The 123,044-nt window shown below is 34.2% G+C and overlaps 3 protein-coding genes across 5 annotated transcripts; all 3 read right to left on the bottom strand.

Annotated features, from left to right (window-relative positions):
• Positions 1–544: 544 nt before the first annotated feature.
• LOC128204636 (uncharacterized) lies at positions 545–15,285 on the bottom strand. The gene is made up of 6 exons (XM_052906038.1): positions 15,137–15,285; positions 9,415–9,572; positions 6,086–6,205; positions 4,718–4,853; positions 3,954–4,148; positions 545–587 (listed from the first exon to the last, which is right to left on the bottom strand). The coding sequence occupies exons 1-6, from the start codon at positions 15,283–15,285 to the stop codon at positions 545–547; spliced, it is 801 nt and encodes a 266-aa protein (XP_052761998.1).
• Positions 15,286–27,515: 12,230 nt separating this feature from the next.
• On the bottom strand, positions 27,516–101,330 carry LOC128205351 (uncharacterized). 2 transcript variants are annotated; one of them, XM_052906923.1, is made up of 20 exons: positions 101,195–101,330; positions 72,894–73,070; positions 72,001–72,620; positions 71,504–71,581; positions 71,019–71,132; positions 70,632–70,694; positions 70,077–70,301; positions 69,548–69,790; positions 67,810–67,853; positions 65,919–66,009; positions 64,766–64,834; positions 63,871–63,935; positions 63,359–63,449; positions 61,862–61,932; positions 60,681–60,770; positions 60,004–60,061; positions 59,531–59,656; positions 56,502–56,576; positions 31,000–31,432; positions 27,516–29,771 (listed from the first exon to the last, which is right to left on the bottom strand). In XM_052906923.1, the coding sequence occupies exons 3-16, from the start codon at positions 72,608–72,610 to the stop codon at positions 60,017–60,019; spliced, it is 1,899 nt and encodes a 632-aa protein (XP_052762883.1). In that variant the 5' UTR covers positions 72,611–72,620; positions 72,894–73,070; positions 101,195–101,330; the 3' UTR covers positions 27,516–29,771; positions 31,000–31,432; positions 56,502–56,576; positions 59,531–59,656; positions 60,004–60,016. The 2 variants fall into 2 exon arrangements, with proteins under 2 accessions (XP_052762883.1, XP_052762885.1); XM_052906925.1 differs by lacking the exons at positions 27,516–29,771; positions 31,000–31,432 and adding an exon at positions 56,082–56,100.
• A 12,495-nt stretch (positions 101,331–113,825) lies between these two features.
• On the bottom strand, positions 113,826–119,554 carry LOC128205229 (toll-like receptor 2). Of its 2 annotated transcripts, none has more exons than XM_052906732.1 (2): positions 119,456–119,554; positions 113,826–117,758 (listed from the first exon to the last, which is right to left on the bottom strand). In XM_052906732.1, exon 2 carries the CDS (start codon positions 116,895–116,897, stop codon positions 114,384–114,386), a length of 2,514 nt encoding a protein of 837 aa, XP_052762692.1. In that variant the 5' UTR covers positions 116,898–117,758; positions 119,456–119,554; the 3' UTR covers positions 113,826–114,383. The 2 variants fall into 2 exon arrangements, with proteins under 2 accessions (XP_052762692.1, XP_052762693.1); XM_052906733.1 differs by lacking the exon at positions 119,456–119,554 and adding an exon at positions 118,975–119,107.
• Positions 119,555–123,044: the final 3,490 nt, after the last annotated feature.

Below are 123,044 nucleotides of genomic sequence, written 5' to 3'. Positions count from 1 at the left end.
ATTGAACATGTTTTCGTGAGTAATTTTTTTAAATTCTTAAATGTCTCAGTAATCATAATTGTTTAAAACAGATAAAAATAGTAGGACTTGTAAATGTTTTAGAAACATTCTGTATTTATGCACCAGTCATTTGTAACCACGCCCCTCCCCCATGCTCTCCTTTCAGGTCCGAGGATAGCCGGGTAAATGAACCGTGTTTTAACCTTCCAGGTGGCCCCGCAGTGCCGGGTGAATGCGGTGGATATGCCCGGCGGGGTTGGCTGGACCGAAAGTCCCCGCTATTCCCCAGACCAAGACCGGGGGGGGGGGGGGGGGGGGGGGGGGGGGGGGGGGGGGGGGGGGGCTGGTGGTTGCAATTGACTAGTGCATGTTGCAATTGACTAGTGCATAACACATACAGTTTGAAAATAACATCAGTTAAATCAGAAAATAAAACCTTTTATAAGTAAAATGACTGTTTTAATTTTCTCAATTCTTTGTGATTATCCAAATTTTTCTTTGACCGAGTTGTAGTAAAGTGGCCTGTTTCTTACGGTCATTGAAGCTATGGGGCCATCATGTTATTCTTTTCTTGGTCAAGGCGAGGTCTTGAAAGGGAAACACCACCTGCTTTAAAAAAATAACCGGTGCCACATTTGCAGAATTGTCTGATCCTGCTTCAAGTATGTTGTCCCGCAATTCAATCCACAGTGTTTCTTTTTTTAGAAATGTTCTCTGTGTTATTTACTTTTTCAATCTTCTGCAATGTCAATGTCACTACAATTTTATCATGTGCTTCAAGAGGTTCAAATTTAGACCTGACCCAATATTTGGAAATGCTCAAATGATGAATTAAGTTCTTACTAGTCTAAAATGTTTTTTTGTGATAGTAAGTTACAGAATGAATACAATAGTTTTCTTTTTGGTCCTCAAATAATTGCACGTTACTATGAGGTATGTTGTCTTTACAATATATCCACGTTTAAATCAAAGTTAATAGTAAAGCACTGGATCTCATTGCCATTTGTTAAATATTGAGACAGATTTTCATGTGATACAATCAAAACCTTTTCATTTATAACTGAGAACCGTTGTTTGTAATTGAAAAGCTTTTCTTGACATAATTGTATGATAAATTTGGTAAGAAATAAACCTTTTTTTTTTTTTTCGCTCTTCGCTCGCCTCTGATTTGCCTTAAATTTAAAAAAAAGTATTTTTATTTTTTTTTCGCTCGCTCGCTCCTACTTTTTTTTGGCAAAATCCATAGAACAAATGATCAATTTGTTGTGGCCTAAGTGATTTTTTAAACCAGGGTAGTGATTTTTATTGTCATTTTATTCTAAAACATCAGCATATTAAACATTATTTTACCAAAGACAATTAAATAACAAACAGGCTGAATGTAACATTCGTACCCAAACCCGATCGTACCAAGCTAAGATTCGTCCCCTACATTTATTTTTTTTGTGTGTATCTATTTATTTGATGTTAAACTGTGTTTGTTTTTGTCTTTCATCTTACAAACTTTTAAAAGAAATATGTGACATTGCACTAAAGAAGATGCCAAACAAGTACAATCATACTACCACAGACAAAAAGACAAATTTTAATTTTGATATTAAAACACACCCTTCTAAATTTTGAGAAAAAACAACAACACCATTTTGTATAAGTCTGAAAATCATGGAAAATGATTTAAATTGAGTATAAAAACAAAACAAATTCTAGGGGGGCCCCCCCCCCCCACAAAAAAACAAACACCTTGTGACAAGGGTGGACCCCCCCCCACAACCACCCCAACCTCTACACGACTCATGTAGCTTGCCCTTTTCAAAACTCCACCCTGCCCTTTTCAAATCCTGGCTGGAGCACTGAAGGCCCATCATCATGGCGAAATAAACAAATAATTTTACGTGTGCCGTCCCCTGCCAATTAGCGGCAATGAAATAAATAAAGTTGAAAGGGGATTGGAACCTATTTTAAACGATGCCAATTAAGGGTTCGTCATGTCAGCAATAACACAAAATATTTCTTTTGTATGTCAATTAAACTGAGCAATGTAGCTAAAATCGCACTGAATATAATGCGCATAAAATTTGATGTCCATCATTCCTTGTGAATAAGCTCTCTCGAACTGTTCGGAAATAAATATAACAAATACACGTAAACAAAATAATCGACAAAATGCCTGCTTCATCTGAAGTTTGGAATTATTTCACACGGTCTGTAGACAAGAAAACAGTGTCGTGCAAGTTGTGCAGTGTTAGTCTTACGTACTTGGGAACTACCACAAATCAATGGAATCATGTGAAAGGAAAACATCCTAGTGCAAAAACAAGTAACAAACGAAAGACGGGTACAAAATAATAACAAGTCGACGGAAACCAGACCGTTTGCAACGGTGAAGATGCCATGACCTTGACTTTTGATACATCGATGTAGTTTTTGTAATGAAACAATATGACATACTAGTATAATTCTAGATAACATATGCAAAGTTATTTTGAAATTGCACAATAAAGCCACTACACGTATTACAAACGACGTCATACAATCCGACATCAATAAAATTATTCGGCAAATGTCATACCGGAAGTCATTATTTGGAACGCAAATGATCGATGCAATATAGAAGTTTTTAGACAATCTTGCCTGTGATCGAATATTCGATCAAAAGAATTACCGAATATTCGAATATCAATTTTGCCATTCGTTTGCATCCCTAGAAAAAACTATTCATTTCAACAGTTTTAAGATTCCCACAAACGTTCTGATGAACAACTTTTAAACACAAAATTCTTACAAACAAAAAAACAAGACACAGACTGAAAAAGTAAAAAAACTATTGAGATTTTTTTTATTACTTTGTGGATTTTTACGGCAATAGTAGGACAGGGCTTTCCGTAATCTTGTTCAAATGGAGAACAAAATTATGAATATTCAAATGGTGGGGCGGAAAATTAAGTCATATAACTTTTAGATGAAGTTGGAAAATAAAATAATGTAAGGCAAATACAGTGTACATGAAATGAGTCAGAGAACATGACATTGCCAGGCTTTTATATATCATATGTCATGTGTAAATTCGAACTACGACAGAAAAAAATTGTCTCTCTGTATTTAATAATACAAAAAGAATTGTTTGCTTTAAATTTTTTAAGGCAATATGATTTTTTTTTTTATTAAACATTAAATCCCATGTACAGGCTTCTTAGAAACAGTAAGTACCAATTGTTTTAATAATCAATATTTTTGAACGCTAAAAGACTTTTCATGTACACTGAATATGTAGTTCTCACTTTTGCATATTCAAAAAAACCATGCAAATAACAAAAACAATTAACAAGGAACATCTCGATATTACTGAATTGTTCAAAAACCACAGGCTTGACATCATTTTTCTGCAAAATATGGTATACAAGTTTGTAAATGCAGAGACATTGATGTCAACATTATGATTCAACTTACTATCATAAAGTTGCCGATAGTTGTCCGGATTCAAGTTAAGTCCATTTGAATGAAATAGCTTTGATTGTGTGCACCTTGCTAATAAAACAATCTTATTTACAAGGAATTCAATTATTGATTAAGTCATGTCTGTATCTACACCATAGGCTATGTAATAAATTATAACATACATTTCAATCAAGACAAAATAGTAGTATATCCGTAAGTTTTTATAGGTTTTAAAGGGAATAATTCATAAAAACAAGCAATGAAAGAAATAATTCAACACTTTACGAAACTAGAGGTTGAGGTTGTATGATGGTCTATTATTAAAATTTGTGACGTCATAAAGCTCACACCAAATTGGGGTATCAATAGGGGAAATCAATAATACAAATTTTACCCAAGCGAGAAGCAATACCCGTCAGACTTTATTTAACATCCAACAGAGTTTGAGTACAATGCATTCAGTATTTTGACTTCAATTAAAAAGAAGAGAAAATTAAAACATTTTATTTACCTTTCGCTTTCTCCAAGGTACATCAGCAACACCATAATCGTACCTCAATTCAGTGTCTTTGCTGATCATTTCAGTTGCATACAGACAGAGTCTTGGTTGATGTCTGTCATCAACAACGTTAACCATTTTGCAATTAGGCTTTGTGTATCGGTCCAAGTCGTTGACCATGCATGCCAGACACGTGTCTTTTGAGGCATCGATGCTATTAAAACAATTGAAACATAACATTACTACAAAGAAAGGAAATGTATTATGACAAATGTCCCTATGTGTTTAATGTCCCTATGTGTTTAATGTTCCTATGTGTTTTTTTCACCACTTTGGGTGTCATTAGATTTTTTTTTATTTTGTGAACAACAATGCTTCAGTTTAAAATATTGAAACCAAGAAAACTATTGACTTTGATAATGTTTTTTTGTTTGGAGAATGCACCCGACATTGCTTAATATTGTTTTCTTAATATAAACCACACATATTTTCCAGTCATGGGGAAAATGTATGTTTTTTGCACTGGGAATAGCGCTGAATTTTAACCCAAAATTACCGCCCAGACACGACAAGATATTATGTCAATGCATAGTTTTACAAAACAAAACTTAACTGTAACCATGTAATCTGAGAGAGAGTTTTGGTACGACCACAAGGCCATCACACTATCCAGAATTTATCAATGGACAAAAAGACAAGCTAAAAAAGTAGTGTATAAAAGAAAATAAATAGCAATTTATTACTACAAAAATTATAGCTTACACAAAAACTATATATACATACCAGTATTCCTTGTTGTTATGTCTGAAATGGTATTTGAACATTTCATCACCATCAGACTGCTGTTTACATAGTTCTCCTCTGTACTCGAGAATAAACTGCCCCTTCAAGAGCTCTTGCCTAGCAAACACTCCATTACCTGGAACCAGTAAATAGTGTTTTAGCCAGGAATTAAAAAGGGCAGGGTGGGCCCAAAACATGGTGCTTTCTTAAATGGGAAAACAATGCATTGTATTGATATCAAAGTACATGCATGTTCATGCACACATTGTAGTAATATCCCAACCGATTGCTCTTAATTCTTCTTTCTTGTTCATTTTCACTTCAGACACTTTCTTTACCATCTCGGGTTGTTATCACCAGGGCTCTCACAAGGCTGAATTTTTGGGGAGAAGTCACTTCTCCCACCAGTCAAATTAGGGAGAAGTGGGGGGACTTTAAGGAGAAGAGATACTTATCGTAAAACCTGAGATAAATATTGTGCCATGCCACCAAATTTTAAATTCACATTTACTTATATTGCTTTTTCTAGATGGAATGTTAAAAAAGTGTTCTTTTTTGGCCTATCAAAAGTGTACTTGTCTAGAGTCTCCTTTTTGCAATGTATAGTTTACCTCCAAAAAAAAAAACTGACAGCAAAAAAAAACAAATAAAGGGCAATATTTATATATCAAGTAGTTTTTAAGTTATACTCCAGACAAGGTAAATTGCAAAGGACCGACCGACAAACCGACCACAGGGTGACTCCAATATACCCCCTTCAAACTTCGTTTGTCGGGGGTATAAAAATGCGAGTGAAAACTCTTGAAAAAGAACAACTTTCAATTTGTTTACTTTCCATTTCTTGTAAACACACAAAATGATGACGTATACACAACTCACACGTTGTAGACTGTTATTTCGTACTCAGATTCTAGACGGCAGTATTTGACTTATATCAATTTTGAGGCACAGTCCATCATCATGACAAGCAATAATATTTTTAAAGTTTTTTATGCATTGATATTTAATATCTACGAAGGCCGATGGTGATGATCAAACTAATCCGACATAGCAGCCAAAATTAACAAACTGTCCAAAGAAACTGTTACTCAATGGGAGACGAAACTCCACCTAGAATTAGACTTCAATGCAGAAAATGATGAGAACATCGGCAAGATATTTTGTGCAGACTGCATATCAGACCTACTCAAAACATTTTTTGTTTTTACAAACCTTATGCTTTGATTATGACACAGAAAACATTGTTGTTGTTTTTAAGTACATACATTTTTCTAACAAACACAAAGGGGTGAGCAGTATTTTTTTCTAAATTCAATTCCCTGACTAAGTCCACAAATATGCTGCTAATGTATCACGACAAAATCATACCTATGTATTGATCGATATACTGCATAAAGCACAAATTCAGCTCAATTTCAGCCGTGTCTGTCTGAAGGTAGTTTTGGTTGGCCTTTTTTCTGCAAGGGCGTTGATTCTGGCCAAAAACATCTGCAATTGCAATAAAATGAGGCTGGAACAATGACAACATATCAACAACAGTCTGATGTAAACAGCCACTATTCAATCCACTTACTTCTCGCGCCAGTTAATGACATGATCATCTGGGTTTACACAAATGACATGCTTAATCAATGCTGTGTATCAAAGTGTTTCATCTAGGCTTTTTAGCATAGCTCCCAATACTGCCCTGTGTGATTGGTGCTTTATGAGCAGACAATGTGTTTACATAATTAGACCCAAGCTTATCTTATCAAATAAGTAAGTCATAATGAATCAATGTAGTCTAAATAATTTCATGAATCTACTTTCCCCATAAACATATTAACTAGATGTTGTCAAAACAGCATGCATTTAAAAAAAACGGGCAAAAGTTACTAATGAAGGTTTTCTGAAGTCAGTGTGTGAAATAGCATTTTTAACCAAAGGCCACTTGGACAAAATCCATATATCATAAGGCCTGAAAGTTCCAAAAGAAATGAGGAGTACATGGATGTGTACTGAGTCCTATCTCGATCTGCTATTACTGTGGCAGTCATTGAAATTAGACTTTCGGATGAACAAGCCCGAATTCTTATACTATTGCATGGAATCATGTTTTTGAACAAGCCCTGCTATATAAAATTCAGAATTTGAGCAAGCCTGGAAGACATTTTACCAGTGCAGGGCTTGCGGGCTTGTGCTAATTTCGACCACTGCTGTGGAAAATATGAAAAAGAAACACATGCTCTCATTCTTCCGATATTTCGACATCTTCTGAAATGGATGGGTCTTTTTACAATCAATAATAGGATCGGTTTTTTTTGAAAATAAACAATTGTGTTACAGCCATTTAAATTTCAAAGATTAACAGAAAGACAAATTTGAAAACATGGTTTGGCAGCCTTTTAACATCTTACTTTTTCTTTCACATTACGATAAAGATCGGTGAAAGCTTATAGTTTCCATTTAACTGTACAGTATTAGTATTATGCAATAATATAATAATATACTTATATTCTATATTTCACACCTGAATTCATCCTTTTTAAAAGGAAAGGCAATAAATTTAATCAGATCAGTTATGCAATAGAACTTTAATAAATCGTACTCCAACAATGACTGTAAAATTGACTTCTGACTTAAACAACATGCACATGTTGCCGCACATTTAAGACCATGATTTAGGAAATAAATTGATATTAATTTTTGTTTTACTCAAATCTGGGGCATTTTTCTGTTGATGTTTGTGTTGTCAATGTATATATATACAAATCATACTGCATCGATTGTGGCTGCACATGCAGATTCTTGCCTAGTCTAAAATAGTAGACATGTTATATGGGATTCTTCCGATCCATAACTTGTATACGGGTTTGTGCAAAAACAGGGGGGTTTTGAAAAATATTGAAATTGTATTTAGAGAAGCATTTTAGGTTTGAAATAGATAATAAAGGTTTATATTCATATTTTACTGTGCAAGTGCAAAGATATTTTGCACAAAACAAGCATTAGATGCATTAAAACAAAGGATTTACCTTTCCAACAAAACGAAACTTGACCGACACAGACAACAATTGTACCAAGCTTAAAACTTGACCATCTTCGGCAAGCTTCGAGAAAGACCTCTTATATACAATCGTTACAACTCGGCCATGGCTGAAGTGTTCCAATTGTTGTTAAACTGTGAACCGCAGCCTTGCAGGTGTCATTCATGTATTGTATATTGTTATGTTTTGACAGTATGAAATGAAGAAACATGCATCAAACTCATAATAATTTGTTGGATATTTGTTTTTTTTGTGTACGGAACTATTATTTAAGTAACATTATCTGGTAATATTTCTTGTTTTTAAGATATTTTATAGATGCAATCGGAATAACTACCCACATTCGATACAAAATAACTTGTGCGTGAATGATTTGCCATATCAAAAATCGTAAAATATATCTGTCAATGTATAATTATAGTGGTCAATATAAGCACAAGCCCTGAAGCCCTGCACTGGTAAAATGTCTTTCGGGCTTGCTCAAATTCTGAATTTTAAATAGCAGTGCTTGTTAAAAAATTTGATGCCAAGCAAAACTATAAGAATTCAAAAGTATAATTTTCACGACTGCTAATTCTTGCATACTGGTAAACCACAAAATGTCAGTTCTTGAGTTCTAACTGCATGATCAGGCACCTCGCATCTGTTGCATGTTTTCGATATTGAGAGAGCCAGTTTTCACACACTATTATCTCCTTTAACCACCACATAAGCACTAACTAAACACCGTTAAAAACCTTACTATAAAGTGTATATACTGGGCGAGTACCTAAATCGGAACAGTACCTAAATATGGAACACCCATTATAAAAGTGTTTTTCCGATCGGGATCAGGTTATTTACGATTTTAATCAATAAAGACGCTTGCTTCAGATACATGTTCCAAAGGACACATTTATCCGGTCAGTATTTCAAAAACTGCGATCATTTAAAGTTTTTCATGTTCAAATGTCAATACATGGCATGCGGGGGAAAGACTTCATGCTTGCCATAATCACAGCATACTGGTACAGCCTGTATTTTACTAAAATCATCAAATTTTACTAACAAAAATGACAAAAAAAGACAAGCTGTAAATAACATAAATTATTAATTTACTTAAACAAAATAATGAGCAATAATTTTAAAAGAATAAATGAAAATGAATAACAAATTAAAACTGTTCCATATTTAGGTACTCCGAGGACGAACATGGCAGTCCTTAATTGTGCGGTTAATAAAGTACTTTTCATGCAGATTGGTAGTATCTTGAAAAATGCCATTTATATCAACCAATTCAATTGGTCTTGAATCCTAGTATGCTGATGAAAGTTTTTGTACTTGTAGTTGTACACGAACTTGTAGTGCAAGTCTAACTAAAAATATTTCACAACTATTGCCGAAAGTGTTCCGATTTAGGTACTCACCCAGTATACGATATATCATTATACAGTACAGGTATGTGCCATGTGTAGTCATTCTAAAATGACTAATGCCATGTGCTGTGGTACGAAACAGTCTTAAAACAATGGTACAGAACGATGTTGAAGTGTTCTCCGACATCCATTACTTTCCATAAAAAGGTATTACAATAGAATTGATACGTACACCCTTCAAAATCCAACCAATTTGCAAAAATCCTACAGCAGAAAAACTGTCCGCCATCATTAGAATCGATAATACACAACTTACCTCGGCAAGCCGCCATGTTGTTCCCACACCACGTGAGGTGTCGATGGTAGTGCGCATGCCCAATGCGCGAATTTAACAGGTGCCCGCGGGGGCGGACTAGGCATGCGCAGCGAAACGGAGAGCCAAGCGCATGCCCGACTTTAAACTTTTTCCACGCCCTGTTTTCGTATGTCAATGTGTGCAAGCACACTCAAACACACGACACACTATACAACGTTATTTAGAGGTAATCTTCATATTTAACCAGGAGAGTCTGGTGAACATTATAACGCTGTTCAGAGGTTTAAACTTCCGAGGTAACGGGACAATTAACCTCGGAAGTAAATTGTGCCTCGGAAGGTTGCTGTGTACTCATATGATTAACCTCCAAAGGATATAAGCGCAAACGCACACACACGCACGCACACACACACGCACACACACACACACACACACACACATATATATATATATATAGATTTATTCGTGCATATATATATATATATATATATATATATATATATATATATATATATATATATATATATATGCACGAATAAATCTATCTATCTATCTATCTACTAACGGTTTAAGAAAAATGCATAAAACATCATTTTTGTACTTATATATGAAAATCTGCGAATTGATTTTTTGTTTTTTTTGTCAGCATTCTTATATAACTGGTTTCTATGGAATTTCGCAAAAATTGGCTCGTTCCAAGACAAAAAATAAAGTTGTCAAAACGTTCAATGAGTTTAATCAGTTCCCATATACTTCAAGTAAATAGTTTGTTTTGAGTGCCATTAGAAATTTGCCAAAGTTTTACAGTCCTTTAACCCAGAGGGAAGCGTGTTCCACAACATTGCAGCTGCTGTCTGAAAGTTCCTGTCACCATGTCGAAACGTTCGACCTTTTGGCACAAAGAGAGTTCTTTTTGGATATCAAGTTCCAGGATGGCATGTGAATCTTAGCAAGTTCACTACTTACGTTGATGCTTGGTCAGTGCGTTCTTTGTTAGTATGAGTGAGACTATTTTACTCTACTCTGCTTTGCACTGGAAGCCAATGGAGTTTACGTAACACGGGAGTAATGTTTTGGCAATGATTTGAACTGCCATATTTTGCAAATTTAGTAGTTTTTTTCAGTGATGGTTTGGGTATTCTATATAGTTGAGCGCAACAATAATTAAAAATATCCAACAATAATTGAGGTGTTTCAAAAAAGAGCACTCCTCATTTCGGAATAATGTCCTTTTGCAGCCTCCTTTTCAATCGTAGAGACATGTCACTAGGAATTACCCCGGAGAAATTGGTGAGAATAAGATTATTAGTAAAGGGTTAGGAACCAAAAGAGAAGACCACAAGGCGAGAGGAATAATCATTGTTGGGAAAAATTGAATGTCACTGGTGTACGTCTAAAGCAAAGTGGAGCGTTGGTGGCTAATTATTAAATTAGTTAACGATTTTTTAGAGTAAGGGTTTGTAAGAAAACTTGACAAGTATTCCAGTTGAAGTAAAATGCATCGGTTTCCGTGGGCCATCTTTTTGCATAACGGTAGTTCAATGATGTCCGGGGATTGATGGTTAAAACCTGGTACAGTTTTCAGTGCATTCAGTGTGTGGGTGATTTTACAGTGTGGTTTAATTTCAGTCTGAATTTCCAAAAGCTGTTCTGGACAAAAAAAAAATGCTTTTATATATATGACTATTAGACATGTGAGCTCAAGTAGCTAGTAGTTTGTTGGCATTTGTTCAGCAAATATTTCAAACATTTAAGAATTAAAGTGCTGAGCGATAAACAGGCTTTGTTCCGATTGGAGTCCTTTTTGCAAGATTGGTTAAAAAAATATGTCTTAAAGCTTGTTTACATTAAGTAGATCTTATAAAGAAGGATCTAGACAGATGTGAATATTTCAAATTGAAGACATTCTATTAGTTTTTATATACTTGAATTTTAAATTCAATGCCAATCTATGCTAATTGAATCATTGCAGTTATGCACACAATCTTTGTGTAGAAATTTTAATTCTGTGGATTCCGAAAAGAGCTTTGTAAATAGGGATAAATCTTTGCAAGCACTGAAACATCATACATGCAATTGACATCTTTATTGTTGCTGTGACATGCATTTACATGCCTTTTAATTACATTTTTTTTGTATAAGCTTCATATTTGGCTTTCGTTTGGCGGGCTTTTGCATTTATTTTGTATTTGTTATGACTATTTAAATATTGTTTAAATTGAACATTTAAACAAATTGACAACATTCGATTAAGCATACAATTCTATAATGAAAACAAATAATTGTTTCGTATTTGATAAGCAGTTGGAGGTGTATATGTTGAGAGGTCATGGTCAAATGGTCTCATGTTCGACTTATTGAGCTGGAAAAAAATGCAATAGTTTAATTTTATAGTAATGACATACATAATCATTGTCAATCACGTTTAGGTCCTAACAAGTATTAAAGGCCTATCACATGTAAGCTGAAATAAATATCAAAACATGTTCTATTATTAAAACGTATTTCTAATAAAAGCGTAAATCAAATAAGTAATCATAAGTATCTTTGCTTTAATTGTATGAAATAACGTATGCTATTCGTACTCGTTTTAGTTTAGAACAAGAAATCGTTTTGTGATGGTTTTCTCTCGTTTTCTCACTTATTGAGTAATATTTTTCAAGTCGGAAGTTCACAGCTACTTTGCTTTTTATTCATATAATAATACTATTTTCTTGGGGCTACCTGACCATAGTTTCGCTAATTTGTTAATAGTTAAGACAATAATTAAAACAAAAATAAGTTGAAATGTTTACGCAAAGGATTTAAAGTAATACCTGAATTCAACCAAAATTTCACTAAATCATTGCAAATTCTATTACTTGACTCTATAGATTCTATAAATTTGATGAATAATTCACATGGTGATAATTAAAGAAGTCTAACTTCAACACAAATTATTTATTTATGACACAACGTTTCGGCCATTCGGCCTTCATCAGGTTGTATGTATATAATGAACAGGAAATGACGTCAACATCAAATGACGTCAACGTTGATTACGTCAAAATATAGCATACATTTTTGCGCAAAATAATGTCTTAAAGGATCTATAGAGATACAATTATACTGGTAAAATGCAATATAAATGCATAAACAAACATCAATAAACCAGTATAAACTATGCAACATTAAATAGGTTAAAACAGTTATAAACCAGATTAATTTTGTGATTTTTTTTTTTAATTCTGCAAGAAGAATTAAAATATTATTTTTGAATTCATACCATTAGGAATGACTGTGCCAAGAATGTGCATCCATTTACTCTCCTTTAATAATCGTTTCCAATTGTTCTCAATTTTATCATTTGGCATAAAAGAAAAATCATTGATACTGTGGTCAGGAGCATTAAAATGTTCAGACACATTTGTATATGAATCTGGAAAATGCTTTATATCAAACTTATGACTGTTCATTCTCTGACTACATTTTTGTTGTGTCTGACCAACATATTGCTTTTTACATTTTTTGCAATTAATAACATATATAACACCTGTAGAAGAACAGGACAATTCATGATTTATCTTATATTCTTTGCCAAAATATGTACTTGAAAATTTGTCATTTTCAAAAATAGATCTGGATCTATTACATTGAGTAACGAACCCGTTAGTGACAACATTTGTAAGTTTAGAATTCACAAGTATATCTTGAATATTTTTAGGCCGCTTATATATATGCAACAATTGGTTTGTAGTTAATCAGATCTTGGACAGTTTTACTTTTTGAATATCTGAGTAGTCCCCAATATTGGTTTATAATTTTTCCAATGTTTGGTAATGATGGATTAAAAGTACACACAAAAGGAATAATGTATTTTTCCGATGATTTAACATTTGGCTGCAAGGCGTCCTCTGCACTGATGAAAAATGTTTTCGAAACAGCTTCATCTATAACAGAAATTGGATAGTTTCGTTCTTCAAAATAGGTTTTTAATTTATCACATTCCTCCTTGAAACGGTCATCACTTGATGTTGTTCTTCTATAGCGTCTAACCTGGCTGTAGGGGATGCCGACCTTGCACTTTTTTGGATGACACGAAGAAAAACGCTTGTTTCCAAACCACCCTTTAAGTCTTTTTCGATATGGACATCAAAGAATGAAACACATGTTTTAGAGACATTATTTGTAAATTTAATATTTTGGTGGACTTTGTTGATATCGTGAAGAAAAGCCGTTAATTCATCTTCAGAATGTTCCCATATGAAGAACATGTCATCAAGAAAACGCAACCATAGTAACGGTTTTTTGGAACAGTTTTTAAGAAAATCTTGTTCAAATTTTCCCATAAACAAAGATGCAAAGCACGGTGCCATTTTCGTGCCCATAGCTGTTCCTATAATCTGTAGGTCGTTTGCATCGTTGAATTGAAAATTGTTCTTTGTTAATACAAGTTTGATTACGTTTGAGATGTCCTCAATATATCCAAGAGAGTTAGAGTTGTCTTGTTCAAGGTAGAATCTGCATGCTGCTATACCATCATCATGTGGAATGTTAGTATAAAGAGAGCTAACGTCAAGTGTCACTAAAAATGCATTTTTTTTTTAATCGGATAAAGATCGTTATTTCTTGATGAAGTCGGTAAAGTCCTTTATAAATGATGGCAAATTTTCCATGTGAGAGTTTAAGACGCTGTCAACATATGAAGATATATTTTCTGTTAGTTATTCGCATCCCGATACTATAGGTCGGCCCGGGTATCCCAGCGGTAAATCATTATTGACATCTTTGTGAATCTTCGGCAGGACGTAGAAAGCAGGCACTCTATTGTTAGTACACGGGAGTAATTTGCTTTTAATTTTTTTACTGATGTTATTGATTTTTGACACTTCATGTATAATTTCCTTGGAGAACAGTTCTTGTGGGTTGTTTGAAAGTTTACAATAATGTATATCATTTTTTCAAGTTGTCTGTCTACTTCATTTATATAATCTGTCCGATTCATAATGAAAATAGTGGCACTCTTGTCTGCCTTTTTACTATGATATTTTTTATCTTTTCGGAGATCTTTTAATGCCAAAATTTCTTCAGGTGATATATTTGACTGATATTTATAATTTTTGGTCTGAAGCAAAAGTTCATTTGTAATTGCATCAATATAAAAATCCAAGGTAGTATCTCGACCTGAATGAGGAATGAATGTAGAATTATTTTGTTTCTTATTTTCCCATTTTTCAGTAGTATTCTCATATTCTGTTAAGAGCTCACTATACTCTCGATTTCCGAAAAAATCTTTAAGCCTGAGTCTCCTCGTAAATTCAAATATGTCTTGTTTAAATTGAATTTGACTATGGGGTTTCGGAGTTACACAGTATTTCAAACCTTTTCCAAGTAAGCGGTAGTGGTTGTTATTTAAAATCTTATTTGATAGGTTTAAAACAGTTTTCTTACCCCTTTCAATTTCTTTATTTATTTTCTTGTGTTTTTTCCATTTCCTCCTGCTTGAAAGTCTGACGAATCTCCGGTTTCTTTTTGATTTCGTAGGCATTGGATTAGTCTCTCTATTGTTGATAGCAGGGTTTCCTTTTCTCGCTGATTCTTGTTCTTTTTGGTAACCGTTCTCCAGTATTGTTTTGGGATGTTGCCATTTCTGTTTTGAGTTTGTTGTTGCTGTTGATAGTTGGTTTGTTGTTGTTGTTGTTGTTGATTCTTTTGCTGTTGGTGTTGGCGATCTTTCTGTTGCCTTTGCTTTTGTTGCTGGGGTTGGTGTTGATGCTGCTGCTGTTGTTGTTTCCCCATATTTACGGCTTCGCTGTAACTGGTCTTGTTGGTGCCCGGGGACTGCGCGTTTTTAGAATGCTGCTGCTGCTGCTGCTGTTGTTGTTTCCCCATCTTTACGGCTTCGCTGTAGCTGGTCTTGTTGGTGCCCGGGGACTGCGCGATTTTTGAATGCTTATCTTTATTTATAATCCTTTTTTTCTGGTGCAATGTTCTAAAGGTTGAACCATTTCCTTTTTAGTTTGAGCATTTTCCCTTCTATTTTCACATTGTTCTGGCGGAGATGTCTCTGGAGAAGGTTGTTTTGCAATACAGTCGCGTGCTTTAACAAATTGTTTGAGCTTCTTCTCTTGTTTCGGAACAATTGCATTTTTCTTTATGTTAGAGAATATATGCATATTGCATATATGCATATTGTTTATGTTAGTTTTTTTATGAATAATTCACAAAACACCTTAAATAATCATAACACACTTACCCTAGCTAGTTCAATTAGTTGCCTATTAAACTTTAAAACAAAAGTCCAATAGACTATCTATGATGTGTCTTTTTTAATGGTCATTATAATCTTATATCAAAGTACAATAGTAGTCTTAAATTGCTGATTGCTCATAGTATTGCTCATCCTGATTTTTATGGTGATGTTTTAAAGAAAATTCGTAAAATTAGAATGTTTCCAGTAGGTAGTTGGGCAGATAGACTCAATGAATAACTTGGATTGTATTTAAACCATGGATATAAAGGCAATATTTTGAAGAGTACCTGCCTTCTAGTTTTTTTAAGATACATTCCTGAAACAAGATATAGGGTTGAATATAGAATCCTTCAATAACTAAGCTTTCAGTCCTTTGATGTTATGAAGATTTTGCTAATTCATTTGTCTTTAAAACCTTTTTTGGCTGACTTGGAGTGTTTTAGCATGTGACGTCATTTTCTTCAAATATTGTATATAGGTAATCAGATGGAAGAAAAGATAAGCTAATATATGTCGCTTTTTTAAATTATGCTTTCTTTATTTGTTCCCAGTTTTAGTACAATGATGCTTTTTATTATGAAACTCTATGATCACACAGTTTTAAACCGTTTATTTTATAAGGCAGACTGTATGTGATGCTCATAGTTTCAAACAATGACTGCATCGTATCTTCGAAACGTTTTTGCATTAAGTGCTCTAAATTGTATTCCTCCGTCTGCAGAAAGAGTTGGGATCTCTTATCATAGATGTACTTGGGGTTTACCTATAAGTTTATTATTATTTGTTTTATTGTTAAGTTTCCTCAAGTTAATGCATACTTTGATAATATTTACCTTTTGCGTCTTTTCTGTATTCAGGATTGTTGGGATAAGAGTGAGGTTTGTGCACTTAAACTGGTTTAAACTCCCAGTAAATTTACATTTTACCGACCGTTCCAAGGCGGTACCTAACAATCCTTGATAAACATACCTAGTGTTTTATATATAGTATGTATGCACTGTGCTGTTTGTAGAATTTTGTGCTGTTCTTCCATGTTTTTTGTTTGTGATTTTTGTTTTTGTTTTTATGTTCTATGTCATTGGCGTTTACCCAATGCCATCAAACCGGGTTTATGTTTAAACTTTTTGCTACTGAGCTTGTTTCTGTAGTTTTTCGCATAAATATTGATCATGTAACAATAACTCTAGTTTTTGGCATTCAATAACTGTAAACACTGATGAAATGATGTTGCGAATCCATACGTCTATATTTTCGAAAATCCTATAATGTTATTGATCTTCATATCAAGCCTAGATGATTTAAAATGATTGATGGACAAAACACGTTTTAATCAAACACACTTACAAAATTATGTTTTTGATTATGAAAAGGTTTTATCATGTTATATAAATATACATGTAATCTGACGAACTTTTGAAATATAACAGTAACAGCGTAGGGTAAACTCGAGAATTTGAATACACCGACCTTCAACGTAAGTTTCCAGGGGAAACTATATAAAGGCCTAGTTTAAGCCTTCTATAAGTGACCCCCACTCACAATTTTTTTTTAAATGTGTATAGTACACAACCTTATTATTGATCTTAATCTATTTGCCTTGGTCCCTCTTATCAGATCTCCGATCTGAGTATTCTGTTGTGCAGTTTAGAAGTTTTATGATAGAAATGGACCCTAAATCACCCTGAGCCAATAAACGAATACACAGGAAATTGGCACCTACTGTGACACCAGTGCAATTAGCAGGAGATGCACAGCAGGGGATTATCATGTCAAAGTTTTCTTAAACTAGGCCTTTAAATACATAAAGGGTATGCTTCAACATTTTTGGCAAATTTGTAACTATGTGCGTAGTTATTGACGGCTAAACATTTGCCAAGGGAAGACATAAACTAGGCCAAGGTTAAAAGGGAAACAATATAGAAACCAACTAAAAAAGAAATATTTAAAATCATTCGAATCGATAAGATACTTCGTTACAATCGACCTAAACTTTTATCTTAAAAATTCCTTAAAGTGCAAAAGAATATTTGAACAGTTTAAATCGATGTTTGATACTCAAATGGTTTCGTAATGTTTTATATAAATTAGTACAATAAGTAACCTTTATACTTGCCTTAATGTTGTCGTAATTCCATATTATTTAATTCCCTGTATCAATAAGCTCACTAAGTTCAATTTGTAAATCAGTTATGCTTTCCGTATATTGTGTCCGAACTTGAAATTATATCAAAAATACATATTCACGACAATTCTTCAACAGTAAGGTTAATATTTGAATTTGAATAATAGTTTGAAGCAACTTCCCCGAAAGAATCGGGGTATTTGTAGTCGTTCACCCAGTTCGTCGTCTATCTGTCCATACTACCTTATGATTTCGGCGTTTTCCCAGCAACCATGTGAGCTGCATACATTAATGTCATTACCCAAACAATTACTGATACAGGTATTCTAATGAATGCTTTATGTGTCTGTGATGTCTTGGGTTATTTTAAGTCCCTCATTGTTAAGTATCTGTTTTGCATAAACCAAGGCTATTCATGTCATGTTTTGACTATTTGGCACGATCCTGTTATTTCAATGAAAGATTAATTTCAACAAGTTCAGTTCAGTGTTCCAAAACAAGTATTTTTATCACAGCGTTTCAGTCTAAGCATATTCCAATTAATTCTGGGGCCTTCTTAGTTGTAACTACAGAAATCGTAAATTTGCATTAGCGTCATAAATGGCAAACAATAAAAAACGCAACGTTTGTTGGAATTCAATTAACGCACGTATGAAGCTAAATAATGAAACTTTAACACAAACACGATTTATGAAGATTTGTTAAATCGACTAAGATATTTATAAAACGGACCCTGGTCCTTTGATATTCATACATAAGTCAAATACATAGGGTATATTATGATAGGACGCTTTTCTGGTGAGCTGTATCACGCCGAGTTCTGTGTGTAAACATGTCTTCGTCGATACGGATAAATGTTTACTCACCGAACGAGACGTGATGCAGGTCACCAGAAAAGCATTTTATCGTAATATTTCATTTATTATATTCCTGCCTATTTATTAATTTCTTTTTATATTGGCGGTTTCAATTTGATTTCAATATACCGCCATCTGTCAAATGCGCGTATGAATTCGAATGTGTTGCGTAGTTTTGTGTAATGAAGTTAAGGGAGGCTACTACAGCGAAATGAAGTCAGAAGTTACAGAACTCAGTTTATTGAGCAAAATAAGAACAAAATAGTTTGTGTTTTAGCAAAATTATCAAATTGCTAATACGAGAACAATTATTTAATTAACAGCACAAAAAAAACAAACAAAAAAAAAAAAAACTTACTTTACGAGTTTACACTAATGGTCATTTCCTGTAGACGTAACGCGGCCATTTTTAACAAAGTAAATATTCGTGGGATTTTTTGACCATCATAATATGCAGAATTGGAGGAAGTTCGTGAGTGAATCGCTATTTCTATCGATGACGCGAATTCGCCTTCTTCTTTGTATTTGCGAGCTGCTCATATGTATGATAATAAAAATGGATAATGCAACAATTTATGAACTTCGAAATGGCAAACAACTAGTTCACTGAAGTAGCTGTCTAAATAGATTGGAAGTGTTCTCTGCTTCAAGCTTATCCGCATGGTTCTTTGAAGAACATGAGAACCATGTTCCTGAATATTTACATGCTTCTTGGGCGTGAGTAAAGTAAGATAATTTAATGTATTTCAAATTTGACAGGTTTTAGAAGTTATTTTGGTCACGCTATTTTTAGCAACGCGAAAGTAGTTCCGAGATTACACACAGTTGACAGGTTTTACCAGTGTTTTTGGTCACGCTATTTTTAGCAACGGTACTCGCATGATACGGATTCAGAAAATGACAATATAATGATACGGATTTTTCAATACGGAGTGCTGCTATTTTAAGTATTAAAATTCGACATGTTGCATTTTATTGGGGTATGGTATGCAATGGGGCTGTTCAAAATGGGTGGACTCCACCAACATTTTGAACTGCGCCATTGCATACCATACCCCAATAAAATGCAACATGTTGAATTTTATTACTTATATTTACATGTTTTTAAATCTACATTTCTGCTACTTCTTCTTTCTCTCGTTGTTCTCAACGGTGGGTAAATTAGAACAGCTATCGTAACCTAATTGTATACAACAATGAATGCGCAGATAAAATAGTTCCTTATTTATATGTTTATTTTCTATATTTTCAAGGTCAAATATATTATAAATGCGTATTATAACTGTATTACAACTAGAAATATACAAATTGAGTTATGAAAAATTAACGTAACAAGAAACCAACAAAAATATCGCCACCTACAAAGTTCTCATTATATCTCGCGTGATACGCGATACTAGCGTTTGTTAAATCACGAGTTTTCAAATTGGAGAGAAGTTCCAGTCAATTTACTTGTTGAGTGTTATTTTGAAGAATCAGTTGGTGTATGAATCATTTTGGAATACGGTGTTGGACAAATCAGCAAGTGCATTGTGATTTCTTTGGAAGAAACATTTAATGAGGATGAAACATCTCTGTGAAAACGACAGTAGCGGTGGGTTGGGTAAAGTGAACTTTCGCGGAAGGAAAGCCAGAGGACGCGAAAAGACTTAGTGTTGAACTGAGCTCTTTCTTCTGGACGTTGCTGGGTGCACTACAATATGTTATTGTTTCATTTCCTCGATTTCATGTTTTGTCAGATGCTTTATTTTTACCAAATGTCAATTCCAAATTCCGAAATAAGTCGTCATCATTGTAATTTAATATTTCTTCAACTGTTCCATCCATCATGAAATCATCTACATTAAAACCAATTAAATTATCGTTGCTTATTTTGTTTTAACTGCTTTACTGCAGATTACAGTTTTGCATGTTGCCAATATTTACTACGATTTCATTGAAATAAATAGTTCCGTAGTAAATATTAGTATTATTGCGTGCAATGACAGGACAGAAGTATCGAACAAACGCACGCGATTTTGATGGGAAATGCCATTGCACTTTATACAGAAATAATGTGAAATTGATAAACAACAACCATCGTTTAGGAATGAAGAGTTAATGTAAACATTAACTGTTGGATATGTAAAAGGAATTCGATAGGCATATTATAAAAATATATACAACTAGTCTTATCCGGGACACTTTTCTACAATCACTAGTTTTAATCTAAGAACAATAAGAACGAAAGCTTCAATAGGAAGAGGAGACAGATATACATAATTGAACATAATAGTCCAAAGGAAATATATCATGTTAAATGATATGCTGGAATTAATGCATTCCCATGAAACTATGTTTAATGCATATGTCAAGTTATACTTTACAATCCAAATACTTTAAACACGTGCATGTAAGTTGGGTGGAGACCCCCCTTGTATGTAGCAACATAAGTAAAAGGATTGAATTTAATTTAAACTGATATGACCTGGGGTACGTGTTAAATTAAGGTATCAATTTATAAAACATATCATAATCTTTAAATATATATCAGTACACAGAAGGATGTCCAGATGAGTAGCCTATCAGGGGCGTAAATGAGCCATTTTGAAATGTACTCCCTTGCTAGGGGGGTCTGGGGGCATGCCCCACCGTAAATTTTATTTAGAGAAGGAGGCGATTTACTGGCATTTCGTGACTATCCAGAGGCTTTATTGACGACATATTTGGGTAAAACAATCAAAACAGATAGGTTAAATGTTAATATATTACTTATTTGAGACACAGTACATTTTATAAAACATACATTTGTTTAATTGATTTCATAAATGTCCTTATTGTATATTTGCCAAGCGACTTTAAGATTTAAACCTTGAACACAAACGCAAGGCGTCTGTTTTGTAGGCTCGCAAACTTGTCGACAACGCACTCGGCACTGATATATCTTTCTCTATACACATTCATGGGACCAAGACCTTACTAGCGCTTAGTACCCATCGTTATTCCTAGGCATGTCTTGACCCTTCTCATCACCGAAAACGACCGTTCGGCTGTTGTCGTAGACACCGGCATGACCATTAAAAGGGTGAGACAGTGTCGTATGTTTGTGTAAAGGGCTTTGCTTGCAAGCGTAATTGATTCCGCTAGAGACGCCGGGGCAGCTGGACGGTCACCGCCAACATCGCGTCCGTCCACACCACATACGCCACCGCTCACACTCGCGGACAAAAATGGTTTTATCAACATCTAGGCATATGTGTAAGGCATGGTACACGTAATCGAAGACCGTCGTTCGGAATCTGCAAAAAACGCAAATGTTGTGACAAATGTGTCTTTATTCATTATATAAATCAGTTTACTTTAAATCATACACCTGGCTTAGCGAACAAATCCAAGGATGTATGTGTATGTCAAAAAATACCTTCAATGGAAGAAGCATTTTGGCACAGAACCGACCATGGCCCTGCGTCAAGGTGTTTCTAATTTTACCAGCAAGTGGTCGACGAAAGGAAAAAACCTGTTTCTCTGCCTGGGACGTTCGGTCGATTTTGTTGACGACCATAACGTCTGGGAGCGGCGGGTATGACGTCAACGTCACCAGCAATGTTCACCGCCTTCTGAAACAGACTGTTCCTGACTTTATCGTCATTTCCATCAGCCTGAAAGTATTAGGATTCGTCAGGCACTGTGGATATTATAATAAAATATTATGTATTTAATCAGTTTATGCTTACACGTTTGAGCTGAATATTTAACATTTATCATGTAAAATGGTGAATAGAATTTACCTGAAGAAGAACCATAACGACCCGTGTGTCATTAGCTGCATGAAGCAAGTCACAGTCCTTCGCCTGTAGCATGTAATACAGTGGAACTAGGGCTGACAGAAGATGTTCAATCGCATCCAGTGCCACAATGAATTCGAAATTCGTAACTGACAATTTGTGTACCACAGCGTTCGTATCCTCTTCATCGGCAAGTCGGTCGAGTGTCGTTACCACGGTCCTACAGGAAATTGAAAATTATGTCCGTACCAGTATGTTGTTTGGTTAACAATAAAACAATAGTTACACAATGATTTGTATAAACAAGATTGTGTTATACCTGCATGCTACAAGGTATGTGTACAATGCGTCCGCAAGTACTGACAATCGAGTATCGCAAACAGATCGGAGCCGCATCCGCTCCGCCATGCCTTTCCTGCTGACATCATCTCCTGCAAGCGTTTCATGGAATTTAAATGAGCATTTTGCGGTGTAGTTGGAGGCGATAAGGTTTCATAAGGTTTCTGGCATAAGCCTCTTTGGATGCATGGATTATGGCGAGGTTAAAACAATGCTCATTGCTATGGCTATATATCGCCTCTTTAATGAGGGATCGAATCCTCGCCTGCACTCCACGATGCATGTCCGACATATTGCTGGCTCCGTCGTACCCCTGGCAACGCATTTGATCCGTTTTGACACATTTATACGAGCTATGATAAGCATTTAAGAACGTGTTTTAAACAGTAGGTAAGAACTTTTTGTTTTTCTGCTATTTCAATAATTTAGCAAAGACCCTAACACGACATTACACAAGAGAAAAAAATCAGCATACAACAAATAAAAATTGCATACAGAACAAAAAGGAAAAGGTTTTCTAAAGGATATATTTTTGTTCTGTATGCAATTTTCATTTGTATTATTAATCTAAATCTGACAATTATCTAAAGATCATTTGTATGACTACATATGTGTTACAGAACCATGAAATACTTTCAATAGAATTGCATACCTAATTGAGTGAGGTTTTCAATGAATGCATTAGTCAATCCTACCCAGTGGTAGACTCGCATTGGGAGAACCCGAGGAACTCCTCGTGTATCTCGTCGCTCTCGGGATCTATAAAGCGCACACATAGGGCCATCTGCTCCATAGTGGCAGCGTCCGTTGCCTCGTCCACCATGAAACCAAATACGCCAGCGTCGTTCCACCTCGAAACGATATCGCCACTTATAAGTTGGCCACAAATACCTATCACATCATTCTGGATCTTAGGCGATGTTTGTCAGGTTCTATGGTCACCATTAACCAAATGATCATTGAGAAACTTATTATGTTTTGCCTGGAAATGCTTGATGACTCATCATGGCCCATAAGTGCAATGTTTTGCTGACCACAAAGAATATTGTTTCAACAATAGACACTAGAATCTGACGATTTTTTCCAACCATGGCGTTAAATTGAGATGACATTGTGCACTCAATGGTTTTTTTCTGCCCTTTCAGCACGGCCAAATAGTTCTCCGCGGCAATTAATTGGTCAATATGACATTGGGATTTGCTATGTTTTTCTACGATCTTTGCAAAATTACACCGGTCTGTAAAAGGTTCCCTAGTCAAAGCCTTTCTACGGGCCACTTGGTCACCGAAAAGGAAGCACGGCGCGCCAAACACGCCATCGGTACTCGGAGAATGACTCAGCCATAAATGGGTCCTGAACTAGACACCTTGGGCCTTCCGTAGTTTTCCTCCCCTTAATCAGTTAATAAGATATAATATATTTGTAAATACACTATTTGTTTTGAAAACTTTTAAAAAACTCAAAATAATAGGTTATAGTAGAATTTTGACAGTATTAAAAGCTTTTGCTTTACCATGTTATGAGGTATTTTCAGAAGTAATTACTACTCTGCGGTTCATAATCATACAATGTTGCCTGCTTTTTACAAAATCGTAAACCATACTGAATGTTTTCTTTAAAATAATGCCTGTGTTCAATCCCAATAATCGGTACAAAAAGCAATAAATGAATGATACATCGGTGCCTCTCTTTAGTTGCTTAGTATACAAATCGGACGTAAATATTATTTCATGAACTATTTGTATATCTAGGTACAGTGCCGAGCAGTTATTTAAAACATATACTTTGAGGAAAAAGAACAACAATGCGCCTCGTCCCATGAACTGAACAATAGTCAAACTCCGGAGCATCAGTCAAAGGCTGAATACTGTTAGCAAAAACATCCGTATACGGCGGATAAACACATGCGAATACCATTTTGAAATGACTGATTACTCGGAATAACCTCGGCGTACTTATATAGATGACGTCACAGTCGTGACATCATTGAAGGAATGGTTAAGATTAAAAAGGCGGACACATTTTGTTTTCACTCTTCCGAAAACTGAATTCGAAGTAATAAATTCGAAAAAAAAGTTCTGACAAACTACAGAGTCAGTATATTATGTGCCAATACCCTCTAAGCCTCTGGTTTTTATAACTGTTTTCGAAGTTTAAGCCTTTCTCTTTTTTTCGATGCACGGGCGTACAGGAGTACGCCTATTTACACCCCTGCCTGTATAGAGACAATGTCATTACAGCATTCATTTTGAAAAAAAACAGTCTAAAACAGTCTAAATTAGTGATATAATCATTACCATGAGAGTTGTTAAACCAACGATTGTCCCTTGTAGTAGTAATCCGTCTACTGTTAAAACATCGGCTTGCGTTGCTTATATATTCGTGCCAGGTTTGAATAAAGCAATTCTTCTATAAGCCTCGGTTCAATTTATTAAGAAATGAATTTCCATCACCACCATCTTGCCATATACATATACACCGAAAGCCACATGTAATAGCAACTCCGTAACATTTGTATCAAACAATTTTGTCCAACTTTTTATAAAGTTTTAATCATTAACATTGTAATGGAGTCTTATATTTAGGCAGCGTTACAATATTCAAATATAGTTCATACACTTAGAAATATAGGATATACACAATGGCAATCTTCCACACTATCCAAGAACCATAAAGGTACTAGTATTTTTATACACAAAGAAGTTTCCTTTATATATAATTTTGTACATTTTTACTATTATTAAGACAAAATTTATAATACCAGATTTTAGACCCATAACACAATTTTGATTTAATCATAGGTTCAAACATTCTATATATGGAACTAACAAACAAAGGGTTCTTATTATTCTTTTATGTGTAAACAAGATTTTTGAGCTTGAGCTGCTCATTTATTTGAAGTTAGTGTCCAAGACATTTGTTGACTAAACAGCAGCCCAAATTATTTATAAACATATGTAATTTTAACATGTATACCTCGAAAATGCCACAGTTTCGTATCAGTCCATCGCTCCTTAAAGAAGTTTTGGTCTATTTGACCTCAAAACAGGTAAGACATAATTTATCAATACGGTTTTCATTAAGAAGAAGTGTTCATATCCTAATCATTAACTGGTAAGATGTTTGTCACAGAGTTGCGATCCTTTCAATTGCCTATGTATGGCATTTCATACCACATTCTTGTCCGAACTATTTCCCGGCGACCACAGGCTTTAATTAAAAAAACTTCATAGAACGCACGAACAAGACATGCGTACATCTTTTTCTCGTGTTTAGGTGTATTAAAAGTTATCCATGTAAGATACGAACAGCTCGGTTCCAAGCGGGATTATGTCCGTGTTACCGCTGACATAAATTCAGCAAACGTTGTAGGAGTATTCATGAACAAACGAAGATATGTTTACCAACAAGTTTTAATCAACACTTAATTAAACATACTACATTATTATACATTTACTGTACTGTATTATTATAATTGTGTTTTAATACAAATGTACAAACATTGATGAACCATAAGCGAATAATCCGAGCGTAAATTCGTAAGTGTTTCAGACCATCAAGAACCGTTACTTTAAACTTTATATGCAATGAATAATGTTCCTTAATATAACTACGTGTATTGGCCTTTCTAGCACACCAGATAGGCATTTCCGGTGAATTTAGCCGTGCTGGAAAATTCCTTCTAGCACACCGGATAGGCATTTCCGGTGATTTCAGCCGTGCTAGAAAACTCCATCTGGCATCCCCCCATGCCAGATGAGTCACGCGCTGTGACGTAATACTTTCAATTTCTTTTATTAAACACTTAATGTAACTATAGTTTTGAGATTTCAATAGGTGAGTTCTATTAACAATAACTTTACAAAAGTATTTCTTTAAAACAAAAGAAAATAACCCTTAAAAGACGTGATATCGAAGGAACTTATTGACGTATGCAGTGAATACAAATTAATGCGTAATGACGTCAGTAAACATCATAGCACGTGCTTTTTGGTGAAATGTACAAAAAGGCTTTTTCTTATGTATTTTCTTCACAAAAAATGTAATCTAAGGTATGCTTGAAGAAATATCTATCATGTGTGTCCATTCCGGATAGAAAAATCCGACCCTTGGACACGCTGCGCAGCCGATAACTCGGCAAGCCTCGTTACCAGGCAACGCCGGTGCCTTCGGGTCGGATTTTTCTATCCGGAACCGGAACACATGACAGATATTATTAATCTGGCTCCCCCCCCCATGCCAGATGAAACACGCGCTGTGACGTAATACTTATTATTTATTTTATAATGCACTTTATGTAACCATTATTATGCGATTTCAATAGATAAGTTCCATAAACATTAACTTGACAAAAATGTATCTTCAAAACAAAACAAAATAACCCTTAAAAGACGTGATATCGTAGGAACTTATTGACGTATGCAGTAAATACAAATTACTGCGCGTCATGACGTCAGTAAACCTCAACGCACGCGCAATTTGGTGAAATGAACAAAAATGCGCTATTTATGTTTTTTTCTTCACAAAACAATGTGATTTTAAGTATGCTAGAAAAAAATATCTATCATGTGTGTCCGTTCCGGATATAAAAATCCGACCCTCGGGCACGCTGCGTTGCCGGTAACTCGGCAAGCCTCGTTACCTGGCAACGCAGGTGCCCTCGGGTCGGATTTTTCTATCCGGAACGAAAACACATGACAGATATTATTATTATAGCTTCCGAGCAATTGCAAGCATCTAAAGTCGACATTGCTACCGCCAAAAAGACCCTAAAACTTAGTCAATACATTGACTATTGTTTGCTTAAAATACAGAGGACCAAATCATGTCCGAAAACAAAGTAGAAATCATATACATGCCATTGTATTATGAGGATGTTTTTAAAATATACAGAAAAATATGATTATTCATGAAAAACTTAATTGTTAAAAAAAGAACAGTTTAATATATACTCAAAAACAATATTGTATAAAACAACAACAAAATAAACAGTTTTGTTTATTACAACAAAAGCCAATTTATCATTTGTCCTTACTTCAAGAAAACTATTTATAATGCTTAACGCAATGCTAAACACATATTGTTGATACACAGGGCATTCCTGATATAACGTCAGTTAACTCTAAACACTATTACATTTAGTAAAAAAAAATAGATGTTAAAGATTCTTTGCATATGGCTAAACGATCAGATACATCACTATACGATTTGATCTAACATTATTGCTTTCAAAGAACCTCGAAAACTATCTATATAAATTTGCCAAAGTTTCCAATGTTCATTTTCAAGCATTTAAAGCTGCACTCTCACAGTTGGACAGTTTTGATTAAAATAAATGTCTCAGAATCAGCTTCAATACCTTCAATTCAGTCATGTAGGAGATGTCACATTAGAACAGATAAAGAAAACTTTCATTTTTCTTAAAGCATTAGTACCGTTGTTTTTTTTAGCCATAAAAAAATCAATTTTCGAACAAAGATATGAAAATATGAAAAACTGCGATATGATATTTTGTCAGCAGACTTATCTCACTGGTTTCCACACATTCACGCAAAAATAAGCTCATTCCAAGACAACAAATAAAAGAGTCGTCAAAACAGACAATCTGTAAGAGCGCAGCTTTAAGAACAAACATATTCGTGTTTTGTTTTGTTTTTAAGTTACCTTTATTCATTCCAAAGCTACGCATTTGTATGTTTTCGTTATTTTCTACATTCATGAAAAACCTTTATAATTCATTAAAACGCACTTTTGCATGTTTCCTATACCATCAAAATGCAATGGTTTAAAAGGACACTCTCATGCTTTTTTTGTAAAAAGGCGAAATAATGTGTGGCAAGTCACACGGAGTGTCAAAATAAAGATATTGACAGCTGGTACCCTTCTGCAAATGTTGACATATGCTCATATATTGTCCTTTATGTCCACGATTTTGAATAGCGTAAGTCAATAGATTCAACAAAAGGCTAAAGGGTTAAATTATCCTTATGTTGTTAATGAGTTTTAGTGGACGTGAGGCTATGTGTCAGTTTTAGAATGTTTCCTTCATTGTACGGGCGTGGCAGAATATTGCTTTATACTTATTATACAAGTGTTTTCAGATGCATTAGCGAACGAATTAATTGGTGTCCAAACATGAGCGAGCCCCTTTAAAATAAAAAAAATCCCTTTTTTTGAAAATATACATTTTTTACTAAATGAAGCACAAATCTGCAATAGTTGAACCAATTATATCATAACGTTTCCTCAAAAGTGAAGAAACATAACTATTAATTTGACATATATCTAACATGTTCTGAATATCCTGTCCTGTTAAACCACGTGTATTGATTCTCAATAAGTGATAAATTAGTTTGTCCAGTTAGTCAGTGTTATCAACCGAGAAGTTGTACACAGGACTATAAAAAAACTTTTAGTACTAAAGTATTGTATCAACAAGATATGTTCACAATTTTTTTTTGAAATACTACTTCTGTATACAAAGTATTTTCTTGCGGGATTTTAAATTCTTATCAAAATGAAATAATTAATAACTTACACGAAACGTTATCTTCTAGTATTCAACACATGTGATAAAATAATGATTAGAAATGGTTATATAGATAGTGACAATTCAGGACAAAGTGTTTTTAGAACGTTGTCTACATTGGTGATTCAAATATTTTAATCATCTTGCTTTTACACATACCAACATACATACGGCGTTTGCTTTCACATATCGCCACACAACGTGGCAACCTCACACCATCTTTTGCTCCAAGCAGCTTGGTGACAGTGCCGGTTTTCGGAGACACCAGGTTCACAGTGTTAACATACTGACCACACACGTACATACGACCTGCAGAGTCCACAGTAACATTACCTGAGTGGTAACGGGCATTTCCTTTCACCACACAAAGAGTTCGGCCCTCTTGGTTGAAAACATTTAAAGTTTCCTTCTTACGGTCACTGATGTATATGGTTTTGAGGTCAGGGCTAACTGCTAGGTAATCAGGGAACTGGAACTGGAACAGTTCATCAACACGGTTGTCCTTATCAAAAACCTGTAAGCATACAGGTATACATTTTGAACATATTTAATAGTGAACAAGCAACATACAACACATGTATTTAAGAACAATTCAAACATCATGGCCTCGCTTTACAATGCTCTTATGAATGAAATCGTTGTGAATTTGATTAATCGAACACTAAACTGAATAAATGTTTAATATCAACATATCCATTTAAGTACATGGAGAAAATCATTTAAACATATGTGTTACAATGAATATTTACATGATCATTGAGCTTATTTCTTTTTTTGTACGCAATAAAAATGTATTTATTATGGGTTTATCAAATTGTGAGATATGAAAAGGTAATAAAACTTGGAAGTGCACTTAAGTTGCAATTTGATTTCTATGACTGTGTGTGACATGAGCATATAGAAATGACACACACATAATTATAATCATTCACGTTAAGCTACTAACAAATATTGAAATAAATGTCGAAACATGATATATTATCAAAACTTATGCGTAATAAAAGCTTTAATCAGAAAAGTATAAAAAATATTGGATTAGGTAATGTATGCTCTTCGTACTCGTTACGAGTTACTAGTACCTCATACTAGTTTAGAATGAGAAATTGCTTTGTGATGCTTTACTCTCTTTCTCACGTTTTAAGTAATATTGTTCAAGTCTCAACTTCATAGCTACTTCGCTATTTATGCATATAATAATAATATTGCATTTGGCCTACCTACCCATAGATTTGCTAATTCGTTAATTGTTAAGACAATAATTTAATAAATTAGGTTAGAATGTTTTAACAAAGGATAAAAGTATTACCGTAATTCAACCAAAAATTCAAATCACCAAATAATTGCAATTTCTATCACTTAACACTATGGATTCTATAAATTTGATGAATAATTCACAAATTACCTTAAATTATCATAACATACTAACCCTAGCTAGTTCAATTAGTTGCATATTAAACTTATATTACAGCAATCCAATAAACTAACTATAATGTATTTGATCATGTAGCAATAACAGTAACTATATTGTTTAAGTCATGTTTTAAACAATCCTTATATGTTAATGATCTTCATATCAAGCCGAAATTATTTAAGTGATTGTAAACAAAGCACGTTTTAATCAAATAAATTAACTACAGATATTATGTTGAATATGAATCGGTCTTATCATTCTATTTAAATATACATGTAATCAGAAGGACTTTTGAAATATATCAATAAAAACGTAAAGTAAAATCGTCTACCTTGATCACGTTCCCATTTTGGTCTAGAATTTCTATTCCAGGAACAGGATGTTTGTAAGAAACAATTAAGTTGTCACCACAGGAAGCAATTCCATAGCATCCTTGCTTAACACTTATTTCATTTTTTAGATCCAAGGCTCCCATTCCAGAAACATGTAGAAACCATATTTCATTACTTGATGTTGTCACTGCCACAATATTACTGGGTACTGTCGTTATATCCCAAAGTTTCAATTTACAATCATACCAATATTTTTGTTTCCAAGTATCGATATGAAAACATCGCAAACACATGTTCTCGTTGTCCGCAGCAACCAGGTACATGTCGTTAACGACAGTCATCCCGTCAATGCTACCATACTCCTCGTATCCGTTTCTGTTCACTAATTGCATGTTACCCTTGCTCGGTAGAGTCGGTGTATAATCGAGCTTGCTAATAATAATAAAAATAATAATAACAAATTATTTAATATTCATGTACGAACGATGTTCAATATGTTAAAATTTATAATTTTGTCATAAGCAGTCGAAAATGTTAAAACTTTATATAGGCTTGTATGACAATATCCATCAAATGTTTCTGAGTTTTACCATGCCATAAAGGGTCTGATAAGTTCGATCTGGACCGGATTACCTAAGGAATTGTCATCTAAGGTTTCGTTGAAAGGAAAATCGGATCACTTAAGGCATTTTATATTCAAGTGAGTTTAAAATATTTTTGTTTCACAGTACAGATTATTTGGCATATTTTACCGACACAGGTGTCATTTTGTTGTTTCAGGATGACATGACAAATGTTGCTTACAAAATTGTACCATTTTGCTATTACCATACCTTGAGTTTGAGTGCACCGTTTGGTCATCGTCGGTGTTCATGTATTCATGTTTCATCTGTGTGTGGTTCATGAACCTTAAAATACTCGGATAAAAAGTTTCATGTTAAAACTTGACCTTGTTGGAGTTACAACCATTTAAATGAAAATACACACTTGCCCAGGTATCCATTTGTATAATATGTAAAGATAAATATAACTGATATGTGAACTTGAAAACATCTAATATAAATAAACATTTGTATTCGAACTTCTGTGAATTATTACAACCGAAACAAGATGTGTTTTGTTTTTATTTTACAGATGAAGTTTGATCAAAATATTTATGAAATTAGCTCACTGTTAACTATTAAATCCCCTTCAAGCGGAATATACATCGAAGTGTGACCTTGAACATTAAGGTAGGTACAAAAATTCCTTCTCATACTGCTGTATAATTTTGCGAACTTGGATACTATTTGAAATAAAATGTTGTTTTTTATAGTTGTTGTTGTTTTTCGTGTTTTGTTGTTCACTTAACTTTAGTTTGCATTGTTTGCGTGAAGTATGTATGTCATAAAAATACTTCTGTTACCAAACTTTAACATTATTTAAAGTTAATTAAATACATGTGTTGTCAGTTATATATACATAACTGGTGTTCAACTTGTCGTCTTCAAGTTATCATAATTTTTTGAAAATTATTTAACTGATATAGTATATTTTTTCTTGTCGTTACCCCAGATAATTTCTTTTTGATTTTCGTCTAAAAACAACACATTATTCCATGTTTAGACCATTTCTCTCTTTTTAAAGCTAAGTAATTATTTTGCCAGACAACAAACCTCTATAAATTATTTCATAACTTTCTTTAAATATTTTGCATTCGTTTCTGAAGTTGTGTGTAATTATCGATGATGCTTACTTATATCTTAATGTTTAACCTCGTATGTCTTTTTTAAAAAAAACCCCTACTTTGTAGGGTCTTTTTGTGATCCTTTTATGGTGTAATTACGAGCTTGGATATTGAAGACCATGTTGTTAATGTATAAAAATGACCAAATAACCAACAGAAGATGCAGCTGTGTACCAGTTGTTTGGCAATATTTCATCCGTTTCGTTTCGGAAATCGATTTCAAAAACATTTTTTTTGCCATTTTGACAATTTAATAGGCATGAATCCTCTTTTAATTAGTGATTTGAGATAATGCCAGCGACCCACTGTTTATACGTTCCCTTGTGTGGAATCTAGTCAACAATTATGGTTTCGTCAAATATTGCAAGCTCGTGTTGGTATAAGAAACCGAACGTGCGTTTGTACCAGACGCTCTGCAAATGATATTACGCAGCGAGAAGCCTAATTAATTTCGAAAAAATGATCTGAAACTGTGCAATTATAAAGTGAGAATAAAGACAGCATTTCGTTCAAATTCATTTAGCAAAGAAATATCGGAACGTTTAAATTCAAGGAAAACACAATTGAAATTCTAGAAATTAATCATTATAAAAAGAAAATGTACATTTATTGAATTGAAAAATACAATATTAAACGTTTCATCTTTACTACCAGATATAAGAATTAAAATAATTATACTGTGTGGCTGTCCTTATTGTCCTTTACAATACATTTATCTAAATATTATTTTGATATCTCCACATAACTTTCTCTCAGAAAGCAGCTTTATACGTTTTTAGATGCTTAGATGCGTTTGAAGTGTATTTGTTGTGTAATGCTATTACAATAATAATATTTTGTTTTCATATTTACAGCTTTTCACGACAAAGTGAAATAAAATCTAGGCTTCAAACTTCTTGTGATAACGCACAATGAATTTCTTCTCAAGGACGGAATGATATTTACACAATTTCGGTAACCATACCCATCACATTCGTTTGTGTGATCGAAAGATAAATTTCATGTTTGCTCTTTACTACATACTTAGTTTCAAGAATCTATCTAACTTTATAAGTTATATTCTATACCCGATTCGTTTCATTGTTCGGGTACGGACGGTTGAACTTTGCGACTACTATATGCCTCCCTTCGGGGAAATACTTACACTGCATGGTGCAAGCTTCAGTTTTAGTTATACTCCTGCAAACGATTTGCAGTGTTTTCTTTCCGCCCTCATAAATTGCTATTTAAAGATCAATTAGATCTCGGAGTCCTAGTGGTTGATAGCTTTTTAGGTAACTAGAGTACTTCGTTAAAACACTTAGTTTCCAATCCTTAAGTTGTTCGCTCAAAGACGTTCAGGATATGACTTGATAATTCAGTTGAGCCTCTTTAAAGAATCGGCGGCAACTGACTTTAAAGGTGTTAGGCACTTGAACGCGACATAGTGATTATATGTATATTGTGTCAGAATAGTTTGATTTTTAACACACTTCTTGCAACAGACCAATCGACGAGCCTACCAGTATGGCTACCTTAATTCCTCGTTTGCAAGTTGGTGGTGGTATACCAAGAGCATGGTTGATAACGGATATTCATGTAAGTGTGTTGACAAGCTACCGAAAGAGTTCCGTAAATGATATGGATAAACAGCATGAACATATGCGTACACATGTTTATCGAAGTCGCATATTACTAATCTGAGACAAACCGTTGCTATTTCATTAAGGATCACACCAAACGATACGTATAATGAAACATCTCAACCTTGATTTTAGTTCAGACAAACGTATGGCTATGTTAAACAAGTGAGTAAAAGGATGAAGTCAGTAAATCTTTGACAAGGCTAGAAATCGCGTCCGACACAGAAAATTACCCCTGCCCGAAATCCATTTTTAATCGTGCCAATATTTGAATATAATTGGATCAGTCATGGAGTGCTTCTTAAAAAAATGCGAAAAAAATAGTTTTGATTATTCTCTGAAAACATATTCTAAATTAAACTCTCTTGTATATGGACGCACTCATATTTGGAGACGAATGTATACTACGGGCGATGAACAACGACTAATCACAGTATCTTATTAGGTACACTCAAATGGGCAAATATGCCTAGTTATTACTGATAAATGTAAGATAAATGTAGATATCAGATCACTTTACTTACAGAATTGGGACACCGGTGTGTTTTTTGTTGTTTTTACTGCCGATGTCCTTATACTTAGAACTTTTGCTATATCCTGTTTTCCAGTGTCGCCTTTCATTTTTCATCAGTTGCCTACTGCCAATTGCCCTAAACATTGGCCAATAGAGCGTATAACTATTACGAGATACATTAAATTGGGTATAAATATAATAATCAAGTAAACAATGAATAGATATCCGTCAGATATAATAGTATTGGTGTATGTTCTAATATTGAATATACCATAGTTTAAGAAATGCGCTGATTTGTGTAGACTTACGTTAAGAAGAGTCAATTTGCATGCTAAGTCTTATTTTTAATATTCATCTTCAAAATGTATTGCAATCTTAATGACAATAGGTTCAATGATTATTCGCCCATTAAAAAGTTAGACAGATTCGTCTATATTGCTTATAAAAATTAATGTTTACATATGACAAAAATTTAATTACGTTTCGCCTTCTTTCAACTTTTTGCTGTCGAGTTCATATTCTGATCTGACCACAACGCCTGGAATATAGAAAATAACACAAATGACCCCGTTATACTGTAACCCTAACCAAGGTATAACCTTATTACAGTCAAAGTAGTGATTTAAAGAAAAAGTAGAACATGTTAAAAAAAAACAACATATATTCATTGATGACTTCATTAGCTGTTCCCATTTTCCACATAATCATAGAGGCATGAATTTAAGAAAACAGATGTTAGTGCCTCATGACTGCCCTTTTTATTAAGTCTGTGTTTACTTGGTGTCTATTTTTAACATGGTAAATATGCAACTTGTATTACAATGTATATTGCTGGCTGGTGTTTTCTGTAACAATTAATTGCGTATTTTAACCACTATTCAGTTCACTTGTCTTAGAATGACGTGGAACATCCTTTATTATACCTAACGGAAGTAATTGAATGTCTGGTCCTTATAGTACATTTACTCCGATTCTATTAATCGTGATTTTTATTTATTTAAGCCAATGCTAAGGGCTGCTTAAAGTTTTGAAAATAATAACATTGTCAATGTACATTTTGAGTTAGTCTGAGACTGCTGTGGTCATACATTGGATGTATTTGACCTTCCGGAGTACCTCCTTTTAGGAATGTACTTATGACTAGTATTACAAGCATTGGTGTACGTACGTTTAAGGTTCTCATCATTGTTGTTTTAAGTGAGTAGCGTTTCTTCTTCGTTGATGGCATTCGATTTTGCAAAAGGCCCGGCGTTGGTGTCTACAGAAACACATGGATATACGTTAACTCAAAATAATAATAATAAGGACAATAATTCGAATAAGATGGATCAATAATTAACTAAGATTTATACGAAGGCATCGGGAGGTTAATGTGTCTTATAGAGGTCAAGGACAACATACGTACAATGTTTTATGATTCAATTGTATAGGACATTCCGTCATTATAACTCTTATATTGGTCCCCGGGCCAAACAAGAATGATATCACAACAGGTCATCAAACATAAGGAACGTTTACCAGTTAGAAAGGGATTTATTTCTTTTTGGGCAGTCATTGAGACATAATAAATGATCCCGTAGGACACGAAAAATAATCACTACGCTATGGATACGATATGTTTGAAGTTTATACGAAACGCATCAATATAACTATCGTTTATTAAGGTTAAAACACATTTCATCGAATAATCAATGCATGGATACAAATACGTATGTTTTTCGAGACTATATTAAACGGATACGTTAATATATGCTATGTTCTAAACGACTTTTAAGCATAATTTTCTCAAGAAAGCGAAAATGAACTCTAACCTTTTTGTTGTCTGCACTTATGTAGATACTAGCTCCGTCCTCTTTGTAGACAGGAGGTTTTTGTGATGTGAAAGTTAGCTTAATTTAATCAGTTAATGCGTTTGCGCTGGTAAATTTTTGCAACTTTGTGCATATTTCATAATAGCAAAATAAAATTGCTTTGTTTGCTGTACAAAAAGGGAAAGGCATTGATAGTCATGTTATATGCTCTTTTAAATTACGCTATTCTTGTCTGTTATGGCATCAGAATGAGTAAAAAAGCGGCGGACCTCTGAAACATGGTTTGTAGTTAGAACTCCTATTTGCGCACTGATCTGGCACTTGCCATGACTACTGGCCATGACTAGGAATAATCCTCAAATTTCACGGGAAAACAACCGTTTAGAAAGGCACGCCATTATAACATTGGGACATCAAAGTAAATGGAAAATTAGGTTAAATAATGAAAATGCTCATCGATGTTCGATTTCCTGTTCTAAGAACGGCACAAGAGATGACACTCAAAGTTAATTTATTCATAAAAATACTCAAGTCATACCTTTTCCTGCTTCAAGGGCAAGAAACGAGCAGGGTGTTTCGGATTTGTGTTAAACGGAATATGATCTCCATCTGAAAATGAGAGTAAGAAATGGTAACCATTCTTAAAGAGCATCATTATCGGTTGGTGCAAACACCACCTTTTTAATTTTAATGAAATATCAGGTTTAACTCATTCCATTTTCATAACCAAAACTAAAAATACGAATACGCTTTGTGTAAAATAAAAAAGCATTTGCCTTTATAAATTGTTTTTATTATCAAAAAATACGTGGCCAAGCACCGAGTTGTTATTTGACAATCTGTAAGTGCGATATTTAGCCTATCAATATTGTACGTATGTTTACTAACGGTAATCTCGTTATTTTACATTTTGCCTATGGTAGAAATAGATACATGCACAAAATATTTGTTTACCTATCAAAGTTTACTAACTTTCTTATTTTGATGATATTGAGTTTTACGTTTAAAACAAATCTTATATTTTAAATGAATATAAAACAAACAATCCAAAACCCCTGATTCTTGATACTTAATGACAGGCCCATAGCAAACATTTAACAAATACCAAATTGTGTCTAAGGCTTAGTCTTTTCAGACACTCAACAAGAGATACACAACTTGCACACAACAACGACACAAACAATAAGTGCTGGATAATCGGATGAATTCAAATCGGTAATTGAACCAGAAACAATTGTGAATTTGGTACTTAACTTTGATATAAAAAATAACCCATTTCTGATTGTTATTATAGCTTTATGTTCTTATTATCTCAACATTTAACCAACACATTGAAGAATAGAATAACAAATAAAGGTGAATCGTTGCTTGTAGATTCATAAATCAAAACTTGAATGTACACATGTACCATGCTATCCCTTAACATTTGATAGTATACGCACACATCCTATTTTCAAGTAAATTCATTCAATTCGATCAACGAGCCATAAGTTGAATGCATACACCAAAATATATTTTCAATAAATTTGGATTAATAGGTTAAGTAGGGTAACTGGGGTTAAAAGCAATGTTTTGGTACAAAACCTGTCCCAGCATTTATCAATGATTGCAGACTAAAACTATTAGCCTGTTCGGAAATAGCATTCACTTGGCGACAATAAAGAAAATCATACTAAACATACTTATGAAGTGAACCAGCACATCAAATTACGCTACAGTCATTACATTTGTACCTTATTTTAAAACTTATTTAATCCCCCTTTGAACTAAACTAGGAATGAAAGTAGCCATTTGCTTGATTAAATGTTAATTTTAACATTTGTTTAAGATAGCAGAAAGAATATAACTTAATCCGAATCTTTGGCCAGTAAAAATACAACTAATAACAACAATCAATTGCTGACAGTTTTGTAACTATAAATGAACCGTTTTAGTCAGACCGAGACTGATGTGGTTACACTTGGGATTTTTTGATTGTCCGGAGTATTCAAGAATGTATTTAGATCTAGTCTGACTAGCGTTGGTGTTCATACTTTCCTTGTCATTGTCCTTGTTCTTAATCAGTGAGTGGTTTCTCGTTCCCTTTGGTTCAATCCCATCTCGCAAAAGCTCCTGTTTCATCGGCTACAGATACAAATACATGTATGATAAAAGAAAATTAATTAAAATCCGTTGCATTATAAAGTGCTACCATAGTAAAGGAATGTCTTGACGTCATTTTCCAGACTAAATAAGTGGCGAACATTTGAAGTATGTTTCGTGGTTATAACATCCAAATGGACCGCTTATTTCAACCTGAAGTTGCCTTGTCTCTAGCCACGACTTTGAATCATTCTCAAATATCACGGCGAAAAATCCATGTACCGTTTAGGAGGTGATATGATAATTAGATGGGGAAATAAAATAAAATGGAACATTAGGATAAATAATGAAAAAAACACATCAGTCAATGTTTAATTTCTGTTTTCTTACGTTCAGTATATACATCCACAAGGCAGAAAATTGTTAAAAAGAACGTATTCAAATTCGATAAAATAAATCCCACCTTCTTTTTCTTTGCGCCCCCGAAACGAACAGTCTTTTTCGGCTTTTTCGAAATATGGCTTGCATCTGAAAATGAGATAGAGTCTAATACTATATGTCATGTGTTCCCGTTCCGTAGAGAAAAAACCGACCCGATGGCACATGCGTTTCCAGATAACAAGGCTTGCCAATTTACCGGCTAAGCAGCGTGCCCGAGGGTCGGATTGTTCTATCCGGAACGGACACACGTAGATATTTTTTCTAGCATACCTTAAATTATATCTATTTTTGTGAAGAAAATACATAAAAAGCACATTTTTGTACATTTTACCAAACAGCGCGTGCGATGATGTTTACTGACGGAAGTCGGGACATAAACAGTATAACACAAACTCTGCAGAGCTTTTGATACCAGCTATGAACATACATTACAATGAAAAGTTATACATGAATATTTTATATTCACTTGATTACATAACGTATCACATTTGTTAAGACATTATTACACAAGGCGATTGAAATGAAGCACATGACAAGCATAAATAAAAGCATACTTATTACTAGCATTTCCATAAATCTATATATACAATTAAATCAAAACAATGCAAATCAAGTCAGATAAACACAAGTAAACGTTGCCTGTACATAAAAGGGATTCTTGTTTAAAAGCATATATGAATGATTAATTAGTAAAAGCTCATATAATATTTATTTTTAACTAACATTCACAGCAAAAGCAGTACACCAACATATGATTCAGCATCCAGACTATGTTTAACAAGATGGACAGACCATGTTGAACAGTCCCAGAGACTTATCATTGATTTGAATTGAGACAGAGTTGATATTTTGTCTGATGTGATTTGGTAAAGAGTTCCATCGTCTTGCTGCTGAAACCTTAATGAGTTCAAACCATACCTTGTACTAAAGATACCAGATGAGTTTTCCAGCACGGCTGAATTCACCGGAAATGTCTATACGGTGTGCTAGAAATGGTAATCCTTCCGTAAATTGCATTTTCGTTCATATAAACATTAAAACACATGCATCAAATACATTCAATTTCTTTCTTTCGCGAAAATATCTATATATGGATTATTGAACAAATATTCCAGAAATCAGAACCAGCAATGATCTGAAAATACATTTCTTTTTTACGCGAGTACCTCCACCATTGTCAAGAGATGCTATTGATAGCATAGAAGTATTTCATGTGTCCATGAGCGGCCATGTTTTTAAAAAATGCGATATTAATGCAGCTAAAATTTATAACAATATCTAGTCTAACATTTCGGCAAGATCAATAATTTCACCCATGAATGTTATACGGCAACCAGTATGTAAATGCACTTATTTTTATTATTTTTTTTATTTACGGTAATCTCGTTATATCGTCTTGCGGCTATGACAGAAATTGATACATACGCAAACTTATTGGTAACTTATAAGAGTAAAGCATATATTTTATGTGGATGATGTTTTTACGTTCAACGAATCATGTAGAAATAATGTTTTCTGAATCTATATGGCAAGCCCATTAGCGAAACATTTAACAAATGTTTAAAGAAACACTATTAAGGGCCTACCATACACTTTACGAGAGACAAACAAACGTACAAACAAAAAAACAGAGCACATCAGTGTTATATAATCGAAAAAAAAACATTATCGATCATCTACTCGGAATAAATCGTGTTCTTATTTCTGTTCTTGTCAAAACCGTGTGTGATATATTTTTTATCCTGAGTATAATACAGTCCGGATCGAAAATTCCGAGCTTCAGGCAAGCTTTGATGCCGATTACTTGGTTAGTTGCGTTACCGGCCTACGCCTGTGCCTTCGGGTCGGATTTGTCTATCCGCACTGGAAACACATATTTTTGTATTTAAACTTTAACTCTATGACCCGTGAAATTAGAAAAAAATCAAGCCTATGCTATGTCAGGTTTGTAACTACTATCGCTGTAACTGAACTTTTCTGTCAGACCAAAACCGTGGATTTATTTGTACCATCCGAAGTATCTCTTTTCCAAAATGTAATCAGGTCTACCATGACTATGTATACATACTTTTTTTGTCCTCGCTACTGTTCTTAACCTGGGAGTGGCGTATTTTCTCTCTTGCTTCCACCCGATGTTTCAAAGGCTCGTGCATCATCGTCTACAGATATATATATATATATGCATATTTGTGGTATAATATTACCAGGACAATACATATAATGAGCTGGATCATTTATCAAATGTTCCTTGACCTAGATAGGAATCTTTGATAAATTATCCAGCTTATTATATGTATTGTACTTGTAATATTATACCGCAGGCCCTAGTAAAACCCATGTTACCAACAAATGATTTAATGATAAAATGGTCCCATATGACGCAATTCTGAACGAATGAGGGCTGACACAAATACTTGTTATAAGAACATGACATTTACATTTTACCAATTACCAACCGATCATTTCAAAACGTCTACCGATCTAAAAATATATCTTTGGAAGCATAACACGAACTTCTTCAGTAGAAGTGAATACAGTACTTTCGGTTTGATTAAAAACAATTCCATACATATTGAGGACTAAGCGCGTTTTCTATTTCAGCAGTCATTGCGACATACTAAAAGATCACGATGTACAATATTATAATAATCTTTCATGGCCGAGAGTGTAAGATAGGTTCATTCCGACCCGAGCGTAGGGTGTTTGGGGGAAACGAGGTTTACGAGTTCCTGCAAAACACCCTGCGCGAGGGTCGGGATGAACCTATCTTACACGAGCGGCTATGGTAGATGCTTTTTCTCCCATCTCAATTAAACAAAATTAAGTAAAAATGTATTTTTTTGCTAGACCTCTTTTGTGCTTAGTGAAGGTAATTGCGTACGGATATGCGATAATTCGTGGTTGTCATGGATATTCGCGCAGTGATTCAGAGTATGTAAATGGTCTGATAGGTCTTTAAATAGTTCTAAGAAGAGTGAAGCATTATTTCTAGAACGGTGCGTGAAAACTGTTTTCTGGTGACATTTGAAGCGAGAAATAATTAACTAGCGTTCTAAATATTGCCACAAGACAAGGTTTCCATGATGCGCTACAGACGACATTCTTTAACAAGGGAGGTAATTACAATGTGGTGACCATTAAAAGAAGTTCCATCCGGGCATTTTATCTTCGCCCGTGAGCAAGATAAGAATTTCTAGCATGGTTAAATTAATGGATCTACTTATCTGAGGTGGGAGAAAATAAATCACTACGCTGTAGATGATGTTCGATATGTTGAATTGAAAACAAGCTGTATTCGAGACGCATCGACATAAAATCGCTTGTAAAACGGAAATACTCACTGATCGATTAATAAACTTAAGTATGTTACTTAGACTATGTTATAAGGAAATCGTTTATGTATACTATGTTTGAAACGATGTTTTGATACTTTTTTAAATTGTGTTAATCTATTTACTTCCAGAAACACACACTTAACTGAAATTAGCATTCTTTGATATTATGATTTTAAACAGATATATTCAAGCCAGACATAGTTCGTTTTTCTCCTTTTTAACACTTTCCAGCAATATAGGACCATTTGCTGTGCAATTGTTCAACTATTATTGACACTAATGTTAAGAACTTCTGAGGTTGTTTCACCATTTTACCAAGCACATTGAAAAAAGGGTTTCACAACTGCTTCAGAGTAAAGAAGCGTAACTCCGTGGTTAAACAAGGTTAAACGGAATCTAACATTTTTCGCTTACGTTGCATTGGCTCTATGCTTAAGAAGGTTAAATCACAATACTCTTCGAAAAATCAAGCGAAGTAACCACCTTCAGGAGATCATTAATTATCGAATGGAAACATCTTAACAAATGAATAAATAGGTAAAATAAGGAAAAATCGTTTATTTTTTGTTTTCAAATCGCCGATACGTATAAATACTCAAATTGAAAAATCTTAAAATCCTACCTTCTTCTTTTCCAAGAGATTTTTCGGCGGTGTACGACTTGTACCTGAAACAATATAAAGAAATGGTTACCTGTCTTAACTTTTCATTTAATGTTTCTATCACATCAACTTTAAATCATTCTTACAAATGTATTCAATTGCTATTTCTTTTCAGAAAAATATTGAACTTGGATGCTATTCTACATTATTGTAAGTGATGGTATTGAAATAATAGTAGTTGTTCATGTATCTATACGACCCTTCTATTCTCACAATAACCTATAAAGGAAACAAAGCTCCAACCTCCAAAAATTAAAAATCACTTTTGCAAGTAATTAACTTTTAGTTACTTACAGTACCACTATAAAACATTTGTAATACTTGCATTTCGTCCAGGTAATATTTTTCTCAAAACTTAGTAGACAAGTTGTAAGTGGGTAGATACAAATAATCATAGTATATTTGCGAATTGGAATTCAACTTTGATCATTTAAGATCAAATGTTTGATTTGTGTTATTTTTCTTTTACTGATAAGGAAATATATGAAACTAATGTTGTGACAATCTCGTATTTAAAGAAGCTTCGCTATTTCAATGAATGTCTATCAAGCTCTCTGTATGGCGAAAAAGCCATAATAAGTTCTTTAAGTGGCATATAAATGCTGTATAGTTAATACAAATAAATATTATCATCAAAAGAAAAACACATAAGAACTGTTAGAAAGTTATAATCAAACAAATGATATTCGAAAAATTGATACGAAACATGTGTTATGGAAGAAACTGTTGCTAGGAAAGCAATTGCTAGGATATATTTCAACCATTTTCTTTGATAACCAACGATAATGTAAACATCCTTTCCCAAGATAACACTTTTATAACAGGAATGTTATATATCTGAGCCCTAATGCTTATGTTAAAACAGGGTACTATAGTTAAAATGATTTAATAATTGCTAACTACGGTAGAAAAGTAGAATTGATGCATTTGATTAAATGGAGAATATGTTTATATTTGAGAGTCTTTGAGTCATAGTTTCAAACATCATAACTAAAAAGTGAATAAACGCTTCTTTTGGACTTAGCATTATGAAATCGTTGCTCAGCAACAATAGAAAGTAATTTTTCCCTTATCTTACTTTGATATGCATAATTCAATTCAACTATGTCATACTTGTCTGTTAATCAAATTATACTACTTCACATTAGTGTAGTAAAAGTAATGTTGCAAATATTGAGTCAAACCTAATAATGTTTTTTTTTGCGTTCGAGCAGACGAATAGCTTTCATGTAAAATCATGTTTTTTTCCTGTTGCTTTATGCCTAACAAACAATGATCGAGAGACATATAGCGTACAATTTAGAGAGGACACATATTGTGATTGGATTATCGAAAAATATTCTTAATCATTTGTAAATATTCGTGAATATTTACACTTAATTTTTGTTACAAAATATCATTTCTGCTTATTTCAAAAGCTTTGCCCTTAACATATCTACATAAAACAAACACATTGAATAACAGAATTCATTTGAATTAATAAGGTACATTTAATTGAATTTAAGAGGCCTTACATAACGTTACTCCATACTTTGAATTTTGATTCATGGACTTTATTTTTACAAATAGGTTTAAATGAATTCGTTCATTAAACAAAAACTGGCCAAAACAGGTTTGAATTTGCAATTGGAAATCAATATAAACTGTCACACCAGAAAAAAACATCTATAGATATATACAAAAATCTCAAAAAATAACCTTCATTGATAATCGATGGCAATAAAACCATATCCATGCCAGGTTGGTCAAGATCAAACGCCAATAATTCCTCTATTTTCTTGCAAATTTCTTGCTTTTCGACCGACGAAAATGATTGCTGTAAGTTTTCTTTTTCTTTGATACTTTGTAGAAAGACTTGAATTCTTACAGCAATGCCATCATCTTGTACTATACTTTCCACAGTGAAACAACGCTGATCACATTTGTCTGACACTTCATAGACTACAATAGAATAAAATAACACATACATATCCAGTATGTTTAAATAACATTGATAATCATTAGGTTTTTTTAAAATCGAACCTTGAAAACACATCTGAGTGTGTTTGTGATCGAATGTGTGTACAGCGTATGAAGCACATAAATCAGTACCTTGGTCAATTTAATGTTATGATAACAACTGACAGGTTGCAACTATTTGGAAACATAATGCTACCTAATCAGGAACCACCAAAAAGCAATGCATTAAATGTCAAATGGCAATCTATACGTTTCTTGCACTACTTACACATTTCAGTAAGGAGAGCCCAGCAACTTTGACTTGTAATTCCAACATCTACTTCAAAGAGTTTATAGCCTGCATCAGTCCGCATAAGTTCTTCAAGAGGTTCAAAAAACCTCCCCAGCTTTCCCGAAAGACTGTCTTCTATCAGAGAAATAACTGCGTCCAAATCATTACACTGGATTGATAGAATGAGACAACCTTTGTTAACTTTCGTTAATATTTTTTTCTCTGAAATAACACAAATGACATGGTCATAACGTTAACTAGTAATCAATGCGTGCCAAGCAGACACTGGACAAATTGTAAACGAAGTAGCAATACTATACGGTATAGCTGGAACACATAACACTGAAAAAAATGAGTAATAATACTCAAACGGTCAGCGAAACGGGGCTCAAAGGGAGGCTAATAGATTTAAACAAACTTGTATTTTTAGCATTGATTTTAAGCCATATTGCGTTTGCTTTAGCAAAATGAACGTATTCATTATATATGGTAACGTGGTATTTATTGGCATTATGCAGTGTTCGCGAAGTAGTATCACATGTATGAACTTACCGTCAAATAATTTAGCAAGAAGGGACTTAACTGCAACCTCCAGCTGGTTTAAAGTCCTATCATCTATATAGAAATTAAAACTCATATCAGCTGTATGCATGTATGCCGACTGTATTAGTTAAATTGTAAGACCATATTTATCTCTGCAGTGTGAGTTAAGACACAATACGTATTAAAACATGCAGATCTATATTTTATTATGTGCATACATGAGACACATTTAACGTGCAAATTGTTTTGTTAGTAACGCATATTTATGCTTAATATTTTTCACATAATCTTTGTTTTTAAACTATCACAAATGACTTTTTTGTTATATTTGAATTACTCTGCAAACGATTTGCAGTGTTTTCTTTCCGCCCTCATAAGTTGCTATTTAAAGATCAATTAGATCTCGAGTCCTAGTGGTTGATAGCTTTTTAGGTAACTAGAGTACTTCGTTAAAACACTTAGTTTCCAATCCTTAAGTTGTTCGCTCAAAGACTTTCAGATATGACTTGATAATTCAGTTGAGCCTCTTTAAAGAATCGGCGGCAACTGACTTTAAAGGTGTTAGCACTTGAACGCGACATAGTGATTAATGTATATTGTGTCAGAATAGTTTGATTTTTAACACACTTTTTTGCAACAGACCAATCGACGAGCCTACCAGTATGGCTACTTAATTCCTCGTTTGCAGGTTGGTGGTGGTATACCAAGAGCAGGTTGATAACGGATATTCATGTAAGTGTGTTGACAAGCTACCGAAAGAGTTCCGTAAATGATATGGATAAACAGCATGAACATATGCGTACACATGTTTATCGAAGTCGCATATTACTAATCTGAGACAAACCGTTGCTATTTCATTAAGGATCAACACAAACGATACGTATAATGAAACATCTCAACCTTGATTTTATTCAGACAACGTATGGCTATGTTAACAAGTGAGTAAAAGGTTGAAGTCAGTAATCTTTGACAAGGCTAGAAATCGCGTCCGACACAGAAAATTACCCCTCCCCGAAATCCTTTTTAATCGTGCCAATATTTAATATAATTGGATCAGTCATGGAGTGCTTCTTAAAAAAATGCGAAAAAAATAGTTTTGATTATTCTCTGAAAACAGAAAATTAAAAAAATCTAAATTAAACTCTCTTGTATATGGACGCACTCATATTTGGAGACGAATGTATACTACGGGCGATGAACAACGACTAATCACAGTATCTTATTAGGTACACTCAAATGGGCAAATATGCCTAGTTATTACTGATAAATGTAAGATAAATGTAGATATCAGATCACTTTACTTACAGAATTGGGACACCGTGTGTTTTTTGTTGTTTTCTACTGCCGATGTCCTTATACTTAGAACTTTTGCTATATCCTGTTTTTCCAGTGTCGCCTTTCATTTTTCTACAGTTGCCTACTGCCAATTGCCCTAAACATTGGCCAATAGAGCGTATAACTATTACGAGATACATTAAATGGGTATAAATATAATAATCAAGTAAACAATGAATAGATATCCGTCAGATATAATAGTATGGTGTAGTTCTAATATTGATATACCATAGTTTAAGAAATGCGCTGATTTGTGTAGACTTACGTTAAGAAGAGTCAATTTGCATGCTAAGTCTTATTTTTAATATTCATCTTCAAATATGTACTTGCAATCTTAATGACAATAGGTTCAATGATTATTCGCCCATTAAAAAGTTAGACAGATTCGTCTATATTGCTTATAAAAATTATGTTACATATGACAAAAATTTAATTACGTTTTGCCTTCTTTCAACTTTTTGCTGTCGAGTTCATATTCTGATCTGACCACAACGCCTGGAATATAGAAAATAACACAAATGACCCCGTTATACTGTACCCCTAACCAAGGTATAACCATTAACAGCCAAGTATGATTTAAAGAAAAAGTTGAAAAAAAACAACATATATTCATTGATGACTTCATTAGCTGTTCCCATTTTCCACATAATCATTGAGGCATGAATTTAAGAAAACAGATGTTAGTGCCTCATGATGCCCTTTTTATTAAGTCTGTGTTTACTTGGTGTCTATTTTTAACATGGTAAATATGCAACTTGTATTACAATGTATATTGCTGGCTGGTGTTTTCTGTAACAATCAATTGCGTATTTTAACCACTATACAGTTCACTTGTCTTAGAATGACGTGGAACATCCTTTATTATACCTAACGGAAGTAATTGAATGTCTGGTCCTTATAGTACATTTACTCCGATTCTATTAATCGTGATTTTTATTTATTTAAGCCAATGCTAAGGGCTGCTAAAGTTTTGAAAATAATAACATTGTCAATGTACATTTTGAGTTATTCTGAGACTGCTGTGGTCATACATTGGATGTATTTGACCTCCGGAGTACCTCCTTTTAGGAATGTACTTATGACTAGTATTACAAGCATTGGTGTACGTACGTTTAAGTTCCTCATCATGTTGTTTTTAAGTGAGTAGCGTTTCTTCTTCGTTGATGGCATTCGATTTTGCAAAAGGCCCGGCGTTGTGTCTACAGAAACACATGGATATACGTTAACTCAAAATAATAATAATAAGGACAATAATTGAATAAGATGGATCAATAATTAACTAAGATTTATACAAGGCATCGGGAGGTTAATGTGTCTTATAGAGGTCAAGGACAACATACGTACAATGTTTTTATGATTCAATTGTATAGGACATTCCGTCATTATAACTCTTATATTGGTCCCCGGGCCAAACAAGAAGATATCACAACAGTCATCAAACATAAGGAACGTTTACCATTAGAAAGGGATTTATTTCTTTTTGGCAGTCATTGAGACATAATAAATGATCCCGTAGGACACAAAAAAATAATCACTACCTATGGATACGATAGTTTGAAGTTTATACGAAACGCATCAATATAACTATCGTTTATTAGGTTAAAACACATTTCATCGAATAATCAATGCATGATACAAATACTTATGTTTTTCGAGACTATATTAAACGGATCGTTAATATATGCTATGTTCTAAACGACTTTTAAGCATAATTTTCTCAGAAAGCGAAAATAAACTCTAACCTTTTTGTTGTCTGCACTTATGTAGATACTAGCTCCGTCCTCTTTGTAGACAGGAGGTTTTTGGATGTGAAAGTTAGCTTAATTTAATCAGTTAATGCGTTTTGTCGCTGGTAAATTTTTGCAACTTTGTGCATTTTCATAATAGCAAAATAAATTGCTTTGTTTGCTGTACAAAAAGGGAAAGGCATTGATAGTCATGTTATATGCTCTTTTAAATTACGCTATTCTTGTCTGTTATGGCATCAGAATGAGTAAAAAAGCGGCGGACCCTGAAATGGTTTTAGTTAGTATCCTATTTGCGCACTGATCTGGCACTTGCCATGACTACTGGCCATGACTAGGAATAATCCTCAAATTTCACGGGAAAACCCCGTTTAGAAAGGCACGCCATTATAACATTGGGACATCAAAGTAAATGGAAAATTAGGTTAAATAATGAAAATGCTCATCGATGTTCGATTTCCTGTTCTAAGAACGGCACAAGAGATGACACTCAAAGTTAATTTATTCATAAAAATACTCAAGTCATACCTTTTCCTGCTTCAAGGCAAGAAACGAGCAGGGTGTTTTCGGATTTGTGTTAAACGGAATATGATCTCCATCTGAAAATGAGAGTAAGAAATGGTAACCATTCTTAAGAGCATCATTATCGGTTGGTGCAACACCACCTTTTTAATTTTAATGAAATATCAGGTTTAACTCATTCCATTTTCATAACCAAAACTAAAAATACGAATACGCTTTGTGTAAAAAAAAGCATTTGCCTTTATAAATTGTTTTTATTATCAAAAAATACGTGGCCAGCACCGAGTTTTTATTGACAATCTGTAAGTGCGATATTTAGCCTATCAATATTGTACGTATGTTTACTAACGGTAATCTCGTTATTTTACATTTTGCCTATGGTAGAAATATACATGCACAAAAATTTTTTTACCTATCAAAGTTTACTAACTTTCTTATTTTGATGATATTGAGTTTTACGTTTAAAAACAAATCTTATATTTTAAATGAATATAAACAAACAATCCAAAACCCCTGATTCTTGATACTAATGACAGGCCCATAGCAAAACATTTAACAAATACCAAATTGTGTCTAAGGCTTAGTCTTTTCAGACACTCAACAAGAGATACACAACTTGCACACAACAACGACACAACAATAAGTGCTGGATAATCGGATGAATTCAAATCGGTAATTGAACCAGAAACAATTGTGAATTTGGTACTAAACTTTGATATAAAAAATAACCCATTTCTGATTGTTATTATAGCTTTATGTTCTTATTATCTCAACATTTAACCAACACATTGAAGAATAGAATAACAAATAAAGGTGAATCGTTGCTTGTAGATTCATAAATCAAAACTTGAATGTACACATGTACCTGCTATCCCTTAACATTTGATAGTATACCACACATCCTATTTTCAAGTAAATTCATTCAATTCGATCACGAGCCATAAGTTGAATGCATACACCAAATATATTGTTCAATAAATTTGGATTAATAGGTTAAGTAGGGGTAACTGGGGTTAAAAGCAATGTTTTGGTACAAAACCTGTCCCAGCATTTATCAATGATTGCAGACTAAAACTATTAGCCTTTTCGGAATAGCATTCACTTGGCGACAATAAAGAAAATCATACTAAACATACTTATGAAGTGAACCAGCACATCAAATTACGCTACAGTCATTACATTTGTACCTTATTTTAAAACTTATTTAATCCTAGCCTTTGAACTAAACTAGGAATGAAAGTAGCCATTTGCTTGATTAATGTTAATTTTAACATTTGTTTAAGATCAGCAGAAAGAATATAACTAATCCGAATCTTTGGCCAGTAAAAATACAACTAAAACAACAATCAATTGCTGACAGTTTTGTAACTATAAATGAACCGTTTTAGTCAGACCGAGACTGATGTGGTTACACTTGGGATTTTTTGATTGTCCGGAGTATTCAGAAATGTATTTAGATCTAGTCTGACTAGCGTTGGTGTTCATACTTTCCTTGTCATTGTCCTTGTTCTTAATCAGTGAGTGGTTTCTCGTTCCTTTGGTTCAATCCCATCTCGCAAAAGCTCCTGTTTCATCGGCTACAGATACAAATACATGTATGATAAAGAAAATTAATTAAAATCCGTTGCATCATAAAGTGCTACCATAGTAAAGGAATGTCTTGACGTCATTTTCCAGACTAAATAAGTGGCGAACATTTGAAGTATGTTTCGTGGTTATAACATCCAAATGGACCGCTTATTTCAACCTGAAGTTGCCTTGTCTCTAGCCACGACTTTGAATCATTCTCAAATATCACGGCGAAAAATCCTGTACCGTTTAGGAGGTGAATGATAATTAGATGGGGAAATAAAATAAAATGGACATTAGGATAAATAATGAAAAAAACACATCAGTCAATGTTTAATTTCTGTTTTCTTACGTTCAGTATATACATCCACAAGGCAGAAAATTGTTAAAAAGAACGTATTCAAATTCGATAAAATAAATCCCCCCTTCTTTTTCTTTGCGCCCCCGAAACGAACAGTCTTTTTCGGCTTTTTCGAAATATGGCTTGCATCTGAAATGAGATAGAGTCTAATACTATATGTCATGTGTTCCCGTTCCGTAGAGAAAAAACCGACCCATGGCACATGCGTTTCCAGATAACAAGGCTTGCCAATTTACCGGCTAAGCAGCGTGCCCGAGGGTCGGATTGTTCTATCCGGAACGGACACACGTAGATATTTTTTCTAGCATACCTTAAATTATATCTATTTTTGTGAAGAAAATACTAAAAAGCACATTTTTGTACATTTTACCAAACAGCGCGTGCGATGATGTTTACTGACGGAAGTCGGGACATAAACAGTATAACACAAACTCTGCAGAGCTTTTGATACCAGCTATGAACATACATTACAATGAAAATTATACATGAAATATTTTATATTCACTTGATTACATAACGTATCACATTTGTTAAGACATTATTACACAAGCGATTGAAATAACACATGACAAGCATAAATAAAAGCATACTTATTACTAGCATTTCCATAAATCTATATATACAATTAAATCAAAACAATGCAAATCAAGTCAGATAAACACAAGTAAACGTTGCTGTACATAAAAGGGATTCTTGTTTAAAAGCATATATGAATGATTAATTAGTAAAAGCTCATATAATATTTATTTTTAACTAACATTCACAGCAAAAGCAGTACACCAACATATGATTCAGCATCCAGACTATGTTTAACAAGATGGACAGACCATGTTGAACAGTCCCAGAGACTTATCATGGATTGAATTGAGACAGAGTTGATATTTTGTCTGATGTGATTTGGTAAAGAGTTCCATCGTCTTGCTGCTGAAAACCTTAATGAGTTCAAACCATACCTTGTACTAAAGATACCGATGGAGTTTTCCAGACGGCTGAATTCACCGGAAATGTCTATACGTGTGCTAGAAATGGTAATCCTTCCGTAAATTGCATTTTCGTTCATATAAACATTAAAACACATGCATCAAATACATTCAATTTTTTCTTCGCGAAAATATCTATATATGGATTATTGAACAAATATTCCAGAAATCAGAACCAGCATGGATCTGAAAATACATTTCTTTTTACGCGATACCTCCACCATTGTCAAGAGATGCTATTGATAGCATAGAAGTATTTCATGTGTCCATGAGCGGCCATATGTTTTAAAAAATGCGATATTAATGCAGCTAAAATTTATAACAATATCTAGTCTAACATTTCGGCAAGATCAATAATTTCACCCATGAATGTTATACGGCAACAGTATGTAAATGCACTTATTTTTTTATTTTTTTTATTTACGGTAATCTCGTTATATCGTCTTGCGGCTATGCAAAATTGATACATAGCAAACTTATTGGTAACTTATAAGAGTAAAGCATATATTTTATGTGGATGATTTTTTTACGTTCAACGAATCATGTAGAAATAATGTTTTCTGAATCATATGGCAAGCCCATTAGCGAAACATTTAACAATGTTTAAAGAAACACTATTAAGGGCCTACCATAACTTTACGAGAGACAAACAAACGTACAAACAAAAAAGAGCACAGAATCAGTGTTATATAATCGAAAAAAAAACATTATCGATCATCTACTCGGATAAATCGTGTTCTTATTTCTGTTCTTGTCAAAACCGTGTGTGATATATTTTATTTATCCTGAGTATAATACAGTCCGGATCGAAAATTCCGAGCTTCAGGCAAGCTTTGATGCCGTTCCTTGGTTAGTTGCGTTACCGGCCTACGCCTGTGCCTTCGGTCGGATTTGTCTATCCGCACTGGAAACACATATTTTTGTATTTAAACTTTAACTCTATGACCCGTGAAATTAGAAAAAAAATCAAGCCTATGCTATGCAGGTTTGTAACTACTATCGCTGTAACTGAACTTTTCTGTCAGACAAAACCGTGGATTTATTTGTACCATCCAAGTATCTCTTTTCCAAAATGTAATCAGGTCTACCATGACTATGTATACATACTTTTTTTGTCCTCGCTACTGTTCTTAACCTGGGAGTGGCGTATTTTCTCTCTTGCTTCCACCCGATGTTTCAAAGGCTCGTGCATCATCGTCTACAGATATATATATATATATGCATATTTGTGGTATAATATTACCAGGACAATACATATATGAGCTGGATCATTTATCAAATGTTCCTTGACCTAGATAGGAATCTTTGATAATTTATCCAGCTTATTATATGTATTGTACTTGAATATTATACCGCAGGCCCTAGTAAAACCCATGTTACCAACAAATGATTTAATGATAAATATGGTCCCATATGACGCAATTCTGAACGAATGAGGGCTGACACAAATACTTGTTATAAGAACATGACATTTACATTTACCAATTACCAACCGATCATTTCAAAACGTCTACCGATCTAAAAATATATCTTTGGAAGCATAACACGAACTTCTTAGTAGAAGTGAATACAGTACTTTCGGTTTGATTAAAAACAATTCCATACATATGAGGACTAAGCGGTTTTCTATTTCAGCAGTCATTGCGACATACTAAAAGATCACGATGTACAATATATAATATCTTTCATGGCCGAGAGTGTAAGATAGGTTCATTCCGACCCGAGCGTAGGGTGTTTGGGGGAAACGAGGTTTCGAGTTTCTGCAAACACCCTGCGCGAGGGTCGGGATGAACCTATCTTACACGAGCGCTATGGTAATGCTTTTTCTCCCATCTCAATAAACAAAATTAAGTAAAAATGTATTTTTTTGCTAGACCTCTTTTGTGCTTAGTGAAGGTAATTGCGTACGGATATGCGATAATTCGTGGTTGTCATGGTATTCGCGCAGTGATTCAGAGTATGTAAATGTCCTGATAGGTCTTTAAATAGTTCTAAGAAGAGTGAGCATTATTTCTAGAACGGTGCGTGAAAACTGTTTTCTGGTGACGTTTGAAGCGAAATAATTAACTAGCGTTCTAAATATTGCCACAAGACAAGGTTTCCATGATGCGCTACAGACGACATTCTTTAACAAGGGAGGTAATTACAATGTGGTGACCATTAAAAGAAGTTCCATCCGGCATTTTATCTTCGCCCGTGAGCAAGATAGAATTTCTAGCATGGTTAATTAATGGATCTACTTATCTGAGGTGGGAGAAAATAAATCACTACGCTGTAGATGATGTTCGATATGTTGAATTGAAAACAAGCTGTATTCGAACGCATCGACATAAAATCGCTTGTAAAACGGAAATACTCACTGATCGTTAAAAACTAAGTATGTTACTTAGATATGTTATAAGAAATCGTTTATGTATACTATGTTTGAAACGATGTTTTGATACTTTTTTAAATTGTGTTAATCTATTTATTCCAGAAACACACACATTAACTGAAATTAGCATTCTTTGATATATATTTTAAACAGATTATTTTCAAGCCAGACATAGTTCTTTTTCTCCTTTTAACACTTTCCAGCAATATAGGACCATTTGCTGTGCAATTGTTCAACTATTATTGACACTAATGTTAAGAACTTCTGAGGTTGTTTCACCATTTTACCAAGCACATTGAAAAAAGGGTTTCACAACTGCTTCAGAGTAAAGAAGCGTAACTCCGTGGTTAAACAAGGTTAAACGGAATCTAACATTTTTCGCTTACGTTGCATTGGCTCTATCTTAAGAAGGTTAAATCACATACTCTTCGAAAATCAAGCGAAGTAACCACCTTCAGGAGATCATTATTATCGAATGGAAACATCTTAACAAATGAATAAATAGGTAAAATAAGGAAAAATCGTTTATTTTTTGTTTTCAAATCGCCGATACGTATAAATACTCAAATTGAAAAATCTTAAAATCCTACCTTCTTCTTTTCCAAGAGATTTTTGGCGGTGTACGACTTGTACCTGAAACAATATAAAGAAATGGTTACCTGTCTTAACTTTTCATTTAATGTTTCTATCACATCAACTTTAAATCATTCTTACAAATGTATTCAATTGCTATTTCTTTTCAGAAAAATATTGAACTTGGATGCTATTCTACATTATTGTAAGTGATGGTATTGAAATAATAGTAGTTGTTCATGTATCTATACGACCCTTCTATTCTCACAATACCTAAAAGGAAACAAAGCTCCAACCTCCAAAAATTAAAAATCACTTTTGCAAGTAATTAACTTTTAGTTACTACAGTCCCACTATAAACATTTGTAATACTTGCATTTCGTCCAGGTAATATTTTCTCAAAACTTAGTAGACAAGTTGTAAGTGGGTAGATACAAATAATCATAGTATATTTGCGAATTGGAATTCAACTTTGATCATTTAGAATCAAATGTTTGATTGTGTTATTTTTCTTTTACTGATAAGGAAATTTATGAAACTAATGTTGTGACAATCTCGTATTTAAAGAAGCTTCGCTATTTCAATGAATGTCTATCAAGCTCTCTGTATGGCGAAAAAGCCATATAAGTTCTTTAAGTGGCATATAAATGCTGTATACGGTGTATAATCGAGCTTGCTAATAATAATAAAAATAATAATAATAAATTATTTAATATTCATGTACGAACGATGTTCAATATGTTAAAATTTATAATTTTGTCATAAGCAGTCGAAAATGTTAAAACTTTATATAGGCTTGTATGACAATATCCATCAAATGTTTCTGAGTTTTACCATGCCATAAAGGGTCTGATAAGTTCGATCTGGACCGGATTACCTAAGGAATTGTCATCTAAGGTTTCGTTGAAAGGAAAATCGGATCACTTAAGGCATTTTATATTCAAGTGAGTTTAAAATATTTTTGTTTCACAGTACAGATTATTTGGCATATTTTACCGACACAGGTGTCATTTTGTTGTTTCAGGATGACATGACAAATGTTGCTTACAAAATTGTACCATTTTGCTATTACCATACCTTGAGTTTGAGTGCACCGTTTGGTCATCGTCGGTGTTCATGTATTCATGTTTCATCTGTGTGTGGTTCATGAACCTTAAAATACTCGGATAAAAAGTTTCATGTTAAAACTTGACCTTGTTGGAGTTACAACCATTTAAATGAAAATACACACTTGCCCAGGTATCCATTTGTATAATATGTAAAGATAAATATAACTGATATGTGAACTTGAAAACATCTAATATAAATAAACATTTGTATTCGAACTTCTGTGAATTATTACAACCGAAACAAGATGTGTTTTGTTTTTATTTTACAGATGAAGTTTGATCAAAATATTTATGAAATTAGCTCACTGTTAACTATTAAATCCCCTTCAAGCGGAATATACATCGAAGTGTGACCTTGAACATTAAGGTAGGTACAAAAATTCCTTCTCATACTGCTGTATAATTTTGCGAACTTGGATACTATTTGAAATAAAATGTTGTTTTTTATAGTTGTTGTTGTTTTTCGTGTTTTGTTGTTCACTTAACTTTAGTTTGCATTGTTTGCGTGAAGTATGTATGTCATAAAAATACTTCTGTTACCAAACTTTAACATTATTTAAAGTTAATTAAATACATGTGTTGTCAGTTATATATACATAACTGGTGTTCAACTTGTCGTCTTCAAGTTATCATAATTTTTTGAAAATTATTTAACTGATATATATTTTTTTCTTGTCGTTACCCCAGATAATTTCTTTTTGATTTTCGTCTAAAAACAACACATTATTCCATGTTTAGACCATTTCTCTCTTTTTAAAGCTAAGTAATTATTTTGCCAGACAACAAACCTCTATAAATTATTTCAATTAACTTTCTTTAAATATTTTGCATTCGTTTCTGAAGTTGTGTGTAATTATCGATGATGCTTACTTATATCTTAATGTTTAACCTCGTATGTCTTTTTTAAAAAAAACCCCTACTTTGTAGGGTCTTTTTGTGATCCTTTTATGGTGTAATCACGAGCTTGGATATTGAAGACCATGTTGTTAATGTATAAAAATGACCAAATAACCAACAGAAGATGCAGCTGTGTACCAGTTGTTTGGCAATATTTCATCCGTTTCGTTTCGGAAATCGATTTCAAAAACATTTTTTTTTGCCATTTTGACAATTTAATAGGCATGAATCCTCTTTTAATTAGTGATTTGAGATAATGCCAGCGACCCACTGTTTATACGTTCCCTTGTGTGGAATCTAGTCAACAATTATGGTTTCGTCAAATATTGCAAGCTCGTGTTGGTATAAGAAACCGAACGTGCGTTTGTACCAGACGCTCTGCAAATGATATTACGCAGCGAGAAGCCTAATTAATTTCGAAAAAATGATCTGAAACTGTGCAATTATAAAGTGAGAATAAAGACAGCATTTCGTTCAAATTCATTTAGCAAAGAAATATCGGAACGTTTAAATTCAAGGAAAACACAATTGAAATTCTAGAAATTAATCATTATAAAAAAAAATGTACATTTATTGAATTGAAAAATACAATATTAAACGTTTTCTTTACTACCAGATATAAGAATTAAAATAATTATACTGTGTGGCTGTCCTTATTGTCCTTTACAATACATTAATCTAAATATTATTTTGATATCTCCACATAACTTTCTCTCAGAAAGCAGCTTTAAACGTTTTTAGATGCTTAGATGCGTTTGAAGTGTATTTGTTGTGTAATGCTATTACAATAATAATATTTTGTTTTCATATTTACCGCTTTTCACGACAAAGTGAAATAAAATCTAGGCTGCAAACTTCTTGTGATAACGCACAATGAATTTCTTCTCAAGGACGGAATGATATTTACACAATTTCGGTAACCATACCCATCACATTCGTTTGTGTGATCGAAAGATAAATTTCATGTTTGCTCTTTACTACATACTTAGTTTCAAGAATCTATCTAACTTTATAAGTTATCTATACCCGATTCGTTTCATTGTTCGGGTACGGACGGTTGAACTTTGCGACTACTATATGCCTCCCTTCGGGGAAATACTTACACTGCATGGTGCAAGCTTCAGTTTTAGTTATACTCCTGCAAACGATTTGCAGTGTTTTCTTTCCGCCCTCATAAATTGCTATTTAAAGATCAATTAGATCTCGGAGTCCTAGTGGTTGATAGCTTTTTAGGTAACTAGAGTACTTCGTTAAAACACTTAGTTTCCAATCCTTAAGTTGTTCGCTCAAAGACTTTCAAGATATGACTTGATAATTCAGTTGAGCCTCTTTAAAGAATCGGCGGCAACTGACTTTAAAGGTGTTAGGCACTTGACTGCGACATAGTGATTATATGTATATTGTGTCAGAATAGTTTGATTTTTAACACACTTTTGCAACAGACCAATCGACGAGCCTACCAGTATGGCTACCTTAATTCCTCGTTTGCAGGTTGGTGGTGGTATACAAGAGCATGGTTGATAACGGATATTCATGTAAGTGTGTTGACAAGCTACCGAAAGAGTTCGTAAATGATATGGATAAACAGCATGAACCTATGCGTACACATGTTTATCGAAGTCGCATATTACTAATCTGAGACAAACCGTTGCTATTTCATTAAGGATCACGAAACGATACGTATAATGAAACATCTCAACCTTGATTTTAGTTCAGACAAACGTATGGCTATGTTAAACAAGTGAGTAAAAGGTTGAAGTCAGTAACTCTTTGACAAGGCTAGAAATCGCGTCCGACACAGAAAATTACCCCTCCCGAAATCCATTTTTAATCGTGCCAATATTTGAATATAATTGGATCAGTCATGGAGTGCTTCTTAAAAAATGCGAAAAAAAATAGTTTTGATTATTCTCTGAAAACATATTTCTAAATTAAACTCTCTTGTATATGGACGCACTCATATTTGGAGACGAATGTATACTACGGGCGATGAACAACGACTAATCACAGTATCTTATTAGGTACACTCAAATGGGCAAATATGCCTAGTTATTACTGATAAATGTAAGATAAATGTAGATATCAGATCACTTTACTTACAGAATTGGGACACCGGTGTGTTTTTGTTGTTTTCTACTGCCGATGTCCTTATACTTAGAACTTTTGCTATATCCTGTTTTCCAGTGTCGCCTTTCATTTTTCATCAGTTGCCTACTGCCAATTGCCCTAAACATTGGCCAATAGAGCGTATAACTATTACGAGATACATTAAATTGGGTATAAAATATAATAATCAAGTAAACAATGAATAGATATCCGTCAGATATAATAGTATTGGTGTAAGTTCTAATATTGAATATACCATAGTTTAAGAAATGCGCTGATTTGTGTAGACTTACGTTAAGAAGAGTCAATTTGCATGCTAAGTCTTATTTTTAATATTCATCTTCAAATATGTACTTGCAATCTTAATGACAATAGGTTCAATGATTATTCGCCCATTAAAAAGTTAGACAGATTCGTCTATATTGCTTATAAAAATTAATGTTTACATATGACAAAAATTTAATTACGTTTTGCCTTCTTTCAACTTTTTGCTGTCGAGTTCATATTCTGATCTGACCACAACGCCTGGAATATAGGAAATAACACAAATGACCCCGTTATACTGTAACCCTAACCAAGGTATAACCTTATTACAGTCAAAGTATTGATTTAAAGAAAAAGTTGAAAAAAAAACATATATTCATTGATGACTTCATTAGCTGTTCCCATTTTCCACATAATCATTGAGGCATGAATTTAAGAAAACAGATGTTAGTGCCTCATGATTGCCCTTTTTATTAAGTCTGTGTTTACTTGGTGTCTATTTTTAACATGGTAAATATGCAACTTGTATTACAATGTATATTGCTGGCTGGTGTTTTCTGTAACAATCAATTGCGTATTTTAACCACTATTCAGTTCACTTGTCTTAGAATGACGTGGAACATCCTTTATTATACCTAACGGAAGTAATTGAATGTCTGGTCCTTATAGTACATTTACTCCGATTCTATTAATCGTGATTTTTATTTATTTAAGCCAATGCTAAGGGCTGCTTAAAGTTTTGAAAATAATAACATTGTCAATGTACATTTTGAGTTAGTCTGAGACTGCTGTGGTCATACATTGGATGTATTTGACCTTCCGGAGTACCTCCTTTTAGGAATGTACTTATGACTAGTATTACAAGCATTGGTGTACGTACGTTTAAGGTTCTCATCATTGTTGTTTTAAGTGAGTAGCGTTTCTTCTTCGTTGATGGCATTCGATTTTGCAAAAGGCCCGGCGTTGGTGTCTACAGAAACACATGGATATACGTTAACTCAAAATAATAATAATAAGGACAATAATTAATAAGATGGATCAATAATTAACTAAGATTTATACGAAGGCATCGGGAGGTTAATGTGTCTTATAGAGGTCAAGGACAACATACGTACAATGTTTTATGATTCAATTGTATAGGACATTCCGTCATTATAACTCTTATATTGGTCCCCGGGCCAAACAAGAATGATATCACAACAGGTCATCAAACATAAGGAACGTTTACCAGTTAGAAAGGGATTTATTTCTTTTTGGGCAGTCATTGAGACATAATAAATGATCCCGTAGGACACGAAAAATAATCACTACGCTATGGATACGATATGTTTGAAGTTTATACGAAACGCATCAATATAACTATCGTTTATTAAGGTTAAAACACATTTCATCGAATAATCAATGCATGGATACAAATACGTATGTTTTTCGAGACTATATTAAACGGATACGTTAATATATGCTATGTTCTAAACGACTTTTAAGCATAATTTTCTCAAGAAAGCGAAAATGAACTCTAACCTTTTTGTTGTCTGCACTTATGTAGATACTAGCTCCGTCCTCTTTGTAGACAGGAGGTTTTTGTGATGTGAAAGTTAGCTTAATTTAATCAGTTAATGCGTTTATGCGCTGGTAAATTTTTGCAACTTTGTGCATATTTCATAATAGCAAAATAAAATTGCTTTGTTTGCTGTACAAAAAGGGAAAGGCATTGATAGTCATGTTATATGCTCTTTTAAATTACGCTATTCTTGTCTGTTATGGCATCAGAATGAGTAAAAAAGCGGCGGACCTCTGAAATATGGTTTGTAGTTAGAACTCCTATTTGCGCACTGATCTGGCACTTGCCATGACTACTGGCCATGACTAGGAATAATCCTCAAATTTCACGGGAAAACAACCGTTTAGAAAGGCACGCCATTATAACATTGGGACATCAAAGTAAATGGAAAATTAGGTTAAATAATGAAAATGCTCATCGATGTTCGATTTCCTGTTCTAAGAACGGCACAAGAGATGACACTCAAAGTTAATTTATTCATAAAAATACTCAAGTCATACCTTTTCCTGCTTCAAGGGCAAGAAACGAGCAGGGTGTTTCGGATTTGTGTTAAACGGAATATGATCTCCATCTGAAAATGAGAGTAAGAAATGGTAACCATTCTTAAAGAGCATCATTATCGGTTGGTGCAAACACCACCTTTTTAATTTTAATGAAATATCAGGTTTAACTCATTCCATTTTCATAACCAAAACTAAAAATACGAATACGCTTTGTGTAAAATAAAAAAGCATTTGCCTTTATAAATTGTTTTTATTATCAAAAAATACGTGGCCAAGCACCGAGTTGTTATTTGACAATCTGTAAGTGCGATATTTAGCCTATCAATATTGTACGTATGTTTACTAACGGTAATCTCGTTATTTTACATTTTGCCTATGGTAGAAATAGATACATGCACAAAATATTTGTTTACCTATCAAAGTTTACTAACTTTCTTATTTTGATGATATTGAGTTTTACGTTTAAAACAAATCTTATATTTTAAATGAATATAAAACAAACAATCCAAAACCCCTGATTCTTGATACTTAATGACAGGCCCATAGCAAACATTTAACAAATACCAAATTGTGTCTAAGGCTTAGTCTTTTCAGACACTCAACAAGAGATACACAACTTGCACACAACAACGACACAAACAATAAGTGCTGGATAATCGGATGAATTCAAATCGGTAATTGAACCAGAAACAATTGTGAATTTGGTACTTAACTTTGATATAAAAAATAACCCATTTCTGATTGTTATTATAGCTTTATGTTCTTATTATCTCAACATTTAACCAACACATTGAAGAATAGAATAACAAATAAAGGTGAATCGTTGCTTGTAGATTCATAAATCAAAACTTGAATGTACACATGTACCATGCTATCCCTTAACATTTGATAGTATACGCACACATCCTATTTTCAAGTAAATTCATTCAATTCGATCAACGAGCCATAAGTTGAATGCATACACCAAAATATTTTCAATAAATTTGGATTAATAGGTTAAGTAGGGGTAACTGGGGTTAAAAGCAATGTTTTGGTACAAAACCTGTCCCAGCATTTATCAATGATTGCAGACTAAAACTATTAGCCTGTTCGGAAATAGCATTCACTTGGCGACAATAAAGAAAATCATACTAAACATACTTATGAAGTGAACCAGCACATCAAATTACGCTACAGTCATTACATTTGTACCTTATTTTAAAACTTATTTAATCCTAGCCTTTGAACTAAACTAGGAATGAAAGTAGCCATTTGCTTGATTAAATGTTAATTTTAACATTTGTTTAAGATCAGCAGAAAGAATATAACTTAATCCGAATCTTTGGCCAGTAAAAATACAACTAATAACAACAATCAATTGCTGACAGTTTTGTAACTATAAATGAACCGTTTTAGTCAGACCGAGACTGATGTGGTTACACTTGGGATTTTTTGATTGTCCGGAGTATTCAAGAATGTATTTAGATCTAGTCTGACTAGCGTTGGTGTTCATACTTTCCTTGTCATTGTCCTTGTTCTTAATCAGTGAGTGGTTTCTCGTTCCCTTTGGTTCAATCCCATCTCGCAAAAGCTCCTGTTTCATCGGCTACAGATACAAATACATGTATGATAAAAGAAAATTAATTAAAATCCGTTGCATTATAAAGTGCTACCATAGTAAAGGAATGTCTTGACGTCATTTTCCAGACTAAATAAGTGGCGAACATTTGAAGTATGTTTCGTGGTTATAACATCCAAATGGACCGCTTATTTCAACCTGAAGTTGCCTTGTCTCTAGCCACGACTTTGAATCATTCTCAAATATCACGGCGAAAAATCCATGTACCGTTTAGGAGGTGATATGATAATTAGATGGGGAAATAAAATAAAATGGAACATTAGGATAAATAATGAAAAAAACACATCAGTCAATGTTTAATTTCTGTTTTCTTACGTTCAGTATATACATCCACAAGGCAGAAAATTGTTAAAAAGAACGTATTCAAATTCGATAAAATAAATCCCACCTTCTTTTTCTTTGCGCCCCCGAAACGAACAGTCTTTTTCGGCTTTTTCGAAATATGGCTTGCATCTGAAAATGAGATAGAGTCTAATACTATATGTCATGTGTTCCCGTTCCGTAGAGAAAAAACCGACCCGATGGCACATGCGTTTCCAGATAACAAGGCTTGCCAATTTACCGGCTAAGCAGCGTGCCCGAGGGTCGGATTGTTCTATCCGGAACGGACACACGTAGATATTTTTTCTAGCATACCTTAAATTATATCTATTTTTGTGAAGAAAATACATAAAAAGCACATTTTTGTACATTTTACCAAACAGCGCGTGCGATGATGTTTACTGACGGAAGTCGGGACATAAACAGTATAACACAAACTCTGCAGAGCTTTTGATACCAGCTATGAACATACATTACAATGAAAAGTTATACATGAATATTTTATATTCACTTGATTACATAACGTATCACATTTGTTAAGACATTATTACACAAGGCGATTGAAATGAACACATGACAAGCATAAATAAAAGCATACTTATTACTAGCATTTCCATAAATCTATATATACAATTAAATCAAAACAATGCAAATCAAGTCAGATAAACACAAGTAAACGTTGCCTGTACATAAAAGGGATTCTTGTTTAAAAGCATATATGAATGATTAATTAGTAAAAGCTCATATAATATTTATTTTTAACTAACATTCACAGCAAAAGCAGTACACCAACATATGATTCAGCATCCAGACTATGTTTAACAAGATGGACAGACCATGTTGAACAGTCCCAGAGACTTATCATTGATTTGAATTGAGACAGAGTTGATATTTTGTCTGATGTGATTTGGTAAAGAGTTCCATCGTCTTGCTGCTGAAACCTTAATGAGTTCAAACCATACCTTGTACTAAAGATACCAGATTGAGTTTTCCAGGACGGCTGAATTCACCGGAAATGTCTATACGGTGTGCTAGAAATGGTAATCCTTCCGTAAATTGCATTTTCGTTCATATAAACATTAAAACACATGCATCAAATACATTCAATTTCTTTCTTTCGCGAAAATATCTATATATGGATTATTGAACAAATATTCCAGAAATCAGAACCAGCAATGATCTGAAAATACATTTCTTTTTTACGCGAGTACCTCCACCATTGTCAAGAGATGCTATTGATAGCATAGAAGTATTTCATGTGTCCATGAGCGGCCATGTTTTTAAAAAATGCGATATTAATGCAGCTAAAATTTATAACAATATCTAGTCTAACATTTCGGCAAGATCAATAATTTCACCCATGAATGTTATACGGCAACCAGTATGTAAATGCACTTATTTTTATTATTTTTTTTATTTACGGTAATCTCGTTATATCGTCTTGCGGCTATGACAGAAATTGATACATACGCAAACTTATTGGTAACTTATAAGAGTAAAGCATATATTTTATGTGGATGATGTTTTTACGTTCAACGAATCATGTAGAAATAATGTTTTCTGAATCTATATGGCAAGCCCATTAGCGAAACATTTAACAAATGTTTAAAGAAACACTATTAAGGGCCTACCATACACTTTACGAGAGACAAACAAACGTACAAACAAAAAAACAGAGCACATCAGTGTTATATAATCGAAAAAAAAACATTATCGATCATCTACTCGGAATAAATCGTGTTCTTATTTCTGTTCTTGTCAAAACCGTGTGTGATATATATTATTTATCCTGAGTATAATACAGTCCGGATCGAAAATTCCGAGCTTCAGGCAAGCTTTGATGCCGATTACTTGGTTAGTTGCGTTACCGGCCTACGCCTGTGCCTTCGGGTCGGATTTGTCTATCCGCACTGGAAACACATATTTTTGTATTTAAACTTTAACTCTATGACCCGTGAAATTAGAAAAAAATCAAGCCTATGCTATGTCAGGTTTGTAACTACTATCGCTGTAACTGAACTTTTCTGTCAGACCAAAACCGTGGATTTATTTGTACCATCCGAAGTATCTCTTTTCCAAAATGTAATCAGGTCTACCATGACTATGTATACATACTTTTTTTGTCCTCGCTACTGTTCTTAACCTGGGAGTGGCGTATTTTCTCTCTTGCTTCCACCCGATGTTTCAAAGGCTCGTGCATCATCGTCTACAGATATATATATATATATGCATATTTGTGGTATAATATTACCAGGACAATACATATAATGAGCTGGATCATTTATCAAATGTTCCTTGACCTAGATAGGAATCTTTGATAAATTATCCAGCTTATTATATGTATTGTACTTGTAATATTATACCGCAGGCCCTAGTAAAACCCATGTTACCAACAAATGATTTAATGATAAAATGGTCCCATATGACGCAATTCTGAACGAATGAGGGCTGACACAAATACTTGTTATAAGAACATGACATTTACATTTTACCAATTACCAACCGATCATTTCAAAACGTCTACCGATCTAAAAATATATCTTTGGAAGCATAACACGAACTTCTTCAGTAGAAGTGAATACAGTACTTTCGGTTTGATTAAAAACAATTCCATACATATTGAGGACTAAGCGGTTTTCTATTTCAGCAGTCATTGCGACATACTAAAAGATCACGATGTACAATATTATAATAATCTTTCATGGCCGAGAGTGTAAGATAGGTTCATTCCGACCCGAGCGTAGGGTGTTTGGGGGAAACGAGGTTTACCGAGTTCCTGCAAAACACCCTGCGCGAGGGTCGGGATGAACCTATCTTACACGAGCGGCTATGGTAGATGCTTTTTCTCCCATCTCAATTAAACAAAATTAAGTAAAAATGTATTTTTTTGCTAGACCTCTTTTGTGCTTAGTGAAGGTAATTGCGTACGGATATGCGATAATTCGTGGTTGTCATGGATATTCGCGCAGTGATTCAGAGTATGTAAATGGTCTGATAGGTCTTTAAATAGTTCTAAGAAGAGTGAAGCATTATTTCTAGAACGGTGCGTGAAAACTGTTTTCTGGTGACATTTGAAGCGAGAAATAATTAACTAGCGTTCTAAATATTGCCACAAGACAAGGTTTCCATGATGCGCTACAGACGACATTCTTTAACAAGGGAGGTAATTACAATGTGGTGACCATTAAAAGAAGTTCCATCCGGGCATTTTATCTTCGCCCGTGAGCAAGATAAGAATTTCTAGCATGGTTAAATTAATGGATCTACTTATCTGAGGTGGGAGAAAATAAATCACTACGCTGTAGATGATGTTCGATATGTTGAATTGAAAACAAGCTGTATTCGAGACGCATCGACATAAAATCGCTTGTAAAACGGAAATACTCACTGATCGATTAATAAACTTAAGTATGTTACTTAGACTATGTTATAAGGAAATCGTTTATGTATACTATGTTTGAAACGATGTTTTGATACTTTTTTAAATTGTGTTAATCTATTTACTTCCAGAAACACACACTTAACTGAAATTAGCATTCTTTGATATTATGATTTTAAACAGATATATTCAAGCCAGACATAGTTCGTTTTTTCTCCTTTTTAACACTTTCCAGCAATATAGGACCATTTGCTGTGCAATTGTTCAACTATTATTGACACTAATGTTAAGAACTTCTGAGGTTGTTTCACCATTTTACCAAGCACATTGAAAAAAGGGTTTCACAACTGCTTCAGAGTAAAGAAGCGTAACTCCGTGGTTAAACAAGGTTAAACGGAATCTAACATTTTTCGCTTACGTTGCATTGGCTCTATGCTTAAGAAGGTTAAATCACAATACTCTTCGAAAAATCAAGCGAAGTAACCACCTTTCAGGAGATCATTAATTATCGAATGGAAACATCTTAACAAATGAATAAATAGGTAAAATAAGGAAAAATCGTTTATTTTTTGTTTTCAAATCGCCGATACGTATAAATACTCAAATTGAAAAATCTTAAAATCCTACCTTCTTCTTTTCCAAGAGATTTTTCGGCGGTGTACGACTTGTACCTGAAACAATATAAAGAAATGGTTACCTGTCTTAACTTTTCATTTAATGTTTCTATCACATCAACTTTAAATCATTCTTACAAATGTATTCAATTGCTATTTCTTTTCAGAAAAATATTGAACTTGGATGCTATTCTACATTATTGTAAGTGATGGTATTGAAATAATAGTAGTTGTTCATGTATCTATACGACCCTTCTATTCTCACAATAACCTATAAAGGAAACAAAGCTCCAACCTCCAAAAATTAAAAATCACTTTTGCAAGTAATTAACTTTTAGTTACTTACAGTACCACTATAAAACATTTGTAATACTTGCATTTCGTCCAGGTAATATTTTTCTCAAAACTTAGTAGACAAGTTGTAAGTGGGTAGATACAAATAATCATAGTATATTTGCGAATTGGAATTCAACTTTGATCATTTAAGATCAAATGTTTGATTTGTGTTATTTTTCTTTTACTGATAAGGAAATATATGAAACTAATGTTGTGACAATCTCGTATTTAAAGAAGCTTCGCTATTTCAATGAATGTCTATCAAGCTCTCTGTATGGCGAAAAAGCCATAATAAGTTCTTTAAGTGGCATATAAATGCTGTATAGTTAATACAAATAAATATTATCATCAAAAGAAAAACACATAAGAACTGTTAGAAAGTTATAATCAAACAAATGATATTCGAAAAATTGATACGAAACATGTGTTATGGAAGAAACTGTTGCTAGGAAAGCAATTGCTAGGATATATTTCAACCATTTTCTTTGATAACCAACGATAATGTAAACATCCTTTCCCAAGATAACACTTTTATAACAGGAATGTTATATATCTGAGCCCTAATGCTTATGTTAAAACAGGGTACTATAGTTAAAATGATTTAATAATTGCTAACTACGGTAGAAAAGTAGAATTGATGCATTTGATTAAATGGAGAATATGTTTATATTTGAGAGTCTTTGAGTCATAGTTTCAAACATCATAACTAAAAAGTGAATAAACGCTTCTTTTGGACTTAGCATTATGAAATCGTTGCTCAGCAACAATAGAAAGTAATTTTTCCCTTATCTTACTTTGATATGCATAATTCAATTCAACTATGTCATACTTGTCTGTTAATCAAATTATACTACTTCACATTAGTGTAGTAAAAGTAATGTTGCAAATATTGAGTCAAACCTAATAATGTTTTTTTTTGCGTTCGAGCAGACGAATAGCTTTCATGTAAAATCATGTTTTTTTCCTGTTGCTTTATGCCTAACAAACAATGATCGAGAGACATATAGCGTACAATTTAGAGAGGACACATATTGTGATTGGATTATCGAAAAATATTCTTAATTCATTTGTAAATATTCGTGAATATTTACACTTAATTTTTGTTACAAAATATCATTTCTGCTTATTTCAAAAGCTTTGCCCTTAACATATCTACATAAAACAAACACATTGAATAACAGAATTCATTTGAATTAATAAGGTACATTTAATTGAATTTAAGAGGCCTTACATAACGTTACTCCATACTTTGAATTTTGATTCATGGACTTTATTTTTACAAATAGGTTTAAATGAATTCGTTCATTAAACAAAAACTGGCCAAAACAGGTTTGAATTTGCAATTGGAAATCAATATAAACTGTCACACCAGAAAAAAACATCTATAGATATATACAAAAATCTCAAAAAATAACCTTCATTGATAATCGATGGCAATAAAACCATATCCATGCCAGGTTGGTCAAGATCAAACGCCAATAATTCCTCTATTTTCTTGCAAATTTCTTGCTTTTCGACCGACGAAAATGATTGCTGTAAGTTTTCTTTTTCTTTGATACTTTGTAGAAAGACTTGAATTCTTACAGCAATGCCATCATCTTGTACTATACTTTCCACAGTGAAACAACGCTGATCACATTTGTCTGACACTTCATAGACTACAATAGAATAAAATAACACATACATATCCAGTATGTTTAAATAACATTGATAATCATTAGGTTTTTTTAAAATCGAACCTTGAAAACACATCTGAGTGTGTTTGTGATCGAATGTGTGTACAGCGTATGAAGCACATAAATCAGTACCTTGGTCAATTTAATGTTATGATAACAACTGACAGGTTGCAACTATTTGGAAACATAATGCTACCTAATCAGGAACCACCAAAAAGCAATGCATTAAATGTCAAATGGCAATCTATACGTTTCTTGCACTACTTACACATTTCAGTAAGGAGAGCCCAGCAACTTTGACTTGTAATTCCAACATCTACTTCAAAGAGTTTATAGCCTGCATCAGTCCGCATAAGTTCTTCAAGAGGTTCAAAAAACCTCCCCAGCTTTCCCGAAAGACTGTCTTCTATCAGAGAAATAACTGCGTCCAAATCATTACACTGGATTGATAGAATGAGACAACCTTTGTTAACTTTCGTTAATATTTTTTTCTCTGAAATAACACAAATGACATGGTCATAACGTTAACTAGTAATCAATGCGTGCCAAGCAGACACTGGACAAATTGTAAACGAAGTAGCAATACTATACGGTATAGCTGGAACACATAAACACTGAAAAAAATGAGTAAATAATACTCAAACGGTCAGCGAAACGGGGCTCAAAGGGAGGCTAATAGATTTAAACAAACTTGTATTTTTAGCATTGATTTTAAGCCATATTGCGTTTGCTTTAGCAAAATGAACGTATTCATTATATGGTAACGTGGTATTTATTGGCATTATGCAGTGTTCGCGAAGTAGTATCACATGTATGAACTTACCGTCAAATAATTTAGCAAGAAGGGACTTAACTGCAACCTCCAGCTGGTTTAAAGTCCTATCATCTATATAGAAATTAAAACTCATATCAGCTGTATGCATGTATGCCGACTGTATTAGTTAAATTGTAAGACCATATTTATCTCTGCAGTGTGAGTTAAGACACAATACGTATTAAAACATGCAGATCTATATTTTATTATGTGCATACATGAGACACATTTAAACGTGCAAATTGTTTTGTTAGTAACGCATATTTATGCTTAATATTTTTCACATAATCTTTGTTTTTAAACTATCACAAATGACTTTTTTGTTATATTTGAATAATAACTTTTAGAGTATGAGATGCAAACGCAGAAACATTTTCCAAAAAAAGGATTATTTACCTGGTAATTCTGTGTCATTCTCTAATGCCTCTGAAAATATTCTATGCAAATGTTCCGTAATTGATTGTTCGTCCTCTTTATTGTAGTTCCGAAAAAATATGAATACTTGAAGGACTTGAATGGAAAATGAATTAAAAAAGATATAACTAAGCAAATGAATCAAAACTTTAGTGGATATATTCTATAAAACCATAAATTAGCATTGGTTTCATACGTAACATGTTGTTTGTGCCTCGAATGATCTTTCTACTATACTATTGTATTAATATAGAAGGTTTCAAAGCTAAGTAAAAGTCAGTCAACACATTTTAGAAAGTCTATAGTGTTGAATTTATTTAGGGTGGGTTGATAAACACATTTGCACATTTAAGCAGAAAAGGTAATACATAAAGCATGTAAGCGTTTGGATGTAAACGTGTTTAAAATTCCTTAAATGATAAAGTCATCTCGCAAAATATAACATATGTAAGATAACGGTAAACGACCTGGTATTTTCACTGACAACCCCTGTTTCTTAATGATCTTTTCCAATTGCTGCAACCCGCTCACAACCGCTGCGTCAGCTAAAACAGCAATGCTCAATTACATGTATACACAATACAATACGATATATCACTAAGCAGTGAATTAAATAAACATATTACTCAAAAATATTATAATGAGTCTTCATTTGAATGCAAATGTACGTATATAACGTATATCGTACAAGAGTGATTCGGAGTGAAAGCAAACGTTTGTCTCTTTATGTCAGTCAATAACAACAAATTAAAAGCAAGAGTTATGTGCATTGTTACATCCGCGCGTATTGTCTCTTGCAAAATGTATATTATTATACAAATTATTATATGATCTGTACTTGTTTCTTTTGCGAAATAAGGCTATGAATACAATTAGTCATACAATTAGTTAACTAGGTTTAATATGTTGTTTTAAAGAAAGTAATAATAAGGAATACTTATCAATACAAGTAAAACACACTCACCGTCATTGACTATGTCAACGGGTTTGCAATCAAACTCTGAAATAAGACCGTTTTTATATGTATGCCTTAGACTTCCGTACTTCGCAAGTTCTGTAAGAAGAGATTCTTTGAAATCTTGTTCTTGCATGTAATCGCATATTCGTGTCACAGCACCGAGAATGCGACCAAAGTACCATTTGTATAATTCCTTGCTCAATGTTGAAGTACCCTTGTGGTCCATTTTATTTCTTAAGTTCTTAAGGTTAATGATGTCATGCCTCAGTTGGCTGTGTAGATTGTTACCATCGTCTAGTTTGCATGCATTTAGAAGTACGGAAACCAGAAGGGGAATATCCCACTTGTCCAAATCCGTTTTCTTACTAAAACCTGGATAAAGTATATTGCTCTTTTGTTTGTCTCGGCAAGTAGATAACAAGTTATTATTCCTATTTTCGTATAAAAACTCATCTAGTGACCAGGGTTGTGTCGGATGCGCTTTTGGTGTGAGATCCACAACTCTTTGTTCTAAAAGGTGCAATAATACTATCCTCCCACAATCAGTAAGTGCAAAATTTACTCTGGAAAAATATTCCTTATGTTTCTCATCCGGAGATTTTCTTTTTTCTGCCATTCTGTCAAATCTGAAATAATAATAATAATAATAATAATAATAATAATAATAATAATAATAATAATAATAATAATAATAAAAATAATGATAATGATAAAAAAAAAAAATAATAATGATAATAATAATAATTAATTTATCTTAAATAACAGAGTGTAGGCATTGCTTCGATTTTTGTACCCTTTCAACTTACTCGGATAGACGCTTTTGTTTATTCTTTCCAATACCATTGAATTTATACTAGCGAGTACTGAACGTATGAAGCTATTCACGCATGCTTACTTACCATTAACTGCTGTTTTCTGATACTGAACGATAGGTTGTTTTTAAAACACAAGACTCATTCATGATTATGTACTGATTTAGGACTACAGCTGGTACCGAATTCTGTATGAAGACTGTGGACAATAATCTCCTCCTTTATCCACTTCATTGTTTTCTCCAAACTGGGTCTTTAAAATCACTGAATTGAAGTATTAATAAAATGATTCAATCTACTAAAGTACTAGGTTAAGACGAGTTCGTACATTTCAACTAAGTTGTTCTTGCCTTAAAATAGTTGAGAGTCCTCAGTTTTCTTTAATATGTTCATTTTAAACACACGATGTATGAGTTAAATTTTAATTATCGTAGACGTTTTAACAATTTAAGCATTGTAATTCAAGAATTATATACTTGCAGCACTCGATTCTACGACAATGCACTATCGTTAAACATGTGCAATATTATGAAAGACATTAATATATATATATATATATTCTCTGTGGTATATTCAATCACTTATTTAGCATGTATGCTCTACCAATACAGTCAATGTAGGTAAATTGTAAAATTAATGCATTGAATCAGGAAATACGCCATTCTGAATAAGGTGTCTATAATTCAAGCTATATATAACATCTTCACAAATTTCTTTGCTTAAGCGATCAATCAGTAAAAATATATTAGAATCAAATTAGGATCATAATCCCCGATTATAGTGATTAATAGCTACGACTATGCTCAGTGTTTTTAAAAACATTTTATATGAATTTACAATTACGCCTAAAAATGTGAACGATAAAGACGTTAGAAAGTCATCAACTAAAATTACAATTATCAGTCAAAAAGTCATAAATTCTTTGAAATACTGTCATTACGCAACTATATCTAATATATATTTATTAAACTTTTTTTTGTTTTGATATTGTTTCTCCAAAATAACTTTACTCTTTCTTTACTATGAAAATGGAAAAAGTATCGAAATACAGAAGTGTAAACAATTTTCGGTAGAGAATTTAAGCCTAGCCGGTAAAAATATATCTGTTTTATTGTTTACCAAGAATAAATTAAAACTTTTGTAATCGGGTTTGACCTATTTACTGCGTCTTACAAAGACATTAATGTCAATTCATCACTTGTTTTGCATATTGTGACTAATATAATACATACTATTAGGTTATGTCGACGGCAAAATGTTATTTCTAATAAAAAGTTCAGGTCGACGACAAAATATAAGACATACTAATAAGGTTGGGTCAAAGGCAAACAAGCATGAATAAATCGTCATGACGAAATCAAACAAAAGCAATACAAATGGAAAATGATATTAAAACTTCCTAAAATATATACATGTATAAAGTATATTTTCATTCGATGTTAATACATCAGAAGTCAAACATAGAATGACACAAATCAAACCTTGTCAAGCTTAAACGACTGTTTTGTCATGGTAAGCAGATGCAAAGTTAAACAGTTAGTGATAATAGTTAGGGTTCTTACATTCAGATATTTAAAGACAACGCCAGAACTGCATAACCGTAAATGCTAACTACATCGTTATATCCTTAACTATACCAAGAAAAGCTTAACACCCTAGTGAGCAAAATGTTATTAAAATTATTGAACTTATCAAGTATTGAATATATATAAGGAAATAATAAAACGACATATGTTTTTTTATTTCAACTGGTACAATATAGGACTTAACAGATTGAGCTAAAAATTCCTGTGTCACGTTTGTCAATTGGTTATTCAATTATAAACGAATGAGATTGACAAGGTGTTTTTATTCTTCTTGAAATTCAACCTTTTCAATTGCAACTCTTTTAAACGTTTAGACAGCTAACAAGTTTACGATATAACTTTTATGTCAAAGCAGCGTGAATATGTCTGGATAAGTTTAATAGCATATAAACCCTGCACAATTACAAGATGCCGGTAATATTTCATCAGTGATACCTTAGAACTAAATAAATAAATAAATAAAAAGACTGTCGATGAACAAACCATGCTGCCCTAATTTGAAACAGCTAGGCAGTTTAACTGAGGCAGAGCAGTATTTAAAACCCAAACTAAACGGTTTTTGAAGTTTTATGATAATATAGCTATATATAAGTCGAATACTAAGCTGCTTTCCTTTAGTGGAACTCAAGCTTGCATGGTTATAATTGTTACGCATGAATAAAGAACACAAACAGATTAATGACAACCGTCAACAACGGGCTACTGAATTAGTTCCTAAATGTTCTCAAATTTAGATTATAAGTATCTTCCATGGCCGAGAGTGTAAGATAGGTTCATTCCGACCCGAGCGTAGGGTGTTTTGCGAAAACGAGGTTTTTCTCCCACCTCAGTTCAACAAACTAAGTAAAAATGTATTTTTTGCCAGAACTCTTTTGTGCTTAGTGAAAATAATTGCGTACGGATATGCAATAATTCGTGGTTGTCATGGATATTCGCGCAGTGATAATGTGAGTATGTAAATGGACTGATCGGTCTTTAAATCGTTCTAAGAAGAGTGAAGCATTATTTCTTGAAAGGTGCGTGAAAACTGTTTTCTGGTGACATTTGAAGCGAGAAATAATTAACTCACGTTCTAAATATTGCCACCAGACAAGGTTTCTATGATGCGTTACAGACGACAGTGTTCAACAAGGGAGGTAATTACAATGTGGTGACCATTAAAATAAGTTCCATACGGGCATTTTATCTTCGCCCGTGGGCAAGATAAGAATTTCTAGCATGGTTAAATTAATTGATCTACTTATCTGAGGTGGGAGAAAAATGACTTTTGATCGAGCTGAACACGCAATATCAAGTGTATGAAAGGCTGCTAGGTAAAAAGTGATTTTGTCAGTTTGATAAATTAGCCTGTCTCGGGAAGAGCTCTTCAGGGCTCTGAAAGAAGATGGAAAACAACAGTTTTTCTCAGGCTAGAGTCCTAGTGCCTACCGTGAGGCCTAAAAGAAAGCAACACTCGAGTCCTACTGTCTTCAGTAAGGCATTTTAAAAGCCCATTCTCGACTACAACTGAATTAAGTGAGGCCTCTACAAAGCCCACTCTGGAGTTCAACTGCATTTATTGATGACTCCAGGAAGTCCCTGCCTTCAGTTAGGACTCTACGAAGCTCTCGTTAGAGTCCAACTGCCTTCAAAAATCCTGTACGACGCCCGCTCTAGAGTTCAACTGTCTTCAATGAGGCCTCTACGAAGCCCACTCTGGAGACCAACTGCCTTCATTAAGCCTCTACAAAGCCCACTCTAGTGTCCAACTGACTTTAATGAGGCCTCTTCGAAGCCCACTCTAGATTCCAACTGCCTTAAGTAAGGCCTCTACGAAGCCCGATCTATAGTCAAACAGCATTCAGTGAGGCCTCAACGAAGCCCACTCTAGATTCCAACTGCATTCAGTGAGACCTCAAGAAAGCCCACTCTAGAGTACAACTGCCTTCAGTGGGACCTCTACGAAGCCCACTCTATATTCCAATTAACTTTAGTAAGGGCCGAATTCAGAAAAATCACTCTCACTCACACTCAATGAGTTAATCCTCTGTAATCACATAACGGTCGAGATATTTTCGAGTGAAAGATATATCCGTATTCACAGGTGTGAGTGAGACTCAAGGGTTTTGCGTGAGTGGGACATTTGTGAGTGCTCGGATAAGCCACATGAGCCGCCCTCGAGGATTGGTTGTGAATACGAATTGAATGAGTGTGAGTGATAAAAGTTAATGGCAAGTAGAAAAGATAGAATATATCAGATGTTTGGAACAAATAAGGGATATCCTCGTTCCCAGACAATATTTAGGAGACCGGGATAATCCATTGAAGTGCATGAAATTCAATAACGTGGCCATCTATAAAAAAAAATTTAAAAAGGATGCGCCAATCATATATTTGTTTTGTTTCGTAATGATCTTGAACACCTAGCAAAGTTGATAGTTGCAATTCATCGATGGCTGCAAAGACAGGCAGCTAAATGTACGCAGCCTAGCGGCGTGAAGTTGGTGGACTAGCGGCCTAAATTTGTTCTCTATTTCAAGGTTTTTGTTTTGCGTTTAATTGGGAAATTTGATTGATCAATGTGTTTTACTCGTACATTATCATAGCGGCCTTTTTTTTTTTTTATACTTCAAAGCATTTATTTATGAGTTTTCGTCTAAAACAATGCTAAAATGATTGTTTTTTATGCAAAGTTCATCACGCTGAAGCGATTTTTCTTTCAAAATGTCGATCAAGCAGTCAAGCGGCCTAACGGCCTAAAATTCCCCAAAACTCAATCCAGCAGCCCATAGAAAGGGGGGAAATGCTGATATTCGCTAAAGGTTGTTGATTTATGAATTGAAACATTAAATTTATCATTGTTTTATAAAAGAACGCATATAAATGCTTTGGAATAGGAAACATTTTTAGGCTACTAATCACATAAGGCAGATAGGCCGCCAGGCCACTAACTTTATTGAAACGCCGCTAGGCCATTTCAGAACGTGATAAGGGAATTGTAATTTCCAGCCTACATTCAGTTGGATTATTATTATTATTATTATTATTATTAGTAGTAGTAGTAGTAGTAGTAGTAGTAGTAGTAGTAGTAGTAGTAGTAGTAGTAGTAGTAGTAGTAGAATAGTCGTAGTAGTACCATCGTCATCATCATCATCAGCAGCAGCAGCAGCAGCAACATCACTACCACCACCTATACCGCCAACACCACCACCAACACCACCATATCATCATCATCATCATCATCATCATCATCATCATCATCATCATCATTATTATTATTATAATTATTATTATTATTATTATTAGTTTTGTTTTATTATTATCATTATTATTACTATTATTATTGTTATTATTATTATTATTATTATTATTAATTATTATTATTATTATTATTATTATTATTATTATTATTATTATTATTATTATCGTCATCTTCATTCATTTACCCTACATTTCTTCTGTTGTTTCACTCCGAGGTGTAATTTCCACATTGTATAATGTAAACACCGCCATAGTCAAACAGATAATCCGATATGATCATGTAAACATACATGTATATAAACTGTATTGGTCACTTGATGAAGTGGAGTGTTAGCGAGGCGTGTGAATACGAACAGATCACTTGAGTGTCACTCCCCTTACTCCACTCAAGTGAACACTTGAGTGTCCCTTACGGGAATGTGATTGGAGTGTGAGTGAGAGTGGATGTTCTGAATTCGGCCCTAAGGTCTCTACAAAGCCAACTTTGGAGTCCAACTGCAATTCATAAGGCCTCAGCGAAGCCCCATCTAGAGTCTAACTGCCTTCAGTAAGGCCAATACGAAACCAATTCTAGGGTCCAACTGCCTATACTAAGGTCTCTTTGAAGCCCACTCTAGAGTCCAACGACCTTCAATAAAGCCTCTACGAAGCGCACTCTACAGTCCAATTGCCTTCAGTGAGGTACATTCGAAGCCCACTCACGAGTTATATTTATTTCAGTAAGGCCTCAACAAAACCCACTCTAGAGTCCATCTGCGTACAGTAAGGGCTCTACGAAGCCACTATAGAGTCCATCTGCCTTCAGCTAGGGCTCTACAAAGCCCACTGTAGAGTCCAACTTCCTTCAGTAAGGTCTCTACGAAACCTAATCAAAAGTCAAACTGCATTGAATATGGACTCTACAAAGCCCAATCTAGAGTCCAACAGCCTTCAGCAATGCCTCTTCGAAGCTCACTCTAGAGACATACTGCTTTCAGTAAGGCCTCCACGAAGCCAACCTTTGCGCTCCACTTCCTTCAGTAATGCATCTACGAAGCGCACTCTTGTGTTCCACCTGCCTTCAGTAAGGTTTCTTTGAAGCCCACTCTAGTGTCTTACTGCCTTCTGTAAGGCCTCTACGAAGCGCAACAAAGTGTCTTACTGACTTAAATTAGGCCTTTACGAAGCCCCCCCCCCCAGAGTGCTATTGCCTAAAGTAAAGCACCTTCGAATTCCTCTCACGAGTCAAATTCCTTTCAGTGAGGCAAAAACGAGCCCTACTCTAGAGTCCAACTGTCCTCATTAAGACTTCTATAACGCCCAATCGAGTGTTCAACTGCCCTCGCAAATGCCTCTCGAAGCCCACTCTAGAGCCTGTTTGCTTTCAGTAAGGCCACTTTTGAGATATACTGCCTTCAGTTAGGCTTCTACGAAGCGTACTCTAGTGTCTAACTGCCTTCGGTTATGCCTCTACGAAGCCCACTGTAGAGTCAAACTGCCTTCAGTAAGGCCTAAACGAAGCACACTTTTGAACCAAACTGCTTTCAGTAAGACACTTTTCGATCCTACTGTAGATTCCAACTGCAATTAATAAGGCCTCTACGAAGCCCCCTCTATAATCTAACTGCCTTAAAAAAAAGGCCTCTACAAAACCTATTCCATATTACAACTGACTTCAGAAAGGCCACTGCGAAGACTACTCTAGAGTCCAACTGCCTTTATTAAAGCATCTACCAAGCACACTCAAGAGTCCAACTTCCGTCAGTATGTCCTACACGAAGCCCACTCTAGAGCCATACTGCTTTCAGTAAGGCATCTACGAACCCCACTTTTGAGCAAAACTGCCTTCAGTTTGGCATCTACGAAGTGCACTCTAGTGTCTAACCGCAGTCATTAAGGCCTGTTCAAAGCCTACTCTAACTGCCTTCATTTAGTCCTCTACGAAACCCAGAGTCAAACTGTCTTCAGTTCGGCATCCACGAAGCCCACTTGAGAAACCAACTGCCTTCAGTTAGGCACTTTACGAAGCCTACTCTAGATTACAACTGCATTTCATAAGACCTCTAAGAAGCCCATATTAAGGTCCTACTGTATTAAGTAAGTCCTCTACGACGCTCACTCTAGAGTCCAACTGCCTTAAGTAAGGCCTCTACAAAACCTACTGTATACTCCAACTGCCTTTAGTAAAGCCCCTGCGAAAACAACTTTAAGGTCTAACTGCCTTTACTAAGGCCTTTACGAAGCCCACTCTAGAATCCAACTTCCTTCAGAAAGGACTCTATGAAACCCATTCTACAGTTCAATTGCCATCAGCGAGGCTCATTCCAAGCCCACTCACGAGTTCGATTTCTTTCAGTGAGGTTTCAACAAAGCACACTCTAGAGTCCAACTGACTTTAGTAAGGCCTCTACGAAGCCCACTCTAGAGTCCTATTGCCTTCATTATTTCCTCTACAAGCCAACTGTAAATTCCAACTGCCTTCAGTAAGGCCTCTATGAAGCCCACTATAGTATTTAACTTCCTTCTAAAAGGCCTGTACTGAGCTCACTCTTGAACCCAACTGCCCTCAGTAATACCTCAACGAAACCAACACTAGATTCCAACTGCCTTCAGTAAGACTTCTACGAAGCCCACTCTAGTATCTAATTGGCTTCTATATGACCTGTACGATGCTCACTCTCGAGCCCAACTGCCCTCAGTAAGGCCTCAACCAAACCTACTCTAGAGTCCAATTGCCTTCAGTAAGGCCTCTACAAAGTCGCCTACACACGAGTCCCAGTCTTTTTAGTGAGGCCTCTTCGAGGCCTACTCTAGAGTTATTTTGCCTTAAATAAGGCCTCTACGTAGCCCACACTATTGACCAACTGCCTTTAGTGATGCCTCTACGATGCCATCTCACGAGTCCTATTGCCTTAAGTGGGGTCTCTATGATGACAAATCTGCAACTGCTTTAGAGTCCACTGCCTTCAGTCAGGCCGCTTAGAAGTCCTCCTTCGAGTGAAACTGCCTGTATTAAGGCCACTAAGAAGCCAATTTTGCGCTCGACGGTTTTCAGTTATAACTCTCGGAAGCCTACACTCCGGACCTGCTACGAAGCCAACTTTTGAGTCCCTTCAGTAAGACCAAATAAGCGCCCTCTTTTTTCGAGTACAACTGCCTTCAGTGAGGCTTCTACGAATTCCATAAATAAGTTCAACTGCATTTGGTGAGGTCTCTTCGAAGGTCACGCTCTTGGCAATCTGCCTTCAAAAAGACCTACACGCAACCTACACTACTACTGTACCACAAAATAGCCCAGAACAGGATTCATACTAACTTTAACTAGGGCCATGTTTCCCGGCTTTTAGATAGGAGCCGTTAAGCCACCTAAAGATTATCTACTTGACCCGACTTTCGTATTCAGAGCTTCAAACCTTTGTTATTTACCGACTGTTGGTTAAGCTATCAAATTAACACAATCAGCACCGTGAGGTATTCACCTCAATGAATTGCACATAATGAAGTTATTTATCCGCAACTGTTCTAACCAAAACTTTCTCATGTATGCATTGCAGCTTTTCCAAAGGCACGCTCACCGGACCACACAAGTTTATCACGAGACACTTACACACATACAAACACACGCGCTCACGCACACGCAAACTCAAACACGCACAAACCCACACGCACGCACACACGTACTTACGCACTCACACACTCACACACACACACGCACGCACACACGCACATGCACACGCATGCACGCACGCACACACGCACACACACATACACACACGCATTTATGCATTCATCTGATCTCGTTTAAAGGCAGCTTCTGCCAGAATTGAAATATCATGTATCAGGCTCATTCCTCTGCAACAGATCTTAACACCCAGCGGCAGAATTTGTAGGAGTTTGCTCAAAAACACCGGGGCTACTACCTAGGTGTAGCTTCCAACGCTGACATTATTTAAAAATATGTTCTGAAACAAGAGGCGTATAAGATGATAACAGAAAAAAGAGCTGGCAATCATCACATTTTATTCCGGGATGACATTCTAAATATCTACAAATAATGTGTTAAGCAGCGGGCGGACAAATCCAGACATAACGTGGGTCCGATCAATGTGGCTGGATTTGAATATAAAGAATGTATAAAATTATTCGACCTTCAGTAGAAAAAACATTGCAAACAAATCAGCTTTTGACCAACAGTCTAACAGATGACACCAACCAATCAAATAAACTAAGATAACAATCACTATTGTTCAGGGAAACAGCGTCACAATCGAATGTAACCTCTAGAAGTTCCTACTTGTACAACACGTTGTATGCGAACAACGCTCGTCTGAATCTTTAGAACTATATAAGATGGCGTTAGGCTGTTTGTTTTTGCACCTATTTCAGTATCAGTTGATAAAAAAAATCAGTAATTCAGAAGCACTTGATTTAATCATGTGGCGCACTATAATTACACTCAGAGACAACCGAAAGTACTTGGCAAAATAGTATATTAATGGCAGTCAGAATTTGTCGGGATATGCACGAATTCAATCAGAAAGAGGCAATCAATTTAATAAGAACTAAGGCGCTGCCTCTACGGGCTTGAAGTGTTATTGCCGGACTCGTAGTTCTTTTTATGAAACACATGTTGTACAATACAGCGCGGCCGGCATTTTTGGCCTCTCGGGCCATCAAGAACAACTAGCTGTTTTATATAAACAAGTCGCAAACTTTCAGTACATGTTCTTTCAAGTTAAGCACAGAGCCTTAATTTATGAATATTCATATGGCAAGGAAGAAGAGTTTTTTTGAATGTGCTTTTCAGTTGTATAATTATTTTTATATCGGGTATACAGTCCAGTACAGTCCATACTTTCAGTGTGTGTATACCACGTGATAATGTGCGTCATAAATGCTACGTCGGAAGGCAATATTTTGATTTGAAAAAATACTTTAAACAAAGATAACTTTACTATTTCTTCACCATTGTAAATGAAACATAGTGCAGTCTACGCCGATTACGGAGCCCTACCTTCGTTCTTTAACCAAATTTTGATTGCGAGTTTAGTTTCTTAAAACACTTCGACAAACCTTTTCACAATATAGCCGTCTGACGGAGCACTGTCAAAACATTATTTTGGAAACAGGTGGTATATACTAGTGATGGGCCGATGATCGCCGATAATCGATTATATCGGCAGACATTCCTAATTTGGGGATCGGCGACCTCATCGTTCCATAATCGAATAATCGAAAAAAAAAAGTTTGCTTAAATCCAGCAAATTTCCAACTTTATATACAGCAGTAACTTAGAGCTAAGGGAAGTAGCCTATACTTTGAGTTTTAACAGTACTTTCATTTAGTTTTTCTTTGCGTTCAACAAGCTTTATGATGGCGGAGGTTATACGTTTTCTCATTATTCAATGATAGAGGGGATTCAAAAATGGATAATGTCGTAAAATGACTTATTTGCTACATAATGGTTTAAAGCTGTCTATGGGTATAAGATAACTATATGGGAAGGAGTTTTGATATATCTTGGCCGTGATTACTAATATGATTACTATACTGAAACGAAGTGTTGACTATATGGGAGTCAGTTTTGGTAAAAAAGAAAATCCTTACTATATGGGATCCAGTTTTGGTAACTCAACGAATATATAATCATATAACATAAAACAGATGATTAAAAGGATTCAGTGTCTGTTAAATGCAATTTATGGGTATACAATTGCTATATGGGATCAAGTTTTGGCATCTTAACTGTAGGCTAGGCATTGAAAACACGTTACAATGAACAGTGAAAACATATTGAAATACACAGTTGACTAAATTGACTAAAAGGGATTTAGTTTTGGTTAATTGCATTGTATGTGTGTAGCATTACTTTATATGGGATCCAGTTTTGATATCTCTAAACAGTTGACTGTAAGGGATCCCGTTTTGGTAAAAACACATTTTCCTCTGTATATGGGATCCAGTTTTGATAACACAACAAACGCATATTCATTTTAAATTGGACAGTAGACTTAAAAGGATCATGTTTTGGTTAAATGCAATTGCATTTCATGAGTAAAGCATCAATGCTATATGGGATCCAGTTTTGATATCTCTAGGCATTGAATGCATATTGAAATGAACAGTTGACTTCCGACTGACTAAAGGGGATTCAGTTTCGGTTCATTGCATTTTGTAGATATATCATTATAGCTGTTCATTGTAACGTGCTTTCAATGCCTAGCCTACAGTAGAGATGCAAAAACTGGATCACATATAGTAATTGTATACCCATAAATTGCATTTAACCAAAACTGAATCCCTAATCAACTGTCTGGTGTAATATGACTTTATAACATTTGTTGAGTTATCAAAACTGAATCCCATATAGTTTTGTTGACTATACGGGGGTCAGTTGAAAGTCATTTTTTTTATAAAAACTTTAGCCTTATTGAAGTGTGCAATTGACTAAAATGGATCCAGTTTCGGTTTATCGCCTTATCTGCCAAAATATATAATTGGATACAGTTTGGATAACTATAACCTTTGTTATCAAATGAAGGCATTTAGTTTAAAGTAAGAGCATATCTAATAATTATAACTCCACAACAGCCATATAATATTAACTATAGCAGTCCTATCGGAAAGTGATTGCAAATACCGGGTACCGGTAACCGTGCTTTTGCACCGCCCTTCAGAACGATTTACGTTAACCAAAATCGAATCCCCTAAATATTCGATTTCGTAACTTTTTTCGTAACACTTGCCGACGGGTAAAGGGGGACATCGATCTAAAAATATTTGATTACCCTGGATATCGGTCGTCCAGGTGCTGGACAAGTGCAAATTATTCCAGCAAAATGGTTTGGGTCATTCAAGCCCAGATTCTTATGAAACTAGGCTTGATCGACCCCAGCTGTGCTCACATATTGAAATGAACGTCAAGATCAATGTAAAAAATGTTTGAAGAATGGAAATGTTTGCCGTCCAACTCCGAAAATACGTGAGAAAAGTTTTGCTTATTTAATTTCCAATTACTCGTTATTTTTAATAGCTAATGCCATCCAAACCCAATGTGTTATGTCTCATTTTTTTCAATTAAATTTTCAAAACCGGTTTAATTAATGCACCAGTCAATTGTAACCAAGCCCCCCCCCCCCCCCATTATTCAATATGCCAGAAATAATACCTGTTTTCTGACTGAAGCATAAGAAATGAAATACACATGAAAACTAAGGTCCTTATTGATATATACATCAGAAAATGATGCTTTTGTGATACTGTCCGATTACAGCCGATTAATCGGATAATCGATCAATCAGGGTCTCCGATTAATCGATTATGAAAATCCAAGCCGATTGCCCATCACTAGTATGTACACACTGTACTTTGCATGGTCTCTTAGTATTTTGATTAGTAATGCACCAGTCAATTGTAACCACGGCTCCCCTGGTCCGGGGAATAGCGGGGAGGTTGAATTTCGGTCCAGCCAACCCCGGCTAAAATCCCCGCCCTGCGGGTACGAACAGATGGTAAAATCCCCGCCAAATGCCCCCGTACCCCAGGGACCCTAGGTAAGGCCCATTCCCCGCTATATTTAAAGCGAAGACAAAACCACCGCATTCAACTGGCACTCTGGGGCCACCCGAAAGGTAAAAAACACGGCCCATTTCCCGGGCTATCCCCGGTATACACCCGGACCTGGGGGGGGGGGGGGGGGGCGTGGTTACAATTGACTGGTGCATAATTAAGACTATAGTATCCATTTCATAAAATATGTTGATTTAACTGCAACATTAGTAAAACATTCCATTGAACAAATACACCCGAAAGGTAAAAACACGGCCCATTTCCATGGCTATCCCCAGTATACCCCCGGACCTGGGGGGGGGGGGGGGCGTGGTTACAATTGACTGGTGCATAATTAAGACCAAAGTGAAAGAAATCGGCTAAGTAGTGTGAAGGAAATGGTTCCTATTACCAGATGTAAATCCTTATCAGTATTGGTCTTTCACACCTTCCATAAAGCAAGCAGTAAGTAATTCACAGTTTATTTATGAGTCCTTAATTTACATAGATACACTATCTACATACATTTATAAACTAAAGCTATAAAATATAAGATAAATATGCACATGGCCATTGTAAATGAGTAATGTGAAATGCATACAGTTATGTTGCAGTACACAAATTATCAATTATTATAAACAAGAACTAGGTAGCATATAATTATAATGAGGATAAAACATGAGCATTCAGCTGATACTGAAGACATTTTTTTAAAAAAAGTAAAAGATGAGTATATATTCTTGTAACAATAACATTCAATACTCATATTTGAAGATTTAACTTCAACACTATCCATTTCATAAAATATGTTGATTTAACTGCAACATCAGTAAAACATTCCTTTGACCAAATGCATGAGTATAATCCCTGATTAACAGTAAATAAAACAATTATTTTTAATATCACATGTCAAAAGCATTATCACATTTGAAAAAAACTATATTGTTTACACAGAAAAAAATACAAATAAAATAAAAGTTAAGGAAGTTTTTTATAAAAAATATGAATGCAATAAATTGCCCATTGAGGGAAGGGTCAAACATAAGAACATTACTCAACTTTTATTAAAACTTCATTTTTTCAAACCAAAAGATTTAAGGGGTTTACTTCCATTTTCAAAAACTAGTAACTAGTATATTTTTTAAAGCACATTTCAATATCTGCAATATATTTCCATCACATAAGTGTTTCGTTTATAGTATAATTGTAGAATAAGTCTGTAATTAGAAAATAAATATATAAAAAAGTAACAGAAAAAATGCATGAATTTTTTTAATTGAAAATGAAAACAAAAGTGAGCCTTACAAGTTTCAAATGTTTTATCATTTGAATGTGGAGGGCAACATAAGTGAATGAATAAGTTAATGCTAAAATATATTTAAGGCTTATACTAAGAATAACTGATAATCTATTGAAAAAGAATGGATTGAAAGTTACTACTACATGGTCTTATAATTAAGCAGTGTAATGTACATGATTGTCAAGTTTAGAAGTGGTTAATAACTTTCCTGCTTGTACATGAACTAAAGCAAGTACTTTTTGCTTTTGATTGTTTTCCTTTAAAGCATTGATATAAAATAAAGAAAAATCCACTTATTTGAGGTTGTCATTTCTGCACACATTTGATTATTTAGGAAAATATCAAAATGCAGTAAAAGTTTTGCTGTTACTTAAAGCTGCACTCTCACAGATTTACTGTTTTGACAACTTTTTTTTAAATTTTTGTCTTGGAATTAGATTTTTTTGTGTGTAAATATCTGCTTACCAGTGATGAAAGACTGCTGAGAAAAGATCAGATCGCAGATTTTCATATTTCCAATCCAAATTTAATGTTTTATGGCTTAAACCGTTAATAACGGTTTATTAAAAATGCATAAAACATCGTTTTTGGGACGGAAATATGAAAAGCTGTGATCTGATCTTTTGTCAGAAGTCTTTTAGCATTGGTTTGCAGATATTTACGCAAAAAACTTGTTCGTTCGAAGACAAAAAATAAAAAAAAGTTGTCAAAACATTCAATCTGTGAGAGTGCAGCTTTAACATCAGAAATCACAATAAATGAAAAAAAAAGGTATCACACATGTCAGAAAATCAATTACATAAAAAGCTGTTTAATTTCTGATAAAAATAGGATAGAAACTCTATCCCTAAACTATGACAAAAACAGTGCTATTACTTTGATATAAAGTCTTCTTAAGCATATACGTACAATGTTTTTGTCCTGAGTAATATCCAAAAATATGTCATTATATAAATATTTACCCGAATGTTGACAATATGTACTGTCACACTGGAAGCCATGCAATATTTATTTTATTATACCAAACACAGTTACATTTATATACATATATATATAAGATTTTTACCATAACACAACTTTCAAGTTTAATCAATTTATTCTGTAATTATTGTTTGTTCACATTTAATAGCTGTCATTTTGTTGCAAATGTCGTTTAGAAATAAGGCAAACACCGGTTGTAACCAGATTCACAATACATTTTAATAAGCGCTTACCACCTCAGACTTGGGGAAACCAAAAAATGCCTATTTTTAGAAGCGCATGCTATGTAGCGTGAGACCACAGTTATTTTTAATATAAGTTTCATTTACACACTAACTTGGCTTCTTACTTTTAAACAGTCCCAATTGAAAAACAAGTAACTGGCTGCTGTAGAACAATCCAAGACACAAAATTTAATAACAAGAAAACATAGGGTGGACTATTGCGTTTTCTCACAAAATTGAGTAGTAAGACATGACCCTGAGGTCAAGACGGAATAAGGCTACAAACAACCAATTTACAAAGTTCCACAGGCAATGATTTTACCAATTTTTACACTGAAAACTATCAGTTTTTGCAATACAGTGTCAAATTATGTTAAGCTCTATGCAAAAATGCCACCTGTTTCTTTTCTTTCATTCAACTTTAATAAAATATTGATACTTGAACACAAACAAGCACTCTTTTTTCTATATTCACATCCGGATCTTGGTCAACAGGGGGCAGATAACTGTGGTCTTGAGCCTATTTAAGCAACATTTTTTCAAAAACAGACTTCAAAACTCCTATACTTCAACTTAAGGCTATATGCAACACATACTGAAAGTTTGGCAATGATATATTAAAAACTAAATGAATGAGAGTATTAGCACCTGTGGTATTTTCATAAAAAAGCAGAAACAGCTATTTCCCTCAAATGGTAAGCCGCAAACCTTTGAAGAGCCATTATTTCCTTATGCATTGGAATAATTTGACAAAGTAAAGTTTTCATTGTAGCTTTGAATAGTGTCTATAGAACAGACCACAAAAAATGGCCTGCCTACTCTTTTAAGATTTTTTTCTAAGCAAAATAAGGGTTTTCCACTTCATCGGCTTAGTGTTTTATATAAAAAATGACATAGAGCCAAACTGAAATGCTTCAACTTGTCAACATTTTGCGTTTCTGGTCCACTTATATACAAAGGTAACAGAACTGTTCAGGTTAACAAAAGAAATTTAGTGATCATATGTTTATAGACAGTCTAAACACCACTATATGCCAAATTGTTTGCTTCTGGGACAAATGGCGCAACAAAGGAAATGGAAAAAATCCCACCAAAACTGAAAGGTTCATGACAACTGCTAGTATTTTCATTATTGAGGTGGCTACATGATGTAGAAAATGCAGAGATAGCATTATTATGCCCATTTTTAAAAAACTTTTTACTTTAAGTATCTGTTTTGAAGGCTAGATTTGGCATTAAATTCAGAGTACAGCACTTCACCAGTGTCTATAAGTTGCTTATTTGCTATAAATCTCACTCTTTGGAATCATTTACACACAAACAAGTACTACAGAGTTGACTAACATCTTCATTCTTCTGAAATATTGGATTCAGAGCTGCATCTCCTGGATTCAGATTGCAGGACTACCGCCGGGGGAAAAAAAGGCGCAGCTAACTGGAGCTTATTGGCACATCATAATCTGCAAGCAAGACACAAATGCAATGTTTTACACTAATAAAACTTTCTGCCACTACTGTTAAAGTTTGAAAAAGGCCTGTAAACACTCATTTGAGGCATACACAACCTATTATGTAGTCATCAATGTGATAAATATGCAGAAAAGTTCATGAATTCAAGGATTTTCAGGACAAATTTTATGAAATATATAGTCTTTTGGACATTTTGAAATCAGTAAAGTTTAATCTCATCTTATTGAGTACCCAGATGCATTTTGAAAGCATTAAGACCAGACATGCTTAGAATTTCTTCTTACTTGGATACGGTATTCCTTTCTCGGAAATCCTTGCCGAGAGCCAGTATGGAAAACCACACGAGACCACATTTTGACCACCACTGGTTCTTGTCCTTGAAAATTCCTCTGTGGCTACAGCAACCAGGCTGGCTATTGAAATAAGCAATAAATTAGGGATTTTAAGACATTTATAATGAATGAAGGTTGTTTTTTAATGCATGAAGGGAAAAGGCTTTTATCTTTATGAAAGCGGCTCACTTTTTTATTTCTTTTGCCTTGAGAAGTGTCAAGTTTTTTAATGTATAAACTGAATAAATGAATGAATTAATGAATATATATGAATGGTTGATAGAATTGATTAATGAATTAATGAACGGTGGCATTATTTCTTTAAAATAGGGATCTCATTGTGTTGCTGTGATTGTTGAAGTAGATGTTTTCTTGTCCATAAGCTGAAAATCATATGCACACTAATACTTCAGTCAATTGTACCCCCCCAGGTCTGGGGAAAAGGGCCGTGTTTTAACTTTCCAGGTGGCCCCGCAGGGCCGGGTGACCGCGGTGGTTTTGCCATAGCACCAATTTTAGTGGAGGTGCGGGGGCATTTGGCCGGGGTTTAACCATCAGTTCGTCCACGCAGGGCGGGGATTTTACCCCGGGTTGGCTGGACTGAAAGTCAAAGTCCGGGCTATTCCCCGGACCTGGGGGGGCGTGGTTATAATTGACTGGTGCAAAAATAAAACATCATTCTGCATCAAATGTGTAGTAAGTTTTGATTAATTGCTTATAGAATTTGCAATTTATGTAATATTTGCTTAAAAGAGCAAACAAAATGTGTGAATAGATGCACAATACAGACCAAAGACTAATACAAGTCAGCAGCTTCATTAGAAAATAATATTATTATCAAAGCCGCACCAGAAATGATTGACAAACAACATGAAAGAAATTCATTTAGAATTGGAACAAACAGTATCAATGGGCTTATATGACCAAACTTACTCACTTTATACTTCAGTTTGGATACAATTTTCCATTATATGATCTTGAAGTGCTAACAAATTTTAGCATGTCGGCATGTTGGCATACACCAAGTACAGCTCGGCGGGGTGGCAGGCGGGCTGTCTGGCTGGTTCATCATCATTTCCTCCCGGGTCTGTTTATAATAAGAATGAAAATAACACAACACCTACCCAAACATACAATCATTGACACCCTTATAGTATATACAACATACTCAATTAACACATCTCTGGCCTACCAGTTTAAATTGATGGGATTCAATATTTATTTGAGAGCTGGCTGAAATTTCAAACAGTAAAAAATATCTCAATATGTTTGAAACAGTGAAAGATTGTTTTTATTGTTCATAAATGTCTATAAATCACCACAAAGCATAGATATAATAAAAATGTTCTGAATTTTGCTATGCCTATGCTTTACTATATTAGAGCTGGCATTGTAAATGTCTTGTTAATTTTACATATAAACAATATATCCTTTTTAAGTAATTCATATAGACTGTATTTTAAGAACAAATTGAGAAGAAAATATTTCTCGGCCATATTCTACCTCAAGTCGAAAGAGCTGTTAGAAAGAGTAAATTGCACACTGCATGAAGAAAAATCACTGATCTACAAGCAATTGTTAAAAACTTCTGAAAAATATTGCAAAAAACGCCACTGTTTTTGAGCTAAACTGATGACCCCGTATTTTCTAATTATATGCAGGAGAAAAAAGGTATTATTAACATTGCTTGTTGGGAGGGATTTTGTCGGGAGGGGAAACCCCTCCCGAACCCACCCCATTTAAATAATTCATTACTTAAATGTCATTTTTACTTTGTAGGAAAGAGTTTGTCTAAAACTGTCTAGCATGCTTAAACATGCCTTCAGCTGATTAATTTTGAAAAGAGGTTAACTTAAAGAAATTCTGTGCGGAAATATGTGCCAGTTTAAGCGAGACATGTCAATACATTTCATCTCGCCTAAAGGTATCCTTCTGAAAACCTTGTTAAAAAAATCACCGGTAAGACGTTGTAAGCTCTAGCGTTATCATGTAATTCTGCCAAAAAGAAACACTGCCTTTTATGCTTAAACCTCCCCCGGGTTCATAATCTATAATACTCACATTATGATGCTGGTTGAAACCAGGTCAAACATGCCAAATTTGATGGTTGTTGGGAGGGGATACCCCTCCCGAACCCTCCCCTGTCAATCACATTATGAATTACTAAACATTTGATTTCATTGTTTGTGCTGAAGTGGTTTTTCTGTAATTTCATTCATACATCTTTATCGCTTAAAGTATTCGCGAGTTATCTGCCCCACTCCGCCATGACAAAAAATATTAATTAAATACTGTAAACTTTTTAAATTTTTAAACTGGGCATAATTACACTCAGGTTACCCACAATCGTGACAGCAGTAAAAGAGCGGGAGTGCCTACATGTCGGCCTTAATGGTTAAAGGGACTGTGTCACAGATCCAAATTTATGATATTTTTCGACAATTTTCTTTTCTTTTCGCTATTTTATCATGAGACAGCCCCTTTAATGGACGGACGAGTCTAGTCTGTGTGAGTTGAAACCAGCTGCCCATTTAACTCAGTTGGCAAGAGCGCCGTGCTAGTGTTCCTGCGGTCGTGAGTCTGAGACCCACACCAGGCTCACTTTTCTTCTCAGGTTTACCATAAGCATGCACAATGATTTTTAATGAAAAAGGAATGTGTTTTAAGATTTAGTTTTTACTACTTAAGTTTTTACTTTTTTTATTCAATACTTTAATTTTACAATACTGGTTGAGAAGCAGTTTCCGACGGCAAGCAGTTTCCGACAAATCGCTTTTTCGCGTACTTTCTTTAGATCTTCATAAAGAAGGTACTGTAATTCAACAATGTGGTAACTAGGCAATCTAAAGTTGAAATTCTTACCGAGACACGTAAGTAACTTTTATTATTATTTAATGTTTAATGTTTATTTATCATTTTGTACACAAACTTGCACGTGGGGGATCGGCACGCGCCGCGTAATGCGCATGCGTGTGAACCTAATTTGCATATCTATGAATAGCTACAAGGTTTTCCTTAATTGACTTACACAAACGATGATCAGTGTGTACATATTTGTGAACACTGGTGTCATGCTTGTTTCACACATGTATACTATACATTCACTTAAATGTATACAAACAAAAGTTTATATCAGAAATGAATCAAAATATCATTGATATTCAGTGTCTGCCTGATTTCGAGTATGAATTGACTGTCGTATATTTTAAGGTTTAAATTTTTCGTAAATCCTGAAAAATTAAATAATATTTCTCTTATTAAAGTCTTATATTTAGTACATCAAATAAACGGATAATAAAAACACACAATAGGCACATAAATCCGCCCCGCATTCGATTTGTCGGAAATTGCTTCTCATCACAAGCTAATCAGAACAGTGTAAGTACCCTCTTTGCGCCCCTATTAGATACACTATATGTGTGACGTCACACATGAGAAAAATATATCGACAATAGCAGCTTGAGCTGTAGTTATCTAAAATGTGAACAATTTTAGTAGGTCAGTGTTCGACACTAACGGGGTCCCGGGATCCCGAGGACACCAATTTTTCGGGAGGAACACCTGAACTTCAAAGTCCGGTATTCCGTCGGGACACTTAAATTTTGACCGATAAAAGCTAAATATCAATAAATAAATAGCATTTCATGAATTAATTACCTAAATTTGGGTCCCCCTAACTTTCTTGACAGTGTAAAAAAGATATTAATATTAATACGTCGCACACACTAAAGCGAAAGTATGGCTGACCTTTTCACTATAATTACGTCATGAATCTATAAATAAACAGGTCATTTCACAGTGTGCATGCGGGTTAACGCTTCCGCTTTGTTGTTTACATTATCAACAAGGTCAGAGGTGACGGACTTTAATAATCGGTACAATAATTATGGTGTCAGAGGTGACGGACTTTTATAATCGGTACAATAATTATGGTGAATTAGTTTGCTCATGTGTCAGAACCGCCCAAAAAGATGCCAAAACTGCTGACTTTGATGCCTTAATGATGCGACCATCGAGTTGTTACAGTAACATTTACGGCACAAAAGACTGGCATCCTACGTAACTAGTTTACTGAAAAGCCATCCTACAATTCAGCATTCTTTGTTTTATGCCTTGATCAAAAAATTATAGAAATGAAATTCCCAAAGTTTTATTATTTATCGATGGATAAAAAAATTATGACATTCTGGCGCGAAAATAAATATACACTATTTTCCAGTTGTCTGCTCTTCCAGTATGCACTACACTTGTTGGGCAGTCTGATTGATTCACAAGCCAGATGTAATATTCCTACTGTTTTTCAATCAAAAGCAATGACATCTGAGAAGACCCTGAACCATGGCATTTTTAATGCGTATTTTCCGAAAATCTAAAAATAGTAACAACATCAAGTTTTTGTTTACATTGTACCCATTGTGTGACTTAGACATTCTACCACTTTTGAACCCACCGACTTAAGACCCAAATCTTCCTCTCTGCCATTGCCAGAGGTTCACATGGGTGACATTGTGCTATAACTAACTTGTCATTGCATGCTGTTGAAAACATGTATAATATGGTGTATACTTGAATTACAAATTGAAAAGTAAAAGGCACTGGATTTGTATGTTCAATTTAATATTGAAACAGGCTCATTAATGAAAAAAAAAAATGTAAAAAAGGAAGGGACTCTTAATTTCAGGAATGGACACCTGATTCCAGATGTTGGTGTCCCTTCGGGATCCCTTGGGAAAATGGTTAGTGTCGACCCCTGTAGGTATTTAAACACGTATAAATAATTCAATAAAAACGTATAAAAACTGTCGGAAACTGCTTCTCAACCAGTACAATACAACGAAGTACACAATCGCACAGTTAACAATTAGTTTGGCATGTATAGTGATGAGTCATAAATTATGACCTGAAGGTCATACCTGGATACCAATTGCATCGAATTACGGACACTACGGACCATGGACATTACGGACCAGACATTACGGACCAGATTTAGGGACACTACGGACCAGATTTAGGGACCTTACGGACCATGTTCGGAATCTTACGGAGCATGATTTAAACATATTTTTTTTTAAATTATTCACTCATTAGTTTTTAATTTGTTAATAAATACTTGAATATGAGTGCTCAGTATGACGTTATATCTTCCATATAACTGTGAAAAATCCCGTGAAGTTCGAATAGATCAATGGGTCAATATAAAATCTTGTGAAATTCCAAAAGGTGTTAAAGACCTATGTATTTATAACAATTATTTGAAAGATAATGAACAAAATTTGAAAGATTGGCAGTAAAATCAGTTAAAAGCAACAGAAGAAATATTTTCCAAAACAGTTTATTTCCCAAAATAAATCGAGCAGAAACATTTTCCAAAACAGTTTATTTCCCAAAATAATTCGAGCACATATAAGAACATATCAGTGTTTGTTGCAATTCTTGCAAATTGATATTTAAAACTGGCAATTTCTGTTGCCTTTATTAGTGTTTATAAGTTATAAGTGTACCCGTAATTATCGGCGGTATATTACAAAAGAAACAAACATTATACTGACAACCTTTAATTGGCAATCATAAATGTGTGAAAACCCATTGTGACTGCGCACTTTCACTGAACCTTTCAATTAAAACAGATGAAACGGAAAACAAACAAATATGACGATCGAAAGTTTATTTCAGAAAGCAATCGATCACATATGAAAACATTAATATTCACATTAACAATTATAAGATAAACACATATTTCGTTCGTTATTATTCACATTATTATAATATTTTATTAAAAATACATTGATGTTTAACATTGGAATTTCATGGGATTTTTCTGTTACATTAAAGATAATTGTCATACTGAGCAATTATATTAAAGTATTTATTAACAAATTTAAGACCAATGAGTGAATAAATTAAAAAAAAATGTTTAAAAACATTATAAATCATGGTCCGTAAGTTTTTGAAGATGGTCCGTAATGTCCCTAAATCTGGTCCGTAGTGTCCGTGACCCATTGCATCAATTTAACTTGTTCATTACGTAAAAACCAACGTTACTGTATGTCATTATGGTGTCCAAACAGCAACGTATGAACGATTAATTTACAATAACAAGTATATTTCTTAGTACAACTCACCGTGAAAGCAACGTTAAATCCGTGTTATTGCATCATGATTTCAAGATTTCAAGATTTCAAGATTTATTTAGATCATGGGTTATTACAACCATGTGATCAGAACAATAACGCTTTAACAAACAATTAATTAAACATATATATATAAACAAAGTGGACATATATTACATACAGTTTCCTATAATAGGAAATACTAAGACAAATAAGTCGTATTGTTTTTAAATGAAAGTTTCAATATAATGTAACGGGTTCTACCAACTCACTATGACGGAAGCCCATAGTGGGGCGATACTATTTCCCGGTCCCGGTCTCATCCGGTCCCGGTCTCCTCCGGTCTCTGTTTTCCAAATTTTATGGTAGCTATCGGGCGTGATCAAAAAGGTGTTAATGACCGCGGGGGGTAATAGGATTACAAAAGATGACAGTTGATTAAAACATTAGATATTTGATGATAATTATGTCACCATTTATTTCATATTTTATATCAATAAAATATATAATAAATTAAGGCAAAAATAAATACATGAATTATGCACATGTACTATAATTAATGTCATGAATAACAAACACATTGTGTGTGTGTGTTTTTTTCATATTAAATTCAGTTATAAGTATACTATTGATAATAGTAATACAAAAAGAAACAATGCTTGACTATATGTAAATCAAATTTGTAAGTTAACTCAGTAGTTCTGGAATTTCACATGAACAGAATGTTTTTAATTTGAAAGTCATAGGGATCGCGACTTTTCATTTTCTTCATGAAACGGATTTTTTTTTTATTTTCTAGACAGCTGACTAGATGTTCCCTCATTTCACTTACAACGAAATTGACATTTGTATTTACATAGCCATTCTTAAAACAAAAATGCACAGCATTAGCAGTTGCAAAGACACCACAGGCATGTACATTTGGTTGTTATAGAAGTCGTGGAACTTTTATAAGCTGAGATTTGTTACTTTTTATAAATTAGGAGCATCGTAGTTCCACCGATCATGACGACTTTAAATAAAGATTCTTGTATCTTGTAAGTTATATTTCATTTGTAAAATAGCATGACGACTTTAAATAAAGATTCTTGTATCTTGTAAGTTATATTTCATTTGTAAAATAGCCTTCCGAATATTTCAGAAGTTTATTTATTATCATTTTATTTTGTCAAGGAACTCTTCATAACAGGTTTATGACAATACACAATGATGTCATACCATGAAAGGTGTAAATGCGTTATACAACACGTGTCAGAGATTAGCGAATGTCCCTCGTTAAGGGCATGATAAACGGATTAGCCAGTTTTTTATTACACACGCACGGCTACTGTTCGATTCATACCCTAAAAATATTGTTGTTTATTATAAAGGCAATTTTATAGAATAAATGATTGTTATGCAAAGGCTCTAATAATCTTGATTAGAAATAATACGATGATAACATATAACCAAATTCAAACATAAAAAAAAAATCAGCATCAGATTTCTTAAACAGCTAGAGTTTTATTACAAACTTCAAGTTGACAAATAAAATATATTCGGCTAAAGTTGTGTAATAATGACGGAGGTATTCAAGTGTATTCAATATTAGCGAAAAATGGAGACATAATGTGTTGATTACTTAAGTATGGCGCAACTTCTAATAAACACATTTCATCTAGTAGCTTTTATGTCTAAGCACACGCATACTTAATAAGATGTTATAACATTGCACTTATTACCTCCATAAAATGTGTTTGTGTACTTTTTCTCCATTCATTGATTTACTTGTTTACATGCCATGAACATTGTATAATGTTTTACGCAATAAACATATCGTATCGTATCGTATCGATATGAGTCGGATATGCAAACATGGAATTCTTCAATTGTAATCATTAATGCTTCAAAAATATAATGTCGGGGGGGGGGGGGGGGTAAGCAAAAAAGGAAGAACAGTAAACAACTTTGACATAACATAATTTAAAAGGCGCAATCCTTAGTTACTTCATACTCTAGCCGTCATCAATCTTTTATGCAAAAAACATGAGCATTTGTACTGCCATCGCATCTTTCTCTACACCTTTAACACGAATTACCTAAATAGTGTAGACCTATAACAAATTGCATAAATTAAGACATCATGTTTATATATTTTATACCATTTTGTTACATATAAAAACAAGATAAAGGCGACTTCTCGTTCACTTGTGAAGGTCTCTCAAAAGGGGCCGGCAGAGCACTTGGAAGTGTCATCAGTAAAGTACACACACTGAAGGACCTTGGATTTAAACCCTATGAAAAATTGTATAACGCATGTGTTGTGCCCGTCATGGATTACTGTAGTTCGGTGTGGGGATACAAGCAATTTCAATCATCGGATAACGTCCAAAACCGTGCCCTACGTTACGCTCTTGGTGTTCATCGATTTGCTCCAATACCCGCCCTAACCGGGGACACCGGATGGATTCCCACCCGCTACCGCAGATGGAGTAATATGCTACGCCTCTGGAATAGACTCGTGCTAATGGACCGAGACCGGCTATGCGCGCAAGTATTTGAAACGGACTATAACAGATGTACTACAAACTGGTCAAGCGAGGTCAAGGAGATCATGATGCATATCGGATTATTGGATAAATTCAATGCTAAGCTACCTGTTGAAATCCCGACTGTGCATATGCTTGTGCGAAATCATTACATTAATAACATTTGGTCAACAGATGTAGGATCCATGCCAAAACTACGAACATACCGTGAATTTAAACAAGAATTTAAATGTGAAACGTATTTGAGCTTGGCTCTTAAGAAGAACGAACGTTCATTACTTGCTCAATTTAGGACTGGTATATTGCCACTACGAATAGAAACAGGTCGTTATTTAGGTGAACCAGTCAACTCCAGACTCTGTAAACTTTGTGATTCCCAAGAAGTGAAAAACGAGTGCCATTTTGTCCTGAAATGTCAATTGTACAATGCTCCAAGAACTACATGTTTAGGACCACTTATGTCCAACGATGAATTTGTAAACCTCTCTGATACAGGCAAAATCACATATCTCATGCAAAAACATGTCAGACAGTTAGCAAAATATATTGTGAAGGCATACACCATAAGGAGAAATACGTTATATTCTTAACGCATGAATGACATTGTGTTTCTATTCAATATACATGATAATGTTTATTTATTTTGCCTCCATATTTTTGCACATGTACACGTTTGCTTTCGCTTTTTTCATTTAATCTTTATCGAATGAAATTATTACCTCTTTGAACAATCTCCATATTTATAACTCATAGATGCTACATATGTATAAACTTGATTATCTATACCAGATTTACTGCACTGTAACATACAAATTTAAAAATGTATATCTATAAATATATGCTTTACATAACGTTAATATTTAGGTGACTTATAGGTCCGATGGGCCGGGTGTAAAATGTACTATATGTTTGTATTGAAAATGTAATTATGTTATATACACATGTCACTATAATAAACAATTTACTTACTACTTACTTACTATAAAAACAAATAAGATTGTCAAAATCGTGTTATAAACATCAGCAACACAATCCGTTGCCTGGGGCCATAAGTTATGAACCGGGAATTATGAGACAGGATGAGACCGGATTTTACAAGGAGAGACCGGGAAATAGTATCGCCCTCTATAGTGTAGACTGTTGTGTACATGTAACTACATTTTCCCGGGCTAAAGAAGTTCGGTACTTTTATTTGGATTATGATAAGTATGATTTACAATGTATATACTTCTTTCAATTTCATTTAAGTTTAAGTCATACTTTGTCATATGATTTTATATTCAGAGTTTACTGTCTGTTGTCTATTAATAACTGTATATGCAAATCTGATTAGTTCCATTTTGTTCGTAAATGATTCATTGGGAAGTGTGTTTATTATGAAATTAAATATGAAATAGTTTTCTTTAAGTAGCTTGTTTGGAATAAAGTATATCATTAAAATGTTTTATAATAAGCAACCTATAGGCTTGTTATAAAGTTGTTTAGCTTTGTCTTTTGGTTGATTTTATAACCAAGTTAAACTATGCTACTTGTATTAATATTCATATTTTATAAACCATACTTGGATTTGTTTTCTTTCTATTTAAAGACTGACTGAATCTGTTTCATTAAGTTATCTGTCTTCTTACGGTACCTTCACCATTTTTACATATTTGGACTCTGTCAAGGTAGTGTGTGGTTTCGCCGTGGGCCACTCACATTTGTCAAGAAGGGTTTTCAATATAAAACTTGATTATTGTAACTGAAATGTGAAAGTTCTCTGATTTTTGATAGTTAAAAATAAATTACTTGGAGTTTAGCTTTTTAAACTGTGTTTATCAATATTTGACACTCTACAGAATTGTTTTAACCTTACAACATAAAGTTGCCTTAAGGCTTGCCTGAGCAGCTAGGTGTAGCTTGGACATTTGTTAGTTTCATAGTTGTTTTTGTTTTACTGTGTTATTTCCATTTGAATATAATTAATGAACTTAAGTTCTTGAATAGATTGTATAAAATAAATGAAAACATCTCAGTTGTTTTTCACGCCCAACCTCCCTGCCTTTGCCCTGTGTCGAACCTGAGGGTTCTTGTAACCGCCCGTGCGGCTTACTACCACTCGTTGAGGTTCGGTTACAATAATAGACACATTGAAGACGTCACGCGCACCTGCAATGTGCCTATATGCAAATCATTGTTTACATCAGCTGTCGTAAAATGCGCATAAATACATTTAACTTAATTATTTAGATATACAGTTAAAACGGTATTTTTTAAGATGTGGGGTAGAAAAACACAATTGTTATGACAACCCTGTTCGTTTTGTATTATTATTGCAGAGTTATGAAATATAAATTCCGGTCAAAAGAAGTACTCTTTAGACGTGTATTTATTATATGTGTTCTCCACTCCTTTTATGGAAGTGCCGAAGGTGGATTGTACATGTACCTCGGGTATTTCCGTATTGATTTTCATTGGTTAACGGAGGTCAAACCCCGCCCTAAACATGTACAATTTGCTTGCCGGCATGCACACGCTTTATATGAACAATGTATGACGAGCTTGTCTGGTTCTCATTTTCACGGTTCAGTGGTGCCCAAATTTTTTAATGCCTATCACTCCGGCAAAAAAGAAGTAGTCCCTTGCATACACGTACAAACCGTAAGAGCCCATTTTTTAATGCCTATCACTCCGGCAAAAAAGAAGTAGTCCCTTGCATACACGTACAAACCGTAAGAGGGCTTGTACAGACAAACGCTTCGCGTTTGTCTTCAAGCCCGTATTACAACCCTCTCGGTTAAACATTCTTCAAGGCGATGGAATTTCGTGAAAAACGTTCCAATCTGCAAAGGGACACTCAAGACTACCACGCCAAAGGCGTTTACGTCCACAACCGTGATTAAACAGATCATATTTAAACGCTGACATGAGTTGTTAGTGTTCGAACTGCATGAAACGTTTAACCTTTGGGTATTTCTTCTTGCAAAATTACACGTACAAGTACACGTCACGTTTCGCAGCCTATCCAATAGCATAGTGAGAATGGGAACACCACATCTATAACGAAGTTTCTTACATGACAAACCATATGCATAACGTAATCGTACTCACCGTTTGACTATATCCCTTTTAAATCAAACAGCGTAAACCTCGGTGACAATTACAACGGTTTGACGGATATTTATAAACATTTCTAATAGTATATATTTATATATATTTTAATATAAGAAAAAACACTCGATACACCTGCATCCACACAGGGAAGTGTTCATTATATATTGTGCAATACTCAGCCATTCAAATCACTAATCAATTTGTTTATTACTACCAAATGTTTGTGAGATATGATCTCATGCTTAAGAAACCATTGTAGACTTATCACTAGCATTTCAAAAGATTTGATTATAGTTGATAGATAATAATGAACCTATATACGAAGTGATTTAACATAACGTTAAAATGCTTGAGGTATTGTTTATCAAAAAACGAACATAAAACGCTGATAGCTTAAACAACTTATGAGGAGACTTATGCGGAACATAAAGAGTTAAACTGCTAATTAAAAGAATCTTATTACCTATTGGTGTTCGGTTGATTTTATTGTTGTTTTTATTTTGACGCCAGTTTGCTTAGTATTGGAATTACCACAATTCCAATTCTAAAGCCATGTTTGTTGGGTAAAAACTAATATCTTACTTTTTATGATATTTACTTTAAGATTAGGTATTGCAGAATAATACAATATTTGAGAAATAAACTATTGGTTTAAGTGTGAGGGATACACATCGAGACGTCAACATGTTTTATGTTTTAACACCGTGTGACAAACCATTTGCATTGACTGCATTTACATTTCTCAAACGACTGTGCGCCGGCCTTTTTACACTGATTGTATTAACTGACGAAACCAACGTGCGCACGACTATATTAACTAATGTGTAATCACCGTGCGCCCGACCATGTACATTAAATGCGTTCGCCTATTTGAAACCGCGCCAGACAAGGTACACTGACTGTATTATTCTAACTCTAACCACCGTGCGCCCGCAACGTATCAAACATATTTTGTTAAGCGCAAAAATACATATGTTTGGATTATTCCCGCCAGTTACAGTTCAATGAGTGGCATTATGGGAGCATTCATTTGCATTTTTACAATCGACATGTATTTACAACTGGCTTATCGTATATTTCAACATGACATCATATTCAGCCCATTACAACTGACCTTTTAGGTTACACTCCATTCATCAGAATTTGGGTATCCGTCGACGGTGCATGGGGTGCGTTGGCATTGTTGCATTTACTACTGCATTTGCAACCATATATCAGCCTCACATTGCTAGTTGCAATGATGACAGTCATGATATATCGCCAATACTTGAACAGTCACACTGAGCATTTAAATTCACCATACCGCGTTGGCATTCGCACAGCTGCATTTTTTTGACTGTCAATCATTTTTGGTGGAACAATTGCTGTCCTATATTTATATCTCGACACAAACAGGCAATTCAACTTAAGCTGTTTTGTCTCGTGTTATGTTTGGTATTCTTATGTTCTCGAAGCTTACATATTTCAGAAGGAAGTCGTGGATTCGGACGGAAATAATACCATCACTGTTCAATGTTTTAAAACCATGAAATGCTTATACCATTTGTAATAAGTAGATTCGGTATACGTTTTATTTGTTAATAAACGTCATCATTAGTGTGTGAACTTAGTTATTATCATTCGTATGATTCCAGTGTGCATGGAACAATCCGGCCAGAGGGTACGTGCGGAAGCCTTTAACCGATAACGCAGCATGCCCGAGGTCAGACATCAAGAAAATCGTGGGTTAAAAGGTCTGATCTGTCTGTTTTGACCCTATCTGAGATTTATTGTAAATTGTTCTAACCGATTGACTGACATGAAACGGATAACTTTTTGTCTTTTTTTTTTCAAAGATGCACCCATTTTACACGTGCGCGATTGTTCTTGCGTTGTTGTTTATCAGGCATAATTGTTGTTGTTGGTAGAAGTAAAATTTGTGTACAATATGTGTTTTGGTTTAAAAACGGCTAACATCGTCAGAACAAGCGAACTGTCCAAAATCGACTGTATACGGTTGTACAAGTACTAAATACGCCAACACAGAAACAGGTCAAGGCTCATGAAGTGATTTGTTTGTCTCGAAGACATAACACTCGGTATTAAAATGTTGAATATTGATATGGATTCTACCTTTATAAAATCGCACGAAATGAACATGCAACGTTTCCGTTCTGAAATCTGTTCGGTCCTGTTGAAGGACCGCAGACTGTAGCATGAGTCTAAGATCAAGTAGTTTTGATGATGCCAGCGATAGTTTGGTATTTCCATTCGTAACGGAAAAACGGGGTTTTGTACATTTCTCTCAAAAGCACGTGCGCCGTTATTTACTGACGTCTAGACGCACTTTGATCAAAAGTATTGTAAGCGTCAAATTGTTCCATACAACATCGTTTATTATAGTGTTTGAATAAATCTGTTTGATTTTTTCTTCAGAAAATTGTTCGTGGTAATTTTATGAAATACTCTTCATTGCGTTATTTTGTGTGATTTGCTGCTATTTCAGCTCTATCAAATGACATATTATCGCCCCAGCCACTTTGTCGCATTTTCCAATCTTCTCACTTCTGCCTCGAAATTGCGATGAAACAGAACAAGGCCATCTTATGAAATAAGATATAATAATGGTATCATTTTTGTTACATTAAGACAACGTTTTATTAACTGGGGCTTGTATCATGTTGCTTAACTTCAAGTAGTAATCCTATTCTTGGAAAATATTCGTTGTTATGAATTAATGATATCTTTCAATTTTGGACACAATATATGGAAATTTTCTCTAAATTTCAATCGGAACTCGACTAACTAATAAGTGGACTTAAAAAATCGAGATACGCCAACATTCAAGTATTATTTTTTATCATTTTACCAAACATTCTAATTATAAGATATATACTGAAAAAAATCTTGTCTGTCTGTTAAGATAAGATGGATGGCGATTTAAAACTCAGTCAGCGTACATTGCACGGTTGAAAAAGATAGGTAAACTCACTCAGTATACATGGTCTGACGCAATATAATTTGTAAATAAAGTCAATGAATTTGGGCCAACGCGCGGTGGTTACAGATAAATGAATACAATCAATATACATGGTCCAGCCTTTGATGGTTTCAAATACAAGGTAAATACAGACAATAAACATGCTGCAGTGCACGATGGTCAAAGTAGGTAAGTACAGACAGTATACAAGAATTGGCGCACGATGTTTACTTGTAGTCAGATACAGCTTGTGTACATAGTCCGATGCATAGTATTTTCATATGGGTTAATGTATTTAGTCCGGTGCACGATGGTTTTAGATAGGTAAATACAGTCAGTCTTCAAGGTCCTGTGCATTGAGTTTTGAGATTGTAAAAAACAGTGAGTAAATATGGTCCTGCGCTCGGTGAATGTATATTTTTAAAGACAGATGTGAACAAGGTTTGGCGCACGGTAATAAACGATGGATAAATATAGTCAGTGTCAGTAGTCCGGTGCAATGTGGTAATACTTAATAAAGTTGGACTGCGCTGTCTGCGTTATCGTGGTTAGTTTCTCTCACTCCATGAATTATCGGTTATCATCAAACAATTATCCCTTTGTTCTATTATGATTTGCAATGAAGTATAAAAAAGTATGACAAACAGCATTTATCAAAGTTTAATTGAAGTATGTATTTTATTTTATTGAAATCAGCTACTTAAGCCTGGTAAGCTTAAGAAGTTTCGAGAAATTTGTGCCAATAGCTGAGATATCAAATTTTTATGTTGAATCATCTCGTAAGTAGGGGTATCTGATTTATATACTAAAAGCAAAACTTTTGAAATGTTAGTCTTAATGCTACAATTGATTGTTTTAAATATAATAAGTTTAAAGCAGTACTATACTCAACTGTATATTCAGTTTAGTTGAATAGCACGATATCATATATCACAGACCTTTTGACTAATTCAATAATTCGATCATTGAATTCAATAGCTTGGTATTGCACAATATATCTATATAAGGTATACTTCCTCATCCTGAATACAGATTTATCGCGTCAAGGGATGTATATATTGGAAATATTTCTCTGCATTTTAGAAATGGGTAAAACAAGTTGCACCAATGATCAATTAATCTCTGTGATGCATTTAGTTTGACGAAAAGTGAATATATATAACCAAAGTGTTTGTTCCCCTTTTGGATAAGCTATAAGATTGCGGAACACGACGTGTACGTGTATTTGTACTTGTATCTACAAGTACATGTTCAAGTTGCATTGAAGTCTAGATTTTTTTTCTTCTTAAAACTTGTAATTGTATGCGCTCTGATACTTACTTCATTAGTTTGTCTCGTTTCAGCGTACATGCCATTTCAAAGGGAACAATTGACAGAAATTTGATGACTTAGTGCACAAAATTGTGTTTGGCATCCTCTCGATTGTCTGCACATGTATTTATGGAAAACATGCCTTTGGTTACCCACATTGACATGTTTTTCTATCTTTGTAAGGTCACAAAACACGTTATATTTTCATTCCCATCTGAATAATGGTGGTCTTAATTTCACCATCCTATATTTCGGCACGTAGTTGGTAAAAAACATAAATGCTAGCATTTAAGATTAAGCTTATTGTCACTAAAAAGATTACCGCTCCATACGCAATATATATATTGGTAAGAAGGAAGTGCTCATGAGGATTTCCATGGGATTGTAGTTGGGTCTCCTAGAGGCAGAGGCAATGTCGGCGTTATTTAAAATAGAAAGATAAAAATAGTTGAACCTGAATCACGCAACGAAGGTTGAAGTTCTTCTGTCAAGCATTGATAACCTAGTTTCGTCGCATTGTGGTGTTTCTTGTTTTGTTTTATTTTAATTTGACCTTTACTTATTTCTTAGACAGGCATATATTTGTTTATTACAATATTTATTTCTAAGACAAAGTGGCGTAAAGTCAAGCGCGTTGTTCTACGACACCTCTCTTTTGTAGAGCAATTAAATTAGGACCATGAACACCCTTTCTTATGAGGTATTAAGGGCCATCATGGCCCTCTTGTTTTAAGGAAAACGGTCTGAGGTCTTTGTCATAGCCTGTGTAGCTTTGAAGTTGACAGTGGTGTGAAAACTCTTTAACCTTGGTCATAACTAAAAAATCGTTAAAGATGTTAAGGTGAGATTGATTCACACTTTGACAATGCATACCTTTTCACTGGAGGAAACAAACAAACATTGGCCTTTGCTCCGCAGTGCTAATGTTTAATGATGAAATATTTTTGTAATTAAATAAAAAATAATAGTTTAGACATTGTAATAGACATTCACAAATCACATTTTCACAGATTCAATTTCTGTGTTTTTCAGTCTTCTTGACAGAAAAAACTCTATTTATGCATCATAACTTAAGGCACTCAATGCATCATACCAAGAAATAAAGGATAACATATTTTTTCAAGAAAAATGAAAATATAATGTACAACATTAATTAAAAGCTGATGAAAATACTTATGCTGGTTGCTTCTTCTGGAGACAAAGCGTTTCTGAAACCCCTGATTAATGGATTAACTTTAATATTTAATGTACACATTTATTCTAGAGCTGATTATTATACTTATGCTGGTTGCTTCTTCTGGAGACAAAGCGTTTCTGAAACCCCTGATAAATTGTTTAACTTGCATATTTAATGTTCAAGTTTATTCAAGAGCTGATGATGGTACTAAGCTGTTGATTGCTACATCTGGACATAATGCGTTTCTGACACCCATAAATCCAAATGGATTTAATTTAATTTTTGATGTACACAGTTATTCCAGAGCTAATGATGTTACTCTGCTGGTTGCTACATCCGGACCCAAAGCGTAGAGCCACAGTGCCTGCCCTGGAGAAGAACCGCTGGGTCACACAGAGAATTGACATGGCAATGTACAGCTTGGATGAGATCCTACCTAACTGTGGTACGTTCATTTCTCTTTCTACATGTTCAAAGAGTTTAATGCGACTGATTGTGTTAAATTGTACTTGAAACAAACGCTTTCTTAATTAAGAACGAGGTCGAGTTATTAGCATAGCCTTGGTGTCGTTGCTTTACTCAATCTTTGAAAAAACAATGTTAGCAGTAACTTGTTAACCGACAATGTGGTGTTGTCTTCGCAGTCAGGGTGAACATGCAAAATTGTTGATGTCAGCGATAACACAAAACGGAAGTGAAGATCTCCAAATGAAATTTGGTACCTATAATTGCAGGAAACAATGTGGTCATGTGAAGCAAGACCCCTTATTCTGGCTATAATAATTGTTGAGTTTACTACCCTTGTGTTATATTTGTTAACATCACAGACATCATTTTATCAAGTCCCTTACCCTGTCCTAGATATTTGATTAATTGCATGTATGCGGCTTGGGTCAACTTAACAATATTGGGAAACAGTGTGTACATGTGTGCACTTGCTCGGTTTGGTTGTGTTTTATTTTATGATGAGTTGTACTTCTTATATTCCTAACGAGTAATTGACCAATCACCAGGTTACAGTCATACACTCAGTTTACAATGACTTTTACTTCTTATATCCAAACGAGTAATCGACCAATCACCAGGTTACAGCCATACACTCAGTTTACAATGACTTGTACTTCTTATATCCCTAACGAGTAATTGACCAATCACCAGCTTACACTCATACACTCAGTTTACAATGACTTTTACTTCTTATATCCCTAACGAGTAATTGACCAATCAACAGCATACACTCATACACTCAGTTTACAATGACTTTTACTTCTTATATCCCAAACGAGTAATCGACCAATCACCAGGTTACAGCCATACACTCAGTTTACAATGACTTGTACTTCTTATATCCCTAACGAGTAATTGACCAATCAACAGCTTACACTCATACACTCAGTTTACAATGACTTGTACTTCTTATATCCATAATGAGTAATTGACAAATCAACAGCTTACACTCATACACTCAGATTACAATGACTTGTACTTCTTATATCCATAATGAGCAATTGACCAATCAACAGCTTACACTCATACACTCAGTTTACAATGACTTGTATTTCTTATATCCCAAACGAGTAATTGACCAATCACCAGGTTACAGCCATACACTCAGTTTACAATGACTTGTACTTCTTATATCCCTAACGAGTAATTGACCAATCAACAGCTTACACTCATACACTCAGTTTACAATGACTTGTAATTCTTATATCCATAATGAGTAATTGACCAATCAACAGCTTACACTCATACACTCAGCTTAAAATGACACATTTTTACCTATATTGTGGTAAGAAACATAGAAAAGAACAACATCGTTGTCCCGTTAGCCCAGTGTTAAGCGCACTCGCTTGTTACCAAGGGAACCCTGGTACGATTCCCCCCTGGACGCATGGAAGATTGATTGGTGGTCACTAAGCAGGACGAGTGGGTTTTCTCCGGGTTTTTCTTGTTTCCCCTTAAACACAAGGCCGAACTCTCGCGCAACATCGTGCCAACAAGAGTAACTTGTTGTAATATAAATAAAACTGATTTTTTTATGGATACACCTTTATTCTTAATGTTCTTAGCAATGTTTAAGAGGTCTGTTTCAGCCTAACTTGTTTTAAAATAAAACTGCGATTGCTCGAGGACGCCGGGATCCGAGCTGAAACTTCGAGGGAACCCATGTTTCGATCAACCGAGTTTCAATTTTCAGGACTGTTATGAAATATCTTTCAGTGAATTTTAAGTTTTAAGCCGTCAAATTGACTCTGTACACCGATTAGGTGTTGCGTTGTGGAAATCGCTCATATGTTTAAAGGCTGTTGTATACTAAATGTATAAGACAAAACTATTATAAATGAATAAATAATTATGATTATTTTTACTAAAAGCACATTTTCTAAACAAGCAACATTTAGATATGACAGTACATATAAGTGCATTAGTCAGATTTAAGTTTCGCAAAATCAAGGATTGATGATTGGTCTGTCTCGCGAAACTGTTCAAACTCTTAATTATCTTATCAAATGCCCTAATCAACTATTAGCGGTCATGCGTAAACAGTGATGAACGTTTTTTCACACCTTATAAACTTTCCTTTCAACTGTATAAGTATCTCTTACTTATGTGCGGGGCGAATTAATGGCAGTGCCGACCTGAGGGCACTTTGGGAAGTCGGTAACGAGGATTGTCCAGTAACGGGTCGCAGCCACGCAGCGTACACAAGGTGTTTTTATTTGCCCGAAATTCATATGAACGAAAGCTTTTCTTGCATACCGAAATTTAAAGATAATTGCACCTTTGACGCTGTAAGTCACAGTAAATGTTGTTTTTAGAAATTCCACTTAATTGCACATGCAAAGTTGTTTATTGACACCTACGGCATGACGTAAGTGAATTTAAATAGTATCCCGATTAACGACGCTTTTTGGAGTTTTTCTTTTAAATTTATATTAGGTTTTTGGTTGATGTACATCGGTCTGACTATGATCATCTTAATCGTTCTATTATTAATTTATATTATTTACCAAAATATTATTCTGAAATGACGCTTTTACGCACGTGAGTCGCACTCGAAATAGGTAAGATAGAAATTTCCAGGCCCGGTAAAAGCTAAAAAACGCAAAAAAAATTGTTTGTTCCAAAAAATACATTTTCGAATTTGTTATACTGTTTTTATCTCAGATTAATAAAGCAAAAAAAAACGGTACTTCTAGTTTGGTTACCCGACCATACGGAATAGGCGCCGATTCTACTGGTTTTTTTTAAAAGTTTTGTGTTTTAATGTGTAGATTAAAATTTTGTATATTGACGATGCGTAATGTTTATAAACAATGTATGTTTGACATAAGTGCAATACTGTATTGTATTATTTGTTAAAGAAGTGTTGTTGTGTTATTTTGCTTGGCATTACTATGGATGGGAAAGGCAAAATATATGATTATATTTGTACCTTTAAATTTGTAACTGATCTAAGCACTGCAAAATGTGTGAGAAAGACACCAAGTTTGTAGTGTGAGACTAGAGGTACTCGTAACTCATCTTAGGGCATTTCTAAAATGACTCGTTCGTGTTTTGTAAAATGAATGTAATTATGAAATTAAGCATGTAAAATCGTAAGAAGTGTTAAACCTAGAAATTGACAGCTGAGACCCTTTAGCACAGTCATGTTAATATTTGCTTAAATATCGTCGTTGAAGACCACAATTTTGTATACCATTGCTAACTTGATACAGCAATTATTTGTAGCGTGATTGGTTGATTGACATTATCACGAGATGTTTTCAAAGTATTTTGGATAGGTCGAAATATTAATCAACTGATGTATTAGTTCTTGTGGCCTTGTGGTGAAGGCGTCAGTTTTCTCATTTTTTCTTGACTTTACCGACGTGGGTTCGCCAACGCTCAACCCACTAAATCAAACCATTTTTTATACGTTCTTTTTTTGTTTCAAAGATCATAATGGGAGTGTTTTCAGATGCAAATTATGGTCGAAAAAACATAAGAGAGTCCCTTTAAAGGCGTAATATAGTTTTTTTGTCATTTGAATGTATTTAAATGTTTAACGTTTATACAATTTAGGTACAGATATAAAAATATTACCATAAATAAAAAAAATAATTAAAAGCTACATACCACAAAATCCCAGTTAAAAAACGCAAAAATATCGTTAATATTGTTTTAACCTGTACCTAAATCTTATGTTTTTATCATTCAAGTCAAATGAGTTCAATATGATGATGCTTTAAAATTAAAAAGAAAGAAAGAAATTGGTATAAACGTATGATAATCACGTATTCATGAACACATTTTCACTTTGAAATCTTGAATAAAAGTATACTCCAAACTATAATAGATAGTCTAGACTTTACATAAACTACACTTTCTACAAAGCAATTATGTGGGACATACTGTTGCAAAATTACCACTATTAATTGATTCTATGTACTTTAACTTTTCATTTTAATGTCAATGCTAAATGTACATATTTGTTTTTGACATTCGTTTTATATTTGCTTGTAGTTCAATGCATAGTTGATGGGGTTTTCTGTAGTTTATGACTAGTAGTTTATTCAGACACTTATAATGAAAAAATGGTACTTATAAACAGGCCCAAATTCCTCAAAAGATCTTCAGCCGTTCAAGTATAAGTACCTTATTTTGATTAGACAACTTACTTTTCTACTTGATTTTACAAAACCTAGTTTATCACGATTAACATTGCCCCCCCCCCCAAAAAAAAAACAAAAAAAAAAAACTATAGGGTAGGTAGATAGGCATATATTTGGGAATCTGTACCATTTGAACCAAACTAGAGTGTCAACACTACAACAAATTAGAAACAATTAAATCCCACGAGGTCACTTTTTTAAATCAGTGAAAAAGGCAAATACATTTTAACCATGTTTAAATGCGACGGATGGAAACTGTTCATAAACTTTGAAATGCTGAAATAAAGATCAGGACTCATATTCACCAAGCAAATAGAAGTGGAATATATCCAATTTTTTGACAAAGCTAATACTGCCTTCTATTGTTAATAACATTTATCATTTTAATTATCGACGGACGCCAGTATAAAAAGACGGTACCCGCGTACACTTAGTAGCATGTGTGCGCGGGAACTGCTTTTGGGGTACAAAGGCTTAAAAGTAAACAAAAAGAAACCCGTTATGTCCACAGATTTATTTAATTTAATTTTGAAAGATGGCATTAAACTTGCACGGCTAATGTAAAAGGCGGGAGACTCGGTGGTTGAAAACCTGTCGTCCCTATCAAGTCCAAGGGTCACCATTATAGACCCTTCCAAGCGTCATCCTAAAGACGCACCGTATTGTACACTTAAAACACCATCAGCAGATAGACCCTGGTAACAGCGGTACTAAACTGCCTAGGCGTATTAAATATTTTACGTATTGACTAAATGTAAATCGCCACCGCGCCTTCCCGGAACAAACGTCCTGATCCTCGGGTTCACGTTGGGTTATATATTCATGCATGATGGAAAGCTGAACTTGGATTCGGTACGTCATGGTCGACAACATGAAGCCGTGCAGAAGATGGGGCAAGGTAAGGGCATAATGACAATGGTTTCCGGTGGCTCGACTGAGATAAACATCACAGACGCGAGCAAACAAAACACATTTAATTAAAAAGTTACATATGTTATGTTGAAGTTAAGATGGCTCGATTCAAGTGTACCGAAATATATTGACAACTATGGATAACATTAAGCTCTAAACACACAAATGATGAACTGAAAACACACATATATATATAGTTTATTATAATCATGTAAAGGGGGTGGGCTGGGCAGGGATTTGAGAAAAAAATGTACGGGCTACCTTCTCGAAAGTTGTAGAAGAAAAGGGGAAGTAACAAGGTAAACGCTGACGTCATCGGATAGATTCTAGAGTGATAGACTGGTTACGGTAGTATATACTTGTATGGTAAAAGGAACTGTGCGCCGCGATAACGCTGGTTACATTAAGCTGTAACCAGAATTATAGTTTTAACATTTTCCGCGTACATGTATATTCATATTTTAGTTCTACAAAACTCGTTATTGTTTTTAATTTCATGTAAAAATGCTAATTTCCTTCTTAAGTTGAACATTAAACTTATAATACATAAATATATAAATAATCTTTACTTGTTTTATATATGTCTATATCTTGCAAAAATGAACAAAAGCATCAGCAACAGGTTATTAAAATATATAAGTACCGATCTATAAACAACACATGCGGCAGTAACGTAATGACATACACCACATCTCTTTGTAATAATTAAAAAAATGAACAGACCACTGAGGGATATATGACAGCCATTATAAATGTTCGGAATTCAATTTTGGTGTTGATAAAACACATTGACTATTTTTGTTTTGGAGAGGGCGGGGCGTGGCCATAATAGGAGTTATGTCAACGTTGCTTACGCCTGTGATAAACAATACAAAAACTGACGTATAATTTCAGGGGTTTTATCAAACTGATAAGAACGTAAAATATCTTTTTGTAATGAACTTCAGATGGGTTTAACAATCGAATCAGTGTAATTGTTTAAACATTGTTTAGAGAAATATTATACTATATTTGTGCTGATGTTGAAAGAAAATGCTAAGAATGATTTCCGTTGAAACTCTAAAAACATTTAAAAATATTAAGTCAAATTACTCATATTGTACCAAATTGCGAGCTTAGATTAAACCTGCTACAAGTCCTTTATAACGATATTAGCTTAAGGCGTAATTTGTTTTTGATTAATTCCACTGACTAGATCGACCCTATTTTCTTATCCCGACCCCACACATGTTTTGCCGTAGTGTGATTTTTTTTCGAAATTTCCTTTAAAAAATGTGCTTTTTTAAAGTGAACATGTTACAATTTGAACATTTCATATCTTAAATTATTAACAATTATAACAGGACTATACTCTGATATAGGTCGGCTTGGTACATAATCCCAGTTGATAGACACAGGCTTTGAAAAAGTCCATTTCTGATCAATTCGTCGTAAGAGTAAGTATAATGATTATGTCATGATAATATGCTGTGGTACATCTTGGACCGTATTACAGAAAAGTCTCAAAGGGACTCACTCATGTTTTGGCACTGAGTTTTCCCGGTAATGCGTCTCAAAACACCTTAATTATAATTATTTTACTCTTTGATACCGAAATTGCAGGAAAAATATACAAAATTGTTTAAAAACCTAGTTGTAAACCCACGCCAGTAGTCAAGAAAGAACTAAAGAACTGAACCACTCGCCAACAATATTTCATAAATAGCCCCTTGGTGAAAACACTGGAAGCATCACGTGATAACATCAAACAACCACTCACCTTCAGTCTTTTGCTGAATCGCGTCAGTAATGCTTTTTAAAAATCGTGGACATCAAAGGCAATATTTGAGCATATATGAACATTTGTTGAAGGGTTCCTGTCGTCAGTATCTTAGTTTTAACTCTCTTAAAGATTTGTTACACTTTATTTCCTAATAAAAAAAAAACAGCAAAGACAAATATCATGGATGAAGAAAAATGAGACCACAACATTCGGTATCGGATACACACAATTTTCTATGAAGAATGTCTATTAATTTTTATATATGTACTAATTCTTACAATACAGTCTCAAAGAACGAAGTATTTGGAAATGACCAAGTTCATAAACGCTTGTATATGAATAATATAAAATATTGTAAAATCTTGAATTTAAATTATTTATGACAAAGTTCGGAAATACTCCTCTTTTCAACAATCAGACAATGGTTTTCCCATTGTGGCTTTCAGGTCCTCTACAAATACTTTTCTTCGTATACTATTTTCAGTTTCACACCATTTTCCGTTGCTCTTCTTTGTTAAAAGAACACACCAAGATTTACTCACAGATTCCAAATCCATATCCGTCAGAATTACAAGAAATATCTTCTTTCTTCCTCTTGTCTCAACTTTACTCAACAATGCAATGTCTATTTGAAATTCGCACCAGGCGTCGTTCATTAGATTGTTTGAAACAACCACTATAACGTTCTTTGATCTGTCCATAGCCTCAAAGTATGCATCAGCTTTAGAACCACCTACACCGCCGTCTCTGTCCCAAAGAAGAAGTTTGTATTGTAATTTATCTTCCAACAGTCTTCTTAAATCTTTAAGAACGAAATGCCTATCATTATGGTTATAAATGACGTACGCATCGTACATTTCATTTAATATTGCTACAAGCGGCTGCCGTTCGGGATCTGACACACCCCGGACAGGTTTGTACTTCTTTTTTAGCCTATGCCAGTAGTACTGAATGTACCATCGGTTCCAGTAGAACATTGTGGCGAAAACAGAAATAATAAGTACTGTACAAGCACTCCCTATGTAGACAGGGATGTACGGATCTGGCGGGCGACAGTCATTAGCTGACAGATGGTAATTTATCAATCTTTTTCCATCCATTTCCCGAGGTGAACGGCAAAAGTAACCGATTGGCCATCCAACAAGTTTTACGTTTTGAATAAACCCTCCACGCGCATTTGATTTAATCTGACTTCGGAACCATCTTGAGTTTTCATCACAAGAGCAATCAAAAAGGTTATATTTCATGCTCAAACGTTTTAAATAATGCACAACTGGCTCTGGAAATAAATTACTTTTATCCGGAAGTTTTATACGATTCCACCTGACGGATATATATTCAACTTTGCTTTTAATTGTAATATTTGGTGGAAAATGTATTTCTTTAATTGCATTATGGTCCAGTCTAATAGAGGTAAGGTCATCAAATGTTGAGAAGATTTTATATGGGAATTTTTTAAGTCCAACCCTATTGAGTGCAAGAGTTTTAAGATTCTTTAATTGCGCCAAAGTGGAAAAAAATGCCGGCTTATTCACGATATGATTGTCAGTAAGGTTAAGTTTTATAACATGTTTAAATGCATTGAAGATTTTTTCAAAACTGTTATCTTTAAATTTCAAGAAATTCCCCGATAAATCTAGTTCTGTTAGATCTGTAATGTTAAATGCATTTTCTGCTAATTTTTTTAATCCCTGAATCTGTCTGTCCATATGTAAAACTCTTAGCTTTGGAAAATGTGCAAACGCATTATTTTCAATCGTCTCTATAGCATTTTTGCTTAGCTGTAATTCTGTTAGATTTCGAAGACATTTGGTGTATTTATCTGTAAGCACACTAATGTGGTTATATTTGAGGTTTAATTTTGTTATTCCTATTGTGTCGTTGCTTGATTGGTCACAAATCTTTGGCATGAACGGTACCAACTGGTTGGCACTCAAATCCAGATAGCGAAGCTGGGGTGGATACTTGCCCGGAATAATACCTTCTTTGGAGTTGATCCAGTTTTTACTTAGATTAAGCTCCTTGAGGGAAACTAAGAGTCTAATACTGTTTATTTCGAACACCTGTATTTTGTTATCTGACAAATTTAAAACTTCAAGCTTTTTGAAACATTTCCACGACTTTTCTTCTATGTAAGATATGAAATTTTTAGCAACGTTTAAATTTCGAAGGTTTGGGAATAGACCCCTGTCGTTGTCGAAACAAAATCTTATTGTGCTTGAGTTAAGTCTGTTATTGCTTATATCCAGTTGTGTTAAGGAAAAGAACTGTTGGCTTGTGTTGCTGAACTTGCTTATAGCATTATGTACAACAGAAATTTTCTCGAGGTAATGAAAATGCTCAATCAATTCGGGCCTTAATATGGCCATGTCATTGCGGTTAAGGCGAAGATTTGTTATTTTCGCAAAACCATGAAACCTCAGACTTGATTTCGTCAAATTCGTGAGTCTCATACCTTCAATAGCAAGTGTAAGGTTAACATTGCCTTTAATTCCTTCAATAGCGTCGAATACCTGCCTCTTGTTTCTTAGTTTTCCACCTGAGAACAACACCTCTGTTAATGAGCCGAAATTAGAAAATGTGTCATTTTTCATATCCCATATGTCATTATTTATGGAATGAAATTTTCTCACACGAATATTTGGTGGAAACTGTTTAATAGACAAACTCTGGAACAGAAACTGTTCCACGTAGAGATTTGTTATATTGTCTGGTAGCGTTTCCTGCCTTAAGGTTTGCCGTACTTCATTTCCATCGCAGTAAACGTTGTATTGTCCATCTTTTGACCTTGTACAAGTGCAAATTGTGGAGCCGGGACACTCAGAAAGTCTTTTACGCAAATTGTTTCCATATGCTCGTTGTACAGATATTGCAAAACAGGTTATTATCATTACACTTAAACGGTGTTTAAAAAGGGCCATGTTTGCAAAATTTGATTTCTACATAAAAGTTTAAATAAGTTGGTAAATCTTGGTACTAAATATTAGCGTCAGCAAATCCGGTCACTATTTGTGAGCAAATTGTGATGTGATAGTCCACAGCAAATCCATACAATAGTTATATGCATATTCTCGTATTAGTCCTTAACAAATCCAATCATTAGTTGCAAAAAGCAATAGCCCACAGCAAATTCATGCAATAGTTTTAGGTACTTCCTCATGTTAGTCCTCAGCTAATCCAGTCGCTAGTTGTGATCAAATTGTTATCGTCCACAGAAAATCCATACAATAGTTATAAGCTAATCCTCATATTAGTCCTCAATAAATACAGCCACTAGTTGTGAGCAAATTGTAATAGTCCACCGCAAATCCATAAATAGTTCTTAGCATATCTGCATGTTATTCCTCAGCATTTTCAGACACTATTTGTAAACAAGTCCTTAGTAATTAAGTATCATTATTGTGAACTTATTTTGACCATTTCTTCAGCATATCCAGACACTGGTTGCATGCTTATCCTTAATTCGTCTTCAACCAATTAAGACCGAGTGGTACTTGTCGTAAGCAAATTCAGCTTATCATATGCGAATCAAAAACTAGTCTTATATATGTCTAGATACTAATTGTCAACAATTCCAGATTCTTATCGTCAGCAAATGTAGGTCCATATCGCCAGAAAATCCAGGTACTAATCGTCATCCAGATACTAATAGTCATGGAATACATGTACTTATTGTCGGGAAATCCAGGCACTAATCATCAGCAGATCCTGGTACGTGTCGTCAGGAAATCCAGATACTAGTTGTGAGCTCTCATTCGGAACAAAATCGTACGATTATTGTTCTGAAAACAAAGAGATATTGAGATAACAACAGTTATACACTGTATATTTTCTATATGTGATTAATTCATTAAACGTTTGTTCAACATAAACACGTATTTAATTCAGGAAGTACCGCATATAGCCGTCGAGTCCAGTTTTATTTAAATTCATTTTTGATAAAAAAGAGGAAATTTATTTAGAAATATAAACATTGGTGTTTGCACTTAGATAAGAAATAATATTTTATGGATAAACTAATAAAATTCGATAGCAAATTAAAGCACTTTCACCAAGAAAAGTAAACGTTTTGAAACGCTATTTAAAACAGTTAAGAACGTGTCCATTACGTGGTGAAATTAAAATCAAAGATAAGTAGATCATTTTCTGTATTTGAATATTCCAAAAGTATGTATCTATTTATATTTTAATGTATAAACAACTATACGCTGAAACAGTATCATTCTTACAAACAATGCTTTCACTTTCTTTGCCGTGTGCCACTGAACCAGTTCGTTTCAGTGTTAAAAATCATTTCCCATCGAAAACAACCTCTGATTCATACTGACGGTTAACTATGTGATAGATATTTTCATTTTACTACGGTGCAAGTAGATTTCGTAGTTATTTCGATTCAGAAGTTAAAGTTCAGTACTTTCCTATGGGGAATCTTAAGTATTAACAAAGATCATGCAGGAAATATAAGCAAAGAAAACAATACAAATATTATTCAAATGTCCATAAGAGTTTTAAAAGCGTATGTTGTTACCTTTAGAACAGCTCTTAAGAAAAATCATCTTCGTAAATGACGCAAATCAAAGAATAAACCTGTGCATGTATAATGACTATGATCATTTCTAACTCCTATGTTGCATTTTAGAACGATTTGTATTTCATTTAAAACGGACATTGACTAATTGAGAGACATATAAGGTAGTTATATAAATAATAATAGTTCATTAATGGAGAAAGGAAGAAAAACAGCAAATTTCATTGTGTTTTTACATTTTATCTAAACAAACGTCTTTTTTTTGTTGACTTTCGTACAGGAAACTAATACATGTTTTGTTTCCCTAAATTTGAGTTTTAAAATAGAGACCGCTCTTCTACTGTAACAAAATTCCGATGTTATTTAGATATAAATTATTTTAAAGTTTAGTTTCTAAATTATTTCTACCTGAATCATACATTGATTCAATTAATAATAATTATCTACTTTAATGTTATACTTGCTCTTACTGATACGATTTACCATGTTCCATGCATTCTCGTCAGCTCCTCCGTACTTATATTTGGAGGGCCGTTACCAAGGGGTCACGTGATACTTAGGGCGTAGTCTTATCGCTATCATCGTGGTGTCAATTAAGACCAGTATTGAATACCACCCCAATTGATCTATATTGCGTCAACATAAACATGTTTTCCATTGTACATTGTATCAGACTATGTGTTTATAGATTTATATAAAAAAATGTAGTGAATATATATATATATATATATATATACATATATATATATATATATATATATATTTAAATTGATTATCATTTTCACATCGTTTGAATACGGAAATTGTTCATACATGTTTCACCAAATATAATTTCAAACACAATGCTTAGTATACAAACTGATATTATATTTCACCGTAATGTAATAAATAAGACAATGAATGTTGTGAACAAAATCTGACATTTCATTTAAACTGCAAAATAAAACTCACCAATCATCCCTAAAATGCTACAACGAAGTATCCATTAAAACCTCGGTGTGTCAATATTTAACAAATGATCAACGTTATCTACTAAAGGAAGAGTTTCAGTTACCTTAATAAACTTCCGTAATGTTATTCAGAGTCGCAGGGACGTTTAAATGTCCAAAAACTGAACTGCAATGTATTATTTGTGATGGTTAGATGACATCAAATTAAATCTACTCTTTGCTACGCTCACTCCGCCCATTCTTGATCATAAAGGTTCTACCTCAAGTCATATAACTAAGAATACAACCAATTTGTTTGATACATTGAAAACGAAATTCTGACTCAGAGAATGAGTATCGGATGAATGGCAGTAGGCAGACCTTTAGACACCCGCGAAATTTAAAACTCTTATTGATTAAGTCTAGTACTTAATGATTGCCTATCTGCAATGTCATTGGGTAGAAATGTAGATTGTATTAAACCTGCAATTTAAACAGCTGAAAATGTACTGTAGGTTGTAATTTTACTGCAATAATTTTTGCTTGAATATGTAAGCGGTATTCTATCTGAAAATCTTTGGTGTATTAAACCCGTAATTTCATTGGCTGAAAATGTAGATTGTATTTTACCTGCAATTTAAATGGATGAACATGTAGGTTGTATTATATCTGCAATGTCATTGAATGAAAATGTAGGTAGTATTATACCTGTTATTTAATGGATGAAAATGTAAGTTGAATTATACCTGCAATTTAATTGGCCGAAAATGTAGGTTGCATTATACCTGCAATTTAGTTGGCTTAAAATGTAGGTTGTATTATATCTGCAATTTCATTTGTTGAATATGTAGGTTGTATTATACCTGCAATTTCATTTGTTGAATATGTAGGTTGTATTATACCTGCAATTTCATTTGTTGAATATGTAGTTTTTATTATACCTGCAATTTCATTTGTTGAATATGTAGTTTTTATTATACCTGCAATTTCATTTGTTGAATATGCATTTGTTGAATATGTGGGTTGTGTTCTATCTGATAATATGTTGGTGTATTAAACCTGGAATTTCATTGGCTGAAAATGTAGGTTGTATTCTCAAAAAGGTTGGTTCATTAATTCTATGAATTTACAGTGTTCGTCTTTTATAAATAATACTTTTCTTTAGATTTAGAAATAGTTAAAGATGTAAGTATGTACATACATTATTAAATGGTTTGATGCGACGCAGAACCACTAGAGCAGTCAAAGGTTATTACTCTGTAGCCGATTATTGTGTAATAACATGCTAACAACTTTACATTTTCTAGTAGAACACATCTTTGTGTGTAAGATACCCTCTATATGGGCAGTCACTGGCCCAATTGTAGAAACATTCGTAGAAGATGTAACGTTGATTTATATATTGATCGCTCGCAGTGAAATTGACACGTTGGTTCTTTCTTCATTTCAGCTTTGTTGCTGCTGTCAGCCATTTTAGAGGATGTGAGGGAAGTGCATTATGGGTCAACCTAAGCCACAATATTGCGACTAAAGGGAACTTTTTAACATTTGGACATTTATTATTTTCCCCTCAACGTAGCGTGGACATTTATTATTTTCCCCTCAACGTAGCGTGGACATTTATTATTTTCCCCTCAACGTAGCGTGGACATTTATTATTTTCCCCTCAACGTAGCGTGGACATTTATTATTTTCCCTCAACGTAGCGTGGATATTTATTATTTTCCCCTCAACGTAGCGTAGAATCACCAAAACAAAAAAATGTCAATGACACTGAAGCAGCTGTGTATATTAACTAGGTTCAACCCAACAGCAAAATTGACTATTAAAATTAATTTTGATCCTGAATATAACTCCATAAAAGTAATTTAACTGACATTGATGTTTTACAGGTAGAAAAAATCCTTGTCATGAAATGTTTTTTACGTTTTTACTTTACATTCATTCCTTAAAAACGATTTATTTTACATTTGTACGAATGTGCATATGCTTGCTTCAAATTGGATATAAATTAAATTCCATTGAATTTAAGCTTAAAAGGTTTCTGACTTTGAACCAGTTTCTAAATGCATCATAGGGGGTAAAAATGTCTAATGTACATTTAACTGATATTTTTAGATTTATAATATTTAAGATGGAGGAAACACACAATGAAACAAAGGTAAGCGCAAACATGGACAGATAATATATTTTAGAAATTACTGCATTCTTTACTTCACGTTAACATGTCCTGTCAAAAGCTACGTGCCTAAAGAGGTCGTTGTTAAAAACTGCACTTCCCACCAATACTTTAAATGTTTATTTTCAAGATTTCTCCAAAATATATTGAATTACATGCTGCATATGCGTTATATTGTTTACATGTATAATTGGTGCAATACGCCTGTTTAACAAACTTTAACAACAGCCCGAGGAATACAACGACATGCTATAAAATTATAGTTTTAGAACTTTAGAGACTAGATTCTTATGTTTCAGAACATTTTGAAACATAAATATATAATATGAAACGAAACGCATTTCTCAAAAAAGCAACTAAAGTATCATTTAAAACTTTTTATAGTCACTAACCCCTAACCCGTTTCCCCACGGCCCAATACATTTTAACTCTCTCACTTACAACATTGTTTGAACACCAGCCTTATAACTGCTCAATCACTGCATTTGACAGTGTAAGATAATAGAAGATGGGATAAGATAAGATATGGATGCTCTGAATATATATCTGTAGCTATTGTTTACACCAACAGTATTGCTAAAGCAGTTTTGGTTGCTGTAGCTTTATTTAGGAATCAAAAAGATCTACTCTCAAATTGTGGTACCAGCTGTCTACTTTATATGTAACTATCCTTTATATAAAACAAAACAGCTACAAGCGAAGTCTTGTCTGCTGCATATCTAGAGTAGTGTGTAACCTCCAACGTCTATTGTGATATTCTTAATCTAAATATATCTAAGGGACACAATTCTTTATATACTACAGAATATTTCTCTATTGTAGTTATTCATACTGAATACTATGTTTCCTATATAGCTATGCATATAGAATTGTATTTCACTTAATGCTTGGGTATGAATGAATAAACATGTAACTCCATTTGAGATCTTATGTATCTAGCGCTTTTAGCGCGCATTTATATATCCCATCGCAGCGATTACATAGTAATCAAAATAAAGGCAAATAGAAAACGTAAGCAACAAATATTAAAGTCCTATTTTAACTCAGTGATTGTTAAATGAATGTAGAAATTTGCCAAACAGTTGGACACTTGATAGTAACATAGGTTTGTATATCTAGAGTATAGCCATTGAAACATCCGCATTTTTGTATTGAAACATATAGAGTATAGCCATTGAAACATCCGCAGTTTTGTATTGAAACATATAGAGTATAGCCATTGAAACATCCGCAGTTTTGTATTGAAACATATAGAGTATAGCCATTGAAACATCCGCAGTTTTGTATTGAAACATATAGAGTATTGCCATTGAAACGTCTAGTGTATTGCATTTGAAGCATCTAGAGTATATCCATTGAAACATCTACAGCTTGGTATTGAAACTTCTAGACTTTTGCCATACAAACATTTTGCCATTGAAACATCTAGAAT

Source organism: Mya arenaria, chromosome 10 (assembly GCF_026914265.1).
Source record: "Mya arenaria isolate MELC-2E11 chromosome 10, ASM2691426v1".
In the NCBI taxonomy this organism is placed as follows: domain Eukaryota; kingdom Metazoa; phylum Mollusca; class Bivalvia; order Myida; family Myidae; genus Mya; species Mya arenaria.
The sequence above is the reverse complement of the archived record's forward strand: the minus strand, read 5'-3'. Positions and strand labels throughout refer to the sequence as shown.

What these genes read in the sequence shown, in the direction of transcription:
- LOC128204636 (XM_052906038.1), bottom strand. Translation starts at nt 15,285, where the DNA reads ATGGGGAAACAACAACAGCAGCAGCAGCAGCAGCATTCTAAAAACGCG. An exon ending in CCCCAGCAACAAAAGCAAAG is followed by an intron (nt 9,573 to 15,136) that starts GCAACAGAAAGA and finishes ATACGAAAACAG; the next exon opens with GGCGTGGAAAAAGTTTAAAG. An exon ending in GTATATCGATCAATACATAG is followed by an intron (nt 4,854 to 6,085) that starts GTATGATTTTGT and finishes TACTGGTTCCAG; the next exon opens with GTAATGGAGTGTTTGCTAGG.
- LOC128205351 (XM_052906923.1), bottom strand. Translation starts at nt 72,610, where the DNA reads ATGGCAGAAAAAAGAAAATCTCCGGATGAGAAACATAAGGAATATTTT. An exon ending in GAATGACACAGAATTACCAG is followed by an intron (nt 70,695 to 71,018) that starts GTAAATAATCCT and finishes ATTTCTATATAG; the next exon opens with ATGATAGGACTTTAAACCAG. An exon ending in TCTTGCTAAATTATTTGACG is followed by an intron (nt 70,302 to 70,631) that starts GTAAGTTCATAC and finishes GTGTTATTTCAG; the next exon opens with AGAAAAAAATATTAACGAAA.
- LOC128205229 (XM_052906732.1), bottom strand. Translation starts at nt 116,897, where the DNA reads ATGGCCCTTTTTAAACACCGTTTAAGTGTAATGATAATAACCTGTTTT.